The sequence below is a fragment of the Bubalus bubalis genome, chromosome 14 (assembly GCF_019923935.1).
Source record: "Bubalus bubalis isolate 160015118507 breed Murrah chromosome 14, NDDB_SH_1, whole genome shotgun sequence".
NCBI classification, from domain to species: Eukaryota; Metazoa; Chordata; class Mammalia; order Artiodactyla; family Bovidae; genus Bubalus; species Bubalus bubalis.
Window position 1 is genome coordinate 21,404,929 of NC_059170.1, and position 142,484 is coordinate 21,547,412.

Consider the following 142,484-nt stretch of genomic DNA (forward strand, 5'->3'; position numbering starts at 1 on the left):
TTTCATGCTGAAAATAGCAGCACATTACCGTCTGAACTCATTTCTTAGAGTATAGAATTTTTAAAGATGATTTCGGATTGTTATAGATTGGCTGTGTTTACTGACTTTGAAACACACTTTCAGGGGAAAAAATAAAACAGTACTGCCCCATGGTATCCACCAAGCTCTGTCTTGTAGATTTTCTCTGAAGGAAACTGCCTGAAGTAGCTCCATAGCATTGAGGCCAAGCCCTGCACTTCTGAAAGCCCTCCCACAGTAACATGAAAGTGAGGAAACATCAGGAGGCTTAGAAGCGTACTGTTTGAATGGAGAAAAAAGAAACGGCCTTAGAAATAAGCACATCTGAAAAAAACAGTGAAGGATTTCAAAAGATCAGCCCTAATTTAAGGAAGAAGCATGGCTACCTTATCATTTGAACCTAAAAGAATATACCCAGGGCAAGACAAATTTCAGAAAACATGACACTCTTGAAATACAGAATTTTATTTAGAAACTGTTTAAAAGTAGAAAAAAACCCTGTCAAGAAAGACCAGGTGGAAAATGGGTTCCCAACAAAATGGAATTTTAGGGCAACAGAAGTCTAAAAGGCCACAAAAGAGAAACAGCACCACTGTTGTTTGAACAATGGCTAGTTACTTGCATTTTTTGGCATTGTTAATCACTGAATCTGGGTTTTCCTCTGAATTCCACACAGAGCATGCACTACACAACAATTTTATCATAAAATACCTGCTTGCTACACACATTTCAGGACAAGCTACCACCAGAAACAAATCAATACAAATACATCAGGGGCTGAACAATCTCAGTAGTGGGTGACACACACGTTGCAGAATTCTGCCAAACAAAGGAAATGAGTCGGCTGTGAGCAAAGCAAATGAGAGAGCTAAGGAATGAAATATTTTAAATATTAATAATTAATTCAGACATGGTACTATATTTTCTGCAAAAGAAAATTAACATTTAGTAACACGCTAACATTTTTATCTCCAAAGAGATTAGTGCACTGGCAAAGTATTCCGATAACAGTGGAGGGCTGTGGACAGCAGGTACCGAAAACACCCGGCCTTGCAGATCCCAAGGGAGTGGTGGCCTTCACTGATCACTCCCTTTGCCAGAGGTCCAAAAAGAACTTGCAGTATGATCACCTGCCTGCTGAACTTCCACTCTAAGCAGCAAATTTTAAGGAGCCAAAGAGGAGTCCCCAGTGGGCAAGGGGAGCAGAGAAGAGGAACGTGTTAAATGTAAACTTAAAAGACAGTAAAATGGGACACAGCCCCCATTCAAATCCCAGAGATGTGGGCAAGTCCCCAAAAGCAGTTGTTAGGTTTAAAAACTGGACACACCTCATTTCAAAAAAAAAAAAAAAAAAACACACACAGTACACAGAATTATCAGGGATAACTGGAAAAATCACCAGAGAAATGCTCAATGAAAATCAAGCTCTTTGACTCAGACCTCTCAGGCCTGAAACACACCCTCTATTCATCCAGGCAACAGTGCCTCTTGCTTCTTAGCAGGCATGCTATTGGTTAAGGACATCAAAATGGCTTACGAAATAACTTTTCAAATTTTGCTTTTGGGCCAACGTCTGGGCTTATGAGGATCAAGCAGTCCTGCGAAGGCTGGGAACAGCAGGTCCCAAAGGCTCCAGGTTCCAGCCCTTCCTTCCCAGACACAATGTCAAACACACATTTTATATTTTGAAATATGGAAGCATCTTTTAAATACTCTTAAGGCATTTATTTATTAAAACGTTCTCTGCCAAGATTTCACATTAACTTAAAATTCAAATCAGTCTTTACATTTCTCTACTGAGGTCTCCACCTTCTCCAGCTATCAGTGCTACCAGCATCCACAAAGTGAGCCCCATGGTCAGCCTCTTTGTTCCCTGGGTGAACAACTAGATGTTAATACTGCTCTGCTACAAGGTAAACGCTCCTAACTCAAACTTATTGGAAAAGGAGTGAAACTTCTGCAAAGTGCACTTTTAGAAGAGGTACTTTTGCTTATGAAAAGAAACCAGTGAGTCCTCTAAGAATAATAAAAGGGAGTATTTTACAGTTAAGCACATGATTTGGAGTGAAGAATTCAGATGTTGCTTGGCTGGTCCAGGCTATTAATACTCTTCCTGTTCCTCCTGTGGGCCCCCTTCATCAGGTATCACGAAGCCTTCCTGAAATGGGAAGATGGGAGGGGAAAGCTATTATTCAACGCTGAATGAAAGATCAGTTTCTACTGTGGGTTCCCTTTCCTCATATTTAAAGCCTCTCAAAGTCAACGGTTCTTCCTGTCTCTACCACACACTTGGCATTGAATGGCACAAGACCAAGTGACTGCTTTTCTATTAGTTAGGCAGTGGAACCACATCGCACAGAAGGACAAAACTGAGCACAAACTCACCCTCACACTGTTCAGGGTGATGGATGTGTCCACTGTCTTGATGATGGCAATGATGTCATACATCAAGTTGTCATTAAACCAACTGACCTCAATAAAGCTATTTAAGAAAACTGACCCTCAAAAATCCCTGAAGTCACCGTAATAGTACCAGATCATCTCCTCTCAATAACCTGTCCACATTGTCAGCTTTTCCTTCATGCCTTCTTTTGACTGCACTTAGGTACCTGCATCCCCTTTAGCAGAAGGGGACGACAGAGGATGAGATGGTTGGATGGCATCACTGACATAATGGACATGAATCTGAGCAAGCTCCAGGAGATGATGAAAGACAGGGAAGCCTGGTGTGCTGCAGTCCATGGGGTCGCAAAGAGTCAGACACGACTGAGGGACTGAACAAGAAGGAACCTGCATACTACTGCAGGTGCTGTGGGTGGTCTGTTTACCCACAACTAACAAGGTTGACCAACCATGAGAGGCATGGGAAACCTCGGATGTGTGGCTCCCACCTCACACTCTCTCCAGGCATCTGGTATGAGCTAATGGCTGCTGCTGCTGCTGCTAAGTCGCTTCAGTCATGTCCGACTCTGTGCGACCCCACAGACGGCAGCCCACCAGGCTCCCCCGTCCCTGGGATTCTCCAGGCAAGAACACTGGAGTGGGTTGCCATTTCCTTCTCCAATGCACGAAAGTGAAAAGTCAAAGTGAAGTTGCTCAGTCGTGTCCAACTCCTAGCGACCCCATGGACTGCAGCCTACCAGGCTCCTCCGTCCATGGGATTTGCCAGCCAGGAGTACTGGAGTGGGGTGCCATTGCCTTTTTAAAAAACTTAGACTCCCCCTTCAACCACCATCTATTTTTTAAACTAAACCTCTATGGCTAAATTTACTTAACATATGACTCCACTAAAACAATACTCAGACTAAACCCAAAGACACCTGTACCTTCATTAACTCTGTTTGCATTATCTGGCATAGAGCAAGCCTGAAACACAGGTTTACTGAACAAATTATCAACTTTTCAGTCATCAGTCTTAACACCCCAAATTCACTTAATACGTTTAGAGGACAGTGCTAATAACAACATTAATGTTACCTTATATTTGTATATGGCCACATACTGTGAAACACTTAGGCAAGACACATACTATAGCTTGATCCTCAAGACACTGCTGGGCATGGCAGAATTATTAATAATTATAGCCATTAAACAGTGGACAGAGCAAAATGTCAAATCCTAAATCCAGGGAAAATGAGTTTTCCCTATTCAGCTGCAGAATACACATGACTCCCAAGAAACCTGACCACAAGACAGTGTGGAGAAATGGGAAGCGGGCACACTCCAGCGTGGGAGGAAAAAGGCACCTCTCATGGCTGTGGGCAGCAGACATCAAACAGGGCCGTGTGCCTAACCCTCCAGGGCACACCTGGGGCATATGAAAAAGAGGCAGCAACTCGGACCGAGGGGTCCACGCTGAGTGGGGTGGAGGGGGGGATGGCAGGATTAAGAGCACTTGGTGGCACTCGTGACCTACCAGTGGCCACAAGCTACAGAAGCAGGGCAGCCGGCCACCTCACTGTCCCGTGCCAGCCTCAAAGGCTTCAGACCTCAAGGCAGAGGCTGAAGTGCCCCCCTCTGGCTGACTCTTGAGGGTCAACGATGAAGTCTTTAAATGAATGCTACACTGAAACACAGCAAGCATCAGTACTGTGCTTGCCAAAAACCACCAGATAAAATTTATTTTCTCTTAGGTGGCAAAATGGCAAGAAACCACCCCCAAGTCAGCACATACGTCTGTGGCGTAGAGAATGTCCACGATCCTCTGCAGCACAGGGTTGTTCTCCCCCTCGTTCTCCTGGCAAATCAACTCAATGTTCCTCAGCTTTCCAAAATAGAAGTCTCTCTCCTTCTCCAAGTCTTCCACAGTCAGCTTCAATACATTGACCTGCACAAAACATGAGAAAGGGTCAGACACCTAGAATTCATACACCAACAACACATCAGATTAAACCTCCAACCCAGAAGATGTGTGGTCTTTCATCAAATTCTCTAACAAGGACAAAACTCCCATTTTAATTTGATGTCAATTTTCTTCAGCCCCAGATCAATACCATGGGCTTATTTATGGCACTCTGACTATAACAATTCCCACAAAAGGACAGGCTACATGAGGAAACATGCAGGTACTTCTCAGAGACTAAGACAAGATCAAAGAGAAAAAGGCATGGCTGCTGAGACAAATATAGAAAAAGAATCCACAACCTGGCCCAGCAGAGTGGCTGCCAATTATATACTGAGTCCATACCAGGACACTTGGTCAGTGAAGTCCAGGTCTTTCTGCAAGCTGAAGTCAACGGTAAGGCAGGGTCTGGTCCAAGGGAGCAGGGTAGAAATGATGAGCAGGAGGGCAAAACTAGTTAAAGACAACTAATACTGGCCAAAGATAGCTAGCACTGAGGGGGACCTGGGCATAGAAACTCAATAGTTATTTTTCCCCCCAATATGTTGGGGCTAGGGTGTGATCCATGACTAAAAGAAAAGCATCCTCTGGTGAGAGGGTCCCTGCGTCACTCTCTCCCCCAAGACAGTCTCAAAAGGGAGAGACAAGGGCAGAGGAAAGGGGCACACCCCACCATATTCCACCCTAGCTCCCTGAGCATATCGTCAGCTCACCACTCATGCCACAGGATCTTCCAGGAGCCCCACTGAGGGACTCTAATTTCCACAAAGAGGCAATGACAAAACAAATCTCAGTGAATGGGTCAGGATTCTGTTCAGCCAAGAGTAATAAAAATCATAACTTTTATTATGTTATCATAACATAATAACAATACCATAACAACTCTCACAGTCCAGTGTGTCTTCATTCCAGAATATTCAACCATGACTCTCACTGAATGCAAAGTACATGGCAAATGGTACAATATATCTTCTCAGGCCTTACAGGCTAGGGCCCCACGGAAAGCCCAGCCAGGGAATCAAAGATGCAGCTGCTGAGAACAATGTGGGTAGTGGAATTCTGAGAGCCAGAGGCACTACAGGAACGTCTAGTTACTGAAACAGCTCATCCAGCTTCCCCACAGCCTGCTGAAGAAGCCAGGCCCAACCAAAGGGATCAAGTCCTGCCCCCTCACAACCTGCAGTTGAGAGGCATCAGAGATGAGGAGCAGGTGACTGGAACCACCAGGACCATTTTGTCAAAGACTTAATTTCAACGTTTGCCATCAAAGGCCTGAACAGACCGATCCAGAATCAAGGCTCTAGAAACAAGGTTCTAGACGCTCTCACTATTCCTTTAGCAACCACAGGAATCACTTTAAAAAATAACTGCGGGGCCTCCCTGCTGGCTCAGCAGCAAAGAATCGCCTGCCAACGCAAGAGACACAGGTTCGATCCCTGATCCAGGAAGATCCTACATGCCGCAGAGCAACTAAGCCTGTGTTCTTCAGCAGGAGAAGCCACTGCACTGAGAAGCCCACATGCCCAACCAGAGAGTAGCCCTTGCTTTCTGAAACTAGCAAAAAGCCCACAAAGCAACACAGACCCAGCAAAACCAAAAACAAATAATTTAAAAATAAATGAATAAAAATAGTTGAAAGTTTCAATAAAGTACTAACACCACCTAGTTGCCTGCAAAACAAAATAATTCATCCACCTCCACTCTCCCCACCCCTGCTTTAAATGCTGTTTGTAGCCTTTCCTTAAACTATCAGTTACTCCCGAAGTGGAGGGGGAGAAGGGGACTAAAGGATCAGAGGTGACTATCCCCAGCAGTGAAAGCTGCTTGGATCTTCAGCCGAAGGTCCATGAGTGAGAGAAGAGGCCCGTAATCACGAGAAGGAAAGGGAAGCACTTAGCGCGGCACGGCAGCCTGGAGCCCACTTGTACACGCACGTTACACCAGCGCCTCCCTCATTAGCCCACTGAAACCTTCTCCCACCTATAAATCATCCAGGGCACCAGCAACCAGCCCGACAGGCCCCACCCACAAGGCCAAGGCAGCAGCCCTCCCTGACATCCCTCAATAACCATGAATCCACAAGAAACAATCAACAAGCACACAATTCTCTTACAGCGAAGTAATAGCTGGAACCCAGGAAGCCCAAGGAGAACGTTTTAGACCTGGCACTGGCCAACACGGGGCCGTGAGCCGCAGGTGGTTCTGAGCACCTGAAATGTAGCCAATGCAATTGAGACAGGCTGTAACTATCAAATACACACTGCATTTCAAAGACCCAGTACAGTGTTCAAACGTAAAACATCTCGCTGATAATTATTTGTAATGATCACATCAGAATGCTAATACTTTAAATATACTGAGTAATGTGTTATTAGAATTAACCTGTCTCATTACTTTTTTCAGTGTGACTACCAGAAAACTTTCAGTTCTATATATGTACATCTCACATTTCCAGTTTACATTTTATTTCTACTGAATAGTGTTGCTTTGGACTAGAATCAACTAACAGTACATTTCTCCCAAATGACGTAAGAATGTGGAATCGGGCTTCCCTGGTGGTCCAGTGGTTAAGGGTCCACCTTGCACTGCAGGGGACACCAGTTCAATCCCTGGTCCGGGAAGATCCCACATGGCTTGGAGCAACTAAGCCCATGTGCCACAAGCACTAAAGCCTGTGTTCTAGAGTCTGTACTCCACAAAAGAGAAGCCAACTGCAACAAGAAGCCTGTGTACCTCCACTAGAGAACAGCCCCAGCTCTCCGCAAGTAAGGAAAACCCACGCACAATAGTGAAGATCCAGTGCAGTCAAAAATAAAAATTACATTTAAAAAAACGAATATGGAATCACTGAAGCTCTCCCAAGGCTACGAACACCAAAAGGTAATTTGTGTAGAACACACTGCCCACCAAGTCCATGAGGCTCCACTTTTCATGACCAATACGGTCCTGTCTCCCAGACCTCCATCCCTTCATCAAGTGCACCGCTTTAAATACTCTCAGGGTCAGAGAGATCACGTATACGAGCCATGGGAGTCAGTAACAGGGTGTGCAACCTGCAAAGAACCTAAAATCCTTCACGTTGAAAATAATAATGGTAAAAATCAAAGCCCTGTGCTGGCCACACACGTTATTTCTGAGGCAGGGCTGGGCAGGCTGGGTGTGAGCTGTACTGCTGTCCTTCTCTGGAACCCCTCACGGAGCTGCTGCAGAAGTGAAAGCAAAATGCTTAGTCCAGCACTGGCGCTTGCACTCTAAAAATGCTAGTTTTGTTTTTGCTGTTAACAGTTGTATATTTCACCAAAAAAAAATCTGACTCCTGTGAACTTTGAAAACATATTTCAAAACCTTTTTCACTCTATCAAGACCACAGACAAGAACTTCCATAATAATCACAACTGTCTTTCATCCACCCCCACTTACCCCATTTATCCCAAACCCTTCCAGGCACTTGGCAAAACATCAGCTTGTGAAATCCATCCAACCACTGAGAGTAAAGTATCTGCCCCACTGCATATGAGGCAGCGAGTTCAGAGGTTAACTGACTCGCCCCAAGTTAGAAGTGGAGCCAGGACTAGCCGCAAATCTACAGCCCGCTCAAATCCGGTGCTCCCTCACCCAGAACACCAGCTGGGCAGCAGTCCCATGGAATCCACTGCATCTTCTTCTGCAGACCGTAAGGCCAACCCTGTGCTGGCCGCCAAGTCTCAGTACTGACACCTCTTGACTCTATTTCTGAGACCACTTTCTGTGTACACCTGTGCCTGGAAACCAGCAGTGCCGGGGACACCTCCTCATGCTCCAGGACTTCTGCACTCACAGCCACAGTGCCCACAGGGTGCTTGAGGCCGCCACAACAGCAGGGATGCTGACCCAGTCACCTCCCACCCCCCCGAGGCACCTACACCATGGGGCACATGCAAATCAAAGAATGAAAATAATAATAATAAATGTGATCTTGGGGACAGGCTTTTATGTCCTGATTTCCTCAGAGTATGGTCTGGGTCACAAAAGGTTCTGGATTAAAATGAGGCTATTTCCCCCAAGCTTTAGGACTTGGCTTTCAGGAAAGTGAAAAGGTTCATTCCTAAACTCACAGGAATTACAGAGCATCCTTGATTTTTAAATCTGGCATTAATTACGAGGAACATCCAAAAGCAAACAAAACAACTATAAGAATTAGTGAGAAAATGTCTAAAAATCTAAAATTTGTTCTGATCTACGGAGACCTCTACCAATTATTTTCAGATACTTAACTGGTTCAAAACAAGACGTTTCAAATCATCTACCTATTAAGAAGAGAAAAGCCATAGGCTTTGCACATCAGCTGCACTCTCCATTCGATTCTCCAGTGAGCCAGGATGTCAGCAGGGATGCTGCAGAATACTTTTTTTTAATTATTATTTAGAAAGGAGCTCTCCATTATCTCCTGTTAGAGCCAAAATTCAAGAGACAGTCTCTGAATCCCAGGACCCCTGACAGTGTTCCAGAGACTTTCAACAGGGTTCTACCTTATGCATGCATTTCCAAACAGATACTGGTTTCTAATAGAAACAATCGAGCTTAGAAACAGCTGCCCGCCCCCCTCTTCCATCTTCATGTCCACGCTCACAGTCCCCACACAGGTCCCAAAGCCCTGTCACATGTCACGAGGACTGCTGTGATACACAGACAAGGCAGGTCTTCCCACAAGAACACAGACAAAGCTCCCCAGTCAGGGCAGCAAGTGCCCCTTCCCCCAAAGGGTTCCTGTTGTGGACACAGGAGATGCCTACCTGCTGCATCAATTCAGCTGCTTCGTCATCTCCATTCCCTACACCGGGATTCTTCCGCACCACACCCGGGCCAGCCTTAGGGGTTGCAGTAGTTCTGTGTGTTGTAATGGGCCTCTGTGGAGCTGAGAGGGGGACAGAGTTGGCTTTTTTTTTAAGAGGAGAAATTTCAAAACAAAAAGAACCCACCAGACAACAACAGAAGGTTGTGACCAACTGCTCTCCACAGTTATGCAGTGAAGAGGCCCACCGCAGAGAGCCCAGCATGCAAAATTACACCCCATGATCACCCAAAGTGGTTCTGCATCCTGGCAACACAGGGAAGTACCAATTTTAGCCATGATCTTTCGTGCTGGCAATAAGTCTTTTGGTGTGGTCTTTTTTCCGCTGGGGTGGACGGGACTATCATCTGAAAAAGGCAAAGTCAACCTGGTACAAACAGATGAACTACCTGAACCCAGCTCTAACTAAATGCACAGACAGGCAGCTTCATGGAGCAAAGGGAAAGCGCCCACAGCCCCAGCTGTGGGGCACCCATGACATCCCATCTGGAAAGTAAGGTGTCTCCCAACTCAGAACCTGACACTCCTTGGATTAGGAAGATGAGCGAGCGGGTAGAGACTGCTCTGACCACTAATGGCTTCCAAACCCCTTCCTGTTTCCTTTTAAGAAGGTGTTTAGAGGGTCAGGAGAGAAAAGCAGCACATTGCCTAGGACAGACAGACTTCTCTCAGTAAGAATGACCAAAGCAAAGACGAGGAAAAAACAGTAAAGGGGCCAATCCGTTGATAAGTTAAAATAATAAAGAATAATCTGGAATGGGCTACCTCAAGGCAAATTTATCATTCATGACTTTAGTTATGCATTCAGCGAGTATTTTGCAAAGTTTATATATTATGCCAGGCTTAAAATATCTCATCTTCCTAACATTCTGAACTATTCAACAACCGTATGACCTTAAGGCCACCCAGAGTAACAGGCATTTCCGCTGGAGGATCTCTAGCATATGTTTAAACTGAAGACTGAATACTTAATCCAAGTCTCCACATGCCTGTTAGCAGCATCTGAAATATGAAATGTACAGAGTTATCTATGCAATTCCCCATTCTAAAAAGCCGAAGAATCAAAGTACTCAATATCTGGAGAAATCTGAACCCTCATATACTCTGCTTGGGAAAATAAATGGTTCAGCCACTTTGGAAAACAGTCAGGTAGTTCTGTCAAACGTTAAACACAGAGTTATCACATGACCCAAAAATTCTGCTCCAAGAGTATGTACCCTTGGATACACAACCAAGAGAAATGAAAATATATGCCCAAACAGAAACTTGCATATGAATGGTCATAGCAGCCCTGCTCATAATAGCTTAAAAACGGAAAGAACTCAAATCATCATCAACTGATGAATAAATAAAATGTGCTACAACCACACGATGGAATATTATTTAACCATAAAAAGGAATCCTGATACATGATACAACATGGATGAACCTTGAAAACATTATGCTAAATGAAAGAAATCAGACATAAAAGGCCACATATTCTATAATTCCATTCAGAAATATTCAGAATAGGTAAATCCACAGAGGATCAGCAGTTGCCCAGGACTATCAGGGAGGGAGGAGTTTTGGGGAGAAATGGGAAGTGACTGCTACCGGGAGCACATGAGGTTTCTTTTGGGGGGTAATGATAATGTTCTAAACTGATAATGGCGACAGTATAACATTATCTATGCATGTACTAAAAACCATTCAATTGTGCACTTGAATACTTTAAATGCGTGAACTGTATTTAAGTCAATCAAGAGCTCAATAAAGCTATAAAAATTACAAAGCACTCAACATCCCTCTCTACCTACCAGATAGATCAGCCCCTCTCTCAAGGTACTATCCAACTCTTATTAATGTTCTTGCCACCTTCTGGAAAGGAGGAGTTAGCATCTGTAGAACACCCACCGCTCACAAGGTACACACACGTTCTGTGAGTGTATCACTACAAACACATTTGGGAAAACCCACTAGGCCAGGACTTCAAGAGATAGTCTCTTATAAACAGCCTCCCCTTGCCTCCTGGATTCTGCTGGCATCACAGAACTCAGCAGCTGAGGTTCTAGGGAGGGCAGGGAAGCCGTGAATAAGCACAAGCAGCTTGGTCTGCAGACAGAAGGACAATGCAGAACCAAGAACAGCCCCCGAGGGACCTGGAAAGCTCTTTCAGTTTCTGAAAGTTCAGGTCCGGTTGCAAATTCCCATTCCACGGCTCTAAGATGAAATGTCCTTGTGTTCCAACTAACTCTCCTTTATGTGAGCTAACCTGAGGGATTTCTATTCCATACAACTAACGAGTATTGGCAAAACTGCAAACAGTAACTCATTCAGGCTTCAAGAACAGCTCTCTGGGGCCAGTACTGCAATTCCCCTCTTACAGAGGAGGAAACAGGGCAGAGATGAAGTGCCAATAGAGGCTCCAGAGATCTAAGAGCAAACGCTGGGCCCTGATGTCACAATCCATGCTCCTGCCATAAGGCTGGGATTATGCTACTTCAGGTCCCTAAGCCTATGGCTACTGAATGAATGAATACCTAGACTACCATTATCTGGAAATGGCATTATTTGTGGGAGGGGAGCGTGGGGGGGGCGGCGTTGGTTTGTTTTTTACCTGCACTGCTAGAGCTGAGAGGTTTCTTCGGTTTGTTCAGAGCGGGAGCAACAAGGGAGGGGGCCACCGCAGTTTCTTGACCTTGTCTGGCAGCCACAGGGTCATACTCTTTTCCATCATAGTTTGCATCAAAAAACTTCTTGAACCACTGAACAAATTCAAAATTGTCCTGAAACTTTCCTTTTACTAATTTGTCCACAGGAATTATCTGCAGAAAAATATAAGATTGTTTAGTTCAAAGCAAGAGGTTTCTGGCAAGCATCAAAGGTGTTCACATTCATCAAAATCAGTATAAAGCTCTGCTAAAAGGACACAAAGAGGCAAGAACTAAATGTTCAGTAAGCCCCTGGAAGGTTGTAGAGCAAGTTTCATTCAATTTACCTTCCACAGAGAACTTAACAACAGCCAATCCCCACCGTTCAAGTCCATCAAAAGAAATCAGAAATGCGAAAGAAATAAGTATCATACAGAAGTCACACACACACATCCAAACACATTTTAAGATACGTCATTTCACTGTAAAAAGTAAACCTCCCATTGAACTTGCATGGCCACAGTGCCTGACACAAGGTACCAAGTCCAGACCACAAGATAACAAGTATTCTCGATGAACTGTGTTAAAAAAAACATTACCTTAAAAATAGGTCAAGGTACAGAATCAACCCTGGGATAGACTTCTACAAAATGGCATGTTTTTCAAGTAATTACAATCCTATTAAAACACACTTTAAAGGACCCTCTAAGATTTTTATTGTGCTATCAGGTATTACTTTAAATAGTCAGAGCATAACTACCTTTTAACTCCTCAAGGATTCCAGTTACAATCTGAACTATCCACCCCTCTGAACAAGCAAACTTTTAAAAATTTCTTGGTATGAAACATTAACAAATAAAGTTAAATCTGGAACTTACTTCAAAATAATCCAGGACTACAGGGGGTAGAGATATACATGAAATTAAGACCATCCCTGAGTTGATAATCACTGAAGTACATGGGGGATCCCTGCACTATTCTACTTTTATATACTCTAGGAATCTGCCTTATTCAAAAAAATTAATTCCATAAAAAGAAAAATAAAAACTACTGTGTATAATAAGATAAACCTAGTTTAAACCATGCCTGACAACTAAATGATATCCTTACAATACAAATGCACATTTTATATATTGCAGAGACAAAATTAAATTAAGACTGATTTCAAAGTAAATAAAAAATCAGATATAGAAGCAAGATAATTAGGGGGTGATTACAAGCTTTACTGAAAAATGATTCCCCCCCCTCCAAAAGGGCTTAAAGATTAAGCCCTTTTGATGGGGGGGGGGGGGGGGGACTGCTAAACTGCAATAACGTATTATCTACTAAAACAGAGATTTTTTTCCCAATGAAGCCTGGTGGACTCTGTTTCTTATAGCTTCACGTAACCTTGAGGGCAAGAGGGAACTTTCCAGCACCTACTAGCTATAAAAATATTGTAGTTTATACTTTGGTTTTATACTTCACTAAAAAAGCCAAGTAGTTCTAGAATCTTCTCTATTAGAACTACTTATTCTACCATATAGTACGTTTTACAGAAGCAAATTCAGAGATTAAAAGAATTAGATCTTAGATTAATATATTAAACAGTTAAAAAAAAAATGGGTACAGATTTAGACTGGTTTTCCAGACAGCCGCAAACTTCACGATGAAGAAAGATGACCACACGGGAACCGGGGATAGGATAACAGAGGGACACGTTGCTCCCGGTAAACTGTTAACTCAAGAAAAGATAACTATACAAATTGGGAAAAGAAAAACAAAAACATCCAAAGTCATGGGCCGGCACTGGTAGCCTTGGTAATCATGACGAATTAAGAAATACCCTAAATGAAAGAATAAAGCTTACTTACTTTGTCAACACCCATCCTCTTAAAACCTGCTTGTAGTATTTTGAAGTTCTGGATGTATTCATGTTCTAGCTTAGCTTGGAATTTCACTTTCTTCAAGGCAATGGAGCCAGGGAACAACATGTCCATAAACTGACAATAGGCAGCCCCTGAATGAGTAAAAGAAGAAGAAAATACACACTGGGACATTAAACGCACTGGCTACTAAAGAAACAGGGTAAAAAGTTACCAACTCGCTTAACCCACGTACAATTTGAAAAGTTGTGGAAGTGTACCTACACAATCCCAAAGCGTCATTTCCACTTGACTTTGAAATCAGTAACAGAACTGTGGTTCTACTTAAGTTCTACAACATACTTGCAACCTGAAATCCCATGATGAAGAGAAAAGGAATGGTCCTATGAAATTTTAAGACTATTCTTTGTAGGAAACAGGAATGACAACAAAATGACAACTAAAAGAAAAATGAATGCCAGCAGGAGGAGGAGTTCCCCAATATGGCAAAGATCCGTCCTCTGATCAAAGATCTATCCTCTGACTTAGGTTAAAAACTTGTTTTTCCTAAGATGTCTGCCTCCCGGGGCTTTTTACATCTCTAAATAAACTTAATTAACCTATCGGTTTATAAACAAAATTGAATAGAAGGAATCTTTGAGTTTTTCCATTTAAATTTTTTCAATTTTAAAGGCCAATATAAGAAATTATTGCATATATTTCACCCCATTTGCTCCCCAATTTCATTCCTTCCTCCACTTGTTCATTTTTATCCATCACTACCCCCAGAAGTGTTTTCTTGGCACTTAAAATTTAGGAATGCAATTTCTCTAATGCCTACTAAAATGCACTCTCCTAATACAGGGCAGGCTCCATGTACACTTACTGTCTTTTCAGGAAAAGGAGACAAGAAATCCAGCGACTACGCAATAGGTGTCCTGCAGAATGAGGCAGCCTTAATAAGCATATTCAACTTATTTTACATCAGGCCAAACTGGCTTCCTGCCAGATCTGGCATAAAGAGTGCCATTATCGTTATTTTTGGAAAGATGCAAAGAGAGCTGGAAAAGGCACTGGCATCCCACTCCAGTACTCTTGCCTGGAAAATCCCATGGATGGAGGAGCCTGGTAGGCTGCTGTCCATGGGGTCGCTACGAGTCAGATAGGACTGAGTGACTTCACTTTCACTTATCACTTTCATGCATTGGAGAAGGAAATGGCAACCCACTCCAGTGTTCTTGCCTGGAGAATCCCAGGGACGGGGGAGCCTGGTGGGCTTCCATCTATGGGGTCCCACAGAGTCGGACATGACTGAAGCGACTTAGCAGCAGCAGCAGCAGCAGCAGCAAAGAGAGCAGAAGCACTTCAGTGATCAGAGTGACATTCTTAGTAGAAAGGAGCACTAGAAAGTGAAAGCCTGATTCTTGATGTGGCTTGATTTATTTACTCATCCAACAAAAATATACTATGCGAATTCTATGTACCAGGCAGTGAATTAGCAATATTTATGCTTTTTAAAACAGAGGCACCAACAGCTTCTTAAATTTAGTAAGACAACAACCCAGTCTCTTTAACAAGTTAATAGCACTAAGAGTGATGATTGCTGCATTTTAAGGGAGATTTAAAAGTCAACTTTTTGTTGACTGCAATAATTTACCAACTGCAATAATTTACGAACTGCAATATATAGATCTGGTTTGGATCCTGATACATACATATCAACTTAAAACACACATATACACAGGACATAATCTATGAAGCATCTATACCTACAGCACTGCTTCACATATGAAAGATATTTTTTTCTGAACCAGCAAAATAAAGTACATTTACTAAATACACAGTTTTCTCAAGCCATTCATGAGACTTTCCATTCAAAACCACTTAAAAGCATCAGTCATCTGCTCTAAAAAACCTGCCTGAAGAACTTTCAGTTTTTATTTTAGAGCTAGAAGAATCCTTAGAGCCATTATAAATTTAAAACCTGAGGACCAAAAACTGTGGCTCACGACCACAGAGGCCAGAGACCAAGCTCAGAGCCAGACTCCAGGTATTCTGACTCCCTGTCCACTGCTCTTTCCTATGTCATTATGCACTTTCTTAGAACACCTTACTCCAGACTAAAGCATTTCCTGGCTCAGGGAAGAAAGAGGTATATACCATGCTGCTACACTCTAGCTGGCTGAAACAGAGATAATATATGAAGAAAAACACAAGGACTTCAATAAAAATAGACAAATCAACTGGACAATTCACACATACAAAAATGTAAACACCTAATAAACACACGGGGATCCAACCTAAGGGATCTAAGGGAATAATTTCTTTTTTTTTAAATATAGCAAGGGGAATTCCCTGGCAGTCCAGTAGCTAGGACTCACAGTACAGCCAAGAAAAAGGAAAAAAAGTAAACTTAGAAGAAAGGGGAAAAAAAGTAAATTTAATAAAATAATACACATTAAAAATACATCTAGCAAAGATTTACACATGAAAATTGTGTAACTTCATTCAGGAGAGGAAAAAATGGAAGCAACCTGTATGTCTAACAGTAGGAGCAATCAGTTACATAAATTCGTACAACACTGCCTAAGAAAATATCATGCAAGCAATCAAAGCACATTTTTTGGCGGGGGTTGGGGGAAGAGCTCAAGATTTAATGTTAAAAGAAAACGTAAGATATAAAAACATATCTATAACATGTCTTCATATATGTAAAAACGTTCATCTTTATATGTATAGAAAAAAACTGGGAGAAAGCACAATGTATTACACCATACAAGGTTACTGTTTTGGAGATCAAATATGACTGAACAGTGGCCATCTCTGGGAGGTGGTATGGAATATATTATTCCTTTTAATATTATTATATACAATGAAAATTACTTTTATTATAAGCACACAAAATAAGATAAACGCTTAAAAGGAAGAAGTCTGTCAGGTGGTTATTTACAAAAGGGCTCAACACTCCTGGCCTGTAGATGTCTCAACTGGGTACAGAAGAGGTTCAAAGGGGCTTTCCTTCCAGTCTCGGCCTTAATAACAAAGTCTGGCAACACAAGCTGCAGAAGAGGACTGCTCTTAGATGACCACTATCCCAGTGCTTTGGAGCAGGAGAGCAGGTTCACGTAACCTGTGGCTGGAAGATGCAGACAGCCTTAGGGTGGGACCAGATGTGTCATGACATCAACCACCAGGTCTCCGCTGACTACCACAGCCCCGTCCTACGGAGATCTGTGCTACAGGCAGAGAACACACAGGGCACAGTGCAACCCTGCGCCCAGCGCCTGCACTATCTCAAGTGCACAGGCTCTCAACCATTTTGGGCCAAGGCCCCTTGGAGAATTAGATGAAAGCTGAAGTCAACAATCTATACAGGCCAGGACTTCCTTGGTGGTCCAGTGGGTGGCAAGTCCATCTGCCAAATTAGGGGACAAGGGTTTGATCCCCGGTCCAGAAGATTCCGTATGTGGAGAGGTGCCACAACTACTGAAGCCTGTGTGCCCTAGAGCCCACGCTCTGCAACAAGAGAAGCCACCGCAATGACAAGCCTGTGCCTGGCAACTAGAGAGCAGTCCCCCTCTCGCTTCAACTAGAGCAAGCCCACGAGCAGCGATGAAGACCCAGCACAGTCAAAAATTTATTAATTTTTAAAAAATGATTCATCTTGATGTATGGCAAAAACCACCACAATATTGTAATTATCTCCAATTAAAATAAATTTTTTTAAAAAATGAGTTTAGGTGTGAGACTCTGACCAAAAGCATCACCATAACTAAGAGTGAGGGGAAAAACAGATTAAAACAAAAAAGAGAATTCTACATAAGACAGATGCCCTCCTATCAGAAAAACTCCACATTAAGAACTCTCAAAGTTTTACACACAAGAAACACACTCCATTAAATGCAAAAGTGTTCAGGCTTTGGAAGTAGGTAAGGCTTAAGTCATTTTAAAGGATGAATACAATTTGGAAATAGTCCCTGTCCAGGCATCAAAAAAAAAATAACCAAAACAATCTGGAAATAGAAGACTGTGAGGCGTCATTAATGCAGACATTAAAAGTCGGTCTGAAGACATCTGAACATGAGAAAAACTACCCTATTTTAAAAGAAAGAAAACTGTACAACATTGCATGCTTGTATTTGATACTTACTACAACGGTCTGTAAGAGCAACAGACTGGAAATAAATGAACTGTCCATTAATAGGTGACTGATTCAAAGAAATTACGGTGCTACAGAGCCACAGAAGGAGAAAGCGGCGCACACTGCACGGGTAGTGGACGCTCTCCAGGACGCCCGACGTGCTCGAGTGCCCCCGCGAGTACAGAACAGGGGAAAGAGAAACACACACAGAACATGGGCAGATGGACGTTTCTGCTCCTACACACTCTCCCTGGAGGCCACCCAGCTGACAACATTGGTTACTTCTGCTCTTCCTTTTCACAGGAAGGCTTTTCACTGTTTATCTTTTTGTTTCTTTTGAATTCTAAACCATTTTGAGACTTGGTTATTCCAAACGTATGTCGATTACGTTTTAAAATTATGGAAAATACTGAAAATACAGCTAAAATGAGTAACCTTGGACAAATCAGTTAACTTCTCTCAGTTTCTCTATAACATGGGGATGATAGACCTTACCTTCAAAATACAATTAAAAGATAACAGTGATTATAACTTGTGACAGTACAACAGATTACAGTTTTATTCTTAATGTTTCTATGTTGCTGTTCAGTGCTAAGCCGCATCCGACTCTATGCAACCCCACGGACTGCAGCACACCAGGCTTCCCTGTCCTTCACTGTCACCCAGAGTTTGCTCAAATTCATGTCCATTGAGTCAGTGATGCTATCTAAACATCTCATCCTCTGCCACCCACTTCTTTTTTGCCTTCCATCTTTCCCAGCATCAGGGTCTTGTCCAATGAGTCAGCTCTTCATATCACATGGCCAAAGTACTGGAGCTTCAGCTTCAGCATCAGTCCTACCAATGAGTATTCAAGGTTGATTTCCTTTAGGATTGACTGGTTTAATCTCTTTGCACTTCAACAGATTAAGAGTCTTCTCCAGCACATTTCCCAAAACACCAATTCTTCGGCATTCAGTGTTCTTTCAGTCCAACGCTCATACCGTACATAACTCCTGGAAAAACCAAAGCTTTGACTCTATGAACCTTTATCGGCAAAGTGATGTCTCTGCTCTTTGATATGCTGTATAGGTTTGTTGTAGCTTTCCTTCCAAGGAGCAAACATCTTTTATTCTCGTGGCTGCAGTCACTGTCCGCAGTGATTTTGGAGCCCAAGAAAATAAAATCTGTTACTGCTTCCAATTTCTCCCCTTCTAGCTGCCATGAAGTAATGGGACAGGATGCAAAGATGTTGGTTTTTTTAACGTTGTGCTTTAAGCTAGCTTTCTTTTTTAATACATTTCTATAAAGAAGACCCAATTACTTATACTCAGAAGAAAATAAGTTTGTCTTCTGCTTCAATTAACACAAAGAGGTATTTGAAGAATTAATTAAGCAAAAAAAAATTTAAAGAGCTACTTCCGTGAGCAGAGTGACTCAATAAAAATGGTCTCTTCAAAAGGCCGTAGACAACCATGGGACAAGCAGAGAGGCGTGTAGGGCCCAGTGTGGAGGCCACTGTGGCAGCAGCCTGCAAACTGAGAAGAGGCTACAGCCAAAAGACCCTGCAGAAGACCCAGAGAACTCTGTGAGTTAGCCTCAAAAGATGCTTCTCAGGCCTGAGACACTGGAAGAATGGCGGAATTCAGGTCCAAAATGGAAAAGGGAGTCAACTTGAGTAAACAAAGTGGGAGAGGCCTGGTCAGGGGCTGGTCTCCCTCTCAGAACGGCTCCAGAACAAGACTGACAGCTGTTTTATATAAACTAAAGGCCCCACGGCCCCACAATAAGCTAAAAAGAAAGGAAAGCTAGCATTTGCCTGGGAGCATCTGAACAGCTCTCCCATTCAGCAGAGCACAGGACTGTGAAGCTGGCTGGCCTGGACAGGAGAAGGCAAGGAAGGGAGCTCTGAGGACACTCACACTCAGAGCACCATGCTGGGCCCTTGGAGAAGTGCAGAGGGGCCTGGTCAGGGCCTGGAACCGAAGGCAGAGAGGAACGGAATGGAAAGCAATCAGCATTCCTCACCCCCTCTCCCCACTCCAGTTTTTTTTTTGGGCCTTGCCATCAGACTTGTGAGATCTTAGTTTCCCAACCGGGGATTAAACCCAGGCCACAACAGTGAAAGCCCCAAATCCTAACCACTAGTCTACCAGGGAAATCTTTTTTTTCTTTCCTTTCCTGCATCCCCCTTTTGACACAAGCAATCCCTCATTGCAATCACTCTCTGTGACCAGGGTCTTTTTTCTTGATAACTATCTTTCCAAAATACTTGATGACTAACTCTCCAAAACATAGAGACTACAGAACATAATGAACCTTGAAACAACCAGCCAACCCTATCGCTGAAGTCCTCCACACCTTATCTCACTACAAGAGCCAAGCAGAGGTTCCTTTCACCGTTGGACGCAGGGAGCACACAATGCTGATAAACTCAGCCACTTCACAGGCAGCCAGCACATGAATAGTGTAGAACCTCAGGGCTTTGCCCTCTCGAGCAGAAAACCTATTCCTACCTCTCAAAGCTTGTGCACGATCAGAGAATTCTGGTGTGCATGCCTCTCTGCTTAACAAAGGTAAGATCAGGAGGGACCAGGCACCAGTGATAAAGGTCCCTGGGATTCTCCTCAGGCCTCAGTAAACACAAGGATCTGAGGAGCCTCGCTTTCTCTCTGACTCCAATCCCCTGGGAGCAGACCTTCTTCAGGGACACAGTGTCTACAGTTCAACCTGTTTGGAAGCTGAGACCCCATTTCCTAAACACCAACATGCACACAATGCAACCTCTACATACTCAGAAAAGCCCCACGCCACTCTCAAGGGGGGAACAAGCTGTGAACAGAAGTTTGTTTACAAATCACAGAAAGTATTCTGAATGTTCCACTGGGAAAAAGCACTTTATAATAAAAAAAATGGCAGGCAGCAGGCAAAATTCAAACTCTTTACAGATTTTTAATGAAACAATATCACTATAATTGGTAATATATTTTAATTTGTTCAACTCTCTTCCAAATGCTTCTTTTCAAAAGATATAGCATGGATGAACTTCCCTGGTGGTCCAGTGGTTAAGAATCCACCTGCCAACACAGGGGACATGGGTTCAATCCCTGCTCTGGGAAGATCCCACATGCCAAGGGCAACAAAGCCCATGGGCCACAACTACTGAGCCCATGATCTGCAACAAGAGAAGCCATGGCAACGAGAAGCCTGTGCATCCCAACTAGAGTAGCCCCCACTCACTGCAACTAGAGAAAGCCCACAGGCAGCAATGAAGACCCAGTGCAGTCAAAAAAATAAAATAAAAAGATAAAGCATGTACACAGCAGAAAGAGTACAGGCTATGTAGCCAGAAAGATCTGGATGCAAAATCAGGCTCTATTATGCATAAGCTGTGCCCCATGCAGGCTCCTCTGTAAAACAACGTGTCCTGTCCCTTGAGAGACCCAGGCTCACATCCAGGGGCTGGCACAGAATCAGTATCTGAGAGCTATTTTTACAGGTGAGTCTCACAACAGCCCAACAGGTGAACCAGATCTTAAGGGCTTCCCTGGTGGCTCAAATGGTAAAGTGTCTGTCTGCAATGCAGGAGACCCAGGTTCGATCCCTGGGTCGGGAAGATCCCCTGGAGAAGGAAATGGCAACCCACTCCAGTATTCTTGCCTGGAGAATTCCGTGGATTGAGGAGCCTGGTAGGCTACAGCCCACGGGGTCGCAAAGTCAGACATGACTGAGCAACTTCGCTTCGCTTCACTTATCCCAATTTACAGATGAAGAATCAGAACATCAGGGTCCCATCAAAAGTCACACGCTCAGAGCACACTGCGGTCTCTTCATGCCCTGTCCTGACTACCGACGACAGCTCCCTGACCGAATGAGAAACCTGGAGCCAGATCAGCACACGTACAGCTTACCTACACATGAAAAGAGATCTCATTTTTTAATTAAGTGAAATACATCTTGAAGTGTATTTATAGAAAGAGACAAATTTCAGGGAGAAATTGCTGGTTAAAAAGCTGGCTCCAAACAAAATTAAGATGACCTCATCCCCCCCATTAGTCATTAATCATGGGGCAAACGAGTGCTTTAAAAGCCTCCAACAAAAGGGGATGTGGTGGTGAAATGAAACTAGAGGAAAAGCAGCACAGATCCAACGGCATCTACGACTCACAGTGCAACTGACGCTTAGTAGGCGTGACTCGTGGGCACCCGTCTCACTGTACAACTTCACAACGAGCCTCTCTGACCATCTACAGAACTGGGATTAAATCTCACAGGGGAAGTAACAAGACCAACAAATGAAACTAAGACCAAGACTCAGCTACAAAATAAGGAAGTACAGAAGCTGAATTCATTTAGAAAATTTTAATATAAATGAAAGCAATAATTTTAAGGAGATCTGAATGGCACTAGTTGGTCAAATAAAAGTCTGAAGAACAAGTATGGTACAGAGACTGAAGGACATGGGCTCTTGATTTCAAATATGGTTCAAGCCTCAATTCTATTCTTGGTTGTTTAACCCTATACTTATTATTCAATTTCTCTAAGCCCATTTTCTCATCTGTAAAAAAAGGTTAATAAACATGCCCACCTCACAGTTCAGTTCAGTTCAGTCACTCAGTCGTGTCCAACTCTGCAACCCATGGACTTCAGTACACCAGGCCTCCCTGTTTATCAGCAACTCCCGGAGTTTACTCAAACTCATGTCCATTGAGTCGGTGATGCCATCCAACCATCTCATCCTCTGTCGCCCCCTTCTCCTTCCATCTTCAATCTTTCCCAGCATCACGGTCTTTGCAAATGAGTCAGCTCTTAGCATCAGTTGGCCAAAGTACTGGAGTTTCAGCTTCAACATCAGTCCTTCCAATGAATTTTCAGGACCGATTTCCTTTAGGATGGACTGGTTGGATCTCCTTGCAGTCCAAGGGACTCCCAAGAGTATTCTCCAACACTGCAGTTCAAAAGCATCAATTCTTCAGCACTCAGCTTTCCTTAATAGTCCAACTCTCACATCCATACATGACTGCTGGAAAAACCATAGCCTTGACTAGACAGACCTTTGTTGGAAAAGTAATGCCTCTGCTTTTTAATATGTTGTCTAGGTGGGTCATAACTTTCCTTCCAAGGAGTAAGTGTATTTTAATTTCATGGCTGCAGTCACCATCTGCAGTGATTTTGGAGCCCCAAAAAATAGTCTGTCACTGTTTCCCCATCTATTTGCCATGAGGTGATGGGACCGGATGCCATAATCTTAGTTTTCTGAATGTTGAGCTTTAAGCCAACTTTTTCACTCTCCTCTTTCACTTTCATCAAGAGGCCACCTCACAGAGGTACAGTGATAAAAAGATATTTGAAAGCACTTACATAACCCTGGCATACAAGTATTCAATTAAATAACTTGTTATGATTACTAGGAGAAGCTGAAGGTTCTAATTCTCTACCCCAAGATCAAGATAAGAATTCAAGTAGCAGCAGGATATACAGCTCATCCTTCTACTGTCATATTCTTGACCCCACCTCCTACCTGGGATAAATCCAATTTTAATAACCCTAACACATAATGTATGTTCTTGTTTTAAATCAGCACTTCTCAGTCATATTCTTAACGAAGAGTAGTTCAATAAAGTTGTGGCTGAAATAGCAAACCAGCCTGACTTTGGTCTTGAGTTATGTGGGAGTAAGAAATGCCACTGATAAACTAATACAGAACTAGAACAATTACAATTATTGTCCTCAAATATAAGTCATTTCAAATCTGGATGCAAAGAGTGCAGATGGAACAGCTGAGGCTAAGTAAGCTGCAGGCCTCAGAATGGAGCCACTACAGCGGGAGACAGTGGACATACAGGCCAGAAGAGAGCAGGCTCCTTTCAAGCACAGTCCCATTCACAAGTAGAACCAAGGCAAGGCTGAAACAAACAGAGCAGCCCTAACACAGAACCAGAACCTGTGGCTTTTGCAATCAGACATGGACCGACCTGTGCATCCCTGAAGGACCCGCAGGCTTTCCTGAGGAAAGGGGTCTACTGAACTTCTCTTACCTGAGCACAACTGTTCGATCTTTGTCAGATTCAACTGCAGAGACTCATTGATCCAGGCCAGCATGTCATGTCGACTGAGGTTATCACTGGTGACCGACGTTGAGTACACGTTCACTGCCATCTTCTATAGCACGTGAGAAAAGAGAAGGGATCGCATTACTGGGCAGTAACAAAGCGCAAGCATTTCCTGGAGTCACCAGAGCAGAAGTATGGGGACACTCAACTTGGAAGCCTCACCCCCATTCTTCCCCAAGATGCCAAATCGAAGACCTAGGGTTCCAGCCACAGCCTAGATTTCCAGGAGTAAACATAACCTGAAATGAACGGCTCAACACCAGCCAGCCTAAAATTCAGGCCCCATTTTAATGTGACTGGTATAAAAATGTGCTTAGAAAACGTCAATTCATTTATCCATTAATGTATCAAAATGTTTACACCAGTTTTCTTCAGATGGTGGGCTTTTTATTAATTTCTTTTTATAGTTTCCACTACGAAGTTCTCCGAATTTTCTTAAGGACTATGTCCACTTTTACAATAGAAAAAGTAACCTTTTCTATAACCTAAGTACTACCGAGGTGGTGGCAAATGACCTCACAGAGAAGAGTCCTTAGTAAAATTCTCTGCTGAACCTACTGAGGACAGGAGGCCATCTGCAGGCCTACTAAGCACCAGGAGCTTAGCAGACACTTGGCTAAGCTAAGTGAGAAACTTAAGCAGAGTGGCTACAGCCCCGTGAGCAGGAGGGTGAGGAGGAACATAAGTGGGAAAAGTGAAGAAGCCAGATCCTGTTAGGACTCTGCAGGCAGGATGAGTTCAGATGTTATCCCTTAACTGTTCAAGAATCCCTTCCTGGGATTTAAATGGGGGAGAATCACCATTTAAGTTTGAAAAAGGTCACCGACTGCTGGTGAACAGATAATGGGAAGAGAAGATTCCGTATGAGATAAGGGCAGGTGGATCCAGACCTAAATGAGATTCCTGGGCAACTACCATGAGGACTCGTGACTACACAACAGCAGTCCCCAACCTTTTTGACACCAGGGACTGGTTCTGTGGAAGACAGTCTTTCCATGGACAGACTGGGGAAAGGGGGGAGGGGGCAGGCAGGATGCTTTTCGAATGATTCAAAGTGCATTATGTTATTGCGCACTTTATTTCTAGTATTATTATATCAGCTCCACCTCAGATCATGAGGCATTAAATCCTGGAGGCTGGGAACTCCTGCTAGAAAATACTAAATTTCACAATGACCAACACTTGTAATTTTCCTCATTTCATGTGATATCAATATGATCAATGAGGGAAGAAAAACTCAGGAAATTTGGAACCACCATGGGACTCTGAGCACTTCATTCCTCCACCAAGGGACTAGCTAGTCTTCCTTTGCATCTCCAGCACACCTCACAAGTCAAACAGCTACAGAATGTGAGGGCCGGAAATGATGGAGATCTACCACACAACCTCCTCTTTATCTAACGTCTCAGGCTTGTGCCCTCACACCCCACATCCCCCTCCCCCGAGGACTTGGCACAGCACATCACACAGTGGGCTCAGGAAAGGCTACTTGTCTTCAGGCTGGCAGGACAGTGTCAAGCAGAGAAAAATGTGTCTTAGAAAGCAAATTATCAACTCTCTTACCTAAACTCAGATGATAAAACCACGTTATACAAGAAGTCAACACAATTTAGTTCCTGACTCCACTGGGAAATTAATCCCTATGTTCCCACAGCACTTCATTCAAACCTCTACAACTGTCATTATCTCTTCATTTCTGAATCATTCCCAGATGAGATCTGAACCAGTAGGAAATTTGCTCTATGCAAAGGGCTGAGTATTTGAAGCCTGGGTTTGAACATGAGGCTCTCACTCAGTTGTATGAACCTGGGCAAATTACTTAACTTCAATACACCTCATTTATCTTATGAGTGAATGCCCCCTATTTGAGGTGACATTTAAATGAGGTAAGGCACAAAAAATGGTTTGGTATTAAACAAAAGTCCAGGAGAGAGACCTTGTCTCATTTATCCTATCTCCAGTGCCAAAAACAGCACCTGAGACCTGTCACTACCATCTCTCACCTCCATCCACTGCAACAGACATCAAATTAGTCTCTGTCTCAAACTGTTTTTATACAACACCCAAGGAGAATTTTCTGAATCAAAAATCAGACCAAGTGACTCCTGTGTTTAAAACCCCTAAAGAAAGAAATGAAATGCAGACTGTGGTATCAAAGAGAAACACATGCAAACAAAAACCACCACAGTCCCAGGGTGAGCACCTGTAATCTATTTTGGCGATATTCATACATACATCCATCCGGTACTGTGTGTATCATGCTGCCATAAAATGTAAGCAGCTGGTAAAGCCACGTGTGTCTCCTGACCACACCTCAGCTCAGGAAACCTTAATGGCCTTTCCTCATCATAAATTTAAAACTCTTTCATTAGCAGCACATTAATACCTGGCCCCATGTGCTCCGCAAACTCTGCAGCCACTAAATACATGGGGCTAGGCACCCTGTCGATGTGCAATAAACATCCACTGACTCAACTATTTAATTTGCTCTTCCAGGCAGTCAAAAGAGACCAGCTCTCAGAGCCTCAGCTACAGCTAGCGACAGCTCATTCTCTTCCTCCATAAGGATTCCTCTGCTTGGCCTCAATGGAAGAAAGACCCCATGATCACCATATAAACCTCACCCTTCCTTGATCCACATTTAAACTTCCTTAAAAAAGCCTCCCCTTACCTCTCCATATATAGCCTCTCCTAAAGGCTCCCAAACCCACTCCAATTCAAGGCTGGTTGATGAGCACTTATCACTTTCAAGGTACCATACTGAGCACTATGGAATGGGCGGAGGGGACCCCCCCCAAAAAAAAACAATGTGGCCCTAGGTAAATACCTCACCTTTCCGGATCACAAATAGCTCATCTGCTCATCCCGAGGAGGCAGTGAGGATTAACTAAGACTCTAAGTGAAAAACACAGCATGTCCTAAGCTTCCCTATGTGTCAGAAACCACTATACATTTCTTAACCACAAAAACTATATACATATATACACCACCACAAAGGGCACACCGGAAACACACTATCTAGATCTGGACCTCAGGGAAGCAGCGTAATACAGAGATTAAGGGCCTGGACTCAAAGAGTCACAGACTTGGGTTCAGCCACTTGCTGGACACCATAAAGCAAATAGTCTCTCAGAGTCTTGGTCCCCTAATTTGTAAAATGAAGATAAAATCTGTTAAGAGACAAGTGCAATATTAAATGACATAAAACCACACAACACCTGGCACATAGCAAGTGCCCAATTAGCAAAGAGCTGCTATTATCACTACTCTTACAGATACCCCATCATAGAGGTGGATGGCAGGCCTGGTGCATCTTCCTTCAATGAACTTCAGGAGTTTCAATCTCAAAATGGAGTAGAGCCCCAGCTCTGCCCTGCAGCACCCCAGGTCAGCTGTGAAACCACGTAGTGAAAAAGCACTGTTCATATAACCCTATTACACTGTCTCGCCAGTGATCATATGAAATTCTTTTCCATGTATTAATTTTCTCATTTCCATGTATTTTTTCATTTTCGGTCTCTCCACCACAATGTAGACTACTAAAAAGCAGGCCTTTGCCCTCATGCTCCTGGGTGTATGGCCAGTGCCTAGCGCTCCGTGGACGCTCAACAAATATTGATGAAGAAAGGAAGAAGTCCAGGGAGTTGGCTTGCTTTTCGTCATACTCGGTGACAAGCCCTTTGTAGTATTATCTTTCTCTCGCGTTTTACAGATAAGGAAACTGAGGCCCAGAGAGGTTAAAGCACCTGCCCAAGGTCGCACAGCAGGGAATTCAATACAGATTGGACTCCAAAACCTGGACTCTCAAATCATCAGGCGGCCCCGTCTCCTACAGTGGGGGGGGGTCCTCAGAACTTCCAGCAGGCCCACTCCAACCCCACACACGCCCCCTACCCGGCCCAACCACCCCGGAACCTCCTGCCTCCTGTCCAGGTTCCACGCCTAGGCCGCGGCCCATAAGCCCCCACGCCGCCGAGGGGCAGCCCCCACTTCCGGCCCGACGCCCCGCCCCCCTCTACCCCAACCCCCGGCGGAGCGAAGAGCGCGCGCCCCCCAGCCCGCGCGCGCCGGGTCACGGCCCCGCCCCTCCCCCACCCGGCCCGAACCGCACCGCCGTGGGGAGCGGCCCGAGCACTGCCCGCGAGGCCCGCTGGCGCTCGGCTCGGCTCGAGGCCCGCCCAGCCGCCCCCCAGCCACCGCCCCGTGCCCGCTGGCCGTCTCACCGGCTCTCGGTTGCACCGCGTCCGCCGCCCGTACCCGGCTCCGGTTCCGTCTTCGTCTCGTTCAAACCGCCTGACCCCGCCCGCCCGCCCGCGCGATGACCTCACACGCACCACCCCCTTACGCGCAGACGTAAAGGCTCGTCATCGCCCGCCGGCTCCTTTTATAGAGAGGGACGAAGCGGCGCGCTGGAGGCGGAGCCCGAAGCTTGATCGACGGCTGGAGTGCCCTAGGGGCGGGGCGCAGGCTGACGGGGCGAGGCAACTGCGCGAGGTCTGCCGCAACCAATGAGATCCCACCTCGGGCATTTATGACCCCGCCTAGAAGGCGGGATCCAGTTACAAATTCTCCACCCCAGTAGCCAAAAAATTGGTTTTACAATGAATTTCCATAAAAAAATGGATTATTAGATAAAAAAAATCGATAGGCGCTTTGAGGAAGGACTTAAAAGTCACAGTAGAGACATATTCTGCGACTTTTTTTTCTAGAATGACCCTGTAAATCTCATCATCCGTTTTTTTCTTAGTATAGTCATCTCGTTTAATTGTTTATGCCTTTATTGTCTGCTTTTCCATAAATTCCACGGAAGCAAGAATCTTCTCAATCCTGTTCCCACGGTGTCCAAGAGCCTGATAATCAATGGCACCCCACTCCAGTACTCTTGCCTGGGAAATCCCATGGACGGATGAGCCTGGTAGGCTGCAGTCCATGGGCTCGCTAAGAGTCGGACACGACTGAGCGACTTCACTTTCACTTATCACTTTCATGCATTGGAGAAGGAAATGGCAACCCACTCCAGAGTTCTTGCCTGGAGAATCCCAGGGCCGGGGGAGCCTGGTGGGCTGCCATCTATGGGGTCGCACAGAGTCGGACACGACTGAAGCGACTTAGCATCAACAGCAGCAGCAGAGACTTGTTCAAAGAATGAGTTACACCCACTTAACAGAAGAGAAAACTGAGGGTCAGAGAGATCAGTTGCCCTGCATCACAAAGATTGATCCAAGTTTTGAGCTGGTTTTCTGGTCAAAATATCATTGATTCATGTGTTCAGCAAATATTTCTTTTCCCTGATTAATCAAACCCTAGGGATTTGGCAGTGACCAAGAAACAGACATACCCTCTGAGCTCTTAAAGTTTCCAATCTGTCAGGGAAGGCAAAGCACATAACTAATTACACATCACTGTTTAATTACAAGGGCTTCCCTGCTGGCTCAGCGGTAAAGAACCAGCCTGCAACGCAGGAGACGTAAGAGACACTGGTTGGATCCCTAGGTTGGGAAGATCCCGTGGAGGAGGAAACGGCAGTCTACCCCTGTATTCTTGCCTGGAAAATGCCATGGACAGAGGAGCCTGGCAGACTACGGTCCCGAGGGTCGCAAAGAGTCAGACACCACTAAGCACAATGAGCATGTTTAATTACAAACCAGACTTCGTTAGACAGGAATGGGCTGTGGCAGGAGAGATAGCACCTGCATTGCAAGGAGTAGGGGCCTAGAGGCCTCTTCTGGGCTGGGTCTCACCCAAGTAGTTGCTGACGCAGGGGGAGGTGCTCAGGGAAGAATGGGTTAGGGAGCTGGGACAGGAGCTCTTTATCAACTGGTCTGGAGGCATTTCAATATTTTAACCACCAGTACTGCTGGGCTGTCTTGCTGGTAAGTACCGCTCCAAGAGTATACAGCAGGAGAAAACCTGACCTCACCTAAACAGTGTGGGAAGGCTTCCTAGAGATGATAACTTGCCCTAAAATATAGGATGTTAACCTAGCGAGAGTTAGGGTAGAAAGACAAAAGGATGCAGCAAAGAACCCTGTAACAAATGATTATAGTAATAGTAGTAATAGCAGCACTATATGGATAATTGAATAGTCATAAGTGATTTGGGCATTTGTGTTAATTACCCCCAACTTATACACAAGGATATTAAGTTTCCAACGCTTTTAGTAAATTTTGTAAGTAGCAAAGCCACCAGGTTTGGGTTCAAATCCTGACTCTGCTAGGGGTTAGAATCAAATGAGATGTATGGAATGTTCTTAGACCACTCCCAGCACATAGTATGTGCTCAATCAATGTTAATGGTTTCAAAGTCCCTTTCAGTTGATGTCAATATTCAATTTCTGTCAACTGATATGCTGTCAGCAGTACCTGAAAGCCATTTGGGGTGGGGGAGGACTGGGTGTGGGAAATGAAAGTCAAGTCAAGAAGGGCCTCAGGTGTCGGACTAGCATTCGAACCTGGTTCTGGAGACACAGGACATCATAGGTCTCTGAGCTAGAGCCTCAGAAATAAAACTCATCTGCCCTCCCAGGCAACAGTGCCCCAAAGAGATGAGAAAGGGCCATGTGACCTACTTAGGCTCCACCCTCCTCTCTGAGAAGGGGGTTAAGCCAAGGTTGTCTGAGTCACATTAAGCTCTAACTGTGAAAGACCAGAGGGTAAAAAGAAAAAAGAATTTCCATCCAGTAGGACAAAGTTGGGAGATTTTACTATGTGCTTTTAAGTGACTTTTAATATATGCGATAATCTCTAAACTGTAAGTCTCCTCCTCGAAAACAAATAAAAAACTATGACTTCAAACCTGAGTTTTCCAAATGTATGACAAGCTTATTGAACTAAAACCTGGTGTTAGGAGGGCTCATCTGCCTTAAGCACCTCACAAGCTCATGGAAGAGATGGGTACAAAAATAAGAAATAATACAGAGTACTTTGTGCTGAGATATTCTCCTATCAGTCCACAGGGAAGGACAGATTAGAGAATGTCTCTTAGTGCTGCCTAGAATGGGGGCAAAGAAGTCTTCCTGGAAGAGGTGAGAATTGAAGGACCAGGCAAAAGGGAGACGGCTGTTCTGGGGAGAGAACAACATGCGCAAAGACTCAGTTAAGCAGCCACCAAATCCAGTAATAAAGTTAAACAGAAGAAGGGATAGAAGGCAGAAAGGAGAGAAGGAAGGTAAGTTGAAAAAAAGTAAGAGAAGGAAGCAAGGAAGGTCAATTTTATCATAGGCTGCAAAGGGCAGCAGGTAACTTCAGAATCCAGACACACACACATACACAGATGCACGGGAGACCAATGGATTCACAAAACAGATTTCAATTCACAACTTCTTTGCACTGGCTGTGTGGCCTTGGATACCCACATCTGAGTCTCAGTTCTTTTACCTGGGATCACGGTAACCACTGCCTCACTTCAGGGTTGCTGGGAGGACTCTAAACAGTAAACAATAAAGCAGCTGTTGTGTACTCAGCACTCACTACCCACAAGCACTCTGCATGAGCTTCACACACATCAGCCTTATGAAGTTATTATCCTTGTCTTACAGCTGCATAAATGGAGGCTCAGAGTGGCTACGGAGCACATTCAAGGTCACAAGCTAGGAGGAGATAAAGCAAGGAGAGGCATCCAGTCTGGGTGCAGGAAGGAATTAAGGACCAGCCAAGCACAAGCCTGGAACAGAAAATCACTCAAAAGACCGGTTGACTGAGGTAGGCTGGGGGACCCCCTCTGTCCAGTGCTGATCCCCCACCAAATAATCATGGAACTGTTCAGAGGTCAGTCAAGCACCCCCAGGGAAGATCCCTTTCACAGATCTCTGGGGTGCCAGACTCCAAAGCCACCCACACATACTCTCCCTAACAAGGAGCAAGGGGACCCAAACATGTTGCGGGTGGGGTGATGGACACAATTTCAGCACCAAATACTGCTGTTGCTCAGCTCTTTTGCAACACCTAGATGAAAATTACCTGTCCTTTTTTAAGATTTTATTAACACATTAATATTGGATGTTACCATCACTATCAGGGTTTTGTTATCACAATGCCATTCAGTACATGTGAGGGCTTACTGTGTGCCAGGCACCAGGCAAAACAACTTACCCAGGTTAGAGCCTTGCAGCCCTAGGAAGCAGGTAGGATTTATGATCCTCACCTTTGAAAAGTTCCCAGGTGATACATGTGAGCCCCCAGATACAGCCCCAGGCAACCAGAAGATATTTTCAGAAAAGGTCTACTTGAGGTACAAACCCCAACTACTTCCCCAAGATCAGAATGTCCATCACATTCTCCACTTGGCTCCAGTCCTAGAATCCAAACCCGGCCCCCATCTTGAGAAAACAGAGAACTGCCCCCACAGACCCTCCAAGGTCTCCCCTTAAGCCTACTCCCAAGCAGGCCACAACACCCAAGGGCCCCTCACCTGGATGGCTAGTCCATCTCCTCTCTTGGGGTTTCGAGGCCGAGGCTGTTTATTTCGCTTCATCCTGTCCTGGCACTTGGTGCAGCACTGTATACAAGATGGCTTAATAAGGCAGCCAAGGCCCCTGGGGCCTGAACACCTGAGCAGAGCACCAGCAGGATTGGCTTGCTAATTGCCAACATCTCACCATGGTGACTTGCACCCGGGCTGTTCTATTCTAGCCTGCTGCTGCTGCTGCTAAGTCGCTTCAGTCGTGTCTGACTCTGTGCGACCCCATAGATGGCAACCCACCAGGCTCCCCTGTCCCTGGGATTCTCCAGGCAAGAACACTGGAGTGGGTTGCCATTTCCTTCTCCAATGCATGAAACTGAAAAGTGAAAGTGAAGTCACTCAGTCGTGTCCGACTCTTAGCAAGCCCATGGACTGCAGCCTACCAGGCTCATCCGTCCATGGGATTTTCCAGGCAAAAGTACTGGAGTGGGGTGCCATTGCCTTCTCCACTATTCTAGCCTAGTGGTGCCTAAAAACAGTTTCTCATGCTCCATTCCAACTCTGGGCCAGACTATTTCTGAGCTTGCTTTTGAGTTTTTAAGGCCCATCACTCCAATAGTGGGCTTCCCAGGTAGCTCAGTGGTAAAGGAGCTGCCTGCCAATGCAGAGACGCAGGTTCATTCCCTAGGTTGGGAAGATCCCCTGGAGAAGGAAATGGAAGCCCACTCCTGTATTCTTGCCTGGAAAATCACATGGACAGAGAAGCCAGGTGGGTGACAATAAGAGGGTTGCAAGAGTCAGACACAACTGAGCGACTGAACAGCAAACTTAATCTTGGAGGTGACATTGATTATAACCAATCTTAAGCGAAGATACTGAGGCTCAGATTCGTGACAACTGAGATATTCAACTGATGCACAAGGGCATCCCTCTTTCTTCTAAAGGAACCTGCTGCTGCTAAGTCACTTCAGTCGTGTCCTACTCTGTGCAACCCCACAGATGGCAGCCCACCAGGCTCCCCCATCCCTGGGATTCTCCAGGCAAGAACACTGGAGTGGGTTGCCATTTCCTTCTCCAATGCATGAAACTGAAAAGTCAAAGTGAAGTCGCTCAGTCGTGTCCGACTCCTAGCGACCCCATGGACTGCAGCCTAAGAGGCTCCTCTGTCCATGGGATTCGCTGGGCAAGAGTACTGGAGTGGATTGCCATTGCCTTCTCCCTAAAGGAACCAGATGACCAATCCTAACCTCTGGAAAGCTACTAGATTCTTCATCAGGACCATTTCACTGACCAAAGGCTAGAGGTAGTGACACAGAATTATGACATGATGGACTCGGGGCTTTGGGCCACATGGCTGGGTGAACCCAGGTGAATTACTGAAGGGAGTTGCAACATTAAGCTTACCAAGGGCAAGAAAGACAGTCCACCCAAAGAACTGGGGGGCCACAGGCAGCTGTCAAAAATTGATCCTGGTCTTTCCCAAGGAGTCTCCCCTCACTGGAGCCAAGACCCCTCACTGACCATGGCTCAGTTATGATATGACAACTTAGGAGTGGTGGAACAAAGTGCAGGAGAAGCCTACAAAGGGACAAGGAACTGGACGATCAGCCCTGGGATTTTTGACTCATCTCAACCAGCTACCCAATAGCTTTGAGAAATGACCTGGACATGACTGATCCAGACATCAAGGCTTTCAATGAACTTGTTATTTATTTGGGGAAACAAGGTTTAGAAATCCATTCACTATCCCAGATTGGTCCTTGGACAGGCACCAACGAATTCTCAGGCTCCACTTTAGAGTTAATGCATCAAAAACTCTAGCAGTAGGGCATGTTCTCCACTGAACAAGCCTTACAGGGGATGCTGATACATTGGAGTTTGGGGACCATGGTACTAGACTTGGGGGTCACCTGTGGTACTTAAAAGGGCTTCCCAGGTGGCTCAGAATCCACCTTCAATGCAGAAGACATTCCCCTGGGTTGGGAAGATCCCCTGGAGAAAGAAATGGCAAGCACTCCAGTATTTTCGCCTGGAGGATCCCACGACAGAGAAGCCTGGTTGGGCTATCGTCCATAGGGTAGCAAATGAGTCGGATGATACTGAGGCAACTTAGTGTGCATGCACGACTCGGCTCGCAGGCACTGGTGGGTTATTGAAGGGAGGTTATTTCAACCATCCACCTTTCCACTTTCCCCCACATGTCCCACCCATTTGATCTGCAAAAGAACAAAAGGAACACCAGACTGTTAGAGAAATACTGATTTTAATTCAACATAAGGTAAACTCTAGGCATCTGTCATCTTTCAGCCTAAAAATTAGCAAAACTGTTGAAACAAGGCACAATTTTTCCCCATACTTGTGGCTCCAGTTACAAAAAAAATTATGAAAATGTTTAAACAAAAATAGAAGTCTGAGATTAAAAAAAAAAAAGTATATAAAAAAACCTCCCACAAAACCTGTCAACATTGTTCCTTATTCTACAAAATAGCACCAGTAAGAGTAAAAGGTGTTAAAAACCATTACGACAGCATTTCTGAAATGCAGCTTGTCTGACCTCCCACTCCCCCTAAAAAAAAAAAAAGATTTATCGATTCATCACGGAATAAAAAAGGACTTTAAAATCTCAGGAGGGAGGGAGGGTTGAGCTTTTATTGCAGTTTTCCCCCTGCAGTCTCTTAGAGAAGGGGAAAGTGCGAGGACTGTGCTTCTGCCCCTGGCTGAGAAGATGGGGTGTCACACTGGGGACCTGTGCCTGCAGAGTAGCCTGGAGGGGTGCGGGGTAGGGTGGGGAAGGGTCTCATGTAAGCTTCCTCCTCCTCTCCTCTCACATGGGTATAAAGGGGGAAGACAGTGAGAAGCCATACCTGTCTATACCAATATATGGCAGCTTATAACCCAGCCCACCCCTTCCTGAGTTTCCAGAGGGTTCTATTGCAGTCACTGGGAGGGATTTAGCTAGGGGTAGCCCTGCCCTCGGATTTATGGGAAAAACATAGCCCTGAATGTGATGATGATGTCATCCCTGCTGAAATCATCATCCTTGTGGAAAATACTCTAAATGGGCCAGAGATCCCAGCCCTTTACACTGAGGTGGGGGCGGGGCGGGGCGGGTGGGGACGACGACGTGCCAGGGAAAAACTCAAGACAGACATGGACATCATGTCCTCTTATCTAGCCCTAGGAAAAAACCATACTGGGCCCTTCAAAGGTCCCTTAGCTACCTGTCTACCACTGCACACTCCTGGAAACAAGGAGCCGCAGACATTTTAAAAAATTAAAGTCTTGCAATAACTGTCTTGGGTGATTTTTCAGCATTAACCTGAGTCTTGGAGAGCTGTCGGCACTGTGGTTTTGGTATCTTAGCCATCGTTTCTCTGAGCTGTAAACCCAGAAAGGAGGGGGGAAAAAAAAAGCCATCTTACTACCTATTTCAAGTTTTAAAGTTTTAAAGTTTCAGGAGAAGATAAAATGAGCACCGTGTTTGGCCGCTCCGAGCGGCCAGGTCTGTGTTGTGCACAAGGGGGTGGCCCCTCGGGGTCCCCAGGAAGGGGACAGGCAGCTCTGCTCCCAACGAGGCGCTCGGCGTGACCCCGCAAGCACAGCCGGGCTGGCAAGGGCAGAGCCGGGCTGCAGCTCCTGGGTTGTGGCTCTGCCCACACGCCCTGGTGCCTGGGGGACTATTCACAGGCAAAGTAGTCCTTCAGGGGGGCGAAGAGGTGTCGGATGACAGGCACGCTCCAGGACCTCCCAAGCAGCTTCTGACGGGCCACACGGCCCATGTTGGAGACGTCTGTGTAGTGTACAGGGAAGCCGAAGATCCTGGGTGGGGGAGGGTACCAGAGTGAAAAGACAGGGAGTCAGACGCGCTCCCACCAGCATGCTTAGCGCCTCTGGGAGACTCCTGGCCGAGGCAGCCCATGTAGCTCTGCTCTTCCTGCCCTTGGACCCGTCCCTTCCGCCAGGCTTTCCCGTGAGCCCCCTCTTGACCCCCAGAGGTCAAGTCCACCAGTTCTTTGGCTCACAGATGCCTGTCATGAGGGCACAGTCCCTCTTTTGAGGGTACTTGTCTTGTGCACGCTTGCACTGTACTGCTGCCACATGATGCTCGCTGGACTGTTCTTGCATGAATGACTGAATGAATGCCAAGATGGCCAGCCACTCAGCAGACAAGTACCTATCTTCACATCACAAAAGGCTAGAAAGTTAAGCCATTGCCATACTAAGGAATAGGGACACTCACAAAGCAGATCTTTTTTCTAATCATCAGATGCTCAGGTAATTGACCATGAGTAAACTGAAGCATCCTGCATTTTCTTTCCCTCTTCAAAGCAAATTGCTGAATCAAGGCCCAAGCTGGACTTAAATGGCAGATGGCAACGAAATATACCAACAGCCTCCTGAGTGGCATTCTACCACAGGAGAAGAGGTACAGGTCTGGAAAGAGGCTACAGATACACTGGCCCTCACTCTTTCCCAGGTTTACAGTCCATACTATGAATTAAACCAAGAAATACATCCAGTTATAGAACTAAACTATCTGCAGTGAAAATACTCTATCAAAATAACCCTAAGACACTGCCAAAAATGTAAAGAGGAATGTCACAACCCTTACTACAGTCTCATCACAATAACAAAATATAACAAGAAAAAAAAAAAAGTTAAATGCAGAACAGGAGAAATTAAATCAAAGAGTTGGTTCTTCAAAATAGATAAAATCCAGACTTAGCCAAATAAATGGATAAGGGGCAGGACAGACTTTGGCTAAGGAGTTTTGGAACAAGCAACTCAGCAGGAGGAATCCTGAGAAAGAAGCAACGGCTTGCCGGTAGAGTTTCCTTTAGCTGGATCCTCACACATCCTAGGGTCCCAGCATGTCAGGGCAGGCAAATGCCAGGGAAACACAGCCAGGTGAGACAGATGTGCTGTCTCATGGCCTCAGGTTTCAGATTCCTCACCACCACAGCCCTTTTGCCATTTCTGCTAGGAAATAAGCACCAACTGGAAAGGTTACTCCCAGCCCTGCTAACGTAGAAGGTCAGTGAGACTACATGGAACATGCTGCTGGCCTTAACCATGGTTTCTACCCCTTTTCTCTCTGTCTGCTTGATTCCCCTTTCCACGAACAGCCTTGCTCACCTTTCTAGCTCAGTGCACCACAAAACATCTTCTTTGCCATTCATGACAACAGGGAAAAGTTGGTTTTTCCCCTGTCTGATCGAGTTCGACTTGGTGGTTATTGTCTGTACTTTCTTTAACTGGAGAACAAAATGACATCATGGAGTGAGCACAGAATGAACGGTTCTGGGTCAAGGCTCAGAAGCACCTAAGGAAGGTGGAGGAGGGAGGGCAGGTGGGGGAGAGAGGGTGGCAGGGCCAGGCTCAGATAGGGAACGAGAAAAGGAGAGATGGAAGGACACACTCTGTGCTTCCCACAAAAGCCAAGAAGTTAATGAACAGGAAGGACCAGCCTCAGAGAGAACAAGAGATAAACAAAAGTGTCCATGAATGAGATCAGATGGGCGTCAAGGAAACAGTTATTGATGAAGCAAGATTAAGCAAAAGGAAAAGTTCCCCCAGATTATAGAGGATGGTCAAGCAGGGTTTGAATGGAACTTAGCTTAATGGAAGCTTTGAAAATTAAGTTTCTGGAGATATTAATAGAATTATTTATGACTTAATAGCAGATTTTTTTTTTTGCAAAAGTGTACTCATTTCTCACTTGGGAGTCTCCATGGAGTGTGCATTCCCAATGGGAAAGTCTAGTTGCCCTCTCTCATTTTCTTTATCAAGAACCCCTCCTCCTCTTTATTTGAAGATGGGATAGAACAACTGTGTGGGGAAGGAAGCCCAGCACCAGGGAGTCGTGTGGGGGGAGGACACCAAGGTTCAGTCCCATTGAAAGGTCACCAAGTGGTGGGCCAGGCAGCGCACTGCTTACCTTTGCTGTCCTATTGAACTCCAGGCAGTCCTGCAGCTCGAGCTTATCATTCTTGGATGCTATCACAGGCCTGGGAACATCCAAAACCCATTACTTCCTACTGCCCAGAAAAGGGCCTTGGCTTGGTGCCTCCCAGGCTGGGAGTGAGAGCCCAAGCTGCAAAATGTGCTCTGGCCATGAACTTGCTATAGAAATATGATAAAAAGGGCCCAGGCGTGAGCACAAGCCTGGGGGTCAAGTCAGGGACAGGCTAGCTGCTTGGGGCAGGAAGCCCCAGGTGCAGCAGTGAATGCTCCCCTTACCGAATGCTAACAGTGGTCAAAGCTCCTTCACTGAAGAGAGCAGGATGGTGAAGCACATGGTTAGAGGGGTCAGGAGACACTTCAGTCTTAGCCCCACTGCTCACTGGCTGAATGAGTGACCCTGAGCAAATTCTGCCATCTCTGAGCCTCAGGAGCCTGGATTAAGTCTTTGTGGGTCTACTCAATACAAGTAGTACATCAAACCCATGATTTGGTGGCTTACTGCTGGAACGCAGCCTCAGGAGGCTTTAACAGTGGGGTCCAGGTAAGGACAGTAGTTAAGTGGTTCACATTAAGGGCCACAATTCCCCTTGTAACTTTCACCATTGAAACCTGCAAATGCAGAGAGAGGCAAACAGATGCTTGACAAGGAGAATGGATAGAACTTTAGATACTGAAGTGGTTAAGCAGGTCCAAAGCAGAAAACTAGGAAGAGGTCTGAATGCACAGGGTTGATGACCACCACAGCATCCCTGGGTAAGGAACTCAGAGGCCAAAAAGAAATCAGATGTCAGATTGGACACGGTGCCCACAAGAGGAGCCACTGAACACAAAATACCGCACTGACCTCACCCTCTCTCCATTCCCAACTCTTCCATGGACTAAGCGTTCACAGCCCTGCCCTACATTCTGTTGATTCTAGGACTGAAATCTTAAAAACCAAGGTGTTTAGTCTAAGGGCTAGATTTGGTCTGTGACCTATGGTTGATGTTGAGTCACTGATCCTAAGATCCCAACTGTAGCAGCTCACTTCTCATCCCAACTCAGACAAAGTTCTGCAAATCCCAGTATCTAGAATCTGATCCCTCTTTGCAATTCCACAGGACACCTTCCTGGAGCCACCACGCTCATTGTTTTCAGTGCATGTGGATGGTACCTCTTGGTACCAACACAAGCACAGAGCTGTCCTCCTCTGAACCACATCTGAGCTGCCTCCCCACTTCTGTTCTCATCTCATAATGTCTATTCTTCCACCAAAAATCCCAGAGAACCAGAAACACATCTCATGCACGAAAAGCTCAGCTGAACTCCCTGAGCCAGAGTACATTTAACTGTTGCCATGGTCACAGGCTTCATGTAATTTGGCCTATTTCGCGCTCCTCTCCCTGACTCCTAAAATACTGTTTTTGGAGCTGCTCTGCGAACACCCTGTGACTATGACCCCTGGCCTTTTCCCTCTGAACTTCATGCCTCTGCTCCTTCTCTTCCAGTCCTGCTGGGATAAGGAGCCTCCCCATCAACTTTTCCAGTGCCCTCTCCAGCCCTGACCCTGAATTTGTCTGTGTTTCCTGTGCCTACCCCACCGGCAGCGTCAGCGCTGTTAGAGCCAAGCCTGGCATTGTCGCAGCACAGCTGGCAGCAGGGAGTGCAGCGCCCGGCGGGCCGAGAGCTGAGGAGTGGAATGAAGAAGCAGGTCCAGACGTGGACACTGCTCCATCTGACAGGCAGATCAGCCAAACGAAAATGTCAGATACCCAACAGAAATACCAAGCTATTCCAGTACCTTCTCACCTCTGTCCACACTTTGCTAAATGCCTGAAAGTTATAATTCCAACACTTCCTTTTAAGGAATCTTTTTTTGAAGCTAACTCATTTGCAAGTCCTATTATCATCACATTTGGTATCTTAATTAGCAGGTGGTTCTCCCTGAAGCCACATGAAAGAGATAATTAATCGTCAGTAATACCACTTGTTTTTTTTTGGCTTTCAACATGACAGGACTAATGAAAAGTTGGGTCAAGAACTCAGTTAAGAAAATCCAAAGACAGGCTTTGGGCTACTGACAGTTATCTCAACTCTGCCACCTGATTGGTCACCTCAGGTCTGGTCCAGGGATCATCACTTCATCCTGGAGGTAAGGAGACTGGGAAAGTTCATTTCCCAATGGAACACAACAGGGAGGTGGAGAAGCATCAATGTCCCTGGCTGCGACAAAGCCTGCTCCAGCACATAGTACCAGGTTTAAGCACCAGGTCTGTGGGCAGAGCAGGAGTCAAGTATATTGTGGAATCCTGGCCTGAGTCTCAGGCAGTCGCTGTACAGCCTAACAAGCTTCAACCATAACACTAAGGGTTGGTCTGAAGCAGAAGGTGAGGCCTTTCTCAGCAGAGCAGCTCTTTATACAAGGTTCCAATGTGTCTCTCTCCTAAGAGTTGGTGGTTATGGCTCACACCATTGTATTTAACTCGGCTGTTACTGGTCCCACCAGGAGCCCCTTGTTACCTGTTCATCCCAGGCAGGTTGCCCCAGAAGTATCGGGCTCTGTGAGCAGCAGACACTTTGATGGCATCAATCATCACTGGGTTACACTGTGGGGAGAGAACAGGGCAGCTGCTGGGAGCTCAGGGCAGAATGCAGGTGGCGCTGTTGACATGGCTGTCCCTGACTGTGCGGGAGGTATGACTCCTGCCAGGCAAGGGACTGACCAATTCCCCTCAAGAATCTCTCTGAAGGACCAAGCCTGTGTCTCTCTGTTAATGGTGGGGAAAGAGACCAGATCAGACTTGCTGCTTAAGAGGCGGTATTCCCTGGGCATGTCAGATCATTACAGAAGCTCTGGGTACGGGTGGTAAAGGCAGCTCAAAACTGAAACCCAGCAAAATGGATGAGGTGCTGGTTATGCAAATGCAGTGCTGGCAAAATCTGACTTTTGTCACTGATTGGTCAACGTTCACAAGGCATGATGAATGGACCAACCAGTTCCAGAACCTCCCTAGTAGAGCAGAGGCTTTAAAGTCGGGGGGAAGTAAGTCTATGTGTGTGTGTGTGTATCTGTGCTCAGTCATGTCCTACTCTTTGTGGCCCCATGGACTGTAGCTTGCCAGGCTCCTCTGTGCATGGAATTTTCCAGACAAGAATACTGGAGTGGGTTGCCATTTCCTCAAGATCTTCCTGACCCAGGGATCAAAACCTCCTCATTGGCAGGCAGATTCTTTACCACTAGCACAACTTGGGAGGCTTATATACATACATACATATATGTAAATACATAGTATTTACTACCCTGCTTGATGCATACTAAGCAGTAGGTAATTATCTTTCTTATGGTCCCTAAAGCAGAAGTTCTGAGCGTACGGGTGAGAAAAATTCAAGTAAAAAGTGTCTGGTCTGCTCTCATGGTGCCTCCAAAAGTATGCTAGTTTCATCATCTTGACTTCAGTGGGTTTGGAGTGAGGTGAGAGATCAAGCATTTCCCACATACTCTCACAACTAGCCACGCCCTCCACGGGAAACCATCAATTCCAACCCTGGAAATAACCCTCACCCCAGTGCCAGCAAGGCCTTCCCATTTGTGTTACCCTGAGAATCAAGACTCCAGACGTCCTCACCTCCAAAAACCGAGAGATGTCCCGCTTGTCGCCAACCTTCATGGCTACCACGTTCTCAAACATCCAGAAGAAAGGCCGGTCTTCACCCTCCTTGGGGCGAGTGTAATTCAGCAGGTGGTAGAACTCAAAGAAGAGCCGGCCTGTGCCCTCTGAGCCCACGAAAGACAATGGCAAAGCCAGGTTCAAACCCTTCAGCCCACTCTTCCATATTGAGACCAATGTATTCCCAAGGACTAGCTATGCTGATGACTTACTGTCCTCTTTCCCTGCCACCATCTAGAAAGCCAGGCATCAGCCATGCGAGATTCATTTTTATCTCTGGAAACTGAGGAGTCACAATGAGGGATGAACAGAACCAACAAGTACAGTTGGCCAGAAGCTAACAGCTCCTTCTCAGGGCACTCTTCCTGGCCAGCAGTCAGGGGACATAGGGTCTCTTGGGGTCTATGTGAGAAGGGATGCTCACCATACAGGCCTTTCCTGGCAGGGTTCACATTGGAGAGATCATTGCATGGGCTTCCACCAATCACCAAGTCAAATGGGCCCCATTCTTCAATCTGCAGGAGAAAAACAGTCAGGGCTGGGGCTGGGGATGGAGAGATGAACAGCCTGGATTCCAGGTAACTAGCTAGAAGAAAACCCACTTCCAAGTCTTGCTTGGTCATTTAAATTTCCCAGCTTCACTTTTGACCCAAGAAATCCAAAAGCTCAGGCTTCTCTGAGATTGCTTTACATATGAAGGATTTTCAAGTTGTGAGCTTAACACTACAGATGGATGTAACCAAAGCTGTTCTTCTGCCACAACCCTGGGCAGGTAGAAGGTGACCAGTTGGTTGTAAGGATGTATGGGGTTCAGGGAGAAGAGGAAGTGGGTGTTGCCCTCACGTTTTTCTTTGTGATATTCCTGACGTCATTCACGTATTTGATGTTGCCCTCATGCTTAACGGTGCCAACGGCAATGGACTCTTCACACACTTCGGAGGCCACGTATTTCTCCACTTTGATGCCCAGTTCTTTGAGGACCAAGTACCCTATGGGAGGGGGAGGGGAAGGCGGTTGTCAAGGGGAAGAGAAAATGTATCAGGATTGTCCTGCCCAGGGCCCATCCTTCCAGTGATTGTCTGGAAGCCATCTCCAGACAATCTTTAGAACTCAGACCAGAGACATAAAGATCATGGCAGTCCTCAAGGGAAGCCATGCTGTCAGCAATGAAACTGGGCTCCCCAGACTCTCTGCTGTGTCCTCTGGCCGTTATGTACCAAAACTGACTAGTGCATAGCCAATGCCCAGCACCAACCACTCCAAGACAATCAAATACATTTCTGGCAAGCTACAGTGAGAATAAGCCATTGTACAAACACAAATAGTTTTTTAGAACCTACTTTCCCCAAAGGGAGGGGAAAACAAGCCACTGGTGATGACCTGGGAGTCTTTTAAAGCTGTCAGTATTTTAGGCAGGTGGACACTGGTGAACAAAAATACATATTAATATAAGTGATGCTAAATACACAGCAACTGATTCTCACTGCTTCCTACTCTTGTAAAAGGGAAATGTTCCTAACAATATATTATAGGGCACTTCTGAGAAATGAATCAGGCAAAGCCCCCAGAGGCAACACATGTTGGCTCTGCTAACTCTATACATGGGAAACATGGGGGAAATGGAAAGGAACCAAGACTCAAGATACTGGATGATGAGTTCAGAATTAATCTCCAATATATCTATGATATGAAACAAAATAATTTTCCAAGATTCCTACACATTTCCTAATGTTGAAATCAGATACCTGAAGCAGGTAAGCATCCCTAGGTGAGCTCTAAACTCACCTGTTGCAATTCCATCAAACAGTGACAATACTCGAATAGGCCGCCTTCGGTTTGCAGGAATCGCAGGGTATAACTTGGGGGCTTCCTGCCAGGTTAATAAAAATAGACGTCATAGAGGTGGAGGTGCGGAGGTGGGGCTGGCCTTCCTGAGGGGCAACAAGCCATGTGTTTTAACCTTTCTGAGCTGGGATGCCCTGAGCAGCTTCAGCACAGATGACCCTTCTACCCTTAGGACATGGAACAGTGAGACTTTGACACTACTCCAGATGTGTTCCTCCATAAACAACAGCATTCAGCCAGGAAAAGCCACTTTCAGCCAGACCTGAGAGTAAGTCAAAGGCTTCCCTCCCCCTTGCAGTTCTACTAAAACTAAGACTGGGTCAGTTCCATCTTATTTCTTCAGCAGGCCCTTGAAAACCCAAGCCAAGAAAGAGGGGAGGGAAGAACCCCAGAGCCGCCTGGGTCTCCAGCCTGAGACAGATGCTCCTTTGGACAGCGGAGCTTTGTTTGACAGACTGGGGCGGATGCCAGGCTTACATATTCAAGCCCGGGGTCGCTGGTGAAGAAGGCCTGCAGACGCACACTCCAGTCCTTGCGGCGCCGCAGGATGCCGTGGCAACGCTGCGGGAGACACATGTAGCAACTCCAGGGCTCCTGCAGCTTGGCCTCTGCCGCCGTGCCCGCGCCCACCAGCACCTCCAGGCACTCCACGCAGAAGCACCTGTGCCAGGCAGCGGGAGAGGAGGATGCCTGTCATCAGATGGCTCTCCTGTGAACCCACCCTCCCCATGGAGATGGCTCGTGCTGGCTGAAACCTTCTCAGGCCCCTAGCTGCCCCTCCCCAAGGGCGGGACGGCCTATGTTTGGGGAACACCGACCTCTTCCTTGGGGACCCATGCCATGCCCAGAATTGGCTGGGCTCTGGGGGTGCTGGATCCTCCTCTCTCATGCCCGAGCCTGTCCATACATCCTAGTGCTACTGTAGGGATGTAACAGCACTTCAAGGACAGGCCCCCGCAGAATAATTCTGGCTCTGGGCCCTGGTTCCCGGTCAGCGAGGCGCCAATGCCCAGGCCTGGAACCCGTCCGGGGAGCCCTGCGGCTCACCGGCAGCAGCTCGTGTTGCTGCACAGCAGCAGCTCGCGGCCCTCGCAGCACACGGTGCAGTACGACTGGTAGCCGTCGTCGTCGTACATGTAGAAGAGCTCGAGGAAGCGGTCCTGGCAGCCAGAGAGAGACGCCTGTGAAGCCGGAGGCCGGGCACAGCCAGCCAAGTCCAGCGGGCTTGTCGGCCCTCGGACGCAGCCACACAGCAGGTCGCTGTGGCTTGGTGTTCTTAACAGGGACTACTGGCCTGGGTATGCAGGCCAGGACCCCTGGGAGGGAAGGGTAGGGTGATCGGCCCCCCTAGAACTTTTCCTGCTGCCTACACTCGGGAGGCTTTTTTTGAGGAAGTACGGGAAGTCACGGAACAGGCAGGGGGTGGGAAAGTTCAGGGTGGGGATTGGACTTACCCGGCATGTCTGGCAGAGCCCACCCTCAAAAAGAGGATGGAAGGACACGGGGTTTTTCCTACCACAGGACAAACAGCTATCTGTAAGAAAGACAAGGCCGCTGCTAAAGCCTTGGGTCTCACTGCGCTTTACTCCATGCTAGGATTATGCAACGATTTGTCTCTGGAACCATCCTCGATCCCACATGGAGAGGGTTAAATCAACAGCTCCAAGCAGAAGGTCCCACAAGACAGGCAAAGGATTGGCCCAGAAGGAAGAACGCGGGGCTTGGGGCAGGTTGGGGGTGGGGGGACCTAGGTGTGCAGGGGGGCAACAAGTAGCTGCACCAGCAGAGGCATATGCTTGGAGAGTCTGGTATGAAAATCTTTAAAGACTTTACACAGACTGGCACTTCTGAGGAATTTGTGGTCATGCCAGTTTGCCCGTTGTCCTAGGATAGGACTTGACTGTGACCAATCCTACACACAGACTATAATCTGTGATTTCAAGAGCCAGGGTCCTTTTCCTATTAGGCTATCCAGCCTCACGTCCCATCAGCGGGTCTTACAGATCTGACCAAGTGGGCCGGGCCTATCGAATACCAAGGACCCTCACCCCACACCCATCCAGGAAGCAGACAGATGGCTGAAGGAGTCTTGAGGACTGGGGAAGATCATGGGTCCATGTCCCGAGGATTGTCAGGGTCTGCTCCAAACGTGGGCTCCCTGGGTCAGCAGCTGTGCCGTTTTCTGACCCTGAAGTTACTAACCACTTCATATGTTGACTAAAGACATGGGGCTGAGGATGCAACAGACAGCCTTTGTCACACATCCCGAGATCCATTAGAAGTGTACTGGGTTCCCAGCCAGGGCAAAGGAACCTGAGCTGGTTTGAGAATGACAGTCTTCCACCTCTGAGCCAGTTGCAGTGCTTGTTCAGGGGGCTAAGGGCTAAAGAGGCCACAGACGGTGGTTTCAGGTTTGTGACTCTCCTGGCCCAAGTGTCATTTCCTTCCTGTCCCCAAGCATCCTTCGTGCCCACTGACCTTAGGAATCACCCTCAGTGAAAATCAGGCGACTCATTCTAAGTAGCACCTGAGTAAGGTAGGTGTCCACACCTCACCCTGAGGTCAAGGCAGAGTTTGGGGTTAACCTCTGCAGGGCAGGGCAGACCAGCAGCACTGGAGCACTAGCTGGGAGCACCACTGAGGAAGGGAAGCCAGCAAGGGAGAGGGCGTTACCTTCCAGATTGCCTTTGTTGCTGGCAACATCCGAAGCCATTTGTTCTGTTAAGAAAAGACAAGGTGATGAGAAAAGATAAGGTCAGAGAGCCTTGTGCTGGGTGTTCCTCCCTACCTGGCCACAGCCAACTGAGAATGGATGGGTCCCCAGCCTCCCCTCCCCACCCCACAGTCACCTCGACTCTGGTCCTCCTCTCCTCGGTCCTTGCCGTTGTTGTAACAATTTGTCTTGAGGCGCTTGGGTGGGGGGCAGTAGTCAGAGGTGGCTGAGTCGTCAGCTGTGCGTCTCCGCGTCTTATTCTCTGTGAAAGGTGAGAAGGCAGCCGCGGCTGGGTGGGAGGAGGGTGCTGGGAGCACAGGACCCTGTGTGCTAGGCCTGGGTGCCAGCTGCATCTGGCTGTGACCTGCTGGGTGTCACATGGCCCCTCTATGGACAACTTGGATGAGGACAACGTTATCTGAAACTCACGTGCCTGACCCACGTACAGGGCCTTAAACAGCTATAGGTGCAAAATGCATCCTCCAGATCCAGCTCAGTCTACAGATGCCACCAACTCTGCCTGAGATCTCTGATAAGCTGAAAGCCACAGGTAGCTACTGAGAACAGCAATCTCTCACCACTGTGACTGAGGGACTGTGTTTTAATTTAAATCTGATGCACATTTTAAAACTTTTGATAGATCCCATTAACTAGTCCATTTGGAACAAGTTGGACATCGGTGAAAACACCGATCAACTGTTTGTAATGAAAACTTGGTGTCCCAGTTGAGATGTTCTAAGACACTTAAAGCAAGATATTGAAAAGAGGACTATCGTTTTTTGTACTAAATGCTGGGAACAGATTAAGTGTATGATCAGTATTAATTTAAGCTTTTTGATGTGGCTACCAATAAACACTGAATTATGTTAGGTGGCTACTGTTTTTATTTCTATAAATTCTATTTTTATTCAATCTACACAGAATAATCTATTAAGGGACATGGCTTAATTTGACTCTGTCCCTGGGAGAGAAAATTACACAGCCATTAATAAGGACACTTTAGTGAAAAAATGACATTTTACAGTGCTTATACCATAAATATTGAGAAATGAAGGGAAAGTAGAAATCCAACCAGTGTACAGGAAGAGCTGGAAGGACGTGCACACCCAACCCCAGTCACCTGGAAGGCAGTTGTGAGGGCTGGAGGGAAGGGGAAGGTGAGAGTTCAGGGTGACTTTTAAACAGATTTGATTCTTTTCAGAGTACTTTATGTGCAAACAGATTGAAAGAAAGTGCAGAGAAAAGAGGGCATAGTCAAAAGATGGTGAAGGAATACCGTGTTTCCTGGCTTCTAAGTTCCTACTGCCTGTACGACGAACCTTCGACTTATTAACCACTTTTTGGGGGGGAGGGACAAAACAGAACAGAAAACACTGCGTTAAATGGAAGGATGAGAAGACATCCTGGATTTCTGAAGAGTAACAGGAAAGCAGCTGTCTAAACATGGAGGCACTGCGATATTGGTCAACTTGAGGATGAATGGTGCCCCTTTCTAAATGGAGGTGACCTAGATTTTGGTTGTTTTGAGGGATTTTTTTTTAACACTTTCCTAGTTTTCTCCAATATTAAGGGCTTAATTTCTTCCCCTTAAAAAAAATAAATAAATAAGGTGCTAGTGTACATTCCACCTTGACTGTTTACTGAAGTTTCAGAACAGATTCAATCTCAATTATCTGTACTTGACCGTTTAGCAGGAAAAGTGGCCACTGAAACTAGAAATGTTTGGGCTGTTTTTTGGGAAAAAACTAACTAGTCAGCCAGGGAAAACTGACTGCTGGAAAGCCGGGGTGAGGTGAGAGGCAGCAGGCATGACTGCACCACCCAAGGGTGCTCTCACCAGGAGTGTGGCATGGGTGTGCCACAGGGTGTCATTCATACCTGGTTGCTTATTGTTAGGTTTGAGACCCTCGACCCCAGTGGGCTTAAAGCCTCCATGGGCCCACTCCAACATGGGCTTCAGCTGATCCTCCAGTGAGTCTCCAGGGCTGCTGGGGAACGTCTTGCCAGCCCGGATCCTGGCTTTCTGCCGAGACAGAGATAGAATCTGATAAGTAGGCAGGATGGGTATTTGCCTGGCTTGCCCCACCCAGGGACTCCCCTTGCTGGGGCCTCATTCCCCTTCACACTGGGCCCTTTCATAGCCAGACAGCTGTCCTGAGCTGTGGTATGTGACAGGGAGGGAGGAGCAGGGACAGGCCACGAAGGAGCGTTCAGTCTCCCCACAGAGGCACCAAATATGATCTCTTCCCTGTAGAGAACTGGAGTGGTCAGGTCAGAATTAGCTGGGCCACTCAGCTACAGAAGTATCAGTCAGCATTGTCTCATGGTCTCTGAGAAAGCTCCAAGTTATTAATGAAGGTGTGGCGGTGAAGCCTTAATGTCTAACTAAGCCTAGTGCTTGGTCTCACACATGCTGGACAGATGACACTGATCACTGCAAACCCAACTGAAGGTAGAGGACAGACAGAGCCTGACGGGTCCCATGGACAAGGGGAGGAAGCAGCTGACCTCAGCAGCTGCATAGTCTTGGCCTTTTGAACCACAAGCTCTGCAAAAGCTTGCTCACTAATGCTAATATCGCTGCTCACTAATGCTGATATTGCCTCCTACTTCCCAGGGGTCCTCCTTCCTCATTCAGAGGGCAATTCAGACAGACATCAGCGGGGCACTGGGAAATTATGGACAGTCTCAAACCCCTTCCTTCCCTTCTCAGCATAGCCTATTAGACCGCTATCTTTTAACCTCCTCCTTCTGGTTGCCCAGGTCCCCTCTGAGTCATTCTTGGCCACACTGTGGATTGAATTGGCTTTCTGTATGTTCCTTCAGCCACCCACTGCCAAGTTACCTCCAGAGCATGGTACATGGCCTTCCTGTAAGAGACCAGCTTATTGAAGGTCGCCAGGTTAAAGTGCTGGCTGAACAATCCCAATGCCACCAACTTATCTGCTGGAATCTAGAAGAGAAAGTTGTCATCAACCTCCACCCACAGCCTGTATCTGGGGTACCCTGGGTTTCTAATGAGTTTATCTCTGACGATCAAGTTCACAGATATTTTAAGATCAAATGACCTAAATAGTCCCTGGTGTGGCCCCCTTGCAGCTCAGTTTTACAATTTTCCATGGATGCTCCAACTTTCAAAGGGTTTGGTACATGTTCTTACCTCCTTCCTAAGCATAACAAATAGCTATGACTACTATTTACTATTTATTTCAGCCATTTATTAAGTGAGCTAAGGGATGGGATTAGAGAATAGTACATGGCACAGAGTTAAGCTCTTTTTAGTAATTATGATTTGTTGATACATGAATTCCACTGGGGCTAACGATCTAAAAGTCTCATTCCCACGTCCCCAGGTCATGCATGAACCATTCAGGCCGCCAATGAGATGAAACCAGGCATTCAGGTTTCAGAGCTCAAGTGACATGTAATGTCTCATTCTCCCCAGTGATGGCACTCACGATCACCTCTATTCACATATCTAAGCCTGATCACCCACAGGGGTGTCATCACCAGTGATGAAAAGACGCTGCAGTTCAACAGTTGTGCATGGAAACGCAGGTGCCACCGCAAGGCCAAACTGTTTCCATACAGCCTACAGCCTAAGCACCAGGCCCCATATTGCAATCACACCCTGTAATGCTAAGACAACAGCATCTTACTAGAATCAGATACGGTTATGCTAAGCACATTTTATGTCACTCGCCAAAGAAATTACAAACCCTCCATGTTTCTTTTCATTTCATTTCACACAAGTCATTGCCCACTGTCTTGTAATTAGCTGCGTGGGGGGGGGGGGGGGCGGGGGGGGGGGCGGGGTGCGTGCGCACAGGCCCCAGATATTTGTCCTTTGGCGCCCCCTGCTGGCCAGAGAGGACCTCTACATGTGAACTCTCCCTATCAGGGAGACTCCAGGTCATACTATTGTTACCCTTTGAGAACATTGTTGCTAATGGGAAAGATCAATAAGAAAATCAGAGTCTCAACCTACTAGCTGGTTCTTCATTCTCAAACCTGCCTCCATCCCTGCCAACCTGCCAACTTGTTCCTAACCTAACCTCTGAACACACTGGATGTTCCTCACCTAACCTCTGGACACACTTTAGCTCTGGATGAGCTAAAGACAACATCACAGGAAAAGTATTGTTCCTTGCATTCTAAGCAAACCTGGAGTCTAAGAAGATGTCTTCAAAGGTGGAAAAATCAAATCAACCTGATTCACCCCCAACACAGATTCTCAATAAGAAAGATGAGCTTTAAATGGCTAATATCAAAATCAAGAAACGCTGAAATCTCCAAAGAATTTTCATAACTGTCACCAAGCAACCCTGGATTCATCTCTAAGCCCAGCCAGGGATGTCCCGGCCCCCAGGGCTAAATGATAAGTCAGAGACCCCTCTCTTCCTCTTTCAGGCTTCTCAAATGGAATACTTTGAGAGTATTTTCCCAGGTGGCCACTCTTACCCCTCAGAACCTATACTGGTGACTCTGCCACAGAGAAATAAACTGGAGGCCAAGTCACCATGGATCAGGGCTCTGGGCGGGTATAACTGGAGGCCAAGTCACCATGGACCAGGGCTCTGGGCGGGTATAACTGGAGGCCAAGTCACCATGGACCAGGGCTCTGGGCGGGTATAACTGGAGGCCAAGTCACCATGGATCAGGGCTCTGGGCCGGTATGAGCCCCTGGACACACGGAGTCACTGAGCCACATCCATCACAGAGAGCAGGCAACTGTAAAAGTAAGGGAAGGAAACCCTGGCTCTGTCCATAAGCCCATTAAGTAAGGCCCATCTCATCCTGGACTCACCTCGGAGAACTTGCCATCACCAAACCACTGGACCCACCGCATGCCAGACATTGCCTGCCGCTTGGAGGTGGCCTTCCAGGACACCACCATGGCAGGCCACCAGGAGAAACCCTTGATCTTTCCCCACACAAGATCTCCTATTCCAAACTCCTTCCCATCCTGCAAGAAGAAAAACCACATGAACGAAATCGCAATGAGACAGACTGGCTGGACGGAGGAAAAACCTTCCCTGTCCCACCAACCCTGATGGCCATTGCCTTAAGAGTCCAGCACAGGGCTTCCTGCAAGTGCAGGCAGAGTTCCTCAGGAAATTCCCTACCCCTTCCAACACTTCCTGGTTGAAAACTCAGGAGAATTGCTTGAAATAAGGAGCGGAGGATAGGCAGGTTTGGTTGCATGATAAGAACATGAGCTTTTATAGGTTGGATCTACAGTATGTCACCTGTAATATCTGGCCAAGTATCTGGGAAACATGTTAAGCTGCCAAGTCAAAAAAAACAAAAACAAAAAACTGAAAACTCATGGGAAGAATCGAGTAAAAATCCTGGATATTCCCACAGGCCATCAAATGGGATAGTACAAGTCGTTAGAATGTAAAAAAAAAAAAATTGGCCATTTGCACGTAAAAAGCTTGCTGTAAAAGGGAATCATGCAAGCTATTAAAATGCATAAGATTTACTCTGAAGTCATGTACTCGGAAAACAGATTTCTACCACGGTATGTGTACATAGAGTAATACATTTATAGCAAAGTCTGAGTGAAACCAACAAGCTCAACTGGTTGGTGATGAACAAAACCTGATGGAGTAGACACGAAAGTGGGGCAACTTCAGTTCCTCAGTTAAAGAAGCCAATCAAAAACTGCGTGTATATACACACATGATGAATAGAATTATGGATTATCTATGTATATACATTTCTAAGTACAAAATGTTCAGAAAAACTTAGGAGGGAAACTAATCTGGTGCCTGAGTCAATTTGAGATAAGGATACAGGAAGCGACAATTGACAAATGGAAAACGCACTTGGAGAATGAATCAATTATTGTGATGTAAGTGACAAAAAGTCTTAAGTCACCTCTGGGTAACTTTTCGCTGTATTCAGCCCTTCACAGCGGTACCTGATACTCAGTGCTGTCTGCATCTCTGCCGTCTGTGTCCAGCTGCGAGGACTCCATGCTCTCCTGCTGGCTGTCCTGGCCCAGGCGGGCGTAGGGCGTGCTGCTGCTCTGCGGCACCACATCCTCATCTGTGAGGTCGATGGTGAGGTAGGGGCTGGTGGGGGACGGCCATGGCGTGCCTGCAGAGGATCCTGTCCTTCGCCTCAGGGACTGTGAACACAGGACGCATAGCATGGGCCACAGCAGACCGGGGCAGGGGGGGCGGCGACCAGAGACAGAGGTGCACCCACTGCTTCTCAGTCAAGCAGAAGTGAAGCAGAGACATAAGTTAATGGAAGAGAGACCAACAGGGCTAGTTTTCCAGGAACAAGTAAGTGTCCCTTAAGTGGGGAGAGAAACAACTTCCAGAAGAACAAGGACAGAATTAAGGACCAAGACAGGATAACAAGTGATGCTCAGAGAGGGCTTCCTGGTGCCTAGCCTTGCCGTAGGAGTTTAGAGTTGCTGTAACCCATGGGGTTGGCTCTAGAAGAGTCACTGAAGATACTAAGGAGACAAGACAGCTCTGAAATCAGTGGTTTGAGCTTATTCTGAGGAAGTGTAAGGACCCAGTCCACAGGGAATTCTTGCACTTCCCACCAGGGTTCCGTCTAGGGATTAGGCCAGGAGAGAAGTCATCAGGCTTAGGGAGAGCTTAGCTAGCTCCCAGGAGAGAAAGGAAAGGCAGGAACCTGAAAGGGAGAGGAGGGTGAAGAAAGGAAGCAGGTTATATAAACAGCAGCCACTTGGTGTGGTGAGAGGGGCAGAGCTTCCAGTTAAGAGACTGGGCGGGGGGTAGGGATCTGAGCATCTAGGGAACCAACCCTGGTAGTTGAGAACGCCACGGGGGATTCGTCCACGTGGTTGCGGCCCTGCCGGCCTCGGGTGGAACGTAGGGAGGGCCTGTGCCTCTCCCGGGTGGAGGTACTGCTGTTATTTCGGGTTCGGACCTGGAAGCAGGAGAGGACAAGCACAAGGCCTTTGGTGAATGGAGGCTGGAGGCTCAGCCCGAGGGCCCAGGGATCAACGCTTGAGAGGCCGCCTCAGGCCAACAGGAGTGAAGGCGGTGGTTGAGTCACTCTGGTCTGACTTCCCACCCCTGAATTCCCTAGTGCGAGTGGAATAAGGGGGCAGCGTGGCTGGCAGGGCTGCCTGACAATCCACAGCAGGTCCTACTTGACCTGGTACAGCTGAAACTGGCACCTGCAAACTGAACTGACAAAATCCATTTATTCCCAAAGACTTCTTTCCTGCAAGCATTATTACAATTGTTGCATTCTTCAAGATAGATGAGAATTCCCTTAGGCTTTCTTCTCAAAATGGCATGAACTTGAGTGTTGCAGACTGTGTTCAAATCCTGCACACAAGAAGTTAATGCTTAACCATGGGTAAACTACTGGCATTTTCTGTCATCTGTGAAAACAGGACGATAGACATCATGTGCTGCATAGGATTATCAGTGGCACATGCCACGGTCACCAAGTGTCAGTCTGCTTCCTAACAGCAGGCTGGGTGATCGTGAGCAATAACTGCCTTCCCATTTCCAGACATTTTAGTCATAGAATCCACCTACAGAAGCAACTTGGTCCCAAAGGTAACTGGGTAGCCTGGAGTCATCCACCTGTAAACTACACCCCTGGCACTTCTTAGAATGCTCCCCAGAAAAGTAGAGAACTGCCATGTGAAAACCATCTCAATCATAATTAATGAGGTTTGCTGTCATTTTCCAATTTCAGGACATTTGTTCAAAGTTCCTCCAGGGAGATCCTAGACAAGGCTTTTAATGCAGGCACGTGTGTGTGTGAAGTGCCTCCGCTCAGGGGTAGACACTTACAGCTGGGCTTTCAGACCGAGTCCTGGTTTCTCGGAAGAGCTTTGGCATCACTGGAGTGTCGGAGCCGTCCCCGTCTTCTCCCTCGCCATCTCCATCACCCGTCAGGTCCTTTATAAATGAAAAATTATGAATTTAGATGTCATATAACCAAGATAGTTTAAACATGAAGAGTCAGTCATATTGAAAACAATATTGGTCTGAGTGACTTTAAAAGATCTGCAACCTCATATTGTTCAAAAGATTTTACAGGTATGGGCACAAAAGGCTTCAGATGCCCTTTGCATTGACACCTTTTCTTTGGTTTCCTAATTCTACTGGGGTCTCTCCTGCATTCAAAATCATGATTTCATGGTTAGACTAACTTGCTATGCCCAGCAGGGAGACCTGGTCAATTTCCACAATTAACAGCATCTGGGGCAAACAGGCTTGAGGAAGATGCTTCCTGATACAATGACCCAGAAGAAATGGCACGAGTCCTGTGTCGAGTACACATCCCATGCTGCACACCGAACTCAACAAAAACTCAGCACAAGAGCCAAAGAGGTGGGGAGTGGTCCGATGTCTGGCCAGCATGTTAAGAACCTGACTTTTCCCTTGCCAACTAAGGTCTTGAGTGGGTCCGTTCCTCTCTTTAAAACTGGCACAATGGTTCTTCCCTTATAGCACAACAGAGTTATAGTGAGAATCAAGTAATCCATGCTTGCCAAGGCAGGGCACAGAGGAAGTTCCAAGAGATCAGAACAGCTGTTCTGAGCCTCTGTTCCAGTGCTGTCCCTACCAGGTCCCCTCAGCTCCTGATCCTCATTATCTGGGTGCCCACTTGTGGTCCACCATGAGGACAAGACAAGCCGTACGTATGAGGGGGAGTTTTCATTGTCTACAACTTTCAACCATGACTTTGTCCCCAATGCCTGATAATGACCTGAATTAACAAAACTAATATGATTCATAGGAAAACAGAAAGCATAAATAGTGTCATGAGTAAAAAAAAAAAAAAAAAAAAAACTCAGAAAAGCTACAAGTTGGAAAAAAACTAATCAAGTAGAAACCTTGACATTGTAACACTGGTAAAAGATATTTCAATGATTGTTAAAAATCCCCTAATAAGGCAGGCAAGTTCTTTCCAAAATGAAAAAAAAAAAATCCTTGAGGCCACAGGGCCACACAATCTTACTATCAAACCAGACACAGGTATATTATAAGCAATAAAATCATACATTATTTTCCTCATGAATAGATGTTAAATTCTAAAATAGATCCAATTCAAAACATACCATGAGCAAGCTGGATTCCTTTCAGGGATAAAAAAAAAAAATCTTGTTACAGTAGAAATTTATCAGTTCAATTGATCATCCAGATTGAAAAAAACATTCATTTCAAAAACTCAGCATGTGAGAGCAGCAAATGCCATTCTAAGTGAGGTTGTTCTAAGTCTTCTGTGTACCTAGCGATGTTCAAATTCCTCATTCAGCAAGTATTTGCTGGCCATCAGTTTAAGTGGGCCTCAGGTCCCCTACTTAATATGCAAACCATAGAGTTCCCCTGAATCCCAGAAATGTGACCACAGAACCAGTACCTGAGTATAACTTAGCAGGCTGGAGACCTCCCTCTTGGACAGTCGTGAGCTTGATCTGCGGCCTGGAAGAAGGAGGAACCAGAGTCTGTTGTGAAGAAGGGGCTCTCCTGGTCTCCCTAAACCCACTGACATCCTCAGGGGTTAAATCCTAGCCCTTGGACAGTTCCTTCCTGTGCTGCCCAAATCAGTGGCCACTAACTCCACTAAAGGAGCAACCCGGTGCCTGCCATCGCAGCCACATTAAGTACTCATGTGTGGCTCCTCACGGTCATGTGAACAATGCAGAAAGAGAACACTTTCAGCCTCTAGAAAGTTCTATGGGAAGGTGTAACTTGAAGAGTTCTCTTGACAGCAGGATGAGACAATACAGGGGTTTCCAAACCAGCTGGGCCAGAAAATCTCAGCAGAGAGGGTCCCAGGTGATGTGAGCAGCAGAGGAGAGGGGAAGAGAGAGGGTGGGACTGGCAGCAAGCCTGAGATGCCCGCTGCCTCTATTTCTTCCCAGAAAAATGACAGGCCCAGCTGCAAGGGGAGAGGGTGTTCCCACAGAAGTGTCAAAGACCCCAGTCTACCTGTGCTGTGTCCATCCCCTTGTCTGGAACAGAAGGGCTCATTGGCTTGGGGTCACCTACTCTGTCCCAGCGGAGGTGCAGGAGAAAGGGAGCAGCTCTTCCCTTCCCTGGGGCTGGGGCAGGGGTCATCAGAGCCCAGACTCCCACAGCTGCCTTGAGCCTGCTCGGGGGCCTGTGTCCCAGCTGTGGTCCACCATGACCACCCTCCTCACCCCTCCGCCCCACAGGCCACGCCACCTCTGCCACCTCTGCCACCTCGGATCTCAGGGGTGCTGATAGCCTCCAGGATCGGGGGTGAGGGCGCATCCTTGGAGTCGGAAGACTGGTCGCTGCAGCCCCCGTTGGTAAGGATGGAGTCTTCCCTCCTGCTGGCGTCCTCCTCTCCGTTGAGTTGCCTGGTGTCTCCCTTCATTGTTTCCTGTAGGAAGGCCAGAGTGAGGAGGGTAGCAGAGATGCAAGGGTGGACGGGGGCAGTGTGCCCCCAAACCTCTGCCAATGTCACCAAGTCCTCAGGCCAAGAGAGGACCTGGGAGTGATTCTCAGGACCCCACCCAGGCCGCCCCCCATAGCCTGCCCCCCTCACCAAATTCGGAGGCTCAGGACTTGGTTCCATGTGGCCACTCGACCCGAAGGCTCAGAAGCCAGCACCCAGGACAGAGGAGGGGGCTGGGCCGTGGTCTGAGGCTCAGGCTGCTCTGTGCAATTAGCCGGCCACTTCAAACAATGCCATCTAAGGCCGGCCTGCCTGCCGCCAGCCTTGGTCCCCTCTGCCCCTGGCGCGCTCTCCCTGCCCAGTCTCTGCAGGGCCTCGGGAAGTCAGTGCATTATTTTCCCTCCTGACCCCTTTGTTTGCTCTCTCCCTTCCCCTCAATCTCCAGGTCCTCTTCCCACCGTCCCCTCCTCCCCCACAGAACAGCTTCTCTCTTCTCCATGGCAGCACAAGCCCCGCCCCATCACAACCTCAGGGGCCCATTGGTCTGCAGGCCTGTCGCTCACTCTCCTCCTCCCTTACCAGCTGGGGCTCAGAGTCCCAAGTTCGCAAGAAGGGAAGGAATGGAGGATACACAGGGGGAAGGACTGGGACGGGTTAACCAGGGACATGTTCCCCATCTGCTCCAACCCCACCCCACCTCTGGGCCTTTGCCTCCCCACCCCTGCCCACCCTGGTAACTGCATCATCACTAGGCTATTAAGCTAAGACCAGCTCCAGCCAGGGTCTTCAGGCATGCATTGGAGGGCTGTGTGACCTTTGACCTGGCCCTACTGCCTGCAACACGTTGGCCTCAAGAACATGTACCTTACTCTCATTTATTCCTCTTAATGTGATGTGGGCCCATTTTATAGAACAGGAAAACTGACCCACAGACCTGGTCAATCTTCAACATCAAAAATAAAAACCTCACATGTAAGAGGAAGGGTGAAGCCCCAAATGGAGGTTAAGTATTTGGTGCCACAGGAACCCTGCTTGTGAAGTTTCCCCAGCAAACAGCTGCCTATGGGCGCTGAGCACTCCTGGTCCGTGTTCCCTATCATGGGAGACAGACTCACCACATAGTACCCAATGACCCAAGCAAGCCTCCCACAGTACCTTCTAGAAGCGTCATCTAGGTTACAGGGCTGTGAGCTGCAGTGGGGATGCTGCCAGCACACCCACCAGAGGGCGCTGTGGGGCTCAGTGATTAACTTCTCATCGTACCCCCCCACCCCCCCACCCCCAGCAGGTATGCAATGTCCTATGGATTCTTAATTCCACCCTGGGCATCAGTCCATCCCCCAGGTGCGAGTGTGTGATAAGTAGACCTCTGATGCTCCCCACAAGGCGGAGGGACCACTGAATCATGCTGCAGAATTCTCAGGCACCTACTAAATCAGGATCAACATTTTCACAGGATCCCTGGGTCATCAATATGCAAGTTAAAGAAACACTGCCTTGGAATTCCCTGGCAGTCCAGTGGTTAGTTATTTCACTGTGGAGCCCAGGGTTTGACCAAGATTCTGCAAGCTGGATTCTGAGCAGTTCGATGAAAAGGAGAAAAAAAAAAAAAATACTGCCGGGGTCACAAATGCATACACTGATACAGAGCATTTAACTAACCCACATGGTCCAGGGTGTGCAGGTTCACAGTTCCCAGTGTATTTTCTCTCAATACGTATTAAGGAATCTCACCAGCCCCAAGGAAAAGGAGGAATGCCTAACCCAGCCTGATTAGCGGCTTCTCTAGCCCTTTTACTCTCAAGCCCTGACCCGGAAGAACAGGTTGTCTGACCCCACGGCCAGTTCCTGTGAGTCCAAGTGGCCAGTATCTCAGGAAAACTGCTGGAGTGTGGTTCAGAGTAATCATTAATTTCCAGTGTTTTGCCTCAGGCCAGACTAGTGAACTAAGTAACCCGGATGGCCTGGCAGAGGGTGGGAGACTTGGCCATGGGGTGCAAGACACCAGGAGGTTCCACGGGAGCTCTGGGGAGGGGGGAGGGGTAGACTGAAGACAGGAGCGGGTAGCAGATCAGAGGCTGAAATCAAGGGACAAGGCTTCCTTCCCTCTTATGCGGGGCTCAGAGTTCCCTCAGACAGTCCCCACCTGGGTCAAAAGGAATCTCTCTCCTAGACAGACCCATTTGGAGCCTACAGCCCATAGCAGACAATAATTAACTATGACTAACCACCTCAGGCTTCCCTGGGGCCTCAGCAGTGCCAACTTGTCTGCCAGCCTGCTAGAGGGATGGACAGGTGAGCAGAGCTCCTTCCCAAAGCCAGATCTCAACAGTCAGGAAAAATTCTGCCCCTAGAAAAATTCTGCCCACAGGGACTGGAGGAAGATTTCAGGGAAGGAAACCAACCTGCTGTATGACCAACTACCTGGGTGCCCTGGGGTGAGCTAGGTAGGTAAAATAGTCTTACTTCCAGTGGTATCATTCAATGTGATTTCATTACCAGTTCCTTTCCTGTAGTTTTCACCACCCAGAATTTGCAATGACAGTAGATTCCTGGGTTGGGAAGATCAGCTGGAGAAGGGCTAGGCTGCCCACTCCAGTATTCCTGGGCTTCCCTGGTGGCTCAGCTGCTAAAGAATCCACCTGCAATGTGGGAGACCTGGGTTCAATCCCTGGGTTGGGAAGATCTCCTGGAATAGGGAGCCAACTACCCACGCCAGTATTCTGACTGAGAATTCCGTGGACTGTATAATCCACGGGGTCACAAAGAGTCGGACATGGCTGTGCAACTTTCACTTTCACTTCACTAGTTACAACACACACACACACACACACACACCAGAGTCCAGAACTGGCAAGATTTAAAGATGCCCAGCTCGGTTCCTCGACATTTTACACACATTATATATCTCCTCCACATTATACACATGACCCAAACAGCTGCAGGCATGTGCTACTGTTAGGCCCTCAACTTAGAAGCCCCATCACGTATTCAGATTTCGGAAACCACAGGTCAAAACAAGGAGGGCTTCTCTCAAAGGCTTCCATAAGTAATCATCTGGCCCTCATGAAGATCCACACATCTTGATCACTTTTCTCAGTATTTACTACCATATGCCAGGCACCCTTGTGCTTTACCTGTATGAATTCACTTAATCCTTACATACCATTAATGTTATCCCTATATAACAGATGAGCAAACTGAGGTTAGGCAACATAGTATGTACTCACTTAAAAGAATGCTCCCAGGGAACTTAAACAAGAAGGTGTGAATTTTAACTACCTGCTTTTGGCAACAGGAAGATCTTAGCACTAGGGATTGGTTTGTAATGGTAGATAATACATCTTCCTCATTAAGTTGTTTGGTTTCTAATGAGTCAAAATTGGCATTTCCCAGATAATGTGGCCCCCAGCACAAGCCAGCTCCTTTATCTAGAGCGATCCCAATCCTGAGCAGTGGCATCTTCCCCAGGGATTTTCCCAGAGGGGCTGACATACCAGCTCCAGAACACTTGCCACTTGGCTGTTAGCATGTCCCAGGCCCCTCCTGTCTGCTAAAGCCAGAACTGACACCTCTTAACCCCCACCCCAACCCGAGGCAAGTCCTCTCATCAACCTGCTCTCAACAGGCTCAAATGAATTAAGTCACCCAGCAAAGTGGCAGTGCCAAACTCATGCCCAGGCAATCCAGGGCACGTGCCTGGAACTGTTGTGCCTGAGATGAGTTATGAACAATGCACCATTCGTTCCAGGAGCTTCAGGAGCTGTATGGCTGAGGGACTTACACCAGCTGTTCACCTTCACAGGAGGTGGTGGTCCAACCTTGAGATGCAGGTGAACTCTGACCCTTTCCCAGAGGCTGGGGTCCAGCACATGACTTCGGGATGGTCAGCGGTGCTGGGTGGGCTCACAGGCAAGGTTCCCCCTGCAAGACCCTGCCTCATTAGTGCAGGATGCTTGTGTCCTGACTGAACCAGGTCAGACGTGTCCAAATGCAATGTGGCAGACAGAAGGGTGGGTGGCACCCCCAATTAGACTCAGGGAGGAGGCGGCCCAGGGACTCCCCGCAACCCAGCTATAAACCTGAGAAGTGATGTCATTCATTTCCTCCAGGCTGGTACCAGCAGAACTATTTCCTGGCACCCTGTAAATGTTAATTGCATTAATTAAACTTACAGTGCAGGAAGGGGGTGATGGTGGGCTTGATGGCAAGTTAGCGGGGGAGGACCTTGGGCATCCCTGACCTTTGTAAAGCAAAAGAGAGGGAGGGTGAAAGACATTCCCACCTCCCCTATTTAAAAAGTTCCTCCTTGGCCTGTGGGAGGGGAATCGACTCCTGACTCCTCCCCTTGAACTGCTCAAATATTCTTAGCTGTTTCCCAAAACGGCTAAGCTAGAGCACTCAGCATGTACCACAGAAGAGTTAGTCACTCTTATGATCCCCATTCTGTAGATGGGGAAACAAGCTCTGAGGAAACAGATAAGCAGTTTCCTTGAAGAGGTTCCCAGAGTGCCTGAGTGATGGAGTCTGAGGCCTTAGTCCAGGAGGCAGATCTTAAAGACATCATAACACAGTTTTTAAGTTTAAACAGTTTAAAAAGTTTACGGCCGGGAGGGACAGCTCACCCGGGTGAGTGAAGAGAAGGGAGGCAGTGGAGACAGTACAAAGTCAAGGAGGACAGAAACAGCTGTCCCCCTAGCTGGGGACAGAGCACAGGGTCTCAGTTCCCTATGCCTGCTCAGGAATCTCCAGTAAATTCCATAAAAAAGATCAGGTTCACAGGGAAACGGGAAGAAAATGTCCTCCTTGTCCTTCTCAAGCCTCAGTCATACAGCCTAGGCAATAAGTGACCTCATCTAATTCCCTAGGTGGTTGGTGCTACAGATCCCAAAGCAGATGGCAAAACCTTGAAACCTGGAGATTACACAGTCTCGTGTGCTGTCGTGCCAGATTTCCCAGCTTAGGCTCGATGCATCCCTTCATCCATGATGACTCAAGTTTGGAGAATTTTTCAGCGCCTCTGGGTCATGGCTACATGCACCACTGTCACTGTACGATAATAGATGGGCCTGCGCATATTTATCAGAATCTTCGTGCGGACTGACTCCAGTAGTCAGTCTGGGCAAGCATGAGAAAAGCTGGCTGTGAAGATGTTCCAGTAGTCAGTCTGGGCAAGTATGAGAAAAGCTGGCTATGAAGATGTTCCTTGCAACATTGCTCATTAATAGCAAAATTATAAAGAAACATTGGTACATCTGGATATTTGTCAACAGACTGTAATAAAATTATATACCATTACCTTCTAGATAATTTACAGGAAAACCTAGGAACTTACAGAAAGATCTGAAATGAGAGCTTCAACTGGAGTTTGGAGTCAAACTTTTTACCCTATGGAAACAAGTTGCAAGCAACTAGTCCCTTCTGCCTACAAGTTATTCGAGAAGCCCTAGGAAGGTCATGCAGATGAAAACAGGGAACCCATGGGTCACCCAGAATGCCACGTGGGGCATCCTAAGGCTGAGGATTTGGGAGCTGCTATACCCACTCCTGTGGCCTTGTTCCCCTAGGCAAAATCCAGTCAAAGTGTCCTCTGCCCTCTTTCCAGCAGGAATGGAGAAAGGAGACCGCTATTCTCAAAGTCACTCCCTCAGCTCTGCCCCTCGCAGCAGCCTGCACCTGTTGCTACTGCCATTGCCTAAAACCTCAACCCATCTACATACCAATGCTGTGGGGATATTGATTCAGTATTGAAGATGACAATCTGACAGTACGACCTCAAGTGCCAAGTGTCCATATCCTGTTATACAGGAATTCTACTGCTAGGAATCCACTCAGTGCAAAGTTCTTCCCAAAACCTGTGGGCAAGACTGGCACTGCCTTCATTGTCAAAGTAAAAGCTACCAACAAATAATCAATGAGAGACTGTCTAAATTACATGCAACCACACTGGGGAAACCACTGAGAGGCAAAGCATAGGGCAGCTGGTTCTAGATGAAACCATGTAAAGTGAAAAAGTCCACCTAACAATACAATCGCATTTAATAGGTTACTGTGTATATTAAGCCATGTTCCTCCAGCATTTTTTCTTTAACCTCTCAGCAAGGTAGCTTGTGGAAGAACAGACAACCATATCTATCCCCATGTGACTTTTACAATCAAAAAGTCAACTTTAAAATGTCACTTTTGAAAATGACCATTTAAGTTTAGTCAATCTGAAGTTTTTTGAATGGTATAAGGTAGAACGCTCAATTTTCTCTATAAGGAAAGTCAGGCATACAATGACTAGTATGACCCAACTCTACTTCTTCTATATGGGTCCCCTATATACATGGGATGTTTCTGGTTTCACTTCTCTTTTTGGTATTTAGCCCTTGACACCTCTTTTAATCATGATACATTAACAATAAATGCTCATATCTGCCTGGACACGCCTGCCAACGTTAAAGTTTCATTGACTTTCTCGATTTCACCCATACCTGTATGTACATTTGCTCAGAACTGTCCATATCCTATTGCTGCCTCCCTGGTAACCTAGAAAATCCCTGAGGACAGCGCCTGCCCATCCAGGCATCCCACCTAACACTGCACATCTGTGTCCTAGGTGAGGCTTCCTTCCACTTACCTGCAGTATCTCCTCCGCTTCCAGTGCTTCAGCAACAGGACCCCCAGGTTTGTCCAGGGCCTGCCTTGGGTGTCACCCAGCAGCACACATTCACGCGCCCCAGCACCATGCTGGCCGCTGGGAACATCCACCAGGAAGACACCATCCCTTCTCCAGGAGCTGAAGGGCAGTGGAAGGCCCTGGCTCTGGCCACAGCAGGCCCATTTGCAACTGGAAGCAAATGCAACTGGAAATAAATGCTGCTTAGGAAGCCCCATTAACCTCAGAAGGTGGAAGTACAGGAAAGGATGAAGAAATAGGTAGGTAATGACTTCTCCACCCAGGCTGCAACACAAGAGACCTGACTCAGGGGAAAAATTAATGCCAGACTGATAACTCCCCAGTCGCTTTTCCAGCTGCCAGACCTGTACCACTGGGCAGGGCATTGGACGATCCCTCTGCTCCAGGGAATGGGGAATAAGACATACCAATATCAGAGAGCTACCTTCAGATTTTGGAAGACCCAGAGACAAGTTCCAGTCCATGTCCCACACAGTAAGCCTCCAGTTTTAAATCCTTCTGAATACACAGATACAGTTCAAAACTAAAATATGAAAAACAAAAACAGTAAAAAAAAAAAAAAAAAAAAGACACTCAGAAATATTGGATGGAGCTCTACACACTAAAATTAAAACAAGGGGATAAAGGATGTGTCCAAAAACAAGATAAGGGGTGTAATAGCTCAAGGAAATTTATTCCCTCAACTTTAGGGTAGGAACCCTCAGTGACACTGAGCCCTTCTCCTCCAGTACCAGCTCCTCATACACACCTGGTCAGCATCATCTGTCCCCAAGAGGAAATTAATTGGTTAAGAACATTTCCCCACGACCTCTCTCACCCATCAATTCTTAACAATGCATTTCTAATTTCCTGCTCATAATTTCTCAATGACTAATGCTCTACCCACAAATTTCATAGACTATCAAAGGCCATTGAGTCAGAAGCCCTACTGCTACTACTAAAGTCCATACTCTCTAGAGCCGCTGAAATGAGAAACCCACACACCACCAACTAGAGAAGACTGCCTGCTCGCCATAGTAGAGAAAAGCCCACACAGCAAGGATCCAGACCAAAAATAAAATATATATATATATATATGAAGGAGAAAAAATTACTCTGAAAAAAGAGAAAAACCTCTGCAGGTGAAGTTATTTAGAAAAACATGGTCAGGCTGAGCTGGGAAATGAGCAGAGGCCAATGGTTCTCTATAAGGTCCTCCCATCCACGTGGGAAGCTGGGCCCAGATGACCAGTGCACTGGGAAACCTCGCCAACGCAGGGCCCTTCCTCACCACGCTGCACTCGCCCTGGCTTCTTGTCTTTTTGCTTAGGATGGACTGCTGCTCCTCTCTACGCTTTCTCCACTTCTAGAAGAAACTGAGAGGGCCCCCAAATGAAAGTAAAACATTGATTACCTTGGGCCTGTGAGATTACAGGCCATGATCTGTTTTTTCTTTGCATCTGAACATGGCAAATTTGATTTTCATTTGTATCAAACACAATGAAAATCCTTTTGATAAAATATTCTAATTCCCTACACAAAACAGATCCTCCTCACTTTTTGCTTATTTCCTCAGGAATGCCAACTGTTTCTCTCAGCAAGTAAATAATGACCATTAGCCATCATCTCAATATTGACTACAAAATGTGACATTTATTAAATCCTCATTATGCGCACTTTTTAATAGGATCTCAACTGACTTCAACATTCCCTTAACTGGCCAACAATGCATCCCCATTTTACAGATGGAGCAACTGAGGCTCAGGTCACTAGCTTATAAATGTAGTGAGTTGGATATAAACCCTGATTTGATTTGGCAGCCCAGGCTGCATGAGTATGTTGATTCCAGTGACTAACATGACCTACAACATACCAGACTTCTTACAATATCTCAGGGCCCCCACCTAACTTATTTTGAAAATGGCCTAAGTCCTAAAAGGATTCCATTTCATCCTCCTACCAACTCTACTGGGGTGTGTACATCTTCACTCACTTTACATACAGGTATTAATCAGCACAGGGGCAACACGTGCGGGCTCCCTCTGCATTTACCAGGCCACTTCCCTCCATCCACAGCCAGATACATCTGAACACCTGGACTCGGCTTTTTTCCTTTTGTAGGATCACTCTTGTCCTGGGATAGCGGCAGATGTGAAAGTTCTGTAAAGCACTAATCATCAGGCTCCCGAACTACCTGCATCTGTCCGAGTTCCATCAGTGGCAAATTTTGACCCTGTGAGAACATGAGCCCATTGCTTTACAAAGAGGGTGCTGACATGAGGAATTCTATACTCCTGCAGCCCTGATCTGCCATGAAACTGGCAAAAAAAAAAAAAAAAACCACACACACACACACACTAAAAACACCCTAAATTCATGATTTTAAAACTCAACATCAAGAGTGCGCCTGTACTTTTCTGGAGGGTTGGGGTAGAAGCACTTGCCATGGTGTCAGACCAATAGGCCTTTCAGATTTAGCGTGGATCATCTTGGGTGAAATGGAAAAGTATCTGAGCCTAGAGGGACAACAGGCAGGAGAGCTGGTCTGAGACAAAGGAGTTAGTCCCGGGGAAGTTTTTCTGGGAAGAACTTACCCAAACCCTCCATCAAGGAGCTTGGGGCTGTAGTATGAGAAAGGGAGACAGGCCCCTCTGGGTTGCAGGCCCCACATGGCAGGAGGAAAGGAAAGAGGGGAAGCAACCTCTGGCAGCCCCACCCCCCTGGCTCCTCCTCTTCACCCCCTGCAGCTCCCAAATACCCTCCTACCCTCCCTGCAAACTGCAGGGGTTGGAGGTACTGCTTATGGCTTTAAGGAGCAGGATGGAGCCAGCCGTAACCCCAGCCCTTTGTCTCAGCCTTCTCCACCCTAACAGAGAAAAGTAAAGGCTCTCCCTTAGTTCTGCACCCTCAAGGCAGGTCCCAAACTTGGGTGGGGGTGTAAAAATGACCACAATCCATAAAACAAAAAACTGCTCCTTTCAAAAAGGAACAAAGACACCCTTTCCTGCCAACTCCCAAATCGAGGACAATGATTTGGAAAACCTTCCATAGTTGAGAGGAGTACCTTGGTGGGAGGAAAGGAGGGGATGGCAGAGTTGGCCTGCATCCTTCCCAATTCTCATTAATGGCCACCCTAAAAAGAAGGGCTAATGGTTAATACAATACCATTCACTACCTGCTATACCAAGCACTAACGTATTGACTCCTAACCCAAGCCTAATGTGATAGGAATTATCGCATCATCTGAGGAACACAGAGGGTTAGAGTTTAAATTGTGTAAAACTGGTTTCCTTCTTACCCAACTTGGAGTTATTAGTATGACTGTTCCTATTTCACACATGTAATAAGGCACAGAGGGCCACAGATTAACATGGACAGACTTAAACACATGCCAAAGATCTATGCATCCCCCTTAAAGGAAGCAGCCTACTTATCCCACATGATAGATAAGGAGTGGCAAGACTTTATTGGGAGATTACTGTATGCCAGCCCTATAAAATAGGTAGCATCATCTCAAAGCTGGAAAAACCAAGTCTGCACCTGGGGATTCCAATGGCTGGGGTGCAAGAAGTCACAGCAGTCCTGGTGGAGAACAGAGGCAGGTCAGTGTCCTGGATCCTGGAAATGTGGGCGCCAGCAGGGATCTGGCTCCCTAAAACAACTGCCACCAGTTCGCCAAAACTCACAGCATCCAGAAATCAGGAGGCAGAAAGTCACACATCATAACCTTGTCCTTAATTCTCTTTAATTCATACGCCTCTCAACTCGGGGTGGGGAAGCATTAGGGCCCATTCAGCCTCTTTCAGCCTGGGAGGTAAGTGAAGGAGGCAGCGTGGACAACCTGGCCTGGGCCCAGAACTCCTGCAGCCCTTCCCTGCCACAGGTGAGTGACTCCAGCAGGAAAACCCCGGCCGAAGAGCAACTCTGTTGCTAACTTGCTACCTCTGCCGGCTCTTCCCTAACTTCCACTTTCTCTTCTTGAAAGTGGGACTCAAAACCCACCCACCCGCGGCAAACAATCCCACTGGGCACCGAGATAGCGCTGGAGGTTTTCAGGCCTCAGTTTGCAAGTTTGCGAAGTGGGACCAGCCTGACCCTTGGAAGAGGGGGAAAAATGGAAAGTGAGGCCCCAGGGCAGGCAGCGTGGCTGGGCAGGGAGGCGCCGCACCGGGCCGGCCCCTCCCCGGCCAGGTGTGCACAAGCGTGAAGGCAGCCTCTCCTTAGGGCATCCCCGCAACCCCGCCGCACAACCGGTCTCCGTAGGTCCTCTAGGGAGGACCCCGCGAGCCCGCCCCTCTGGCACACGCCCCTGGGAAGCGCTCACATACCGGTCCACCTGTTCTCCCGCGCCCATCCACTACCTCTCCCCTGTCCCTGGGACAGAAGGGAAAAAAAAAGTCCCTCGGCTGAACCCACAGGGTCCAAGTCGTAAAGGACGGACGCTCGTCTCCTCGACAGAACTCTCTTCTGTTCCGTTCCCCTTCCCAAGTAGACTCCCTCTCTAGTCGAGGCCAGGTAAAAATACCCCTGCTTCACTAACTCCAGTTCTCTCCAGTAGGAGACCTCCTCCCCTCGGCTCTAGACCCCGGGAAGGCCGCCCAGCACCCTCCCTAGGGACGATCCTCTCTCCTCCTCTGGGTCTCCTGAACACCTCAAGTATCCCTTTCACTCGTATCCCTGTAATACACATGCCTTCCCCATCGCCAATTTTATCCTCATTGCCAATTTCCCCGCAGTAAGATCAGGGACTTCTCCTCCCCAACCATGCCCGGTCTCCAGCCGTACGGGAGCCGCCTCCCCAGGACGTCCCGGAACGGGATTCCCTCCCTGCGGTGTCGGGACCCCTCCACGGTCCCTTCCCCCACCAGCCCACGGAGCCCTCGGGCTGGCAAGCCTCCCCGGGGGCCACGGGGCGCTCACCTGCCGAGAGCCTGGCTCGGGCGCGGCTCCGCGGGTCGAGCCGCGGGTTCGGACAGGCGGGCGGGAGGCCGGCGGGCGGCCGCGCGGGGCGCTCGGCTCGCGAATCTCCGGCGCCGATCGCCGAGCTACGTTTACTTGGGTCACTTAACCCCCGCGCTGCCGGCCGGGCGCGGCCGCCCGCTCGCCTGCCTGCCTGCCTGCCTGCCTGCCAGTGAGCCGGTGGCGTCCGTCGGGGGGCGCTCGGGGCGTCCACGCGGGCTGCGGCAGCCGGGCTAGGGAGGGGGTGCGGCTGCTGCGAGGAAGCGGCGCGGGCAGGACCCGGCAGCTGAAGTGGGTGGGGAGGGGGCGGTGCCGAGTCCCCTTGTAACCCCGGCCCGGCACTCGCCCCGCCCCCGCCCGGGGGCGCCCCTGCCGCAGCCACTCAGAGCAGGGCCTCGGGCGCGAGGGGCGGGGGGCGGGGACGAGGGAAATTTGAAATCGCTCCGGAGCCTCCCCTCCGCCCCTCCTCCACAGGCGCCGCCTCCCGGCCCCCCACCCCCACACACACACTGTCGGTTAAATCTCCAGCCGGATAACAGGCCCGTCTTGGGGACCCCGCAGACGTCGCCCAACTCTCGAGACTTCTCCTGGGGCCCCTCTTCCCCGATCCCCACCCCGACCCCGAACACACGGGCTGGTCTGGATGCCGGGGACCCAGGGAAGGAAGAACCCCGTCCCCCGCCCCAGAGTCACACAGCAGCCGGGTCTCCCCTGTACCCTAACTCCCAGCCGCAAGGCCACCTGGGCGCTGCGGTGCCCCCGCGGGTCAGTCAACCGCTCTGGACCCTCGGACTAGTCCTTTCTCCCTTCCTCCCACCCTGCTGGGCCTTTGTCGGCCATCTTGAGCGGATGGGAGGGAGAGCAGAGGAGCCAAGGTAGTCAGGTCCCTGGCTGGCTTCTGGGTTACAGTCGGCATTACTTGAAGGAGAATCCTCACTGTTAGCAGGTCTTGATGGCTTCTGCCCTTTAAGGGACATTATGTGTCAGTCGCTCGGTCGTGTCCGACTCTGTGTGACCCCATGGACTGTAGCCCGCCAGAATCCTCTGTCCAAGGGATTCTCCAGGCAAGAGTACTGGAGTGGGTTGCCATTTCTTTCTCCAAAAGGGGCATTGAACTATTGGAAAACAGCACTTCCTAATATTTCCCATACCTGGCATCTACACTTACTTACCTGCTTATTTTTGTGTCAATCTGCAATGCAGGAGGCCTGGGTTCGATCCCTGGGTTGGGAAGATCCCCTAGAGGAGGGCATGGCAACCCACTCTAGTATTCTTGCCTGGAGAATCCCCATGGACAGAGGAGCCTGGTGGGCTACAGTCCATGGGGTCACAAAAGAGTCAGACATGAACGACTGAGCGACTAAGCACAGCACATTGTGTGTCTGTGTATCCGACTGTGAGGGCAGTGTCTCAGTATGTCTTAGCACCCAGTAGATGCCAAATAAATGTTGAATGAATGAGAGCAAATGAATGATGACACGATGGGCTGCAAAGGCCCTAGGTGAGCTGGTTCCTGCCTGCCTTCCCAGGTATTGCCTATCCTCACCCCTCCCCTCACTTAACTCTAATCTTCTAATCTTTGCTGTTCCTCAAATGCATCAAGCTTGGTTCTGGGTGTTCTTTGTCCAGATCTCTGTACCATTCAGTTTTCTCCCAAAATGTCACCTTCTGGACAGACTTCTGACCAAGCAACCTGAATAGTCCCCTCCTTTACTCCTATTTCATTCTCTCTGTAGCACGTATAGCTATTTGATGTTGGAAGTGTGAAAGTGAGATGGGCTCAGTGACCAGGCAATCCTCATGTAAATGAGTGGCAGGAACTCCTTGACCTTCTGGCACAAGCATCCAAAACTGGGTTCCAGTCAGTTGGTGCAAGAAGATCTCTGAAGAGGGCCTGCCGCTTGTTCTCACCGTCTGGGGTAAGTCTTCAGAGGAAAGATATTATATATGAAGCTGGTGGGTCTGTGGGGAGGGCTGCTGGATCTCTGTTTTCTGATCCATAAGCTCTAAGACCTCCATGTGTCAAAGGATGTCTGTATACCACCAGGAATGCCTGGAAGGTATAGTAAAGATGACAAAGAGTAGGGTTTGGGGGGACATGGCAGACATTTCTGGGGACATCAAGGTGCGTAACTCCAGGAAGAAAAACAAACAAGGTCTGAATAAGCAAGTGGTCTCTGTCCTGTCATTTGGAAAGGAAGTGAAACAAAAATGGCATGTTTCCCTGTGGCACAGAACTTTGTAGTTTCCAACGTTCATTGGTCATATTCACTAGCTCCTTTGAGCCTCTCAGCCACTCCACGAGAAATCAGGGCAGGGAGAATTGGGTGCTTATTTCAGATTAGGTGACTGAGGCCCAGAGGATAGAAGGACTTATGTGAAGTGAGTCAGCCATGCAGCCTGACTTTGAGCACCTGCTATGTGGCAGCTACCTGACTAGGAATTCAGAAGGGAAGGTTCAGAGCTTACCTGATGGTTGGGGAGGGTGGCTAAATCTGGGAAGAAGATAAAATGGAGGCTGGAATGATGTAGCCAGGGGAAGACCCAGGTCAGGATCCAGCTTGGCATGTGGGAGGGACAGCCAGGAAGCCCATGTGGCCAGGGCACAGGGAGTAAGGAGGGAAAAAGTAACAGGGGCCAAGCCATGGTGGGTATGTCCCCATTTAAGCCATGTTCTGACTCATGTTTAAAACACACCTGAGTAGGATTTCAGATTTTCCTCTGGTTGCATATTGGTGCAACAGTGTTTACTTAAAAATTTCTGTAACACATCACAATCATCATAATCGTGATGCCAATCAATATTTATTAAGGATACAACAAAAATTCTGATTAAAGTACATTTGTTATCAAAAAGATACATAGATAGATAGATAAGAGGGAGTACTCTGGTGGTCCAGTGGTTAGAAAGCCATGCTCCCAGTGCCTTGGCCTGGGTTCAATCCCTGCTCCTGGAATTGAGATCCTGCAAGCCAAGAGGCATGGTCAAAAAAATAATAAACAACAACAAAATAACATAAAGAGAATACTCTTAGGAAATAAACAGGAAAGTATTAAAGCATAAATGGGCACAATGTTATCACCAAGTTGCCTATAAAATGGTTCAGAAACAATAATATGCATATATATGGCAGAGGGAGAATGGATATAAAATGGGGCAAAAATGTAAACAAATGGAAAATCTGGTTAAAAAGACATTCTTGAGTTCCTTATGCTAGTCTTACAAGTGGTCTGTAAATTAGGAACTATCTCAAATTTTAAAAACCTCCTCCTAAAAAAATTAACATTAAAAAGAAAAAAACACACATGCATTATTACACCCTTAATGCCCTCATGCTAATAAATCAACCGATGATGGATTTTTGCCTGTGTTGAGATTAAATATTCTGTATATGTGGAATTATACCATCCTCTTTTCAGCTCTTAGAGCAGCTGCAGCTTTTCAATAACACATGAAAGTGTCTGATGCCCAGTAGGCTCTCCGTATATGGTCGGTATGTTTTTTTATATTATTTTTATTTATTTAGCTATTTGGCTGCACCAGGTCTTAGTTGCGGCATGCGGGATCTAGTTCCCTGATCAAGGATGGAACCCGGGCCCTCTGTATTGGGAGCTCGAAGTCTTAGCCATTGGACCACCAAGGAAGTCCCTATGGTCGGTATTTTTATGAGTAAGTAACTTCATCTCTGTGTGCCTCAATTTCTTCACCTGTAAAATGAAAGTAGTAACTCCTTCACAGGGTTGTTGGGAGATCTGTGTTAATACATGGAAGGCATTTTGAACATATAAACTACTATAAAAGTGCTTGTTAAATTAAAAAACTACCTTGTTATTAATGATTAGTATGTGCTACACTGGGCCCCTGGCTGGTACAGAGATGAACATCCACCCTTCCTCCTCAGGGTGACACAACCCTGTCCCTTAGGCTCCCAGCTGCTGAGGCCAGCCCAGTTCACCTCTATGAGCAGAATCTAGTAGGATGAGCTCCATCTTACAGACAAAACTCTGCATAGTGAGGCAGTTAGGCTGAGCCACAGCTGGTGGGTGCCAGCTCAGGACTAGACTCCCAGCTCAACCCCCACTTGCTGTGACCCACCCCCACCCCCACTCCTCGAGTGCTATGCTAAGGAGTTTGAGCCTCAGTCTTCTTCCCCTTCTAATTGGAATAATAATAATAGCGATGCCTACTTCCAGGAGTGACTGCGGGGATTTCGCAGAGCCCATGTATGTGAAAGAACCCCATTGAAAAGTACTCAGTCTTAATTGTAGTGTCATTAGAGGCCACGTTCATTTGCAAAGTGGGTTCCTTACCTTCCCTTTTCAACAGGAACACCCAGACTTCTGCCCTGGTTGACTTGCTACCAGAGAGCTCCTAGACATTTTCAGTTTTAAGAATTACTGTTAAATTGTCACAGGTGACTTGACTATATAACAATTTATTAATTATTTTTATAATGTTCCAACATTTTATTATGAAAACGTTCAAGTATTCAATGAAGTTGAAAGAGATTATGAAGAACACTCTTATACCCACCGAGCTTCCCTCGTGGCTCAGCTGGTAAAGAATCCGCCTGCAATGCGGAGACCTGGGTTCAATCCCTGGGTTGGGAAGATCCCCTGGAGAAGGGAAAGGCTACCCACTCCAGTATTCTGGCCTGAAGAATTCCCTTGACTGTATAGTCTATGGGGGTCGCAAAGAGTCAGACAAGACTGACTTTCACTTTCACTTATATCCACCACCCAGCTTACACATCTATACTTTTATCCATCTTACTTTTAGAAGCATTTCAAAATATAAGTTGCAGACATCAGTGTACTTCCTCTAAACATTTCAACCTGCATATCACTAACTGGAGTTTATTTTTGTTTACAGTTGCTTTGTCTCCAAGGTAAATTTTACACACACTGATACACACAAATCTCAGAAGTACATTTGCTGAACATTCATACACACACACACATGCACGCATGCCTGTGTAACCCATCCCCTATCAAGATATAGAACATCACCCTCTGATATGTAATAATAATAACAATTGTTGTTGAGGAATTGGAAAGGAAGGATTCTACTTCCTGAGTTTGCTCCGGATCTGGACTCTGCCTCCTCTTTTATTTCAGGATAAGCATAGAAGGGATGGAATCCCCTTGTCCAGACCTGCCCTTATCTCTTCGGGGCAGGCCCTCTCCCTCCAATCTGCAGGAAGTCCATATACACAGGGTGGCAATAACCCTGCCTGCAGGCTGGGCTTTGGAAAGTGACTGAGTTGTGGAGTAGTGGGAAAAGACTGGGTGACATGCTTAGGGCCCCAGGACTTCCATCGGGTTGTTTAAGTCATCTGTTCAAGGCCTGAGGACTCTGCTTAACTTTCATTTGTCTGCTCATGCCTGGCTTCTTTTACCCCTATCCTCACTGAACCTGCCCACAAGTTCCTACTCTTTTCCTGGCATTTATCCAGGAAGCGACTCTTGGATAAATGTGACCCTTGGATAAAAAGTGACTCTTCAAAAATACAGCATGTCTCCTCCATCAGATTGGGAGCTGCACGGAGGCAGTGCAGTAGCCTGTCTTGTTCACTGCTGTGTCCGGGGCACCTAGCACAGAGCCTGGCACAGAGTAGGTGCTCAATAAGTATCTGCTGCCTTGGGGGAGAATGGATACATGTATATGTATGGCTGAGTCCCTTAGCTGTCAGCCTGAAACTAACACAACATTGTTAATGGGCTATACTCCAATATAAAATAAAAAGTTAAAAAAAAAAAAAAAAAAGAGTATCTGCTACTTCAAAGAATAAGTAGGCTCCTCCAGGTTTCAGATAATCAAAGTGGTCTAGAAGAGAAAGTTCCCCAGGGACTCCTCCAAGGTTACACCCAGGTTGTGTTCACTACACCGAGCAGCAATTTGCATTGCAGTCCTAAATTGGGGCCCAAGCCAGGCATTCACTTTATAATCATCCTGAGGAGAAAAACAAAGCAGACAATAGGGATCCAAGGCCTCATTTTCTCAGGCAAAGTGAATCCCACCTTGAATTTGAAATAAGCAGTGAGATTCCGAAAGGGTAGAGGCATTATCACCCCCACCCTCAAAACTAGGAAGTGCCAAAGGGCCCTTTAAGAAGCAAATTTCTGGAGAGGACAGTGTAAATGTCCACTGGAGCTAATGCCAAGGATCTTAATCAGGTTTAAACTTCACCCCAGGAATTCCACTTCTCAAATTTGTCTCAAGGAAAAATCTTGAGATTTATTAGAGAAATATTATTGAGCAGACATATAAGTATTAATACATCACCACATCCTATATAAAAGTAAAGAAACTGGAACTGTCCTGGGAGTCTAACAGTAGAGTATTGTTTGCATTCATTTACATGCATAAGGATAAACTAAAAGAGGAATGACTCTTCTTTCTTGGTCCACAGGATCGCAAAGAGACAGACGCAACTCAAGTAACAGCATGCACGCATGCACCCCTGGCTTCCAGCAAGCTCAGAGCCCATTTAAAAACTAATCAGTAATGCCTCCACGGACCCATGTGTTCGTGAATTTGCTTCCTACCTGGTCCTGATTTACTATCTTTCTATTTTTTAAATCTTCCTATTTTAAGCTCTTCATTTCCTCTGCCCTTAATAGCCTCCCAACCAGGGCATTTTTGTCTAGCTCACTGCTTTGTCCCAGCATCCAGCACCATGCTGCATAATAGGTGTTCAATAAAGACATGTCCCATGAATGGACAAACATATTCACAAAACTGACTCCAAATCTTCCTGGGCGTTTGGCAAATCCTTCCCAAATGGAAGCTACTGACCCAGTGAGAATTCCCTAGTTGTCCAGTGGGTAGGGCTTGGCCCTTTCACTGCCAGAGTCCAGGTTCAATCCCTGGTCACAGGGAATGAGTGGCCTGACCAAAAAAAAAAAAAAGGTACCGACCTAGCAATTCCATTCATTAGAGAACAACTATCTGTATATGTAGGAATGTCCCCTCTAGCTTTGTTCGTAAGTTTGTAATAGTGCAAACATGGATAAACCCTAAGTGTCCATCAGTAGGAGCCTGGTTAGATCAGGTGGGATTTATCCAGGCTATACAGCTATTATAAAGGAAATAGCAAGTCTGTAAATGCTGATGTGGAGGAAACTGCAAGATGTACTGCTAAGTGAAAAGGCAAGATGCTAAGTGCTGTAAACTGTGTGTGTGTGTGTGTGTGTGTGTGTGTTTAGTCGCTAAGCTGTGACTCTTGTGATCCCATGGACTATATAGCCCACCAGGCTCCTCTGTCCATGGGATTTCCCAGGCCAGAATACCAGAGTGGGTTGCCTGGTATTCTGATTCTTTACCACTGCACCACCTAGCAAGCTCTGTATATATGAGTCCCTGGTTCAAAAAAAATATATGGAGAAAGAATTCTATTAGGCCATTCCAGAAGGATCCTGAGAACACCTTTGGGAGGTTTCAACCTCAGTCCTACCCTTAATCAGCAATGTCCTTGATTAGCTCCTTTCTTCTCTAAGTGTATCCCCCCTTCTACAAAAAAAAAAAAAAAGACCAAGGTTAAGTTAAGACCTCCTGGTAGGGTTACTGAGAGGATTAAGGAAGAAAATGCATAAATGCCAGGCACCTCTCCCAGAATTAGTACTCAAAGATATATTAGTTAAAATAGAAAATAATTTATCATGTGACAGGATGTGAGAAAAATTCCTTTAAAATATATTCTGTAAATAAACTGAAATTTACAAAACAGTTGCGAGCATAATACAAAGAATCCATGTATATTCTTTACCCAGTCACCAACTGTTAACATTTGACATACTTGCACTATTCCCCTCCTCATTTCTTTTCTTCAGTCACTTCATCCCTCTTTACCTTAATACATTCAGCTTGTATTAAGAAAAAAAAAGACATTCTCTTACATAAATCAAACACAAAGATCAAATACAGGAAATTAAACATTGATACAATATTACTATGCAATCTATAAGTTGTATTCAAATGTCATCAATTGTCTCAATAATGTCATTTTTAAAAACTATGGTTAAAAGAAAAGCACATCACATAAAATTTACCATCTTCTTTCATTCTTTTAAAATATTTTTTGGCTGTGCCATTCAGCTTGTGAGATCTTAGTTCCCCAACCAGGGACTGACCCCAGGCCCTTGGCAGTGAAAGCTTGGAGTCCTAACCGCTGGAGCACCAGGAAACTCCCTTAGCCATGTCTATATGTACAGTTCAGTAGTGTTAAGGATATTCACATTGTTGTGCCAATAATATCTTTTATAGCAATCGTTTACCTCCATCCAGGATCTTAGATTGCATTCATGTAGTCACTTTGTCTTTTTCAGTGTCTTTTAATATGGAAAAATTCCTTCACCTTCCTTTGTTGATGACTTTCATAACTTAGGTGTTTTGAAGAGTCTAGGGTAACTGTAATCTTGTGGCTTTTGTTACATGTTTTTATAATAAAGAAGATAATATTGAAAGTATGATGAGGATAATCACCAATGGAAACAAAAATATCCATAGCATTTTCCCCCTAGGTTTTGGTAGAAGGAGGATCTGGAGTTTGTTCCTTCTGTTAAAATGCAGGATCCCTGTGGTGTTGGAGATGTTCTGTATCTTTGCGCCAACGTCAGTATCCAGCTTGGGAGATTTCACACTAGCTTTGCAAGATGGGATCTGTGCACAGAGAGAAACTCGAAAAAGAGTACAGTGGCCTCTCCATGATTTCTTACAAGTGCAAGTAAATCTACAATTACGTCAAAATAAAAAGTTTAATTAAAAAAAAAAAAAGATGTCTTTTGACATATCAGAGCCTGAAGTGTCAACCATTCTCCTGGGGAGAACCTAGCCCCTTGGTGAAATTCCCAGCAGGAATCCTCTAGCCTGAGAAAGGACTTCTTAATGAACCCCTTTCACTTGCAGGGGTGGGGGTTGGGGGCCTCCTTTGCCCTCCGCGGGGACATTTTAAAGTGAATGGAGGGAGCTAGGTCCCTCATTAAGGCTGAAATGGGAGCTGCTGGGGGCGGGGGTTCTCTAGAAGGAGGCTTGGCCCCAGGTCTGCATTTCCTGCTACAAACCTACCTCATTAACAGTGATCACCACTCCTTTCTGTCTGAGTGGGTTGTGAAGGATACCATTGGAAAGATAATTTTTATCTATTGTCTTTGTTAGTTGCCAAGTTCTTAATAAAATTGAAAAATTGTAAAGACCTGAACGGGCAACCAATGGGGATTCGTTACGAGCATCATTATATTCTCACTCAGTAGAATATTATGCCACATTTTATGATGATGATTTTGTAGCATTTATAATTGAAACCAAGATGCTGTTGTGTGAGATTTTGAGATTTCTCTTAGAGGACTTGGAATTCTCAGGGCTGAGAGATGTGGGTTAGGGAAGCAGGGTCCTCTTCGGGGAAATGAGCCTGCTACCAGGCTTCTGTTCAGGCTGAAATGCTAATTTCCGGGTGTTCTCAATCATTGTCTAGCCTGTCCCTTACTTGAAAGTTTGTCATCCTAGCACTATTTTGAACCCTGAACGTCTGAACATAATATCCCTTGACCTTCTAGGAATTTCTCCTCAAGGAATAATCAGATGTGAAAAATGAATTGTGTACAGGATGCTTATTGCCAAGTTCTTTTTATAAGATTCAAAAGTTGGAATATTATTCCTAACAAGCTTTTGCTGAGCACTTACTGTGGGCCAGTTGCTGTGCTAAGTGTTTTACAAGCATTATCTCATTTCATCTTTTCTAGTAGGTTCTACTATTGTCTCCATTTGTACAAATGAAAAAAGAAATGGAAGCACAGAAAGGTTAGTAATTTGCTCAAGACAACATAATTAGTAAACAGAGGAGACAGATGTGTAAATGACAGCAGAAATACAATGTGATAAACCTTAAAACAGAAATAAAATGAGGGACAAGACATAGACAATTGAAAGTATGATTGAAGGTATTTGAATTGAAAGTATTTGAAGTAATTGAAAGTATGATTAAATATCATACAAGGTGTGTCTTTGGGTGCTTAAAATAAAGCCCAGCATGTGGTGGGCATTTTAAAACAGTGATTATTTGTATCTCAAACTTGAATGTGATCAGGAGTCACCTGGGGATTTAGTTTAAAATGCTGGGTCAGCAGGTCTGGGATAAGCCTGGGAATCTGCATTTCCACCACACTCTGAGTACCAGAGATTAAATAGCTTGGCAAAGTGAGAGAGCCCAGAATATGTAAAAAAACGAAACAAATCACAGAAGCCCCAGTGACCTGTGAAGTAGAAAAAGACTGGAAAACAATACAATTACTGTCTCACCTAAGGTTTTGGGCTGCAATTTCAAGTGAATTTCTTTCCGTTTATCTATTTTCTGTCACATTCAATTCCACGAATATTTATTGAGTGCCTCAGCACCAGCCACTGTGAGAGCAGAAATGAAGGAAATCTAGTGGTTTCCGCAAGGTTCTTTTTTTTTTTTTTCAAGTTAAAAATAATTTAAAGAAACATACTTAAAATGGGAGCATTTCATTGTATATAAATTATACCTGAACAAAGTTGATTTAATACTCAAAGATATGAATAAATAAAAGGCCCTGACAGGGATCATTTTTAATAGGTTAAGACTATTTTAAAATTAAAATTCCTGGATGGTGAGTCAGGGGGTCTGAGCTCAGTCCCTGTCTGTCAGTAACTTGAAGGTTTACTCTCTTCCAGGTACTTCGGACTTGGACAGGTGCCCTGTATACATTCTCAAAGCACTTTGTACCTCTTGGCATCAGTTAATAATTTCACACATGTGTGATTTTTCACGTGTGTGTCTATCTCCCAGATTACACTCTGACTTCTAGACCATGCACTACATCTGATTTTGTCACTGTGGAGTCCCAGCACCTGTCAGGACATGTGCCCCAGGGGTGGCACTCACTCGGATTATCTGTTGAATGAATGCATGAAGGAGTGTTGTTCATACCTTTCCAGAAGGGATTTTTTGGGGAAGGGTAGAGGAATGCCAGTCTTCCCCACACTCCCCCACCCAGGTTTCTAGGCACCCACTCCCTACTCTCAAGTCTGAGCTAAGAGGCAGGTGAAGATGCTTCTCGGCTTTGGTGTCAGGACCTAGATTCCAGGGAGCATGCCTTGGTTTTCTCATCTGTCCAATGGGGATCAGGTAATATCTGGGACTTCAAGGGATCCTTGGGAAGAGAACATGGGGATTACAGTGTTTCAAGGGCTGCAGTGATTGTCACTGTCCCCCAGATCTCCCCTCCACCAACCTGACCATCTTCCTCTTCTGTGGGTCAGTTTCTTCCACGCCAGAGTTTCCCCAAGTGTGGTCTTTGGGAAGATGTTGGGAATGGAAAATTCTCAGGATCCATCCCAGGCTTTTCTAAGCAGAGCCTTTGGAGGTGGGTCCCAGCAATTGGCATTACAGCAAGCCCTCCAGATGATGCTGGTGCAAGCCCAAGTTTGAGATTTTATTGCTTTGCTCTGCTCTGACCCAAGCTCTCTCAGGGACACTGGGCCTGTCTGTTCACTTTTCTATTGCCAGTGCCTGGCATCTAAGAGGAGGCATGCACTGAATACATGCAGAATCCATCATAACGATGATAATGATAGCAGCCAGCTATTGATTGAGGACCTTCTGTGTGCTAGGCTATCTTCTGAATATTTTAGGAGGGTTAGCTCATTTAAGGCGCCACCCCCGCGATCGTTTACACGGAGAGGGAAACAAGTTTACACCCCCGCGATCGTTTACACGGAGAGTGAAGCGGGCAAGCGCAGTGCCCAGGGGTCATCCAGCGGCGGCGGGAGATCCCGCTGGGAGTCCGGGTCTCACCGCTTTGCTGCTCAGGGTCCTGGCCTGGGCACAGCGATTGCTGGTATCCTGGGCTCCCCCAGGGCGCCCCCGCCGCGCCCCACCCGGGGTCCGCGCGCGAGTGCGCGGCTCGGCCAGGGCGCCCCCGGGGACCCGCCCGGGAGAAGCGCTGCGGCGGCAGCGCCCGCGGCCGGTGGCGAAAGTGCGGCTGCGGAAGCGCGGCCACTCCGGCCGCGCGAAGGAGGAAGTCGGGGGAGGTGCGGGAGCGTGGGGCCTGCGGGGCCGGGCGGACGCCATGGGCCGGCTGCACTGCACACAGGACCCCGTGCCCGAGGCCGTGGGCGGCGACATGCAGCAGCTGAACCAGCTGGGCGCGCAGGTGGGCCGGGCGGCCGCGGCGCGGGGCCGGGGCGGTTCCCGGGGAGGGGTGGAGGGTTAGGCCGCGGCAGGCCGCTGTGCGAGCCTGGCTTGGGGGTGGTGGGTTCGGAGAAGGGCTGAGGGGAGTTAGGGTCTCAGGCCAGTTTTGAGGGCCGGGCGATTAAGGGAGGTCTGAGGCCAAGCTGAAGGGCGCCAGGGAAACCTCGGCGGCCAAGAAATGGTACGAGGAGACTTCCGAGGGTCCTGGGGAGGAAGAGAGTTTGCAGGATCCCGGAAGAAGGGCTGAGGGGAGTCTTGATGTGGCTGAAAGCAGTTTAAAGTAACGCAGTAAGGGCTTTGGGAGGCCGATGGAGTTTGGGGGAGCTGTGGAATTTGGTGGGTCAGGTGAGGGACTGAGACCTTTAGTAGGAAGACGGGGGGAGGGGGGTTTTGGGGGAGACTGAGGAGGGTCTTAACATCTCAAGGGGGCAGAAGCTGCCTGGAGTGGGGCACGTCATCTGAGGATGGGATGTGGGTGCAGGTAATAGCCAAGCCAGAGTGGCTCTGTGGGCAGGCTGGGGATGACATCCTCTCCTCATCCCCACCCCCACCCCCCAGTTAAGGGAGATACTGGTAGTCCATGGCAGCCCTCTCCAGTATTCTTGCCTGGAGAATCCCCATGGACAAAGGAGCCCGGCGGTGGCTACCGTCCATGGGCTCACAAAGAGTCTGACACGACTAAGCACAGCACAGCACAGCACTTGTAGTCCCCAAGGAAAGAACCATGTACCCTATACAGTGGAGGGCAGGTCCTTGATGATAGTGGAGCTGTCAAAGGCTTTTTCTCACTCTTCAGGCTGCAGGTGCTAGCCAGTCAACCTTGAAGGCTTCCTGCTCCTGTGTTGTTTGGGATGTCCCTTTCCTACCACCAAGGCAGCCAAATGAAGCAAGTTAAAATGACAGGTCTCAGGATCACTGCAAGGGTACATCTGTTCCCCCCACTGTGTTGTAACTTCCCAGGAGGTGGGGCCACTCGGTCATCTCAGCATCCTCACGACTTGGTGTTCTCTCATAAAGGAACACTAAATGTGATGGCAGTCGTGTCCTACGGCCGTGATGTCCAAGAGAAACAAACTACAAGCCTCAGGCCTACTTTTACATTTTCTAGTAGCCACATTTAAAAACTAAAAAGAAAGAGGAAATGAATTTAATGTGTTTTCTTTAACCCACTCTATCAAAGTATTATCATTTCCATGTGTAACCCACATAAAAAAATAGTGATGAGATGTTTCACTTTTTTTTGGTACTAAGGTTTTTGATTCTAGTCTGTATTTTAAAGCACATCTCAAATTGGATTAGCTTTTTTTTTTTTGGATTAGCCTTTTTCAAGAGCTCGATATGGTTAGTGACCATTTTACTGCATAGCACAGTTTTAAGTGCTTTTATGTGTATTGAGTCACTGAGTTCTTGCAACTACCCTAGGAGTCAGGTACTATTACCATTCCCATTTTACAGATAAGAAAAAATGGTTTAGGGAAATAATTTGAGCAGTTTAAGGCCATTTAAGAGTGCTGTGAAAGTGCTGCACTCAATATGCCAGCAAATCTGGAAGACTCAGCAGTGGCCACAGGACTGGAAAAGGTCAGTTTTCATTCCAGTCCCAAAGAAAGGCAATGCCAAAGAATGCTCAAACTACCACACAATTGCACTCATCTCACACGCTGGTAAAGTAATGCTCAAAATTCTCCAAGCCAGGCTTCAGCAATATGTGAACCGTGAACTTCCTGATGTTCAAGCTGGTTTTAGAAAAGGCAGAGGAACCAGAGATCAAATTGCAACATCTGCTGGATCATGGAAAAAGCAAGAGAGTTCCAGAAAAACATCTATTTTTGCTTTATTGACTATGCCAAAGCCTTTGACTGTGTGGATCACAATAAACTGTGGAAAATTCTGAAAGAGATGGGAATCCCAGACCACCTGACCTGCCTCTTGAGAAACCTATATGCAGGTCAGGAAGCAACAGTTGGAACTGGACATGGAACAACAGACTGGTTCCAAATAGGAAAAGGAGTACATCAAGGCTGTATATTGTCACACCCTGCTTATTTAACTTATATGCAGAGTACATCATGAGAAACACTGGGCTGGAGGAAGCACAAGCTGGAATCAAGATTGCTGGGAGAAATATCAATAACTTCAGATATGCAGATGACACCACCCTTACGGCAGAAAGTAAAGAAGAACTAAAAAGCCTCTTGATGAAAGTGAAAAAAGAGAATGAAAAAGTTGGCTTAAAGCTCAACATTCGGAAAAGATCATGGCATCTGGTCCCATCACTTCATGGCAAATAGATGGGGAAACAGTGGAAACAGTGTCAGACTTTATTTTTCTGGGCTCCAAATCACTGCAGATGGTGATTGCAGCCATGAAATTAAAAGATGCTTGCTCCTTGGAAGGAAAGTTACGACCAACCTAGACAGCATATTAAAAAGCAGAGACATTACTTTGCCAACAAAGGTCCGTCTAGTCAAGGCTATGGTTTTCCCAGTGGTCATGTATGGAGTGAGAGTTGGGCTATAAAGAAAGCTGAGCACCGAAGAATTGATGCTTTTGAACTGTGGTGTTGGAGAAGACTGTTGAGAGTCCCTTGAACTGTAAGGAGATCCAACCAGTACATCCTAAAGGAGATCAGTCCTGGGTGTTCATTGGTAGGACTGATTTTGAAGCTGAAACTCCAATAGTTTGGCCACCTGATGCGAAGAGCTGACTCGTTTGAAAAGACCCTGATGCTGGGAAAGATTGAGCGCAGGAGGAGAAGGGGACGACAGAGGATGAGATGGTTAGATGGCATCACTGACTCAATGAACATGAGTTTCGGTGAACTCCGGGAGTTGGTGATGGACAGGGGGGCCTGGCGTGCTGTGGTTTATGGGGTCGCAAAGAGTTGGATACAACTGAGTGAATGAACTGAACTGAACTGAACTTAAGGGCAGGCAGCCCTTATCGAAGTCCTTTGGGCCATTTTCGCCCCTTTTCTTGGGTGATCAGACTTCTCTGAGTAGCCAGTCTATTAGCTGGCTTTCATTAGCCAGCTATTCTGGCTATTTCTATCAGCTATTGCTGCTGCTGCTAAGTCACTTCAGTTGTGTCCGACTCTGTGCGACCCCATAGATGGCAGCCCACCAGGCTCCCCCGTCCCTGGGATTCTCCGGGCAAGAACACTGGAGTGGGTTGCCATTTCCTTCTCCAATGCATGAAAGTGAAAAGTGAAAGTGAAGCTGCTGAGTTGAGTCCAACCCTCAGTGACCCCATGGACTGCAGCCATCCAGGCTCCTCCATCCATGGGATTTTCCAGGCAAGAGTACTGGAGTGTGGTGCCATTGCCTTCTCCGTCTATTAGCTATTAGCTATTTCTATTAGCTATTACTTTCATTAGCCTTTTACTTGAGATCTAGGCCTCAAGGAAGAAAAGAATCATTGTGTTAATGTCGGCATCACTATTTATTGCTTATTTGATACATATTTATCTGAATGCCTACTATGCACCAGTTCAGTTCAGTTCAGTCGCTCAGTCGTGTCCGACTCTTTGTGACCCCATGAACTGCAGCACACCAGGCCTCCCTGTCCATCACCAACTCCCGGAGTTCACCCAGACTCAGGTCCATCGAGTCAGTGATGCCATCCAGCCATCTCATCCTCTGTCGTCCCCTTCTCCTGACCCCAATCCCTCCCAGCATCAGAGTCTTTTCCAATGAGTCAACTCCTCACATGAGGTGGCCAAAGTACTGGAGTTTCAGCTTTAGCATCATTCCTTCCAAAGAAATCCCAGGGCTGATCTCCTTCAGAATGGACTGGCTGCATCTCCTTGCAGTCCAAGGGACTCTCAAGAGCCTTCTCCAACACCACAGTTCAAAAGCACCAATTCTTTGGCGCTCAGCCTTCCTCACAGTCCAACTCTCACATCCATACATGACCACAGGAAAAACCATAGCCTTGACTAGACGGACCTTTGTTGGCAAAGTAATATCTCTGCTATCTAGGTTGGTCATAACTTTCCTTCCAAGGAGGAAGTGTCTTTTAATTTCATGGCTGTAGTCACCATCTGCAGTGATTTTGGAGCCCAGAAAAATAAAGTCTGACACTGTTTCCACTGTTGCCCCATCTATTTGCCATGAAGTGATGGGACCAGATGCCATGATCTTCGTTTTCTGAATGTTGAGCTTTAAGCCAGCTTTTTCACTCTCCACTTTCACTTTCATCAAGAGGCTTTTGAGTTCCTCTTCACTTTCTGCCATAAGGGTGGCGTCATCTGCATATCTGAGTTTATTGATATTTCTCCCGGCAATCTTGATTCCAGCTTGTGTTTCTTCCAGTCCAGCGTTTCTCATGATGTACTCTGCATATAAGTTAAATAAGCAGGGTGTGACAATATACAGCCTTGATGTACTCCTTTTCCTATTTGGAACCAGTCTGTTGTTCCATGTCCAGTTCCAACTGTTGCTTCCTGACCTGCATACAGATTTCTCAAGAGCCAGATCAGGTGGTCTGGTATTTCCATCTCTTTCAGAATTTTCCACAGTTTATTGTGATCCACACAGTCAAAGGCTTTGGCATAGTCAATAAAGCAGAAATAGATGTTTTTCTGGAACTCTCTTGCTTTTTCCATGATCCAGCAGATGTTGCAATTTGATCTCTGGTTCCTCTGCCTTTTCTAAAACCAGCTTGAACATCAGGAAGTTCACGGTTCACATATTGCTGAAGCCTGGCTTGGAGAATTTTGAGCATTACTTTACCAGCATGTGAGATGAGTGCAATTGTGTGGTAGTTTGAACATTCTTTGGCATTGCCTTTCTTTGGGACTGGAATGAAAACTGACCTTTTCCAGTCCTGTGGCCACTGCTGAGTCTTCCAGATTTGCTGGTATATTGAGTGCAGCACTTTCACAGCATCATCTTCCAGGATTTGAAATAGCTCAACTGGAATTCCATCACCTCCACTAGCTTTGTTCGTAGTGATGCTTTCTAAGGCCCAGTTGACTTCACATTCCAGGATGTCTGGCTCTAGGTCAGTGATCACACCATTGTGATTATCTGGGTCGTGAAGATCTTTTTTGTACAATTCTTCTGTGTATTCTTGCCATCTCTTCTTAATATCTTCTGCTTCTGTTAGGTCCATACCATTTCTGTCCTTTATCGAGCCCATCTTTGCATGAAATGTTCCCTTGGTATCTCTAATTTTCTTGAAGAGATCTCTAGTCTTTCCCATACTGTTGTTTTCCTCTATTTCTTTGCATTGATTGCTGAAGAAGGCTTTCTTATCTCTTCTTGCTATTCTTTGAAACTGTGCATTCAAATGCTTATATCTTTCCTTTTTTCCTTTGCTTTTTGCTTCTCTTCTTTTCACAGCTATTTGTAAGGCCTCCCCAGACAGCCATTTTGCTTTTTTGCATTTCTTTTCCATGGGGATGGTCTTGATCCCTGTCTCTGGTACAATGTCACGAACCTCATTCCATAGTTCATCAGGCACTCTATCAGATCTAGGCCCTTAAATCTATTTCTCACTTCCACTGTATAATCATAAATAGCCGCTAAACCCAGTAAAGTTTACAAAGTCTTGATGAATGAGGCCTGTTGTTCTGGGGAAGTTGTGATCTACTGCGGCAGGTCAGAAAATGGAGACACGGTACATTACTATGTGAATCTGCCTGTCTTCTGTGATGCTGTGATCAGTTCTAGGTAACATGGAGCCTTGAGAGTAGGTAGGATTAAAAGAATCATTTTTAGCGTGGTTATCAGAGGAAATTCAGAAAAAATATAAAGAAGGAAATAAATGGTCAACAGTCTCTCACCTAGCAGCATACAAGTTTAGAAAATTCAGACAGTACTGAAAGATACAAAGTTAAAATAAAAATACCTATTTCTCTTGTCTCCAGAAATCATCATTTTAATAGTTTCTCATATATCTTTATAGAAAAAAAAGCTGCATCTGCCATCATATTTATGGGTAAAAAAAGTTTAAAAACTTTTTTTTTTTTGACAGTAAAGGCATTATTGTGATATTCCTTAAAATGGATATAGCATAATTTAACCAGTCCCCTGTTAATAGACACTTCAGTTGCTTTCAGTTTTTTATTTTTGTTTGTTGCTGTCAACACACTGCCTTGTTTCTGTCTGGGTTTACTTTTTGGGATATCTCTGAAGGGTGTGCTTCGTGAGTGGAGTTACCAGGTCAAAGGGTTTGATCGTTTGAAAAATTAGACATGGATTGCAAGTTGTAACCCAGAAAGTTTGCCCCAGTTTATCTTCTCAACAGTGTGCGGTCACGGCTGTTACTTTCCAACCCTGCTGCCGTCAGACAATTAGTTTTGAAGATCTGACAAATGAAAAATGGTATCTCCTTGTTCTGCTGATGTTCATTTCTCATCTGGAATAATCTTGAGCATCTTTTCATATGTTTAACTAGTGAGAATTCGTTAAGATTTTTATTTCATGGCTAGTCATGCTCAGGTAAGCATTCCAGGGAGAGAGAGCTATGCAGGTACAAAGGCAAAGAATGGGGAAAGTGTTTAGGGAAGATTTGTTCAACAGATACTTAACTCTGCACTTACAATAATTAAGGTGCTGTGACCCTAAGAAGCTGGAGGAGAAACCTTCTCTGTTAAGACAGGTTTGTACTCCTTATCAAGATTGAAAATTCTAAGTGCCCCCAGGTGAGGTTCCAAGAGGGAGCCTCAGAAGTTAAGAATCTGGGTAGGTCCCTTTCTTGTTGGGAGAGTCCTGGTATCTGGGCAGGGCTTTGAAGGATAAGGAGGGTTTGAAAAAGTGGAGATAGGGGTGGGAGTTGATAACAGCCTACAGAGCAGAGTAGCTTGAGGCTGTTCATGGGAGGAAAGGCAGGGATGAGCACACACAAGGAGCTCCATCCTGAGTGTTAGGCTGAGGCCTGGAAATGAAAGAGCAGCTGGAGGCCCTCTCAGCCACCCCGTTTTTTTTAAGGCCCTAGTGGCATAGGAAACATGGTTGGCCAAAGATGTGACAGTTCCACAGATCTGTAGCAAAAAAAAATTAAAGGAATAGAGGAAAACTGTTTGAGGACCCATTCTGAAGCTAGTCTTGACTATTCTGTTTTCACTCTGTCAACATTTGTGCAAGACTGATACCCAATGTCATAAATATCGCAGAAAGAAAAACCCTGGACCAGCAAGGCTAGAGTGTTTCTGTGGGATATCCATGGAGTTTTGAAAAAGCAGAGACTCTAAGATACCATTAGCTGGTGGGAGTGTAAATCCATGCAACTTCTCTACAAGGCAATTTGGCAATATTTTCTCAGAATTTAAAATTCACATATGTTAGAGAATAAACTAGTGGTTTCCAGAGCGGAGTGGGGAGGGGAGATAGGGATAGAAGGTTAAGAGACACAAACTATTATGTAAAAAATAAATAAGCTATGGTTAGGATGGGCTTCTCTTTTGACTCAGTGGTAAAGAATCCGCCTGCTAATCCAGGATATACGGGTTCAATCCCTGGGTTGGGAGAATCCCCCAGAGAAGAAAACGGCAAGAAAACCACTCCAGTATTCTTGGAGTGGAAAATCCTGGAAAATCCCATGAACAGAGCAGCCTGGCTGGCTACAGTCTATGGGGTTGCAAAAGAGTCAGACACGAATTAGCAACTAAACAACAACAATAATTATAAGGATATAATGTACAATACAGGAAATATAGCCAATATTTTATAATAACTATAAATGGATATGACCTTTAAAAATTAGCAATTACTGTGTTGTATACTTGAAACTTATATAATATTTTACATCAACTGTACCTCAATTTTTAAAATGTATATAGGACTTCCCCAGCAGTCCAGTGGTTAAGACTCTGTGCTTCCACTGCAGTGGGCACAGGTTTGATCCCTGATGGGGGAACTAAGATTTCACCTGCCATATGGCATGGCATGGCCAAAAAAAACAATTTTTTTAAAAGCATATCCTTTCACCTAGAATACATTTTAAGAATACATCTTATAGACATACACATACATATTTCACAAAGAAGTATGTGGGAGGATATTCATCTCAGCATCGTTAACATAAGATCAACACATACACACACGAATGTTCATTTCTAGGGAGCTAAATTATGCTGTCTTAACTGTTGAATGCCATGCGGTTGTTAAAAGAACTGGGTGGATTTATATGTGCTGACATGATTGATCTCTAAAGTGTAATTGAGTGGGAAAAAAGGTGAGGTGCAGGGAGTGGGTTCAGTATGATCCCATTTCTATTTAAAAGAAACTAAAGAAAAATGAAATGATGGGAAGGCCACAGAGGTGTTAGCATAATTACCTATGGGTAGTGGGACTGAGGTGGGAGGGGGCAGGGAGAGAGTGAGACATCTTATTTTATATTCTTTTATGCTAGCTGAGTGGGTCTTTTTAAAAACCTTGCGTGTATATTACTTTTACATTTCCAAAGACTAGTTTTATATTTTAAAATAGAACACATTTTAGAAGAAAATAATACAGAACCTTGCCAGGGGTTTGTGTAAAGTTTATGTGTCATGGAAAAAGGGGCAAATGCATTTGACAGTCATATGTACAGTTTTGGGGGCTTTGAGCCGCAATACATGCCTGTTGTCTTTTTTGTCTAAATGTTAAAGGTGGCTCTAATGGCATAGTGACTTTAACTGTGGCTGTGGTAACTGCTACACATACATACATGCATACTAGAGGCTTGTTGAGCTTCTAGTCTGACTCTACTGGAGGCTTTGTATGAGCTGATTAGTACTGTTCTGGACGCTATGTATTATTACCTCTGTCTTTCTGATGGTGACTGAGACACAGTGAGGCTAAGTGACTTGCCCAGGGTCACCTGGATGATCAGAACAGTGTTTCACATCTGGGTCTTTTAAACTCTTGTGTCTTGGTTTCCTTCACTGTGCCACACACACCGTGTCCATCAGGAGAGAACATGGGAAAATAATGATAAATGTCTCAGTCTGTGCAAGCTGCTGTAACAAAATACCGCACACTGGGTGGCTTGGACAACAGAAATTTATTCCTCATAGTTCCAGAGGCTGGAAGTCCAAGATTAGGGTATCCACAGATTCATTTCCTAGTGAAAGCTCTCTTCCTGGCTTGCCTTCTTCACGCTGTGTCTTCATAACGTGGGCCTCACAGAAAGAGCTCTAGGGTGACTTCCTCAGAACTTCCTGATGCTTACAAGGGCACCAGCCCTATCAGATTAGGGCCCCACCATTATGACCTCTTTTAACCTTGTCACCTCTTCACAGGCACTTTGTTCAAATACAGTAGTATTGGGGTTAGGACTTCAACCTATGAATTTTGGGGCACACAGATACTCAGTTCTTAGTAATATAGTACTGATAAAGAGGTTCACATGCACAAAAGAAAAAGTGACTGGCAACCCACTCCAGTCTTCACATGCACAAAAGCATAAGTGACTGGCAACCCACTCCAGTCTTCTTGCCTGAAGAGTTCCATAGACAGAGGAGCCTGGCGGGCTACAGTCCATGGAATCACAAAGACTCAGACATGACTGAGTGACTATCACTCAGTAAGATAATGTACAATAACGTGTTAAAATTTGCTATTCTGTCACATATTCAATAAGATGTTTATTGTGGGGAAGAGAAACCCAGAAAACATGGATAGACAACACAGAAGAAAATAAAAATCACCTAAAATCTTGCCACACAGAAGTAACAGCTTTCAAAAGCAAGATAGAGGGACTTCCCTCTTCCCTGGCGGTACCAGTAGTTAAGACTCCATGCTTCCAGTGCATGGGGCTCACGTTCAATCCCTAGTCAGAGAACTAACATGCCACATGCAGTGCCCCCCTCAAAAAAAAGTAAGGTAGAGAAAAAGTTCATATACATGTTACCATATATGAGAGTGAAAATGGGAAAATTTATATTATTTGGATTGATTTATGTTTGAATAATAAATATGTGGAAGTATAAGCAAAAAGAGCGAGTATGTGCGTGCTCAGTCACTCAGACGTGTCTGACTCTTTGTGACCCCATGGACTGTAGCTTGACAGGCTTCTCTGTCCACAGGAGTTCCCAGGCAAGAATATTGGAGTGGGTTGCCATTTCCTCCTCCAGGGAATCTTCTTGACCCAGGGATCAAACCCACGTCTCTTATGTCTCCTGCATAAAAGGTGGATTCTTTACCACTTGAGCCACCTGGGCCTTACAAAACAAAGGGAAGGAAAAAAAAAAACACTATTTCAGTGATTTTTTTTAGATCTTATTTTGGGGGAGGTGTTAGAAGGTATTTGACCCCTTGAGATTTATGTGTGAACATGTGTGCACACAGTCAGTCTCTCAATATGTATCTTGTAAGCATCCCAACAAAATATGAGTTTTTTAGACAATCGAGTGGTAGGTATAGTTAGATGGACGCTGGTGGTGGGTATTGTGAGTATTTGTAACTGTTTTTTTTTTTTCTTTTTTTACTGAAATATAGTTGACATAGACTATGTTAGTGTCAGGTGGACTACATAGTAACTTGACATTTGCATACATTATGAAATGATCGCCATGCCAAGTCTAGTAACCATCTGTCACCATGCTAACTTTTTACAGTATTATTGACCATATTCCTGATGCTGTATATTACATCCCTATGGCTAATGTACAAAACTCTTAATCCCCTTAGCCTGTTTCATACCCCATCCCTCTCCCCTCTGTATCTATGAGTCTATTTTTGTTTTATTTGGTTTTTCACATTCTATGTATGAGATCATATGGCATTTGTCTTTCTCTGGCTTACTTCACTTAGCATAATACCCTCTAGATCCATCCATGTTGCTGCCAATGGCAAGATTTCATTCTTTTCATGGCTGAGTGATATTCCATTGTATGTATGGAGTGTATCTTTATCCACTTATCTGTTGATAGACACCTAGGTTGCCTCATTATCTCAGCTATTGTGCATAGTGCTGCAGTGAACATTAATGTGCTTATATCTTTTCAAATTACAAGTGTTTGTAACTCTAAGATCAAAACTGATATCAACATCTATGTTCTCTTCACTTCTCTCTTTTTTAAAAAAGATAAATTGTTTATTTTTGTATTTGGCTTTGCCGAGTCTTTGCTGCCATCAGGCTTTTCTCTAGTTGTGATGAACAGTGGCTGCGTTCTCTAGCTGCAGTTTGCAGGCTTCTCATTATGGTGGCTTCTCTTGTTCTTGAGAGGGCTTCAGTAGTTGCAGCACGTAGGCTCAGTATTTGGCTCCTGGACCCTAGAGCACAGGCTCAGTAGTTGTGCACGTGCTTGGTTGCTCCATGGCATGTGGGATCTTCTCAGTTCAAGGATCATTTTCAGGCAGACTCTTTTCCACTGAGCCACCATGGAAGCCCCCTCTTCTCTCTTAAGGGGCTGTAGTTGGATGGAACGGGGAAACACTGATCCAGGAGTAGAGTTTTCTGATGTTCTGTGTTCTTCTCTTCACAGCAATTCTCAGCCCTGACTGAAGTGCTCTTCCACTTCCTAACTGAGCCAAAAGAGGTAAAGTATCTTGTAATAAGGAGAGTTCCCGAGGGTGGGTCTGCAGTCCTGAGGTGCTTGAAGTGAAGGCCTGGTTTGTGCTGTCCCCCGTCTGCAGGTGGAAAGGTTTCTGGCTCAGCTCTCTGAATTTGCCGCCACCAACCAGATCAGTCTTGGCCCCCTGAGAAGCATCGTGAAGAGCCTCCTCCTGGTTCCAAATGGTGAGTAGCCCCTCCCAGCAGCCGAGGCCAGAGACATTGTTTGAACATTCCCTCAATCCACCGAGTTGGCAGGCGTGCTCTGGGCACTGAGCCAGAGCGCTTGGTAGGGAACCAGACATGGGCGGGACTGCAGTCAAGGCAGGGAAGCCAGGTAGACAGACAGCCGTGGGAGAGCATAATTGCAGTCTGCATCCCCACTTCGGTCCCCAGGCTTACCTTTCCTCTACGTGGTAGGTATAAGATTGAGACTAAGGGTTTATAAACTTTTACAGCAACTTGACAAAGTTTCTCTCTTTTTAAAATATTTATTTATTTTTATGTATTTATTTGGCTGCCTTGGGTCCGAGCTGCGGCATGCAGGATCTTCATTTCGGCACAGACTCACTAGCTGTGGTTCACAGGCTTAGTTGCTATGTGGCACCTGGGATCTTAGTTCCCCGACAGAGGATGGAACCCTCGGTCCCCTGCATTGCAAGGCAGACTCTTAACCACTGAACCATCAGGGGCAGTCCCTTGACAAAGTTTCTTGAATCTACTAATTGTAAAAAATGGGACTTGCATTTTTTTTAATGTGGTAGAATATATGTAACATATAATTGACCATTGTAACCATTTGGAGCTTTTTTTTTTATTTTCCCTAGATCGTAAACATTAATCAGTACATGTTTTGTGGCCAGTTTTGGATACATAAATTTTTTTCTAGCGGGGTAGCATGCCTGGAGCTCAACAAAAACCTGAACTAATGAGAGTCTCACAATCTTCTAATGATTTATTAGGGTAATCATAGCATAGAAACTTATCTAAATTAAAAAATTTTTTTGATCCAGTTATTGGATGAGTCTTTAGCTCAGTTATCCTTACCCTTATCCTTGCTAAGACTTTAGTACATATTTTGTAAGACCAAAAACATTTTCTTTCACAACTGCAGTGCAGTTATCAAAAGCAGGAAGTTTACACTGATTTAACACTTTTATCTAATCTGTGATGTGTATTCACATTTCACTAAGAGTTATTTGGGGCTTATATTTTGTAAGCTTTTTTTCATTTCATATTTCTAGGAATTAATTTTCATTGTATTGTACAAAAGTATCAGTCCATGGTAGATTGAAAATTTTAATAATAGGTCTTTTGATGCAGATAGTTTGAGAAGCAGGGTTTGCTTTAGAGCAGTCAGGGAAAGATTCTAGCCAGGAGGGAGGTGATCACAAAGCTTGAGCTTCAGGGTTGTCTGTCGTAACACTGTTTATCACAGAAAAATTAGAAGCAATCCAGTTACCCAGCTGTTGAAAATTGGTGTGATGTGCTGTAGTCCAGTTTTGCAGAGGAGTATGGTGGTGGTGCTTGTTAGTAAAGAACCTGCCAGTCAGTGCAGGAGATATAAGAGATGTAGATTTAATCCCTGGATTGGGAAGATCCTCTGAAGGAGGACATGGCAGCCCACTCCAGTCTTCTTGCCTGGAGAATCCCATGGACAGAGGAGCGTGGTGGGCTGTAGTCCAAAGGGTCACAAAGAGTTGGACACGACTGAAGGGACGTAGTACACACGCATGGTAGTGATCAAGAATTCAGTCTGAGTTAGTAGGAACTGGGTGTGAATCCCAGTCTGACCCTTGATAAGTAGTATGGCTTTGGTACCCAGTCTCTTTCAATCCCTAGCAATAACCCTCCCTCAGCAGTTGTTCCACTCCATCTAAGCTTGTTTTGGTGTGTGTGGGGGGTGGTTTTGAAGATTAATTAAGATAATGTAAATAAAATGCTGAATAAATATTAATAAATAAATGTCCATCGACTCAATAGACCTGAGTTTGAGCAAGTGCCAGGAGTTGGTGATGGACAGGGAAGCCTGGCATGCTGCAGTCCATGGGTTGCAAAGAGTCGGACATGACTGAGCAACTGAACTGAACTGAAATAAAATGCTTAGCACAGTTTCTCCGCAAAAGGTTCTTATTTTTCATGTTCTATATTAATATTAATTTTTTAACATGTTGTTAAGAAAAATGTAATGATATGGAAAACCTTTCACAATATTTTGTTTAGTTCTGTCTGCCACAGTCCTATTTTTGTGTAAAAAAAAAAAGTTAACTGTGGCTCTGACTGAGTGATAAGACAGCAGGTTATCTTACTTGTTTCAGTTCAGTTCAGTCACTCAGTTGTGTCCAACTCTTTGAGACCCCATGAATCACAGCATACCAGGCCTCCCTGTCCATCACCATCTCCCGGAGTTCACTCAAACTCACGTCCATCGAGTCGGTGATGCCATCCAGCCATCTCATCCACTGTCGTCCCCTTTTCCTCCTGCCCTCAATCCCTCCTAGCATCAGAGTCTTTTCCAGTGAGTCAACTCTTCGCATGAGGTAGGAGTTTACTTGTTTATTTTTAGCTAAATATTGTCTTAAAAGTTGCTAGAATTAATTTGGCAATTTAATTAAAAGTTAATTTTATTTAAAGAGAGGTGACATTTGAGCCCAGGCTTAAAGAATGAATAAATGTTGACTGGGCTGAGAGGAGGTAAAACAGTATCCCCAGTTTGCGTATTTTAAAAATTAGTAATAAGCTGATCTTCCCAATATCTCAGCCTAATTATGCATTAAAAGATGGGAACATGATTTGTTTGTACTTTCTGGTATATTCTTCATGCAGATCCTTTTCTTTGCCCTGTCTTGTGCTCCTGAGCGTTTGGGGTGTGAATCAGAAGATCCCTGAGGTTTCCAGCTGTGGAATTTTATGATCCTCTGTTTGTGAGATTCTTGCCTTCTTTGCTCTCATGGCGGGTTAAAAGCATCAGAACCACAAGGCTGGATGAGAATTGCAGTCTTCCCTGGTGGCTCCAATGGTGAAGAATCCGCCTGCAATGTTGGAGACCTGGGTTCGATCCCTAGGTTGGGAAGATCCCCTGGAGGAGGGAAAGGCTACCCCCTCCAGTATTCTGGCCTGGAGAATTCCATGGACAGAGAGTCACAAAGAGTCATACACAACTGAGCAACTTTCACTTTCACTTAACACAAGAATTAATTTTCATTGCAAACTTAAAACTGCAGAGCTCTGGACAGTCAAAAGGGAAATTTCTTTTTTAACCCTCATCCGACTCTTGTCTCTAGAAATAATCGTGGTATAATTTTGGCATGTATCCTTTTCTATTTTTATGTACACCGATAAGACAGAGCCATATACATTCATATAGTTTTGTTTTTCATCAATGGCAATAAACCACAGAATTGCTCTGTGGCTTGCATTTTTCCATACCTAGTACATCATGAAGATTTCCGCACAGCAGCTTTATTCTTCTGGTAACTGCAGTGGACTTGGAACTGAATTAATCTTCTTTTACTTAATCCATTTCCTGTTGCTGGACATTTTAGTTCTGATCCTTCACTCTTAGAAAGTGTACCGTACCACAGTGAACATCCTTAGGAAATCTGTGTATTTAGTGTGTGTGAGCATTTCTGTAGGACAGGTGTCCAGCTTATAGAACCAGGAGTTTTTATCCTCTTTATTCTCATTGTCCAGCCTACACCTGTGGGAATGAGGAAACCTGTGAGCTATTGTGGGCACTGATTTTTCAGGAGACCTCTGTCTGTTGTCCCTGCCTCCATTCTTCCCGGTCCTTATCATCTCTGCACCCTGCCATTCAGTCCTGACAGACTGCCTTAATTCTGCTCAGTCCTGTGCTCCAGCCCCAGTACTACCTCTGCAGAATGTCTTCCCAAACCATCTCAATCCATGGTGACCTCCCCTTCCGCTCCACAACTGAGATAGATTCTTTTATCTGCAGCCCTTTTTGGAGCATAATTATTTAGTCTTCTGTTGATCATGCTGTTTTGTATGTATCTATCTCATGGTCCTAACAGATAGTTCCTTGAAGTCATGGGCAGGTCTGTACTACTTTCCTAAGCCACAGTTACAAGTAAAATGATGACTTAGAACAAGAGCTTTTGATTCATGCTGGGTGACTTGAGCTGAACTTGGGAGACCCTGTGACCCTCCCAGGGGATGTTGGGTGTATATTCTTCAAGCAGGATTGATGAGCAGTGTTTATAGCAGACCGTTTTCTGTAGGTCCAGAGAACACAGGTGTGCTGAGTTCCAGGGGTGGGCTTTGCAAGCTCACCTGGATTTGAGTCTTGGGTATATCACTTTAGGTAGCTATTTGGCCTTGGACAAATCAGCCTCTTGGGGCCTCAGTTTCTATCTGAACAACAGAGTAGTAAGAGCAGTTTATGGTGATGCTTTAGGAATAAATGAGTTAGTATCCATAAAGCATGCATATACCATGCTTTTTGGATGTTCAGCATCCAAATACCATGCCTGCTGAACTTTACATTGTTTATTTACTTATTCTTGGCTGTGCTGCATCTTCATTGCTGTATAAGTTTTTTCTAGTTGGGGTGAGCAGGGGCTACCCCTAGTTGTGGCATAATGGTTTCTCACTGTCGTGGCTTCTGTGGTTTTGGAGCACAGGCTCTAGGCACACAGGCTTCAGTAGTTTCAGCACCCAGGCTAAGTAGCTATGGTTCCAGGCTCTAGAGCACAGGCTTAATAGTTGTGGCTCACGGGCTTAGTTGCTCCACAGCATGTGGGATCTTCCCGGACCAGGGATGAAACTGGTGTCTCCTGCACGGACAGGCAAGTTCTTTACCACTGAGCCACCAGGAAAGCCCTACATTGTTTATTGATAGTTCAGTTAGTTTCTCTTATGTGCCTCGATGTCAAATCATCAGATAAAACATCCCTTCCCTCAATGGAGAGGATATGAATTCTCTTGATTGTTTAATTCAGCTCAGTTCAGTTCATTCAGGCAGTCATGTCCAACTCTTTGCAACCCCATGGACTGCAGCACACCAGACTTCCTTGTCCATCACCAACTCCTGGAGCTTGCTCAAACTCGTGTCCTTCCAATTGGTGATGTCATGCCCCAAAGCTTTTCAAGTTCTAGAGTTGAAGTCTCAGGTTTGCTGAACTCCTCAGTAGCTCTCAACAATTTCTGTTTGTTTTACTCTTTTTTTTTGTTCTCATGCAGTCTGACTTTTCCCTTCCTACAGAGTTCAAGAGTTCTGCATTTCTTCCAGAGCATCTGCTAATCATCTGAGGTAGCTTGTAAGTCTCTTGGCCTCTTCCTTGGCCTGATGAGGGATTATCTTTTCAGTCCCAAAGGCTGCCATCCCAGAACAAATTCCCGGCCCTTCATGCCTTGTTATGGCAGCAGCCTCTCCACTTCTGTTCTCCCATCCAGATTCTAGTTTGCCCTGGAACACAGAACGACTTGGACCCTGCTGCTCCTCTCAACTGTTTACTTTGCCTAATGGACTCTGTAGTCTTTAACTTGGCCTTCAAGGCCTTCCCCTGTCTAGTCTGAAAGTGTCCTCATTGCCTTATCCTTCCTTCATCCTGGTATGGCTTGTTGGAGTTCAAGGGACCCCAAAGACCTTCTAGATCAGTCTTCCTCAAATTGGCGTTTTCATCCAGAAAAGACTTCAGTGGCCAGGCAGGGTCATAAAGTTCTGTCCCTGCACCTCCCAGCCTTGGAATCTTGGAGATTCACACACACATTAACATATCTCAGTCTCTGAAAAGCCCTGCAGTAAACTGATTGACCTGCTTAACCGGTATCTGCGAAACAGTTAACCCTGGAACTCCTCTTTTTGGGGGCAGGAGTGAGTGCACAGGGGGAGGGTTAAGTAAAAGCTTTGTAAAGCGCTGATCTAGTCTGATCTTTGTCTTGGAGATAAAGAAACAGAGCCCTAGAGAGGGGAAGTGACTTGCTTTAGATCTTATAGACGAAAAGCTGTTGCTGCACCCTCCTTGATTAGCTCAAAGCTTGTGGGTTTGTTTTGTTTTTTTTTTTTTAATGTTTTTCTTTTACTATTAAGTATATAATTCTTAAAAGCACCTGAGGGCTTCCCTGGTGGCTCAATGGTAAAGAATCCACCTGACAATGCAGGAGACATGGGTTTTATTCCTGGTCTGGGAAGATCCCACATGCAGCGGAGCAGCTAAGCCTGTGCCCATCACTGTTGAGCCTGGGCTTTAGAACCTGGTAACTGCTGCTACTGAGCTCATGTGCCACAACTACTGAAGCCATGTGCCTTAGAGTGCATGCTCTGCAGCAAGAGAAGCCACTGCAATGAGAAGCCCAAGCACTGCAACTAGAAAGAGTATTCCCTGCTTGCTGCAACTAGAGAAAAGCCCTCACAGCAACAAAGACCCAGCACAACTAAAATAAATAAATAAATAAAAATAAGTCCATGAAGAATTGTTCTCTTAAAAAAAAAAAAAACTTGATTTCAACCTTTATCAACTCATGTCCAGATTGCTTCACCTGTGCCCCACCTACTTCAACTCATTGCTCTCCAAACTGGATTATTTTTAAACAAATCTCAGACATCATATCATTTCATTCAATTCCTAGTTATATATCGCTAAAACATAAAGGACTTTCTCTTCCTTATCAAACCACTATGCAATGATCATATCTAAAATTAAAATACAAAGTCAGAGTTCAGACTTCCCCATTGTCTCATCCATTTTGTTTGTAAGTGTTCTCATTAAGATCCAGATAAGGCCCCCACCTTGCATTTGGTTCCTGCACAGCCCTTGTATGCTTACTTCACAGCTCTGAGACCTTAAGCCAAGTCATGTAACCACTCTGAGAATCAGTTTCTTCAGGAATAAAATGGAGCTAATACCTAGTAGCTCATACATTGTTTCAAGAGTGGAGAAAGATGGTGATCCCAGGTTAAATTTGGCACTTTCAGGACAGGGATCCCGTTCAGTCTGTGGTCAGGGAACTAAGATCCCAACAAGCCATGCAGTGCAGCCAAAAAAATAAAAATAATTTTTAAAGAATTTCTTTTTAAAAAATGGAGAAAGATAATAAATGTAAAGTGCTTGCTCCAATAGTAAGTGGTAGTAGCTACATTGCTGTTAGTATTGATTGTCATTATCATTATGAGTTGTCACCTAGAAAAGATTACAGATAACTTTGCGGTAGGGACATAATTTAAGCTGGTTTTTACTTTAATATCTGGCCCTTGTGGGTACCCAGTAACTGGTCGTTATTTATTCATTTATTTATTTGGCTACGTCAGGTCTTAGTTTCATCATGCAAGCAGATTTTCTTGTGGTGCGCAGGCTTATTTGCTCCTCAACATGTGGAATCTTCCCTGACCAGGGATCAAACCCATGTCCCCTGCATTGCAGGAGGATTCTTACCACTGGACCACCAGGGAAATCTCCACTGGTTGGTAGGTTTTGTTTTTGCTTTTTTTGTAAAGAAAAAGCAATAACTCCCTTTCCACACTTAAAGGAGTCTGTCTGGCTGGGCCAAAAAAGAAATAATCAGCATTGAACAATAATCACAAATGGTATTTAATCAAATGCTGGACTAAGTTCCCTGGTGGTTCCCAACCTTACCCTGCTCTATTTTCTATGTGGCACTTTTCAGTAATCCTCTACATGGAATAATACTCTATATAATAGAATCCACTGCAATGCAGGAGGCCTGGGGCTCGATCCCTGGGTTGGGAAGAGTCCCTGGAGAAGGGCATGGCAACCCACTCCAGTATTCTTGCCTGGAGAAACCCATGGACAGAGGAGCCCAGTGAGGTATAGACCAGGGGATCGCAAAGAGTCGGACATGACTGAGCGACCAACACTTTCACTATAGGACTTACCTACTTGTTACATTATTGTTATAATGTATTATATGTGTTATATTGTTATATCTCAAAAGATTGTGAGCCTCAGGAGGATAGAGACTGTTGCCTGTTCAGTTTTTGATGCCTTCCAACATCCAGCTCAGTGCTGGCACATGGCAGTCTCAGGACATCTGTATACAGTGACTGTGGCCTCTGTTTGCACGGGAACCTTGCAGGGGTGGGTTCAGCTGGTGAGCCTTCAGGGTCAGTAATCACTGAGTGAATGGGGCTCCCGTGCTCTCCCATCTGATTCACCAAGGTTTAGTTCTGTTCCTTGGACTCCCCTTACTACTTTGAATAAACTTAGGAAGGTTTTGGCTAGAAGAGTAGTGTTTGCTAACTTTCCAGCCGTTTCCTGAAACCCTCTGCTTGTCACCCACACTATTTGATGGCAGTGGGGGTTTGCCTAAGGCAACTGTTCCAATGAAAAGTGGAGCTCAAGGACTTATAAACCATCCCAGGTGGTTATCTGTATTTAAAGGACATTCTCAGATTTACCCTAGTGACATGTTCTAGTGACTGCAGCCCTGGAGTTCAGATTTTTCTGACTGACATGGGGTCAAGGGTGCAGCCCTGTCTTGTGCGTACAAGACAGAGGAATCACCAAAGGAAAAAGCTGAAAAAGAAGCTAAGGGCTTGAGGCCTAACATGACGCAAATATGTGTATTTCTTTTTTTTAAGATCATGTTTTTTTTGTTTTTTTAAAAAACATTTATTCATCTATTTGGCTGCCCTGGGTTGTAGTTGCAGCATGCAAACTCTTAGTTGAGACGTTGGATCTAGTTCCCTGACCAAGGTTTGAATCCAGGGCCACTGCATTGGGAGTGTGAGTCTTAGCCACTGGACCACCTGGGAAGTCCCTCTATGTATGTTTCTAAAGTATGGCTCCTGCCTGTCTCAGGTAGTGAGGTGCCATCGGGACAGAGAGCTTGCTTCGGCCCCTGCAGTGCGGTAGCCTCAGTTGTCAGTCACTGTCCGGTTGTGGCCTGGTCTTAGTCCCCGACAGCATCTCAGAATGACCTGGAATGGAAAGAGCCTGAATTTGGGCCAACTGCCCCATAAGCTACTTTCTCTGCTGCTTGCCTGCTGTGTGGCCCTGGGCAATACATTTAACCTTTTTTCTTGGGAGGGAGGGGTTGTTTTTTTTTTTAATTATAGAAAAGCACAGGAAAGCACACAAAAATGACTCACAATTTTACTGCCTTCCTATTAAGAAAGAACATGCAGCTAGGATGTTTTTAAATGACACCAAGGAAAAAAAGTCCCACCCAGTCCCTTTCCTCAAAGGTATCCTCTGTTTTGTGGATATGTTCACCAAAAATGTACTTCACATCTCTCAATTTAGCCATAAGATAAGCATGTAATTAAAGCTATATGCAGAGTACATCATGAGAAACTCTGGACTGGAAGAAACACAAGCCGGAATCAAGATTGCTTGGAGAAATATCAATAACTCAGATATGCAGATGACACCACCCTTATGTCAGAAAGTGAAGAGGAACTCAAAAGCCTCTTGATGAAGGTGAAAGTGGAGAGTGAAAAAGTTGGCTTAAAGCTCAACATTCAGAAAACGAAGATCATGGCATCTGGTCCCATCACTTCATGGCAAATAGATGGGGAAACAGTGGAAACAGTGTCAGACTTTATTTTTCTGGGCTCCAAAATCACTGCAGATGGTGACTGCAGCCATGAAATTAAAAGACACTTCCTCCTTGGAAGGAAAGTTATGACCAACCTAGATAGCATATTCAAAAGCAGAGACATTACTTTGCCAACAAAGGTCCGTCTAGTCAAGGCTATGGTTTTTCCTGTGGTCATGTATGGATGTGAGAGTTGGACTGTGAGGAAGGCTGAGCACCGAAGAATTGGTGCTTTTGAACTGTGGTGTTGGAGAAGACTCTTGAGAGTCCCTTGGACTGCAAGGAGATCCAACCAGTCCATTCTGAAGGAGATCAGCCCTGGGATTTCTTTGGAAGGAATGATGCTAAAGCTGAAACTCCAGTACTTTGGCCACCTCATGCAAAGAGTTGACTCATTGGAAAAGACTGATGCTGGGAGGGATTGGGGGCAAGAGGAGAAGGGGACGACAGAGGATGAGATGGCTGGATGGCATCACCGACTCGATGGACGTGAGTCTGAGTGAACTCTGGGAGTTGGTGATGGACAGGGAGGCCTGGCGTGCTGCGATTCATGGAGTCGCAAAGAGTCGGACACGACTAAGCGACTGATCTCTCTCTGAAAGCTATAAGTAAGAATAGATAATATACCCTTCTTTATTTATGCAAAAGGGACCACATTAAGCAGACTGTTCATACCTTTTCTTTTCTTTTAATTATATTTTGCAAATAGGCAGGTCAGGAGCTACCTTATTTTTAAAGGCTGTATAGCATTGTGTTGTACAGATTCTTTGATTCAGCATGTGTTTAATGAGTTGAGGGCCAACCAGTGAACAGTGCCTGGCATTTTTTTTAGTAACTTGGGACACAGCAGTGGGCAAAACCAACCAAGTCCTTGTTCTCAACAAACTGACTTTTGTGAGAAAATTGGCAATAAATATGTAGCATGAAGTTGGATAGTTATAAATTGCCAATGCAGAAAAGGACACTTGAAGATTGGTCAGGGACCCTTTCAGAGGAGGTGCAATTCAAGCCGATTCCTGAGGACAGTGAGGAGTGAGCATGTGCAGATTTGAGGAAGCGTGTTTCCTGCAGGAGCAACTGCAGGGGTGAATGCATGGAGGTAGGAACCTGCCTAGTAAATAATGGGAAAAACTGAGTAAGCGAGGGAGAGAGCAGAGGGTTCTACAGAAGTTCAGATCCACAGGGCATTGTGAGAACTTCGGGATTTACAATGAGTGGAACAGGAGCTATTCGAGGGTTTTGAGCAGAGAGGAGACACGGTCTGACTTAAGTTTTAACAAAATTACCTTGGCGCCCAGGCTACTTGTGTGGACACACCAAAATCAGTGTGCCGTTTCTGAGTTTTGGTCTCTCCTGCGCACACTGCTGAAGAGCTGCCCTCGCAGATCTCGGTGTACGGGGAGCAGAGCTGTAGGTGAGCCCTTAGCGGCGCAGTTGTCAGCTCTGGATGTGTCAAATCCTCTCCCCACAAAGCTTAACCTTTCTCATCTTTAATTTCCTGGTAAATTAAAAGTTACAATGGTATTTTCCACCTCGGAGTATTTGGGGATCTTCAGATGGAATGTTGGATTTGAACTGGATATAAACTAAGGAGCGGCACGCCAAGAGTTGATTGGAGTGACTGGACGTAACAGCCTTCTTGGAGAGCTTTTATGGCCAAGGTTTCCTGGGGTCTTGCCTTTTTTTTATTTCCCTGTGGCTTCCTTGCTTAGTCTGATTTTGGAGATAAAAGGTTTCCTCCCTTTGTTGACACCGTTGATTTTGCAGAGGACAACAGCCCTTCAGATTGTTTTTCTGGTGTGGGATGGGGGTGGGGGCTTGGGTTTAGGGTGTTACTTCAGGGCCCTCCCTGGACCATGGTGGACAACTTCTTATACTTTGATTAGTCATCTTCTGAAGGACTAAAAAGTGGAAAATTTTCAAGGTGACTGGAGGCTGTAGCCTGCAGGTTAAATGTTGAGAAGCCCGGATTGCTGGGAGCACTTTATTTTCAGAAATGGGAGCCTACAAGCGGAACAAAGGAGGTGGGTGCAGGGCAAGAGTAGGAGGGTGGGGTTTCCCAGGGCTCCTGAGGGGAGGGGCTTGACAGCCCCTCTGCAAGTGACTTGGCAACTGTAGAGGCTGAACTGCTTAGTCCATCTGCGTTTGCTTCCTGAGGGCTGACCTTCTGGGGCAGGCTGTCCCGTGTGGAGACAAGAATGCTCTGTAATCCGCCCTAACCGGTGCTGCGACCACTGGGCCTGCGTGGCTCCTGAGCACTTGGAACAGCTGGTGCAACTGAGGAACAGAACACTACATTTCCTTTCATTTTAATTCATTAACAGTTAAAGAAAGGAATTCCCTGGAGATCCAGTGGTTAGGACTTGGCACTTTCACTAACGAGGGCCTGGGTTCCATCCCTAGTCAGGGAACTAAAATCCCACAAGCCACATGGCAAGGCCAAAAAAGAAACAGTTAAAGAGCCTCATGTGTTTGGTGGTTACAGATGGCACAGTGGCAGCTTTGGGCTGTTACCCCTGTGCCCGCCTGACCTTGAACTCCCCCACTTGGCTCCAGGAGTCTTGGCCTTATTTCCTCAGATGAGTCACCCCCTCCCCAAGTCCAGACAGTCTTTTCTTTTGTCTGTAACTTCATCTATACTTTCTGGAGGGGCCAATGCTTGTGTGGCACCTAAAGTGAAGTGAAAGTTGCTCAGTTGTGTCAGACTCTTGGCGACTCCATGGACTGTAGCCCGCCAGGCTCCTCTGTCCATGGGATTCTCCAGGCAAGAATACTGGAGTGGGTTGCCATGCCGTTCTCCAGGGATCCTCCCGACCCAGGGATTGAACCCAGATCTCCCACATTGCAGGCAGATTCTTTGCCGTTTGAGCTGCTCAGGAATCTGCCAAAAAACGCCCCCTAGCACGTGCTGCCTTGTTCCCCCTCATCTCCTTCCTGCCTGGCTGGACCGAGATCAGGCTGAGTGAGCTGAGTCTGTGTGTTCCCTTTGTCGTCCCTGTCACTTAAGTTGTACCCATTGAATGCTTCCTGCCAGAGGATTGATTGATTTGCCCTTTCTGACTGATTTTTTCTCTTCTCCCAGGTGCCTTGAAGAAGGGTCTCACAGCCGAGCAGGTCCGGGCCGACTTCATGACTCTGGGTAGGTGACCACCCCAGGTTGCTCAGGTGACAGGCCCTGCAGCCTTTCCCTGTGGTCATGTCTCCCTTCTGTTCTCTTCCAGGTCTCAGTGAGGAGAAAGCCATCTACTTTTCTGAAAAGGTATCAGAATCCATCTTAATCAAAGTGAATTAGGATTGTTTGCTTTTATTTCCTGAAAACATACAAATGGAAAACACCAACCAAGGAAAAACCATTAATCATCTTATGTCATTTCCCAGCTTACAGTTTTCACTCGGTTTCATGCAGATGGCATACATACCTGAAAACGCTACTCAGTGCACCTGATATTTTCCCTCTGATTTGACTGAATATAAATATCATACAGTTTTTGTTCCCACCTGGATTAAGTCTTGGAATAAAGGAAGATTCCTGCTGCCCCTCTTGACCCAGATCTGTGCGCACAGGCCAAGCCCGTGCCTCTGCGCTCTGCCCACTGTCTGTGTAAAGACTAAACGTTGCACTGGGGGCGGAATAAAGAGGGTTTTTTCTTTTCTTTCCATTGTGATGACTTTGGCTTTCTGCTTTTATTCCAGTGGAAGCAGAATGCCCCCACCCTTGCTCGATGGGCCGTAGGTCAGACTCTGATGATTAACCAGCTTGTAGATATGGAATGGAAATTTGGAGGTAACCAGTTAGAGCCAGTCCTGGGTCCCTTGGATGATGCAGGGTTGGGTGGCAGAGGCTCTCAGATGAATTCACTGGGGAAGCGGGATCCTTGGTCCCCTAAGATTGTTGGGTCCAGCAGCTGCTTCCCTGTGTGTCACTGTCCACATTCAGCAGCTCTTTCTACCCACAGCTCTCCGTGAATTCACTTCCTGAAAAGCACATTCTCCTGTCTTCATCCTGGCCCCCACATGGCTCCTGCTTTAAAACTTGCAAGATTGGGCTCTTCAGAGTTGGTCCTCAACCAGTCACTTACTATTTTTTTCTTTTGTGTCACAGTGACATCTGGGAGCAGCGAACTGGAAAAAGTAGGAAGTATTTTTTTACAAGTAAGTCTTTTTCTGATCTCTGAAAATTGGGAGATTTTTGACTTGGTTATAAAATATTACATCCACATTTTACAATGAAAAGTGAAAGTGAAGTTGCTCAGTAGTGTCCGACTCTTTGTGACCCTGTGGACTGTAGCCCACCAGGCTCCTCTGTCCATGGAATTCTCCAGGCAAGAATACTGGAGTGGGTTGCCATTTCCTTCTCCAGGAGATCTTCCCAACCCAGGGATCGAACCCAGGTCTCCCACATTGCAGGCAGATGCTTTAACCTCTGAGCTACCAGGGAAGCGCTCACATTCTACAATATGCTAATGCAGTTACTCACTCAGTCGTGTCCAACTCTTTGTGACCCCATGGACTGTAGCCCGCCAGGCTCCTTTATCCTTGGGATTTCCCAGGCAAGAATTCTAGAGTGGGTTGCCATTCCCTCTTCCAGGGGATCTTCCCCACCTGGGGATTGAACCTGGGTCTCCTGCATTGCAGGCAGATTCTTTACCATCTAAGCCACCAAATCTACCTTGGGTTTCTTTAATATCCAATTAAACCAATGTTCCACTGAAGTGCCTTGTGTATTTCAGAGCAATGTGGTCAGCCAAAGATGTGGTTACTAACACACTTACTTTCAGATGAATAAGATCTGGATATTGTTCTTGAAAGTTTTGATTGTTCCTGTCATCATGGGAATTGTTATAAGTTTTGGTATTGGACAATCTAGACAGCTCTCAAGTAACTCTCAAGACACTGGATGGTTTAATGTTTCCGTGAAAGTTCAGGTTTCAGAAATTTCTTTGCCCAATTGTCATCGTTTTAATTTAAATATTTTATTTCTTTTTTTCCTTTTTTGGCTCAGTTAAAGTTGGTGGTTAAGAAAGGAAATCAAACTGAAAATGTATACATAGGTGAGTCCAGATTCCCATTTGAACCCTTCCACTTTTTCCATGTTTTCTTTAGTCCTTAGGCTCCTGAGTGTGTGTTAGTCGCTGAGTCATGCCTGACTCTTTGCGACCCCATGGACTGCAGCGCACCCGGCTCCTGTGTCCATGAGATTGTCCAGGCAAGGGTACTGGAATGGGTTGCCATTTCCTTCTCCTTAGGCTCCTGAAGCCCACCACTTATCATTTTTCCATAAAAAAAGTCATAATTGGACTATGGAATCTCCATTTTTCCACCTTTGCCCTCCTAAATGATAAGCCATTAGCAAGTTGGAGACCCCACAGTCAATGAACTTTTTGCTAAAGGGAAAGTGTGGGGTAGGAATATGAGTGAAAGTCGCCCAGTTGTGTCTGACTCTTTGCGACCCCATGAACTATACAGTCCATGGAATTCTCCAGTCCAGAATACTGGAGTGGGTAGCCTTTCCCTTCTCCAGGGGATCTTCCCAACCCAGGGATTGAACCCAGGTCTCCCACATTGCAGGAGGATTCTTTACCAGCTGAGCCACAAGGGATGCCCAAGAATACTGGAGTGGGTAGCCTATCCCTTCTCCAGCAGGCCTCCTGACCCAGGAATCAAACTGGGGTCTCCTGCATTGCAGGCGGATTCTTTTCAAACTGAGCTATCAGGGAAGCCTGGGGTAGGAATGGTGAATATCTAAGAGCAAGAAGCTCTGGGGTTATGGGAATCACATCAGCTGTCCTGAATGGCACTCTTTCATCCCTTTGTGTTGGGGAGTTAATGCCATTTAAAATCTCCCCTCCACTTTTTCTTTTTTTAAATGGAGCTGAGAACTTTCTGTGTTCAAGGCTTCAGTTCTTTATTATGATCAATTACTCATCCAGAACTGCTTAGAGGTATTAAGTCAAAAAATAAAAAGGAAGTCACTGGGTGGAAATTCATTTTCTTGGATGATTCTGTGGAGTTGGAAACATTTACCTGAAGCCGCGTTTTCTCTCCCCAGAATTAACTTTGCCTCAGTTCTACAGCTTCCTGCACGAGATGGAGCGAGTCAGAACCAGCATGGAGTGTTTCAGCTGATTTCTGTCCCTGCCTTGCATCTCCACCCCCACCCCCCATCCCCTCCTCCTCTTTCCCGGTGACCCACTCTGAGAGGCTGCTGGGCTCCCAGGCCTGTGGCCTCTCCTCTGGGCCTGCCTGCCTCTTGGGAGCCCGTGTGCAAAGTTTCTGAAAAACAAAGGATTAAGTACTGAAGGAGCCCGGACAGAATGACCCTGAAGAGTCTTCATGAGGCACCCTCCACCACGTATCTCCCAGGTCACTGTTTAGATATTCAGAAAGGTGATTGCATGCAGGGGAGGAAGTAAGTCAAGTCACCTCCCCTTCAAAGCTCCAGAGTACACAAATGGTCTGTTGCTCAAGATACCAACACTGATGACCTTCCCCACAAGACAGCAAGGGCTTGTTTATGACTAAGGAAGAGGTGGATTTCATGAATGACCCAAAGGGAGCTCCCAGCAGAGTTCCTACAGTTTGTGGTGGTGGGGCCTTGCTGATCGGTCTTCAGTGGACACCTGTGTAAAAGTACGGGCTGGGTCTGCTCTGAAAAAAAAAAACAGGCTTCACTTCAGGTTTTGCCCCATTGTGGGTAATGAGGCGGGCCTTTTGAGGTTATTTCAGCTTGTTTTGGTTCAAGCTGACCTTCTGTGGTGGTTAGCTGAAGAATAAAGAAGATTCTGAAGAACAGGTCTGCATCCGGTTGTCTCTGTGCGTGAATTAAAGAGTCATTTGCCTTGCAGAGAACTAGTGCTCTCATCTTCAAAAATTATCTTTCTGGGTTTAGTGAGGGCCCTGGGTCTTCAATGAAATTCGCTGTAGTCCCAAGTGGGTGTTTGTAAGAGCAGTTCAGGGGAGACTCAGGTCAAAAATATGAAAAGTGGAGTAGATGAATACTTTGTGTTCAGATAACTTTAGTACCAACCTGGCATGTGACTTCTCCTCCTACCTCTCCCCTCCGCCTCAGAAATTTTTTAAAGTCCTGAATGGATAATACATGCCCATGATTCGAAAAATACAGTGTAAAGTAATTCCTTCTGCTGCCCACTCCCCACTTAGCTAGTTCCCCTCCCTGTAGAGAAGTCCTGTCTTTGGTTTATTCTGTGATCATGCATTTGCAAATATATAGGCACAGAATTTGACTTTTCTTCCCACACAAATGGTAGCATCCTATACACACAGCGTCCTGCATCTTGCTCTTTCCCACCTCATTTGGAAATCACATCAGAACAAAGAGAGCAGCCTCATTCTTTGTAATAAATGGATGATTTATTTAACCGCTTTCCTGCTGATGGGTATTTAGGTGCTTTCCATTCTTCTCTTATGAACGATGCTACCACTGAATTTTTAAAAAATATGTATTTTTGTTTTACTTGTTTGGCTGCGCCAGGTCTTAGTTGTGGCACTCAGGATCTTTGCAGCATGTGGGGTCTATCAGTAGTTCCCTGAAACCAGGGGTCACATCTGGGTCTCCTGCATTGGGATTGCGGATTCTCAGCCACTGGACCACCAAGGAAATCCCCTGGATATTTTTTCTAATATATATAATACCATTTTACATGAGGGGAGTGTATTTATAAGGTAAACGTGAAAGTGAAAGTTGCTCAGTCTCGTCCGACTCTCTGCGACCCCTTGGACTATACAGTCCATGGAGTTCTCCAGGTCGGAATACTGGAATGAGTAAGCGTTCCCTTCTCCAGGGAATCTTCCAACCCAGTGATTGAACCCAGGTCTCCCACATTGCAGGTGGCTTCTTTACCAACTGAGCCACCAACATATGGATGTAGAATTGCCGGGTCAAAGAATATGTTCATTTATCAAAGAATGTAGAAAGAGTAAAGCAAAAAGCCCCTCTGCCTGGTTTCCCATTACTCAGTTACCCCACTGCCCTCCTCCAACAGGTAACCCTGCTGTTAGTTTCTTAGCTGTCCTTCCAGAGTTCCCCACACACACACAGGTAAGCAATAGGAATTTTAATATTTTTGTTGTTTGCATACTGTACACATTATTCTTAATATATCTTGGAGATCTTTCCATGTCAGTACATAAATAGACTGCATCGTTTTCTGTGACTACAGCATATTCTGATATGTGGATGGGTTATAACCAGCATTTGCAATTTTGATAAATAGTGCAGGTATTACTCAGTGTTCTCCAGAGAGCAGAACCAGCTGTGTGTGTGTGAAAGAGAGAAAGAGAAGGAGGGGATTGATTTGTTTTAAGAATCGGTTCACAGGATTATGGAGGTTTGGTAAATCCAAAATCTGTAGGGTAGGCTGGCTGGCTCAAGACCCAGGGACGAGTTGCAGATCCAGTGCAGAGGCAGTCTGCTGACAGAATTCCTTCTTGCTGAGAGGAGGCATGGGAGTCAGTCTTTGGGCTAGTAAGACCTTCAACTGATTAGATGAGGCCCACCCACATTATGCAGGGGAATCTACTTTACTCTGATTTTAAATCCACAAATTTAAATGTTAATCTCATCCCCAAAACACCTTTATAGAAACATCCAGAATAATGTTTGGCCAAATATCTGGGCACAGTGGCTCAGCCAAGTTAACACACAAACGAAACCATCACAGTGCCAAACTCACCTCTTTGCTATGTGTGTGAGTCGCTCAGTCGTGTCCGACTCTTTGCAACCCTATGAACTGTATGTATCCTGTCAGGCTCTTCTGTCCATGGAATTCTCCAGGCAAGAATGCAGGAGTGGCCTGCTGTTTCCTTCTCCAGGGGATCTTCCTGACCCAGGGATTGAACCCAGGTCTCCCACGATGTAGGCAGATTCTTTACAGCTGAACTATCAGGGAAGCCCTATTTCAGTTTACGGAAGATCACTGCCCACAGGTCCCAAAGAAGAGCAAGTCAGTGCCTTTGAACAGAACTTACAAATGTGTCCATGAGGTTTCGTGTGCCTGACACTATAGGAATCTAATGTAAAAAGAATTCACAGAATGTCAGAACAGGAAGTTACCTAAAGTGCAATCTAATTAAATCCATTCGTATTACAGAAGGGGAAACAGACTAGAGAGCGAAATTGGTTGTTGGCCAGTGGTCTGGGCTGCCCTGTGAACCATGGGGTCTGCCTGGTTCAGAAACAGCAGAATCCTGAGAGACCCAAGAGGATCAGCCCAGCAGACTACCCAGGGCTGGTTTGCATCAGATGCTCTGTGAGACCTGACCCTGGCTCCACTGGGTGGATGCTGACCAAGGAGTTCCTGCCCCATCCAGTTCAGGCTCTCCTGCCCACCTGTACCACCGCAGTGGCTTCCTGTTGGCTCCACCCCAGTTCTCAGCTTTCCAGCTTCTGTAGCCTGGCCTGTCCCTATGTGAGCATTCTCCTAGGCAAGACTCTTGTCAACCAACAGATCCAAAGGCTCATGGCTCTGCCAGGGTCCTGGATAAAGTGCGAAAGCCTGACAATCTGGCCCTGCTTGTGTCTCCCACAGCTCCACTTCCACTGCCTCCTGGCTAGGTCCTATACTGGAGGGTCTGGTCCACCATGAGGCCATCGGCCTCTCCTGCCCTTGGGAGCCAGTGCTTCCCCACACCTCTAGATGTAGCATCCTTGACAGGTCTGAGAGCCTCCCTTGATGGCTCCAGGCCTCGGCTCCCTAAAGCTCGGCTACAGGGGCGAGGAGTGCGGTCCTGGAGTCACGTCTCTCGGGTTCCTTTCCCAGCCCCTCTACTCACTGCCTGTGTGACCTCAGGCAAGCACCTAACCTCTCAGAACCTTAGTTTCCTCTTTTTAAAATGGGCATATGGGACTTCCTTGGTGGTCCAGTGGCTAAGACTCTGAGCTCCTGATGCAGGGGGCCCAGGTTCGATCCCTGGTTGGGGAACTAGATCCCATATGCAGCAACGAAGACACAGTGCAGCCAAATAAAAAAAATTATAAAATGGGTACAGTTCTTGGACTTCCTGGGAGGTCCAGTGGTTAAGACTCTGTGCTTCCACACCAAGGGGCATGGGTTCGATTGGTGGTCAGGGAACTAAGACCTCACAAGCCGCCCAGCATGGCCAAAAATTTTTGAAAAATAAAATGGGCATGGTTCTTACCTCTCAACGTTATTGGACAGGCCACTTAGCACAATGTCTGCTTGACTAATGGTCAGCTCTTCATTATCAAATTAATATCACTGTTTCCAGGATTCTGTTCCGCACTAGTGTGTGAACTTCTTGATAAGAGGTTTGCTTTTCAGCTCAGTCGTGCCATCACCTGGTATCAGTCAGCTCTACTCCCTCCCGCCCCTATCTGGTAACGTGGTAACAGGCCCTGTCGTTAGGTTTTTTGAACTTATATTAGTGTGTCATTTTTATGTTATTCATTTATTTTTGGCTGCTCTGGGTCTCCATCGCTTTGCGCCGGCTCTCTCCAGTTGCATTGAGCAGGGCCAGTCTTCGTTGCCAAGTGCAGGCTTCTCGTTGCTGTGGCCTCACTTGCTGCAGAGCACAGGCTCTAGGTTCTCAGACTTCAGTAGTTGTGACACACAGGCTCAGCAGTTGTGACTCCCAGGCCCCAGAGCTCGGGCTCAGTAGTGTGGTGTCTGGGCTTAGTTGCTCCTCGGTATGTGGAATCTTCCTGGACCAGGGATCAAACCTGTGCCCCCTGCTTTGGCAAGTGGATTCTACTGTGCCAGCAGGGAAGTCCCTGGAGTATAATTGATTAACAATGTTACTGTTAGCTTCAGGAATCCAGCAAAAATGATTCAGTTATACATATACATGTATCCTTTTTTTAAAATTCTTTTCCCATTTGTTACGTAACAGTCTAACAGTTACATAGAATAGTAACTTACATTATAAGGCACAGTTCCCTGCCTTATACAGTAGGTCCTCCATTGTTTATCCATTTTAAATATAGCAGTGTGTACATGTCAATCCCAAACTCCCTATGTCCCTCCCCTCACCTGTTCTTAGTTGAAATGAGGCTGTGTAGACCCTCCACAGCAGACTGTTAACAAACCTGCGTGGCTTTATTTTTTGGCTGTACTGCAGCATGTAGGATCTTGGTTCCCTGATCAGGGATCAAACCCACACCCCCTGCTGTGGGAGCATGGCATCTTAACCCCTGGACAATGCAGCAATTCCCTGCATGGCTTTAGAATAAACGAGGGGAAACCAGTTTGATTGTTGACATTTTTAACATGGATCATAGATGAGTCTTTAGCATGAAGCGGCTGGGTTGAGCACCCGTCTTCCAGGGGCCATCTTCCAATGCCTTGTTGCCTGACTCCACAAACATTTTTGGAGCGCCTCCTGTGGGCCAGAGTTCCACCGGGCCCTGTGGGAGCAGGTTATAAACTGTGCATACAGAGAACTGACCCTTTGTTTTCAACGACCTTATTTCTCTGAAAGAGATTATATCCTCACTTCCATTTGTAGTTCAGATTCCATCATGAACTCCAGGAACTACTTCAATCCCTTGGTTGTATTGGAATTTCATCACAAATGTAAGCTGTTGGGTTAGGCGCATTGATCAGGGCCTCACACTGCAGGGCAGGGGTTTCACCACAGTGCTATGAGCAGATTCTTTTTCACTGTTAGCACTTCATCTTTGCATTGATCCCCTCTTGTTCCTATTCTTATTAGAAATCTGCTATCCATTAGGGTAGTTTTTGGCTGCAGGTTATTCTTGTTTATATTTTATTTACTTTTGAAGCATGGTGTTCAGTAAGATGGCAGTGGTCAGGCCAAGAGAAGATCAACCAGAAAGACCTGTATTCTTTCCCTGGAGGGGAAAGGCTGTCCTGGTTGGGGTGGAGGGGGGCATTTCCTATTCTTTCAAATTTGACACCGTTGTTTCTTTTTCCTCTAGTGATGTTAAAAAAAAAAACAAACAAAAAACAGGTGATGACAAGGAGAATCCCCAAATAGTCCAATGGTCAGCTGTTCCCCAATGAGACCAGCTGCCCAACCATGAGCATTTGTTAGACTGTAGAAATGAGCTTTCCAAAAGGCAACCCAGTAACACTTATTTTGCTGAGCATGTTTGGTCTTTTCGAGATTGTATTTTTTATATTTGCCATGTTTCACAAAGGTATTTCAGAATTTCTATGAAAAGTACTATAGATAGTGCCTGATGGATGATACTTTATACTTGGGAAGCACTAGACCTTTTTTTAAATTTTTTTGGCCGCACTCCTTGACTTGTAGGATCTTAGTTACCCGACCAGGGATTGAACCCAGGCCCTCAGCAGTAAAGTGCAGACTCCTAACCGCTGGACTGCCAGGGAATTCCCTAAACATTGTTTTTTTGTTTTTTTGAGGGGAGTCAAAGTTACTAAGGCATAATTTACATACAGTAAAATTCACCCTTTTTTAAGGGTGCAGTTCAATGAGTTTTGAAAACTGTAACCGCCACTGCAATCAACATGTAAAATACTTCCACCACCCCGGAAAGTCCCCTCGTGGGCCTTTTTTTAAGATTTATTTTTTCATTTTAATTTTGGCTGTGCTGGGTCTTCACTGCTGTGCAGGGGCTTTGTCTGATTGTGGTGCCTGGGCTTCTCATTGTTGTGGAGCACCAGCTCTAGGCACGGGGGCTCAGTAGTTGTGGCGCATGGGCTTAGTTGCCCTGAAGCATGTGGGATCTTCCCCGAGCAGGGATCGCATCCATGTCCCCTAAGTTGGCAGGTGGAAGCCCCCCTCAGGAGTTTTTACAGTCAGTCCCCTTCCCTCACTCCTAGCCCTGGTAACTACTGTCCCCTCAGTTTACCTTTTCCAGAATGTTGTATAAATGAAATAACCCAGTACATAGCCTTGTGTGACCAGCTTCTTCCACTTCAGATCAGATCAGTCGCTCAGTCGTGTCCGACTCTTTGCGACCCCATGAATCGCAGCACGCCAGGCCTCCCTGTCCATCACCAACTCCAAGAGTTCACTCAGACTCATGTCCATCGAGTCAGTGATGCCATCCAGCCATCTCATCCTCTGTCGTCCCCTTCTCCTCCTGCCCCCAATCCCTCCCAGCATCAGAGTCTTTTCCAATGAGTCAACTCTTCACACGAGGTAGCCAAAGTACTGGAGTTTCAGCTTTAGCATCATTCCTTCCAAAGAAATCCCAGGGCTGATCTCCTTCAGAATGGACTGATTGGATCTCCTTGCAGTCCAAGGGACTCTCAAGAGTCTTCTCCAACACCACAGTTCAAAAGCACCAATTCTTCGGCGCTCAGCCTTCTTCACTGTCCAACTCTCACATCCATACATGACCACAGGAAAAACCATAGCCTTGACTAGACGAACCTTTGTTGGCAAAGTAATGTCTCTGCTTTTGAATATGCTATCTAGGTTGGTCATAACTTTCCTTCCAAGGAGTAGGCGTCTTTTAATTTCATGGCTGCAGTCACCATCTGCAGTAATTTTGGAGCCCAGAAAAATAAAGTCTGACACTGTTTCCACTGTTTCCCCATCTATTTGCCATGAAGTGATGGGACCAGATGCCATGATCTTCGTTTTCTGAATGTTGAGCTTTAAGCCAACTTTTTCACTCTCCACTTTCACCTTCATCAAGAGGCTTTTGAATTCCTCTTCACTTTCTGCCATAAGGGTGGTGTCATCTGCATATCTGAGGTTATTGATATTTCTCCTGGCAATCTTGATTCCAGCTTGTGTTTCTTCCAGTCCAGCATTTCTCATGATGTACTCTGCATATAAGTTAAATAAACAGGGTGACAATATACAGCCTTGACGTACTCCTTTTCCTATTTGGAACCAGTCTGTTGTTCCATGTCCATTTCTAACTGTTGCTTCCTGACCTGCATACAGATTTCTCAAGAGGCAGATCAGGTGGTCTGGTATTCCCATCTCTTTCAGAATTTTCCACAGTTTATTGTGATCCACACAGTCAAAGGCTTTGGCATAGTCAATAAAGCAGAAATAGATGTTTTTCTGGAACTCTCTTGCTTTTTCCATGATCCAGCGGATGTTGGCAATTTGATCTCTGGTTCCTCTGCCATTTCTAAAACCAGCTTGAACATCAGGAAGTTCACGGTTCACGTATTGCTGAAGCCTGGCTTGGAGAATTCTTCCACTTAGCACAGTGTATTTCAGATTCCTCTATATTATTGACATGTCAGTAGTTTTTTCCTTTTTATCCCTGACTTAAGGCTACATCCCAGTTTTTAAAATCTGGAATGGATTATTTCTTGCTTCAGTGATTATGAATAAAGAACAGCATTCATTCCTTCAGATCCATCATCTTGTTTGAACTTCAGGACACTCTGAGAGTTGCATATTGTTACAGCAGTGTCTGAGAAAAAGGACACACCAAGGGTTATGCCACATGAGGTCACGTGGCAACAGTTGGGATTTTAGTCTTCTGCCTCCCAACTAGAAAGGATTTTTGTTTTTTACCAAGATACAATTCACATTCCATAGAATTACAACTAGAAAGGTTTTAATTGAACTTAACGTAAATTAAGAAGTATTACAAAATCAAACCCATACTGAAACATCTCCATGAATATTTCATTTCTCCCTCTGTGTTATCTCTTGATCCAATGGGGCTCTTTTAAACCATGGGTAACCCAAAAATGAATAAAGTGTACTAGTCCAAAATAAACTTAAATGGATATAACAAATAATGGAAACAATCTAATATCAGGCAATAGATTGGGTATATCCATTATGGTGTAGGTATGTAATGGACAAGCATGCAGCCATTTAAATAGATATTGAAGAAGACAGTAAAAGGACCTTGGTCATGATATACAGCTAAAAAAATCAGGTTACAAAACAATGAGATCAAGGTGAACCTACTCTTGTAAAGTTTACATAGAAATAAATTAGTTGATAAAGTGAATATAAAGGAAAATATTATCAGTGGTGATATCTGGGCCATGGAATAACAGGTTTTGAATTTTTTCTTTTGGTTATCTGTACTATCTAAATTTTTCAATGTAAGCATCAATTTGTGATGTTTAGTCACCAAGTCAAGTCTGATTCTGTGAGTCCACAGACTGTAGCCCACCAGGCTCCTCTGCCCATGGGATTTCCCAGGCAAGAATACTGGAGTGGGTTGTCATTTGCTTCTCCAGGGGATCGTCCTGACCCAGGGATTGAAGCTGCATCTCCTGAGTTGGCAGGCAGATTCTTTACCACTGAGCCACCGGGGAAGCCCAGTTAGTGTGATCTATTTGTAGAGATAATACATGAAAGGTGCACAGTGACAAATTCAAAGAGAACTCCTTCCCTACCCCCTAGATTGCTAAAAAGAACATCTATTTTTTTTTTTTTAAGTTTTTTCAACCAAAACAACTACACTTCCTCCACCCCACCTACCTGAATTATTTCTAGATACCTCGCCTCTGATGAGGTCGGGTGACGCCCTGGGGCTGTTCTGGGCCCTTAACCTGGGCCTTGTCTTCACTCCTCTGGCAGGTGATCCCACTTCTCCCCCGTAGCCCCTCTGGGACTAGGTTCTCTCTACTGCTTTTCATTTCTGTTCCCCTGGGTCAGACCCTGAACCCTGACAGGAGACACAGAGAAGCTTTAGTCAGATCACTACTTTCATAGAGAAAAGAAAGTCATAGAGAGAGGAAGGGGGGGCGGGGGTAGCAGTGGAGGAAGGAGGGACAGAAAAACTTCCTTCCGCCCCAGAGCTTCCATAACCTCCTTCAGCACTTCCTGCTAGTGTGGTGGAATGAGTCTGAGCTTTGGCATCAGACATGGGTTCAAATAGCCATCTATGTTCACAGATGCATTCACTCGGTGAGAATATTTTGACTCTCTCACCATGCACCCGCTCCTGGGTGAAGCAGTGTGCGACCTTGAGGAGGTTTGCTTCACCTCTCCTCTCTGGTTCATCGGTAAAAAGAAGACAGTGTCAACCGCACAGGGTAATTGTGAGGGTATTTTTATAATTAATTTTCGATTTTTATTTTTGGCTATGCTTGCGTGGGCTTTTCTCTAGTTTCAGTGAGCAGGGAAATAATGACTCCGGGACTCTATTAAATATTGTTGTGCTGACCGGAGAAATCTCAGGCTCGCCAGGCCCAGGAGGCGTAGACGAGGGTCAGGAGGAGGAAGGTGGCCACAGACAGCAGCATGTTCTTGTGGTTCTCCCGCCGAACCAATTTCAGCTCCTTCTCATAGTTGGAGGCTTTGTTCATCAGGCTGCTTTTCTCCTTCTCCAGAGACCTCTTGGCCTCTGAGCTCAGCTCCACCCCACAGAGCCTGGAGTTCACAGCCTCCAGGTCTCTCCAACGTTGTGGCAGCTTCTTTCTAGCCCATGAATCTCTAGAGCGATGCCCAAACTGTCTCGCTTCATTTTAGTCCTGTTACTTGTCAGGTTCTTGGAGCCATTATTTCCCCGCTCTGGTTGCTGTGTGCAGGCTTCTCATTGCGGTGACTTCTCCTTTTGTGGGGCATAGCCTCTTGGGCATGCAGACTTCAGTAGCTGCAGCATATGGGCTCAGTGGTTGCAACTCCCAGGCTCTAGAGCACAGGCTGAATAGTTGTGGTGTCCTGGCTTTTTTCTTCCACAGTATGTGGGATCTTCCTGGATCAGGGATCAAACCCGTGTCTCCTGCATTGGTGCATTGGTGGTTTCTTTACCACTGAGCTACCAGGGAAGCCCAGTTGTGAGGATTGAATGAGGTGGTCTCCATGGGGCACACAGCCTGCACCGTCATCCCCTCACTAACTTAGCACTGAGCCTGGTATTCTGAGAAAAGGGGAAACCAAAACAAAACACGTTCAGTGGCAGTAGGTGGATGCCGCACCCCTGATAGTCTCACCCCAGGACTAAATGAGAGCCTAGACTAGTGGTTCTCAAAGTGTAGTCCCAGGACCCACAGTGTGAGCATCTCCTGGGAACTTGGGAGAAATACAAGTTCTTGGGCCCTCTTAGACCTACGGGTCAGGAACTCTGGGGTTGTGACCCAGGGCTCTGCGTGGTAACCAGCCCTCGGAGGGTAACTATGATGCACGCCTGCCTTTGAGGGCCACTGGGCTATACCACCCCCTGTATTTAAGAGACCACCAACTATGTCATTAATAAACACAGGGTATGACCAGCCCAGGGGAGACCCCCCTCTAAGATCATACCATCTTACAGAGACACCTCTAGATTGGGCTGTGGAGCCTTGAAAGCACCCCAAAATTTAGGGACATCCCCTGAAACACCTGGGCTTCCCTTCAGGAGCATCTTGTGACTCAGCCTTGAATTTAGTGAAGAGTTTTCATCCGTTCCCTTGAGTTAAGAGATTCCTAATTTTCATCCCGCTGAATGAAACAGAAGCTGTGAGACGTCATGGGTGCTTTGGTCTGGGCGACAGACAGAAGGGGAGACAGGCTCTCCCTTCATACCCTGGGACTTTCAGTTCAATCAGCAGTTCTCTGAGCTGCTCACTACGTTCTTGGCAGCCCCAACTTCAAATATTCCGTCCCTTTGTCCCTTTGGGGACCCTTATACTTGTTAGTTCTTTCCCATGGATTTTTGATTTGGAAGTGATGGTCCCTGTAACTGTGCAAAGGGCACGGCGCTGGGGTGGTAGGGGCCGTGATGAATTAGGACACCTGCCACTCACCCTCGAGGAACTTGAAATCAAGAAATGCACAGGAAATTGTAAATCCACGTGGACAAGCAGTGGAGTGGAGGAGGACACTGGGTCACAGCGCCCTGGGAGAAGAGGTGGCCAGGAGCTCCAGACTGGTCCAGAGTCAGGGCGTGGTCACTTTGCCCTGACCGGCCCGAAGAGAGGGATCTGAGGGCCACACTTCCAAGTCACGTGGCCTGTGCGTTGTGAGAGATGAAGAAGCTGCCTCTGGCCTCTTTGGAGAGCCCCGTTTACCTACTGTTGACTAAATAAAGGCTTAGAGAGGCTTATGGAATAAGGCTGCTTTCACATCAAAGGGCTCTTACAAAACAGCTTGGTGATGAGTTAAGTACAAATGAATCAGAAACAGATGGACTCAATTTCCTCGAAAATACCCCTGGGCTTCAACAAGAAGAGGGAAAGTGTTCAGCCAAAGGCATTGTGGGTTTTTGCTGATCCTAAAATATGCTCAGTGATTTGGTCTGAAACAGAGCCGAGATGTAGGGACTGTCAGACTCCAAGTCATTACAGGGTCCAGCTGGCGTCTGGCCAACACATCAGCTGATCCCCAGCAGGCCCTCACTGCTCTCCTCGATGGCCCAGGAAGAGACCCCATTGGCTTGGTCCGCTCTGGCTTTGCAAGCCTGGACAGAAGAGCCAGTGAGACCTTCCTTTTCCCTGGCTCTAAAATGCAAGAGTTAATTTAGATGATCTCTTAAGGCTTTTTCAGCATGGGTGTTCCATGAGCAATAATAACAGTAATAATTGCCAGTATTTACTGAAAGATTCCTTATGCCAGGCACTGCTGCATTAAAAGCTTTATATACATTGGCTTGTTTTACTTCTTTCAGCAGCCCTGGGCTAGCACTCTAATTATCTCTATTGTACAGATGAGGAAACTGAGACTCAGAAAGTTAAATAGCTGGCCCAAAGGCCCACAGCTGGTACACAGCAGAGTCTGGATTTTAACCAAGTGATAAGGTATCTTGGTAATATCTAGCCTGTCAAGTTCTGGATTTCCATTCTCATGGCAACTTTCTAGTCCTTGAGTTGGTATTGAGTAGTCTCCTGACTGCCCAGCCAGAGGCTGTCCATTCTCTAAGAAGTCTTTAGAACTTTGGCCAAAGTAAACCAAAAACACAACTTGCCCTTGCTACCCTCCTCTTCCCCAGACCCTTAAGTGCCTGTGTCAGATGCTGGGGACACCCAGCCTTGCTTTCCAGGAGGTGGACAGTGACTTTGAGACAGCATGACAGATGCCCACTAGAGGAAGTGTGCAGAACATGCCCTAGGAGCCCTGATGGAGCCTTCTGACCGACTGGGTGAAGCCCAGCAGGAGTGAGGAAGGCTGGCGAAGGGAGATTGAGGACCCAGCAGTGGGTAACGGCGGGAGCTCCCTTGGCAGGGAGGTGGGAAAAACTTGTGGTGCTTGTGGAAGAACTGGAGGTCATTTAAGATGAGGACGGCATGGGGTATGTGTTGGGGAACCAGAACCGCAGGAGAGAAGGCCGGGAAGATAGTCAGGGACCAGATCCTACCAGATGAGCCTTAGAACTTGGTCTTAAAGGGAGTCACAGACAGGGGTTAAGCAGGAGAAGGGCAGGAGCATCAGTGCCCGCCCGCCCCCAGCCTGGTCCCCCTCCAGGCTGTCTCCCAGCCCCAGTGGGAGTGGAGGCTTTAAGGGCAAGGGCGTGTCCAGCACAGCTCACAGCAAGCACTCAATCAGTGTTCACCTAACATCCACTGCCCACAAGAAGAGCCAGGTCCCCTGACTTTGGTCAGCGAAAGCAGTCTAGAAAGCAAGGACCTGGGCAGTGGTTCCTAACCCTGGCAGCATCACCTGGGGAATGCTTGAAAACCCCCAGCCCTTGAGTCAGGATCTCTGTACAGAGGGACTTGGTGTCAATGTTTTCCAGAGCTGCTCAGGTCACGACAGTGTCCGGCCAGCGCTGGAATCACTGACAGCCTCCAGTGATTCCATCACTAGAGGAATGATGTGTGTGCGTCAGAACCTCCCCGGGGTGCTCACCTTGCCGAAGCTCAGACAGACCTGTGCAATCAGCATGGGCCCAAGCAGGCAGGGGCCAGGGCATCTGCGGTCTTCACAGGATCCCTGGGTGAGTCCAATGGACGTACAACGTTGAGATCCTCGATCCTCTGACTTGGGTATGTTTGCCTCAGCTTCTAAAGCAGGCCTGAGTCCTGGTGGGTCAGAGCTGATCAGCAGTTGATCAGAAGGGTGACCCAGATGTAGCTTGAAACCCTTCTCATGAAGCAGTGAGTGTTTGACGACTCTGCCACTCCCGGGGGCACAGAGAATAGAAACAAGGGCAGTTTCAGAGAACAGCCTCCTGCAGCACTCACAGCACCCTGCTGTCAGCGCGCCTACTTAGCTGGGCGGCGCCCAGCAGCCCTGTTCCTGGGCTCCCAGCTCCTGGCTCCACCCTCACCCTCCAGGGCTCTTCTGAGTCCCTCTGTCATGAACACCAAATAAGAATGATGAACGGGGAAGATGTGTTCTGATCACTTAACTGCTCAACTTAGTGGTGTGGTCAGAGGATAAAGGGACTTCAGTGCCAGCCTGAGGGGTTCTGATGGTACACAATGAGAAATCGTTCATTTTTCATGCAACAAATATTTACCGAGGGCCTGTTTCATACCAAGCATTGTGCAAGGCCTTGAGGACATCATCCTGAGTAAAACCAACCTCACAGGCTTACTCTCCCCAGGGAGACAGGCAGTTGACATGAAGAAATCATGAAGAAGTACATGATTAACTTGTACTATGGATTAGCATGGGAGTAGTTTTCATGCGAGGCTAGGGAATAGTGTTGGGGGGTATTTCTCGTGATGGTCAGGGAAGGTCTCTCTGAGGTGACATGGAACCTAATCCTGCAGGATGCTAGGGAGCCTGACATGTAATGAATGGAAGGGAGAAGGAGCAGGCATGTGCAAAGGCCCTGAGGCACCCTTGGTGTGCTTGAGAAACAAGTGGTTGCAGAAGGAGAGCACATGGGAATGTGGTGAGGGTGGAGGGAAGCAGGGCCCAGGCACACAGGGCTGTGATAAAGAATCCAGTTCTTCAGCAGGAGAGTCATCTGCCTTTTATCTCCCAAGTGAGAGAGTGCATCGGGGTTTGAGTGGTGGGAAGTGAGAAGAACGTGGCATATCATTGGCAGTTCGAGGATGTGGGCTTCCAGTTTGAACTCACATGTGACCTGGGGCAAGTTGCTGACCACCCCGGCCCCCCCAGTTTTCTTCTGTTGGAGGACTGGCTGTGTGTGGTCCGTGTCTAGCTATGTTGAGTGAGGTGTCCTAGGAGCCTCCAGCTATTCATACAGAAACCAAAGATAAAGAAGTGCCCATGACCCGAGTGGCCATGACACAGAAAACCCTTTGGAAGCTGTGTCACCGACTTTTGTTCATAATTGAGTGAAGCAGTCACTCTTCTTGACTCAGCTGTTGGGCTGTTGTCCCCAGGGCAGGCGACCCATACGTAAATACTGATTTATGGAGGCTGAACTGGCTTTATTTCTTGTAATCCCAGGAGAAGAGTACAGAGTGGTTCGGGGGGTGCGGGAGGGAGGGCTGGAGGCCCTGTGGTTGTGGGGCTGGGGGCGTCGGGGACAGTGGCTGGGGTGAGGCCGGGCGCTGGCGGCTGGGAAGGTGTCATATTTTATGAATGATTTCCTGACAGGTAGAGTGGCTGACTCAGCTGGCAGCCTCCCATGGGTTGGTGTGTGGGGCCTGCTTTTCCGGAGTCGAATGCTAATCTGCCAGGGGCAGCTGGCTCGGGGGAAGGAAGGGCCCCCAGCTCGGTGGGTTGGGGCGGGCAACTGTGCATCTTTGGCGGTTGTTCTCTCCCCAGAGCTTTTCTTAGCTTGTCCGGGGTGGGCCATGGCGGGTGAGCAGGACCCCCTCTGTCCCTCCTCCTCCTCCTCCTCCTCCTCCTCCTCCTTGTGTCTTCCTTTACCATCTCCCCCCTCCTCCCCTCCACACTCCTCCTCAGAGGCTTGCTGTCAGCAGCTTTCAGCTCCACTGCCCACCTAGTGCCCTTCAGCAGACAAGAGCCCACCGTGGGAGGGGGTGAAGGCTGCTCCCCAGGAGCCCCTCCCCCCAGCAGGCCCCGCCCCCTGCAGTCAGGAGACTCTTGGGGGATGGGGGTAGTGGGGGCTGAGCTCTCAGAAAACCAGGGTGGCAGAAGCGAGGTGGGATCCTCTGTCCACTCCAGCCCCTGGGAGCGCTCTCTTTCAGGAGACGTCCATCTCTCTCTGCATCCTGCCCCAGGTCAGAGAAGCCATCCAGAGAGAAGCCCTGTGCTTGAGGCCAGCGGAGGAGGATGTTCAGGCCTGTCGGAAAGGCCGGGCAGAGAACGTGTGTTTCTGAGTTTGGGTGTATTTGCCATCACAGAGCAAGACAGGGAGGAAGTCCACGGAGTGTCTGATGGCCTAGGGGGCCTCAGAAAGGCCAGCCAGGGAGCAGGGAGGAGCAGTCCATCCCACAGACACCTTATTCCACTGAATTCTCACCACAAAATTAAGAAGCAGTTATTCCTCTTTTTTTTTTTTTAGATCACATGGCATGTGGGATGCTAGTACCCCCAACCAGGGATCAAACCTACACTTCCTACATTGGAAGCACAGAGTCTTAACCACTGAACCAACAGGAAAGTTCCTTTTTCCTTTAAGAAGTAGTTATCTTCCCCATTTTACAGATGAGGAAATCGACTCAGAGAAGGAAATGCATTCGCCCAAAGTCACACAGCAATTAAGTAGGGGAGTGAGGCTTCAAACCAGTCTGCGGAGGTCCAAAGCCATTCCTTACATGTCACTTCCTGCCTCTTGGAGAGAAAGCCTGTGAAGAAGGTGAATTGGGAGGAAGGGCCCCTCTTATTGGTGAGAAGTAGGGGATGGGGGAGTCAGGGACTTGCATCTAAATTGCCGGGTGATCCCGGGTGACCTGTACCCTTTCTCTGCTCCTCTGTTACCCTATCTGGACCAGGGAAAATTTAAACTAGATGCTTTTGAGATCCCTGCTCCTTGTCAGCATTTTCCTCCTCAAAACACCTCGCCAAGGCCCAGAGTTTTGGAAGAGGCTGGATGCTGGCTGGCCTGAGAGTCCTAGCCAGCTATGGCCATCAGGGGCATCTCCCTGTGGGCCTCCCACTCTCCTTGTGAGGCTTGCTCAGCTCAGGGAAGGAGAGCTTGGCCTGGAAGGGTCCAGTGACCTTGGCCTGCCCAGGTCTCAGAGAACCAGGCCCAGAACCCCCATTATGCCTCCATCCTCAGGGTTCAGAAGGATGCCCAGTGAGAGCAGGATGCCCAGGGCTCTAGGACACCCACACCCAGACCCAGGGTTCTAGGACACACACACACACACACACACACACACCCTGCTTCCTCCCTCTCAGGTGTTGATTAGATGACTGGGGGCCTCCAGTAATTATCAACATTTGGCAATTTGCAGGCTACTGACGCAGGTGGTGGGGGTGGAGGAGAGGAGGCAGCCTCTGTAGAGCAGAGGAAATCTAGTGACTGTGAATCCCCTGGGTCACGGTCTCCTCCTCCCGGGCTCGTCTGCAGGCCGAGTCAGCCTTGCCCCCGGTCCTGGTCTTTGTGTCACACCTGGGAAGAGACCCCAGCTGTTAGGCGGGATGAGCAGAGTAGCAAGGGTGGCTAGTGATGCTGACAATAAGGCGGGGCCAGGTGGCAGGTTTAAACGCACTGCCGCCCGGAAGCCCCGCCGCTGTTACCTTGGGGGAGCATCTCTGGAGCAACGTGCCAGCCTCCTCCTTCCAGACCACCCTTACTGCCCGGGGGCCCGTGGGCAAGTCTCTCACCTCTCCGTGCCTCGGTTTCCTCATCTCTGATCTGGGAGTCATGGCTATCCTGGAACTGTGGGAGGAATGCGTGACGACAAGCGTGCGTCCTTGGGCGCAGTTAGCCCGTCGTGGCAGCCGTCACCGCTGGGGTGGCTCTCAGTGGGGCCGGTGGGACACCTCGCCCAGCACCCCTCTTGCTGCTCCGAGTGGAGACAGCCATCTCCCTCATCCCCTCCACCTCACCGCACAGGGTCTTGACGGAGCTTCCATCCGATCACCTGAACTGTACTTGCTTCTCTCCATGTCTGGCTCCTAGACAGCACAGGCCTGGAATTCTAGGGCCCTGCACCCACAGCTGACACCCATTTTTGGTGGGTGGACACTTCGACCATCTCGGCAGGGGGAGGACAGGAGGCAGGGCGCCTCCCGCCGGGACTTCTCTGCGCTGCCCCTTCTCTGCCGGGGTTCCTCTAGGTGAGGCGGCCACTACAGAAACCCTGTCGCACCACCAGGAGAAGCTGGAGGTTGCCCAGACGACAGCCTTGGCCTTAGGAAGGAGCCCAGCTGCAGCTCATGCACTTCCTCTTCCTTTCACACCTGCCACATCCTGAACCGAGGTTTCTGTTCCTCTACCAGAGCTGATAAACCCGCCCCCATCACACTTCCCCCAGCGGAGCTTTCTAGAAGGCCCCAAACCTCGGAGGTGCCCAGTATGGATTACTGGATACCTGCTCTCATGGCGTGGGGTCTTCTTCCCCAGGCACCAGCAAGGTAGAGGGGGACAGCTGGCTAAGCAAACAGCCCCCCAATCACCGAAGATGTCCTGAAGCGCGGCTCTGCTGGCTTCTGCCCTTGACGTGTGAGCTAGTAGTGGGCTTACTGGGATGCAGATTAGAGGTGAAGCTGGATGTGGCACTGGCTCTGGAGCTCTTTGGGGATCCACAGTGCTCTCAGCCCCGCCAAGCCCCCACATCACGATGACAGCTCTAATCAGCAGCAAGCAGTGAGGGCCAGGAGGGCCCCCCAGGCACAGATGCAGCCGCTGCACGGCTGACTCTGCCTGTGGGCTGCAACTTGGGCCAGGGCAGCCTCGGCGCAGCCTGCTCGCTCTCAGGGCCCCTGCTGTTTTGCAGGCATTGGGCAGCATCCTGGAGATGCCATGCGGAGATCCAACTCAACAAATGGTAAGAGCGTCTACTACACACAGAGCACTGGGCCCCCGCGGCGGCCAATGCAGCCCTGCCCTGGGAAGCCCCAGGTGGACGCACGACCCGCACCAGGTGACTCAGCTCTGTTTGAACAGAGAGTTGTTACCTTGATTGGGGGCAGTTAGGAAGGGAGCAGCCGCCTAGCCGCAGGGCCGTGTGCAAGTCACCAGGACCTGCCTCGGTTTCCCCGTCTGTCAGGCCATCCTACATGATCCAGCCCCTGCTTCTCCTGTCGCGTCCCGTCCTGCCAGCCTCCCCATCACTGCCTTTGCAGTGCCGGCCTCCTGTGGCCTCCTGGGCTAACTCCTCCTCCTTAGCCAAGTCTCAGCTCAGGTGTCACCTCCTCCCGGGGGCCTGCCCTGACCACCGGCCTCTGCCTCCTCCCCTCCCCCCCTGTTCCCTATGGCGCTTGCATCAAGTCCGACAGTATGTTTATGTGCTGCCGCTTGTCTCTCTCCCAAGCCCAGAGCTCTGCACTGAATACATATTTGCTGAATGAATGAATGAATGAATGTGCTAGATCCCATGGGGCCTTGCTCATCACACCACATGCTGCTCCGAGAGGGCGGGAAAAGCTTGAAGGACTGTAATAAAGCAGCAACAAGACCACAGTTGTGTTGTTAAAGAGCCTTCCTGCCGCCCTGTGAGGGTGAGGAGAGAGGGAGGCGGGAGACCAGCCTAGAGTCTGCCACTGCCTCTTTTTCTGCCTCCTTCTCCTCCAGGCCCCACCTCTTCCAAAATGGATTTTTTTTTTTCCGACTCACAGCACAGTTCCTCATGAACTGTCATTGTAAATAAGCAGCCTGGAGGTCAGGAAAAATATTCTTTTTTCCTTCTTTTTTCCTCCTTGAAAGACTAGCTTGCTGAATGAGCCAGGAGCACTCCTGTTCCCCTCAGTGTGGGTGCCTGATGCATGGTGTGACTGAGAAGTGAGTGTTGGGTGTGTCCTGGCATCTGAGCAGCAGCAAGAGGGTCGATGCTGCAGGAGACACCTCGAACCCTTGGGGCCGGGCAGGAGGAAGGCCCTTTGGACACCTGGAAATTCAGGAGCAGCTTGTGGGTGGCTGGGTTCCGCAAGGAGACATCCTCCCTTCCTGTCATTAGGTGGCAGGGCGAGTGGTGGACACCATGGTTAGCTTACCTTAGACAAGCCTCTCCTCCTCTGAGCCCAGCATCCCAGCCACGCTGTAGAGGTGTCCCTAGGAGAGGGTGTCGGGTAAGAAGGACCCTGGGGGTTGACGTCTTTTTTAAAATATTTATTTATTTGGCAGCATCAGGTCTTAGTTGTGGCATGCAAACCCATAGCTGTAGCTTGTGCGCTCTAGTTCCCCAGCCAGAGAGCGAACCCAGGGCCCCTGCATTGGGAGTACAGAGTCTTAGCCACTGGGCCACCAGGGAAGTCTGTGATTATTTTAGCCACGCAGACAAAGGGAGGAATCCTTGCCTGGATTCCCTGGGGTGTGACAAGGGGAGGGGGGTGAACATGGCCCACAAGGAGGGCCCCAAACCTGTGGCAGAAGTGATTGGCACGCTCCCAGCAAATAGGAGAGATTAGCTACAGGGACATGGAATCACGAAAATGCAGAGAGAGGAGAGGTTAGCAGGCTGAGCGGGAACTCAAAGCCTGGGGTCCCTGCTCGGGGTCAGGGCTGAGCTCGAGTTTATCTGAGTTTATCTGGGTTCTCTCCTCTGGGCTGTTGTCTATTGTGCAGCATGGGCCGTGCCGGCCTCGGTTTTCCTACCTGTTCTCAGGAATGACAAGATCTGTAGCATCCATTTGTCATGAAGCCCATGAAAGACATTGCACAAGTCAAGTTCCAAATTCTAACCATCCAAATTCTGACTGAGGAGCTTTGAGAGAAGAGGGTGGCAGAGGATGAGATGGTTAGACAGCATCACTGGCTCAGTGGACATGAATTTGAGCAAACTCTGGGAGATAGTGGAGGACAAAGGAGCCTGGCATGCTGCAGTCCGTGCGGCTGCAAAGAGTCAGACACGACTTAGCGACTGAACTACAACAGCAAGCTTTGAGAGATGAAGATCTGGACAGAGAAAACCCAGCAGAACAATATAAGGATGAAAGAGTTAAAATTGCCTTTTTTTTTTCTTTTGTTCTTTTTTTTGGTAAGAGGCGTTTTTTGCGAGGAAGAGCAGACATAGATACTATCTGTATCAAAAGCTCTGAAGGTGGGATGAAGTAACCCTGGCACATCCTTTGAGGTGGGCTGGATATTGTCATTTTTGTCCTGTAAGTTCAGGCACTTGGGACTTTCCTGGTGGTCCAGTGGCTAAGACTCTGCACTCGCAATGCAGGGGGCCTGGGTCCGCTCCCCGGTCAGGGAACTAGATTCCACATGCTGCAACTAAGATCTGATGCTGCCAAATAAATATTTTAAAAACAAATAAATAAATCTAGGCATTCTGGGGACTTTCCTGGTGGTTCAGGAATATAGGGTTGCAGGGGGCTAGGGTTTGATCCCTGATCAGGAAACTAAGATCCTACATGCTGTGTGGAGCAGCCATAAAAAAAAAAAAAATCCAGGCACACTCTAGGCTAACCTGATGGAACCCCTGACTCAAAGGCGTCCCCTGGTGGTCGATTCTAAAAACACTGAAGGTTCTCGCACTTGCTTTTTTTTCTCCTTTATTAAGTAAGGATGCTCTCCTTTACTATTACGGGATTCCCTTGGCTCAGACGGTAAATCATCTACCTGCAAGGCGGGAGACCTGGGTTCAATCGCTGGGTTGAGAAGATCCCCTGGAGAAGGAAATGGCAATCCACTCCAATACTCTTGCCTAGAAAATTCTGTGGATGGAGGATTCTGGTGGGCTACAGTCCATGGGGTTGCAAAGAGTCAGACACGACTGAACGACTTCACTTTTCCTTTACTACTGAGCTTCACTGGTGGCTCAGCTGGTAAAGAATCCGCTTGCAATGCGGGAGAACTGAGTCCAGTCCCTGGGTTGGGAAGATCCCCTGGTGGAGGACATAGCAACCCAAACCAGTATTCTTGTCTGGAGAATCCCCATGGAGAATGGAGCCTGGCAGGCTACAGTCCATGGGATCCCAAAGAGTAGGACACAACTGAGCGGCTAAGCACATAGCAAAGTATTGTACTTTTTTCTGAATACCAGACTAATACATCCAAAAACAACATATCTTCTGTAGGACAAGTTCCTAGAAGCACCAGGGCTGAGTTGGTAGATGCTAGCATTTTGCATGTAGACAGGTGACATCTAAGTCCCTTTCCAAAACAGTTTGGTTCAGATTAACATAAACACCAAGATGAGACGAGGTGGGTCACTTCCCCCATGTGTCCTGGGCATAAAATGAAAGGGCTAGATTTTTTTTTTTTTTTTAAAGAAACAAAGTTAGGAAACAGTCTTCTCTGAACAGCGAAGCTCCTGCTTTGTGCTCACAGGTGGGTGTGTTAAGACTCACCTACAGCTGAACCAGCCAAGGCTGGAAGAGGCTGGCCAGGCAGTGCCCTGCCCAAGCTTGCACAGCTCACAGGTCTTCCCAAGCCTGCCTGATCACCAGACCCTCTGCTACTCCATGACCCCACCCTCCTCCCCAGCTCCTTCATTCATTCTATCAGCAAAACAGCGCTGCGTGGCCACCGGAGCCAGGCTCTCTGCACCACGGAGTGGACACCACAGGAGCAAAAGCAGACGTGTCTGTGCATACTGGAAGAATCTCACAAATAAACACACATGTGCAAACGGAGCCAAACAGTGGGGCAAGACGCACAGATGAGTGCAGGGTCAGGGGAGCCTGGAGCTGGCCAGCCGGTCCTTATGCTGAGGGCACAGGGTCACTGTGAGGGATTTTAAGCAGGGGAGGGGGTGACCTAGTGAAAATCAAGCAGAAAGACCAGCGTGCGCTTCAGAAGCTGCCATCTGTCCGTCTCATGTCCCTTGGAGCCACACCTGGGTCCCTGGGCCTGGCAGACCTGTGGTGGCTGCCATGTGGGGAGCCTGTGGCCGTTGAGCCCACCTCCGGCAGCCAGGTCTGAGGAGCCATCCACTTCCACCCCCTGCTCTCCCTTTGGTTGGCTGCTGGGGCCAGGACACCTCGGCCAGCGCAGAGGGGAGCGGGCGGAGGCAGCGGGACGGCCACAGGAGGGGCCGGGGCCTCCTGCCTCCCAGCTGTCTGTGGTTCTCAGGGCCCGGCCAGCTTCTTCCTGCCATTTGTCCCAGCCCCGGGCCTTATCAGAAAGGACTCTTTCCACGGCTTCTCCCCACCCCGTCCCCTCTGCCTCTCCCTAGGGGACAGAGAGGTGCCTCCAGGCTGTGAAGGGGGACAGAGAGGTGCCCAGCCCTCCTGACAGAGGGGTCTTGGTGCTGCGGGCGGGCTTCTTTTATGGACACTCTTCCGAACAGTTTCCATCCTTCCCTTCCCGAGTCCTTCTGGGTCTCCTGGGCCCGATGCCAGCGTTGCCTCCCCAGGTCTAGTCAGAATCCCCTTTTCACCCAACAGTGTGCGCCAGGCCCCCACGTGATGCCAGGGCTAGTCAGATGGGCTGGGGGGAGACCAGCTTTGGGGCTGATATGGACCCCCTTGTCTAGTTCTGCTCTTGTTGACTTTGCTTTTGGTGTCATACCCAAGAAATCATTGCCAAGACCAATGTTACGAAACTTTTCCCTGTGTTTTCTCCTAGCAGTCCTATAGTTTCAGGTCCGACGTTTAAGTCTTCAGTCCATTTAGAGTTGACTGTATATGGTGGAAGATAAGGGTCCTGTTTTATCCTTTTGCTCATGGATATCCAGTTTTCCCAGCACCATTCCTTGTTTGGTGTTAAGGGCCTACTTTGGCAGAATAACAAATTTTCAGTCCTTTGAAGGTTCCCTAAGTTTTCCTTAGAAATGTTACTGGTCTGTGAAATCCTGAGAACCAGATTCTCATAACTTTATTATCGTGACTAATTATAGTTTAAAAACTAGGATGTGTGGTCCAGTATACACATGCCTGTTATGAAAAGAGTGGGTCAGTCAGCAAGATTCCAGAAAATCGAGGCCGTAGGTAGGGTCCATGTCCTTGGCGGCCACGTCCCAGTCTGACTGGCAGCTCATTCCTTCTCCCAAATCAGACCGTGAGCACTTTGGAGTTCACAGCTCTGCAGAGGAGGTGCTCATTAACATCTGATCACTGCCTTGCAGCCAGGGGTGCCAAGATCAGAGAGGTGAAGCCCTCTGCCCACAGCACAGAGTGGCTCAGGCAGAGGGCCCGGCCTGGGGTCTCCAGTTCTCGGGCCAGCACTGTTTTGACCTCCCTGTAATCAGCATGTGTCTCTCTGCCTGCACTGAACAAAACCTCCCTCCCCCTGTAGTCCAGGTTGGCTGACAAAGAGCTTTTTTCCTTCTGAACTAGAAAGCCTTGATATTGCAGCGATGGAGCTTGTGCCATCTCAGCGGGTCCCCCAGCGGCCGGCATGGCACCTGGCACATGAGGAGAACATGCTAACTGTCTGAACGAAGGGATGACCAGCATTTCCAACTGGGAGCCAGAAATCAGAAAATTTAGAGTCTATTTCCTGCCTGGCTGCAGGTTTGTTATGTGACACTGAGCAGGTCCCCTCCTGTCCCTTGGCCTTAGTCATCTCATCTGTTAGTAATAACAGCAACAATCATACTAGATCAGGTGTAACGAGTGCCTCATATGTGTCAGGCAGTATGCTAGCCACTTTTTTTCTTTTTCAAAAAAAAATCACACACTTTACTTTTTAAAAATTTTATTAATTTTTTGGTTGCACTGGGTCTTCATTTCTGTGCTTGGGCTGTCTCTAGTTGCAGCAAGCGAGGGGCTGCTCTTTGTGGCAGTACACAGACTTCTCTCTGCGGTAGCCTCTCTTGTGGAACACAGGCTCTAGGTGTGTGGGCTTCAGTACCTGTGGTGCATGGGCTTAGTTGCCCTGCAGCATATGAAATCTTCCTGGACCAGGGATCGAACCTGTGTCCCCTGCACTGGCAGACAAATTCTCAGCCACTGTGCCGCCAGGGAAGTCAGCCAACTGCGTTTATAGGTATAAACCCATTTACTCCTCCCAGTCACCCCCTGAGGTAGAGATTATGATACCTCTGGAATGCAGATGAGGAAACACTAGCCCAAAAGGGTCAACTATCTTGTCCAGGGTCACACGGTTAGTTAGAAAGACAGCAGGGATTCAAGAGCAGGCAGGCTGATCCCAGAGATCACCTCATCACTAGATGATACTGAGCGTTAGACGATTTATCTTTTCTTGCTCAGAAATGCAGTGATTCTTTGAGATATAGAAAGTGGCAGCCGTTTCAATTCTGAGCCTTTGGCAAAATGTTTCTGGTTGAGTTCCTGTAGACTTTGTTAAATAGCAAGTATGCAGATCTCTTCCTGGGAGGAAGGCAACTGTTAAGACAGGGTTACACATCTATCACAGGGTTATAATGATAATAATTTCTATATTGACTCTATGTTGAAATGATAATATTTGAGATATATTGGGTTAAATAAAATACATTATTAAAATGAAATTCACCTGTTTTTTCTTTTTACTTTTTTTTTTTTTAACAACAATACTGGTATTTATTCTGAAAGGTAATTGTGTGTTCCAAGTAGCATAACAACTTCCAACATGATCTCTAAACCTCTAGGAATAATTAATGGTTCTGAACCATGCTTTGGAAAAGCATTTCCAGCTGTCTGCGTGGGATTTATCTCTGTTCCACTGTTGGTAATAGGTGCACTTGTTGCTGAAGGAATTTTAAATTCTTCTGCTGCAAACTTTAAGACTGTTGTGAAAGGTGTATTTTTGGAAACACTGAGTACTCTGTAAGGCAGCCTTGGGTCCAAGGTCAGTGTGATCTTAAAGGAAACTGTGGTGGAACCAGCCTGGACAAACACCCCATACCAACTCCCTCTTTTTCCTCTTCTTCCTGTGGCTACTAGAAAATTGTAAATTGCACGTGTGGCTGGCATTCTGTTCCTATTGGACGGCGCCTCTCTAGCCGCGCTGGCTTTCCTTCAGCTCCTGCAGGGCGCCAAGCTCTTCCCAGCCCCTGATCCCTCTTCCTGAAGCTCTTCTCCACCCCCGTCTCAGCTGCCCCGCCCCACCCCCACCCCTGCTGCCTGACCACATGCCTCCATTGCAGGACCACAGAGAACCCTTCTGTTTGCATGTTTTTGTTTTTGTTTCAACATTTTTCTCTTTTTGGCTGTGCTGGGTCTTCATTGCTTTCTCCAGTTGCCACGAACAGTGGTGCATGGGATTCTCATTGCGGTGGCTTTTCTTGTTGCAGAGCATGGGCTCTGCCCTACCCGAGTAGGGCACTCGGGTTTAATAGCTGTGGCGCACGGACTTAGTTGCCCCGGGGCATGTGGGATCTTCCCGGACCAGGGATCGAACCTGTGTCCCCTGCAGTGGCACATAGAGTCCTAACCACTGGACTACCAGGGAAGTCCTGTTGGCAGGTGTTTTTCATCTTTCTCCCTCCGGATGGCATGCAGACTCTGGAGGCTCTATTTTTAGTCCAGTACCTGGGTCCTCTTCGGTTGGGGAAGGCCCGTGGTCAGTCAGAGGCCTGAGTTCGGGGGAAGGATGAGAGCTGGCCCAGACTCCTCCATCTGGAGGTGGGGGCGAGGGTCTTAGGTCAGAGGGCTCCTCCTGCTGTTGGCCAGGGTTTCCCTGAACCAGGAGTAGGTAGTCAGTGGCTCTGAGCGGAACACACGGGCTGTAAAGGGGCTTTGGGCTTTTCGTGGGGTGCTGGGAACCTGCTGCCTGGGTAGACCTCGGGCTGCAGAGCCTCCCAGGCTTCATGAGAACTCATCTGGCAGCCGGGCCAGCTGCTACCGTCTGCCAGGCCCTCAGGAAATACCAGGGCAGCCCCAGAGGACTTGGGCTTTGCTGGGATTCCCCAGGGTCCGTCTCAGCTCTGCTGCTCATTAGCACGTGACCTCGATGGGTCACTCAGCTCCCCTCCAGATGAGTCTTAGCTTGCTGCCTGGGGCCGGTGAAGACACAGGGAGGGCTGTCCTCTCTCCAGCGCCGACGGGGCATCGTGTGGGAACACACAGATGTGCAGGCCACCCCAGTGTCCTTGTGCCTAGCGCTCCCTCCCTGCCATCAGCCGCCCCTGCAGGGCGCTTGCCACCATGGGGACAGCAGCAGTGTGTGGCCTCCGTTCCTGAGCAAGACCCCCGCCTCCTGCTACGCGAGGACCACTAGGTCACTGTGTTCTCATCCTGAGGACGCCGACCACGGCAGGATCTGAAGGAGGAGGTGGCACCACCGTTTCTGTGAAGAGTCCTGTGGGTTTTAATTGGCCACAAGCTCAGAGGGAGCCCACGGGTGACCTGATTGCTAAAATAGCCGGGGAGGAGGACAGAAGTTTCCAGAACCGGGAGGAGGTGGCAGAAAGGAAGTGAGGGCGCTGTTCTTGGAACTGGTCCCCCTCTGGAGAGCAGGGGGCCCCCTCCCATCCCCGTCTCTGGAAACCTCTGCTGGCCCAGCCCCTGTGGGTGAGAGCAGGGTGGGCAAAAGCAGGTGCCTGCCAGCCACAGGGCTGGGCCACTGAGGACAGGGCAAATGCCACTTTCTGACTCTCCAGTCTTCTCCCAACACTGCTGTTGAATGAATCCGGATGGCTTTTCTAAGACAGGGCCAGCGCCCCTGGGCCTTTGCCACTCAGGTTAGACACAGCCAGGAGCATTGGGGTTGGAAGGGCCCCAGGGGACCAGGTGGGCCAGGTGTTCCAGTCCCATACAGGGAAGCTGGGAGCCTGCCTGAAGACGGCAAAGGCCATTTCTCCTTCTGCCCTCCTGCTCTCTGAAAGAAACGCAAGGAATAAAGAAGACGGCTTCTCTCATAGTAGATAATGAACGTTCTGACTCTCAGCCCTGGGGAGGATCATCTCCCAGAGTCCCTAGCAAGGAAATTTACAGACCCTTCCAGAGGACCTGTTGTGGGGAGCCTGGGCCCCAAGAGGGCAGCGTCCCCTTGCTGGTTCCTCCATGGGCTGGGGTGGCTGGTGAATCCCCTGACCTCCGCCGGGGACAGAGGCCAGCAGCCCCTGGCTTGGTGTGGGGGAAGGGGGCAGGTGGGGAGGGTGAGCTAGGGCTAGAGTAAGCCCGACACTGCTTTTTGTTTTATGTCTAATTATAAAAGCAATTCATACTCATTATAAAATTTGGGAACTACAAAAAGGTAGAAAGGAGAAAATGAAAGTCATCCGTCATCCCGGTGCTCAGAGACAACACTTGCAGTTTTGTTGCAGTTCTCTCCAGTCCTGTTTTTCTGCATGGGTCACACATATGTATATTAGTGTGTGTTTTAATTGTGGCCGTACTCTATAGCTGATTCCCCCTCCTCCCCCCACCCCACATTACATTATATTGTGAACACTTTTTCACAGCATTCATATTTCCTTTAAAGTTATTTAATGGCTGTATAATATTCTATTAATAATTTATTTAGCCATTCTCCTCCTTTTTAATTCTTCTCTTTTGACTCTCTCTCTCTTTTTTTTAACCAAGGGAATCGGGCAGTTTTAAAACTTCCACTTAAAAATATAAACCCAGCTTTTCGGTCACCGAGATGGAACGACCCTGAGCCATGCTGTCTGCCAGTCACACTGAGAGAGACCCTTGGTTTAACATCTCCGAGCAACAACAAAGGATGAGCTTTTGGAAAAAATGAACAATAAAACCTAGCAGCACCACCGGGGAGGGTGAAGAAGAGGGCTTCCCTCTGTGCCCAGAGCCGGCGTGGACCTGCCCATCCTCTGGGCAGCGTCCCGGGATGCCAGCTGGAGGAAAGGGTTGGGCCGTTCGCTGCTCACCCTCTGCTTGTGATGAGCTGACGTGTGGAATCAGGCACGTCCTCTTACGGCTCCATATCTCCTCTCCCTAGGCTGTAGCGTGGAACTGACCCTGGAGTGGCTGGAATCAAACCCCATGATGGCGCCTCTGACCCAGCACTGCCTCACTAGGGACCAAAGGAACCAGGGCTTGGTGGGGCCTGGGTGGCCTCAGCAAGGAATCTTTGCCCTGTAAGAGCCATGGACCCTCTCCCGGCTCTGATTCTCTGCCCTGTCCCTGGCCCCAGGAGTCTGTGGCTATCCTCTGAATGGCTGGCCCTTGGTGTTCCGGTTATCCAGACCGGATGACTCCAGACCCCTTGGAATAGCTCAGGCCTCCCCAGGGCCCTGATGTAGTCCCTAGCAAGGCACTTATCAGGCTTCCCTGCCTTTTCCAGATCCCTGCTCAGCAGCCCAGAACCAGGAGTATGACCCATGGAGACCCCTGAGGTCTGCTGCCTCCCCCAGCCCTTCCCAAGAAATTTCCTGTTGTAGTTGGGGCTCAGGAGTCATGCAAGCAGGGCTTTTTTGGGATTCAAAGCCGGACATTCTGGAATGTATGCTTCAGGAGGGCAGGAGCCATGTACCCTCAGAGCCCAGCACTAGGCCTGGCCTGCAGTAGACCCTCAGGAACTACTAGTGGATGGAAGCTAGCAGGGGCCTCTGGCTGCTTCACTTCCCCTTTCCATCCTGCCCTGCCAGGACATAAGCTCTGGGAGAGCAGAGATCAGCCAGGTTTACCTGAGTCCTCAGTGCCCAGCAAAGACACTGGCACGTGAAGAGGGTCCACGGATGTGCAGAGGAACCAAGACCGGGTGGATGGATGAGTAAGTTATGTCCCATGAGAGTCAGAGCTCACGATGCCGGCCCAGCCTTCTCCCCACCTCTTCCATATAACTCCCTTCCCTCCCACTGAAGGGTCCCTTCCTCTGTCCCTCCTTGGTTGAAACTGAAGCTTGCTGGCTGTGTGACTTTGGACAAGTCACTCAACCTCTCTGAACCTCCATTGCCTTTTTTGTAAAATGGGGCTGATATTGAAAGCACGGGGAGGGTTCGGTGGCTACCACAGTCAGTGCCTGGCTGGCGGCCGTCACTCAGGGAGAAGGGGCCTCTCTCCCGGGTGGTGGTCTGGCCTCTCTAGTGATGTGAGCCCCGTGACACCAGCTGGCTGGCTACTGACCGATGAAGTGTACAAGATGCTCTGGGGCAGAGGTCGTGGAGGGTTCTGGATCCCATGAGACCTGGAAGCTGTCCCTGGCACTTCGCCCTTGGGTGTCCTCTCTCCTGCTGGGAGCGTAGGTGTTGGGGGGGCTCGGCCAGGAGGGGAGCCCGCTCCTTTGGAGAGCAGCGGGAAGCAGGCTGGCCGGAACCCCTCCCCAGGATTTGGCGCCCGTCACCCCCGGGGCAGGCCAGGGACAGCAGCTGCATGATGGAGGCTCCAGGTCTTCTCGGCCCCCTCACTCAACTCTCTGGGCTTCCAGGCTTTTAAATAGGGAGAAATACAGCCAGACTGAAGATTTATAAGCCTGTTGAAAGCAGCAAATGAGAGGGTGTCCATGAAAGTGGCCGCTGTCACACATGCTCCCAAGATTATAATATAATCACTAGCTCGACTAGGAGCTGGTCCGCAGAGGCGGGCACATGGCCACCCCCTCAAGGCTGCAAGAGGCTGCCATCCTTCTCACACAGGTGCTGTAGGGGGTGGGCAGCTGACTTCCTCCCTCAGCTTCTGCATCCTCATCTGCAAAGTGAGAGCAGCCACCCTCCAGGGATCCTGTGAGGAGTCGCTGAAGCTGTATACACGAGGGGCCTGGCTAAGTCCAGACTCAAGGATAGTGACTGCTCCGGGGGCCTCCCCGGCCACACGCTCGAAGGATCTTCCCCGACCAGGGATTGAACCCAGGCCACCACAGCAAAAACCCAGAATCCTAACCATTAGGCCACAAGGGAAGTCCTCTCCGGCCTTCACTTTGGCCACCTGTAATATGAAGATGACAATCCTGCCCACCCTTTAGGTCATCTGCTGATGGTGGTGGTAGCTAAGTCGTTTCTGACTCTTGCAACCCCATGGACTGTAGCCTCCCAGGCTCCTCTGTCCATGGGATTTCCAAGCAAGAATACTGGAGTGGGTTGCCATTTCTTTCTCCAGGGGATCTTCCTGACCCAGGGATCGAACCCATGTCTCCTGCATTGTAGGCTGATTCTGTATCATCTGAGCCACGAGGGAAGCCCCAGGTCATTTGGAGTTCTCAATAAAATGAACCACAAGAACCCCTTCTCCCAGCTCCAACCAGCATGAGTGCCTAGCATGCAGAAAGTGTTCATTTATCTTTTTTCATGGGAATTTCGCTGGTGGTAGCAAAGCCAGGCAGGGTGAGCACCTGCCCCACACCTCTCCCGCCCCCGCCCTCTGCCTGCAGCTCTCCTCCTTGGCCCACGATAGGAGACTTGGACAGATGGGAGCGGTGTGACATCCATCCAGCTCATCAGGCCAAACTGCGTTCCCAGCGTCTTTGGAGAAGGAGGCCAGCATGATGGCCCGGCAGCAGCTGCCACCTGCAACCTGAAGGTGGCCGAGTGTCCAGGCTGGGCCTTGGGGTTGTGGCTAGGCCTGGTCTTCTCCTGCCCAGCCCCTGGGCCGTCTCCCAGCTGCTTCAGGGCCATCCCAATCTCCCATTCTGCTCACACAGTGCCAGAGCTCCAGGGAAATATCCAAGACACAGCAAAAAGCTTTATTCTTTTTTTTTTTTTCCTGGCTGTAAAAGTAGTTTCTGTTCATTGCAGGAAAAAAAATGGAAAACTATAAAAAAAGTGCACCCCAAATTTCAAACTTCTGACTGTTTTTCTGCATATCCACATATAGGGGTAGAGAGTTTTTACAAGAATGGAATCCTATGATACTCAATTTTTAAAAATTGGAATGAGTATATTTTTAATAAAAAAAATTGAAATTATTCCCTTTTAACAAGTATTTAATTATTTACTTAATTCTGGCTGTGCTGGGTCTTCACTGCTGCTTGGGCTTTTCTCTAGTTCCTGAGAGCGGGCGCTACTGTGTAGTTGCGACGCACACGCTTCTCACTGTGGCGGCTTCTCTTGTCGCAGAGCATGCGCCGTAGGGCGCTCGGGCTTCAGTAGTTTTGACATACAAGCTCAGTAATCGTGGCTCATGGGCTTTGTTGCTCTGGCATGTGGGATCTTTCCGGACCAGGGATCAAACCTGTGTCTCCTGCATTGGCAGGCAGATTCTTTACCACTGAGACAGCAGGGAAGCCCTACTTTCCTTTTTAAATCTTTTTAAAAAATTATTAATTTATCTGACCGCATCAGATTTTAGTTACGGCAGGCGGGACCTTTCGTCGTGGCTCTCCGCTTCTCTGGTCGTGGTGCTTGGGCTTAGTTGCCCTGCAGCCTGTGGGATCTGAGCTCTCCAATCAGGGATCAAACCCTCGTCCCCTGCACTGGAAGGCAGATTTCTTAACCACTGGACCACCAGAGAAGTCCCTTTTAAATCTTTTTATTGTAAAATATGACACATATAGAAAGACTACATAAAATGCTTGCTCAGCTCGACATATAAGGCCAACAACACCTTGGAACCTCTGCCCGGGTGAAGAACTCTGCCCTGCCCCGAGAAGTCCTCAGTGTGCCCTATCTCAGTCATGCTCCCTACCTCCCCCCAAAAAAGTTTCCATTATCCAGATTTTTAAGATGATCACTTTCTTGCTTGTTATCACTCAAGTGTGCATCCCTAGATGCTGTGCTGTGCTTAGTCACTCAAGCGTGTCCGACTCTTTGTAACCCCATGGACTGTAGCCCGCCAGGCTCCTCTGTCTATTGAATTCTCCAGGTAAGAATATTAGAGTGGGTAGCGATTCCCTTCTCCAAGGGATCCTCCTGACCCAGGAGTCAAACTGGGGTCTCCTGCATTGCAGGTGGATTCTTTACCAGCTGAGCTACCAGGAAAACCCTAGATGCTATAATTTTGCTTTAAAAAAAATCTTGTATTTTAAATCCCTTTCTTGTTTCTTATTTTTTAAAACATTTGTTTATTCATGGCAGCTCGAAGTCTTTGCAGCTGGGCCTGTGCTGTCTCTAGTTGTGGCGAGCAGGGGCCACTCCTCGATGTGTGTGGGCTTCTCACTGCCATGACTTCTCTTGTTGCAGAGCACAGGCTCCAGGGTGTGTGGACTTCAGTAGTTGTGGTGCACGGGCTTAGTTGCTCTGAGGCATGTGGGATCTTCCTGGACCAGGGATCGAACCCCTATCCCCCACATTGGTAGGTGGATTCTTTATCACCAAGCTACCAAGAAGCCCCAAGTCCCTTTAAGCTACAGGTTTATTTTTGTAACTTGTTTTTAAAAAATTAAAAAATCTTAAAGTGTATCCTGGGCCTTGTCCTTGTGATTCTCATTTTTAATGAATACATTGTTCCATCCCAGGGATGAACATAACCCACTCATTTCCCTACTGAGGGCCACTTAGGTTATTCTCACAATTTTGCCGTTACATACAATACTGTGATGGAAAGCTTTTGGCAATTTTGTGAACAATTCCCTAGGAGTTTCTAGAAGTCTTATCATGGTTCCAAAGCACAGGCTCTTTTTTCAGATATGAGGCTCATGCCATATGTGTGTGTGCGCACTCTGTGGTGTCTGACTCTGTGCGACCCCATGGACTGTAGTCCACCAGGCTCCTCCATTCCTGGGATTCTCCAGGCCAGAACACTGGAGTGGGTTGCCATTTCCTTACCCAACATACATAATTCACCTGTTTAAAGCATACGATTTAGTGTTTTTTAGCACATGCTGAGCTGTTAGACCTACACCGTCAATTTTAGAACATTTTCATCATCCCATGATGGACCCCACTCCCATTTCCCCCAGTCCTCTCCACTGGTCTTAGGCAGCCATTCCCATAAAACACAATCTTCCTGGGACTCCCCTGGCAGTCTAGTGTTTGAGACTCCATGCTTACAATGCAGGGGGGCACAGATTTGATTGGGAAACTAGAATCCCACATGCCATGTGCCTCCCCTAAAAAGACAATCTTCTTTGTACCTCTATGGATTTGCCTGTTCTGGACATTTTCTATGAATGAAATCATACGATGTGTGACCTTTGTAACGGACTTTCAGTTAGCTTAATGTTTTCAAGGTTTATCCATGTCATACATGCATCAGACTTAATTCCTTTTTATTGGTGAACAGTATTCCATTGCATGGTCATACCACATTTTATTCATTCATCAGTCTATGGACATTTGGGTTGTTTCTGCTTTTAGCTTTTATGAATGTAAACATTCATGTAAGTTTTTGTGTGAATGTATGTTTTAATTTCTCTTGGATATATATCTCCTAGGTGTGGAATTGTTGGGCCATATGCTAATTCTTTGTGCCAATACTTTGGCCACCTGATGCAAAGAACTGACTCATTGGAAAAGACCCTGATGCTGGGAAAGATCAAAGGCAAGAGGAGAAAGGGACGACAGAGGATGAGATGGTTGGATGGCATCACTGACTGGATGGACATGAGTTTTAGCAAGCTCCAGGAGTTGGTGATGGACAAGGAGGTCTGGCGTGCTGTAGTCCATGGGGTTGAAAAGAGTTGGACGTGACTGAGCTACTGAACTGAACTGATGCTAATTCCGTTTAACCTTTTGAAGAACTGCTAGATGATTTTCCAAAGTGGCTGCATCCTTTTAAATTCCTCCCAGTAGTATGTGAGGGTTCTGATTTCTCCGCATCCTTGCCAACACTTGTTATTATCTGTTTTTTTTAATAGGCAACCAAGTGGTCATGATGTAGTATCTTATGGGTTTAATTTGCATTTCTCTGATGGCTAATGATATTTAGCACCTTTCATGAACTTAAGGGCCATTTATATATCTTCTTTGGATCAATGTCCAGTCATCATTTGTCCATTTTTAAATTAGCTTATTTGTCTTTTATTATTGAGCTGTAAGAGTTCTTTATATAGTCTGGTTGTGATTCCTTATCAAATACATGATTTGCAAATATTTTCTCCCATTCTATGGGTTGTCTTTTACTTTCTTAATGATATCCTTTGCAGCACAAAAATTTTTTTATTTTGATGATGTCCAGATTTTCTATTTTTTTTCCTTTTGTTGCTGTGCTTTTGATGTCATATTTAAGGAACTCTTGCCTAATACTAGGTCATGAAGATTTATGGCTATGTTTTCTTCAAAGAGTTTTACAGTTTTAACTTTTCCATTTGGGTCGAGATTCATTTTGAGTAAATGTTTGTGTAGGGTGTGAGAAAGGGGGCTTCCCTGGTGGCTCAATGG

General features: G+C 47.0%; 3 protein-coding genes, 1 long non-coding RNA gene and 1 pseudogene across 17 annotated transcripts; 1 reads left to right on the plus strand and 4 right to left on the minus strand.

The window, feature by feature from the left end:
- Positions 1-467: 467 nt before the first annotated feature.
- MAPRE1 (microtubule associated protein RP/EB family member 1) lies at positions 468-28,247 on the minus strand. Of its 2 annotated transcripts, XM_044927734.1 has the most exons (8): positions 28,122-28,247; positions 23,824-23,947; positions 13,675-13,820; positions 11,788-11,995; positions 9,458-9,538; positions 9,133-9,254; positions 4,193-4,345; positions 468-2,176 (listed from the first exon to the last, which is right to left on the minus strand). In XM_044927734.1, the coding sequence occupies exons 2-8, from the start codon at positions 23,942-23,944 to the stop codon at positions 2,120-2,122; spliced, it is 888 nt and encodes a 295-aa protein (XP_044783669.1). In that variant the 5' UTR covers positions 23,945-23,947; positions 28,122-28,247; the 3' UTR covers positions 468-2,119. The 2 variants fall into 2 exon arrangements, with proteins under 2 accessions (XP_044783669.1, XP_025119437.1); XM_025263652.2 differs by lacking the exon at positions 9,458-9,538.
- Positions 28,248-34,542: 6,295 nt separating this feature from the next.
- Positions 34,543-68,757, minus strand: DNMT3B (DNA methyltransferase 3 beta). 11 transcript variants are annotated; one of them, XM_006064398.3, is made up of 23 exons: positions 68,429-68,757; positions 56,670-56,832; positions 55,843-55,904; positions 54,267-54,374; positions 53,257-53,382; positions 52,394-52,603; positions 51,275-51,433; positions 49,313-49,420; positions 48,346-48,490; positions 47,744-47,803; positions 46,604-46,729; positions 46,428-46,472; positions 45,209-45,288; positions 44,802-44,914; positions 44,232-44,415; positions 43,695-43,779; positions 42,753-42,898; positions 42,334-42,424; positions 41,868-42,016; positions 40,762-40,847; positions 38,237-38,306; positions 37,435-37,553; positions 34,543-36,117 (listed from the first exon to the last, which is right to left on the minus strand). In XM_006064398.3, the coding sequence occupies exons 2-23, from the start codon at positions 56,824-56,826 to the stop codon at positions 35,976-35,978; spliced, it is 2,571 nt and encodes an 856-aa protein (XP_006064460.1). In that variant the 5' UTR covers positions 56,827-56,832; positions 68,429-68,757; the 3' UTR covers positions 34,543-35,975. The 11 variants fall into 11 exon arrangements, with proteins under 11 accessions (XP_006064460.1, XP_044783671.1, XP_044783670.1 ...); XM_044927736.1 differs by having other exon boundaries at positions 56,661-56,832; XM_044927735.1 differs by having other exon boundaries at positions 56,652-56,832; positions 68,429-68,756.
- An 11,490-nt stretch (positions 68,758-80,247) lies between these two features.
- COMMD7 (COMM domain containing 7) lies at positions 80,248-108,474 on the plus strand. Of its 3 annotated transcripts, XM_006064401.3 has the most exons (9): positions 80,253-80,641; positions 92,096-92,149; positions 92,247-92,349; positions 104,765-104,821; positions 104,904-104,941; positions 105,376-105,466; positions 105,785-105,834; positions 106,685-106,733; positions 107,732-108,474. In XM_006064401.3, the coding sequence occupies exons 1-9, from the start codon at positions 80,558-80,560 to the stop codon at positions 107,806-107,808; spliced, it is 603 nt and encodes a 200-aa protein (XP_006064463.1). In that variant the 5' UTR covers positions 80,253-80,557; the 3' UTR covers positions 107,809-108,474. The 3 variants fall into 3 exon arrangements, with proteins under 3 accessions (XP_045018588.1, XP_006064464.1, XP_006064463.1); XM_045162653.1 differs by lacking the exon at positions 106,685-106,733 and having other exon boundaries at positions 80,248-80,641; positions 107,749-108,474; XM_006064402.3 differs by lacking the exon at positions 106,685-106,733 and having other exon boundaries at positions 80,248-80,641; positions 105,785-105,813; positions 107,749-108,474.
- A 9,287-nt stretch (positions 108,475-117,761) lies between these two features.
- On the minus strand, positions 117,762-118,189 carry LOC112578883 (annotated as a pseudogene).
- A 5,359-nt stretch (positions 118,190-123,548) lies between these two features.
- LOC112578741 lies at positions 123,549-125,366 on the minus strand. The gene is made up of 3 exons (XR_006544447.2): positions 125,161-125,366; positions 124,713-124,945; positions 123,549-123,670 (listed from the first exon to the last, which is right to left on the minus strand). It is a non-coding gene; the product is annotated as an uncharacterized LOC112578741 (long non-coding RNA).
- Positions 125,367-142,484: the final 17,118 nt, after the last annotated feature.

Coding starts and splice junctions, on each gene's coding strand:
- MAPRE1 (XM_044927734.1), bottom strand. CDS start 23,944: ATGGCAGTGAACGTGTACTCAACGTCGGTCACCAGTGATAACCTCAGT. Junction 9,255..9,457: donor AAAGATCATGGCTAAAATTG/GTACTTCCCTGT, acceptor TCCCCCTCTCAG/CTCCACAGAGGCCCATTACA. Junction 4,346..9,132: donor CAGCTGAATTGATGCAGCAG/GTAGGCATCTCC, acceptor TGTTTTGTGCAG/GTCAATGTATTGAAGCTGAC.
- DNMT3B (XM_044927735.1), bottom strand. CDS start 56,826: ATGAAGGGAGACACCAGGCAACTCAACGGAGAGGAGGACGCCAGCAGG. Junction 53,383..54,266: donor CTCGGTCTGAAAGCCCAGCT/GTAAGTGTCTAC, acceptor TCCTGCTTCCAG/GTCCGAACCCGAAATAACAG. Junction 37,554..38,236: donor AGTTCAATAGGACAGCAAAG/GTAAGCAGTGCG, acceptor TTTGTTCTCCAG/TTAAAGAAAGTACAGACAAT.
- COMMD7 (XM_006064401.3), top strand. CDS start 80,558: ATGGGCCGGCTGCACTGCACACAGGACCCCGTGCCCGAGGCCGTGGGC. Junction 92,150..92,246: donor TCCTAACTGAGCCAAAAGAG/GTAAAGTATCTT, acceptor CCCCGTCTGCAG/GTGGAAAGGTTTCTGGCTCA. Junction 92,350..104,764: donor CCTCCTCCTGGTTCCAAATG/GTGAGTAGCCCC, acceptor CTCTTCTCCCAG/GTGCCTTGAAGAAGGGTCTC.